The 142,116-nt window shown below is 49.2% G+C and overlaps 4 protein-coding genes across 6 annotated transcripts; 1 reads left to right on the top strand and 3 right to left on the bottom strand.

Moving 5' to 3' along the window:
- Window positions 1–14,814: 14,814 nt before the first annotated feature.
- Window positions 14,815–18,412, bottom strand: LOC134522475 (perilipin-3-like). The gene is made up of 7 exons (XM_063350174.1): window positions 18,341–18,412; window positions 17,370–17,565; window positions 16,469–16,551; window positions 15,975–16,230; window positions 15,585–15,784; window positions 15,321–15,449; window positions 14,815–15,228 (listed from the first exon to the last, which is right to left on the bottom strand). The coding sequence occupies exons 1-7, from the start codon at window positions 18,410–18,412 to the stop codon at window positions 14,815–14,817; spliced, it is 1,350 nt and encodes a 449-aa protein (XP_063206244.1).
- Window positions 18,413–82,106: 63,694 nt separating this feature from the next.
- CHMP4B (charged multivesicular body protein 4B) lies at window positions 82,107–108,151 on the bottom strand. Its single transcript, XM_063350264.1, has 5 exons — window positions 107,745–108,151; window positions 87,344–87,521; window positions 86,497–86,611; window positions 85,798–85,924; window positions 82,107–82,921 (listed from the first exon to the last, which is right to left on the bottom strand). Exons 1-5 carry the CDS (start codon window positions 107,938–107,940, stop codon window positions 82,854–82,856), a joined length of 684 nt encoding a protein of 227 aa, XP_063206334.1. The 5' UTR covers window positions 107,941–108,151; the 3' UTR covers window positions 82,107–82,853.
- Window positions 108,152–108,958: 807 nt separating this feature from the next.
- Window positions 108,959–133,954, bottom strand: ZNF341 (zinc finger protein 341). Of its 3 annotated transcripts, none has more exons than XM_063349730.1 (15): window positions 133,418–133,954; window positions 128,841–128,951; window positions 127,504–127,691; window positions 126,244–126,396; window positions 125,334–125,573; window positions 124,030–124,222; window positions 122,726–122,810; window positions 121,534–121,724; window positions 120,406–120,599; window positions 119,352–119,560; window positions 117,820–117,916; window positions 116,090–116,222; window positions 115,552–115,663; window positions 114,682–114,752; window positions 108,959–113,547 (listed from the first exon to the last, which is right to left on the bottom strand). In XM_063349730.1, exons 1-15 carry the CDS (start codon window positions 133,446–133,448, stop codon window positions 113,033–113,035), a joined length of 2,523 nt encoding a protein of 840 aa, XP_063205800.1. In that variant the 5' UTR covers window positions 133,449–133,954; the 3' UTR covers window positions 108,959–113,032. The 3 variants fall into 3 exon arrangements, with proteins under 3 accessions (XP_063205800.1, XP_063205802.1, XP_063205801.1); XM_063349732.1 differs by lacking the exon at window positions 133,418–133,954 and adding an exon at window positions 132,028–132,395; XM_063349731.1 differs by lacking the exon at window positions 108,959–113,547 and adding an exon at window positions 113,868–114,064.
- Window positions 133,955–134,024: 70 nt separating this feature from the next.
- Window positions 134,025–141,834, top strand: PXMP4 (peroxisomal membrane protein 4). Its single transcript, XM_063349733.1, has 4 exons — window positions 134,025–134,214; window positions 134,570–134,632; window positions 135,231–135,429; window positions 136,427–141,834. Exons 1-4 carry the CDS (start codon window positions 134,096–134,098, stop codon window positions 136,688–136,690), a joined length of 645 nt encoding a protein of 214 aa, XP_063205803.1. The 5' UTR covers window positions 134,025–134,095; the 3' UTR covers window positions 136,691–141,834.
- Window positions 141,835–142,116: the final 282 nt, after the last annotated feature.

Genomic DNA, 142,116 nt, shown 5'->3' with positions numbered 1-142,116 from the left:
AACTTCAAGTTACACTGGAGCCTACGGGGCTGTTGCATTCAGCATGTCTCTCGTGCCTTCCTAGGGACTTCATAGACATCACCCAGCCTTTACCTTCATGTCAGGGAGAGGGTCTCCCATCTTAAAACAAAGGAGCAACTCCTGAAAGGCAGGTACTCCCTCACGCACACGCCCTTTTAGACTGCAGTGGTGTGAGGTTCCAAAACAAAGTCAGTGGAAATAAGAAACGGACCTCAGAAATTTTGAGTGGTGAAAGTCACCGAGCCACCAACGTGCTGCTGCACAAATTTATGTAGCAACACCCTGATGTGAGCTGGAAGTTCTAAGTATAGGACCATGCTTTGCCCGTGCTGCTCCACAACCACCATCTACCAAGACGAGGAGGAGCACACAGCCGGGCAGGGACTCTGCTGCAGGTCTGCCCGCACGGCTCATGTGTCCCCTTTCCGCAGGGCTCATCTGCTGGGGCCCTGATGGCTCCAGGAGCAACCAGGATGGTTGATTCCTCCTCCTGAACCCAGCACTGGAAGCACAAACAAGCACCCACAAGGCATCGTCTCGCTGTTGTTTAAGCCACTGTTTCCCCAGTGCCTCCCTAACAATGACCGATGGGCTTGCAGCAAAGATTTTTCAATTTGAAAAATCCATTCTCATTTCAGAAATCATCTTCCGCTGAGCTCATCCATTTGTCATAAGTTGCAAGGCAGAGCTGGAGCTGCAGCCGGCACCACTGCCACACTCCTCTTCATCGGGGAAGGAAAGGTCTGTGGAAAGCTGGGATAGAAAGTATGGCAATTACAGCCTGGACAAAGGAGAATAAGTCATTGACTTTGTTTCAAAATAATTAAAGAAAGGATGCTTGAAAGTGTTAAGAGGCTAGTTGGACCTAAGAAAATATTATGGTGGTTATCAATACTTTAGAGCAGGTCTTATTTTTTTCAGGGTTTAGACACATCTTTCACCTCTTATGCTGAAAGGCATCTTGCATGGAGGTCACCTGGGAGTGGAGGCACATGGCTGGGTGTGGAACGGGCAGCACACGGAGCCCCTCTGCTGAGAGGACAGGCTGAGAGAATTGGGGGGGTTCAGCCTGGAGAAGAGAAGGCTCCGGGGAGACCTTAGAGCCCCTTCCAGCCCCTAAACGGACTCCAGGAGAGAAGGGGAGGGACCCTTGATCAGGGAAGGGAGCCATAGGACGAGGGGAAGTGGTTTTAAAACTGAAAGAAGGGAGATTGAGATGAGATATTAGGAAGAAACTCTTTGCTGTGAGGGTGGTGAGCCCCTGGCCCAGGTTGCCCAGAGAAGCTGTGGCTGCCCCATCCCTGGAGGGGTTCAAGGCCAGGTTGGACAGGGCTTGGAGCAACCTGGTCTGGTGGGAGGTGTCCCTGCCCAGGGCAGGGGGGTTGGAATGAGATGGTCTTTAAGGTCCCTTCCAACCAAAACCATTCTCTAATTCTATGTCCAGATGCATGGCTCCATGCTGAGACTGTCCTTGCAGATGCTGCTGAGACAGAAATGGCACAGAGTACAACAGTTTGAAGATGTGACCTCAGACCTCTGTGCAGAGGTGGGACTTTACCAGAAGCCAGAAAAGTTTTCTGTAACCCCTAGGAAACACTGGAACCTCCTCCAGCTCCGGGAACACGGATGATAAATGACAACTATTCAGGTTGCCCTTTTGCAAGCTTTCCCCTAATTAAAAGCAGGATGCTGAGAAATCACTTATCCTCATCACAGCTGTGGCCTGAGGGACCACATTAGGTGGCTAAAAGCTTTGATGCATCCTCTCAGGAAGACGTTCACAGCCCTGGAGGCTCCCCTTGTATATTTTTTTTCCCCCCACAGATGAGACTGCTGTGGGCACCTAAGTAGACAGGGAGCCTCCGATCTGATTTAAGCAGAGAAGCAGCCTGAGGATTTCCTTCCTGCTTCCAACAGAGCAAAGTCCTGAATCAAACAGTCTATAATCAAATGAGAAAGAGCAAAGAGAAACACGGCTTTTCTGGAAGCTTCACCAAGGTGTATTTCTAGCATCATTGTTCACAAATTTCAGAGAAAGCAGGATGGAAAAAAATGAAATCATTAGAACTGTTTTCTTACACAAATACTGACCCCGGGATGTCATTGTAAGAGTTTTCCAAGGAAAGCTGCTCAGAGAGATCCAGCTACATGAGGAGGAAACCAGAGGTGTTATGGGAAAGACTGAACCCCTCCACCTCTCTGCGGTGCTGAGATGGTGCGGTGCCTGCTGTATCCATCAAAAAGAGGAGCCACATGGGAGACCAGATAACACCAGTTAGGACACCTAACGCCAAGTAGCACCTTGTGAGCAGCGTATTGTACCCAAAAGGAGAAGCACAGGGAAGAAGCGCGACAACACCAGCACCGTGCACACCAGCCTGCTCCCATCGGGTGTATTGGTGGGTGTGATTCTCAGTCCCCTTCAGCAGCCCTGCAGGCCCCAATACGGATGAGCACACCAGCACCTCTGATGCCGTCCTTTATGGGGGTCCTGGCAGCCCCCCATTGCCCAGAAGCAGGCAGAACACCACAAGGGGGTGGTGGCACATCCTCCTGCCCAGGGCAGCAGCTGCAGACTCTCCTCTCCCAGCCAGGGCAAAGTCTCCTCACCTAGGGGCTCTGACACCCGCCCAGGGAGAAGGGTGTTCCCAGCCAGTACACGTCCGTGGCATCTCTGCCTTTTGCATTTTCCTCCATCTATAAGGAGCTCTCTTTTCTGAGCTCATTAATACACGCCAGCTCCTCCTAGTCATTATCTGCCAGCAGGCTCCTGGAGCTTAACCCCTAATTAGAGTGAAGAAACAAACTAGGAGATTTCCCATAACTGCTACCCAGCACCTCCTGAAATCACTGAGAAATTGCAGCAATCTGTCTCCCTGCAAAGCCAGCAGTCGTTACCAAAATCAATTGTTTCATTTTCCTGCTCAGGTACCTCCTGCCTCCCTCCCTAAAACATCCAAACAGAGAGAAGACAAACAACAACAAAAGAAAAAAACAAAACCAAACAAAACCACAAAAACAAAAGAAAAACTCACCTTTGTGGTTTCTCTCCGAACTGAGGTATGTTCCAGTGAGGTGACACCAAAAGTTTCTGCACTGCACACGTGTCTTTGGTAAAGCAGGCAGCAAGGCTCCCCTGGGAACTAGGGAGTTCCCCTCTGCAATGCATGTTGCCCCACATTAAATCCCCAGGCAATGATAAAATAAATCAGGGCTGTCAGTTTTTCCTGAGCACATGGATTGCTGGGGAGAAGGAAGATATGGATAGCCAGGCAAATCCAGCTCCTTCGGATGAGTGCGTCCCCTCCACCCATCACAGCCATCTTCCTTCTCTCACAAGGCCCTCACCACTGCTTTCCATCCCACAAACCCAACCATCGAGTCACCTCCTTGAAGAAAAATACTGGCTCTGTTTAAAGGTGGGCAAATGGGATGAGAAGGACTCAGGATGACCTGCTGCAAGGATCAGAGAGGGGAAGCCATCCTGTGGTCATGCAAGGCTTCCTCTGCCACCGTTTTGCCAAGCACAAGGGACACATCTGCTCCATGTGACGGCAGCAGCAGGGACCTGGGTAAATCCAGACACCCAAGTCATGAGGAATGGGGATCACCCACTGTGTCATAGAATCATAGAATTGCTGAGGTTGGAAGGGACCTTTAAGATCATCGAGTCCAACCTTTAGCCTACCCTGACAAGAGCCACTTCTAAACCATGTCCCTAAGTGCCCCATCTACCCTTTTTTTAAACACCTCCAGGGATGGTGAATCCACCACCTCCCTGGGCAGCCTATTCCAATGTTTAATAACCCTTTCAGTGAAAAAATGTCTCCTAATATCTAATCTAAACCTCCCCTGACGTAACTTGAACCCGTTTCCCCTCGTCCTATCACTTGTCACCAGGGAGAAGAGGTCAGCCCCCATCTCTCTACAACCTCCTTTCAGGTAGTTGTAGAGGGTGATAAGGTCTCCCCTCAGCCTCCTCTTCTCCAGGCTAAACAACCCCAGCTCCCTCAGTCGTTCTTCATAAGGTTTGTCCTCCAGACCCCTCACCAGCTTTGTAGCCCTTCTCTGGACACGCTCCAACACCTCAATGTCCCTCTTGTAGCGAGGGGCCCAAAACTGAACGCAGTACTCGAGGTGGGGCCTCACCAGTGCCGAGTACAGGGGGATGATCACTTCCCTAGGCCGGCTCACCACACTATTCCTGAGACAGGCCAGGATGCTGTTGGCCTTCTTGGCCACCTGGGCACACTGCTGGCTCATATTCAGCCGGCTGTCAACCAACACTCCCAAGTCCTTTTCTGTCGAACTGCTTTCAAGCCACTCTGTCTTCCATTCCCAGCTCACCAATATTGCCTGCCTTCTCCTATGGCAGTGTGCTCCGCTTGTGACATCTCCCTCCAAGTTCATATTTACTTTACTCCAGTCAGGGCTTCAACTCTTCGTCCTAACCACCCGTGCCAGGTCACCCTCCAGTATACTTAAGGTTGTTACATACCTCTCAACCTTCAAAGCCTTGCCAATCCCACAGGAGAATATCGTTTCAAGCGTTGATCCTGCTGAATTCAAACACTGCATTACAGATTACCCAACAGCAGGTTTTGTCTGGGCCTATTTATGTATGAGTGGGGAAGAAAAAGAAATTAAAAATAATAACAATAATAAAACTCTTCACTTTAGGATCCCCTGGAGCTGTAGCTGCAAGAGTAGAGTTTGCACCAGGTGAAAGACGTCTGGGCTCAGCAAAGGCGCCTGCTGAGGATGGACAGAAAGCATCAATAAGAGAGCTAGTCCATTCAAAATCCAGCATGAGCAAAAAGGGAGATGGGAATAGTTTAGCTGAGATATCAGCCCTCATTTCTTAGGAAAACCCCCTTTTCTTAGGAAAAGCACAATGGGGTCATTCACCTGTGGTAATAACTCTTTCTGAATTGCTCTGAGCAGAGATGCACATCTAAAAACCGGCGACTCCCCACTAGGGCTTCAGCTGAAGGATGCAACAGGCACCTGCATCCAGATATCGGAGCTGCTTGAAACAAGACTGCTTCTCTTCACCATGCTAGTGTCTGACCACTGCCCCAGGGCACACACATCGCACCAGATAAAAGGGCAAATAGATCTAATTAGAATAGAATCGTAGAATCATTTTGGTTGGAAGAGACCTTTAAGATCATCAAGTCCAACTGTTAAGCCAGCGCTGCCAATTTACCACCGAAATACCAACTAGGCAGAGAATAAAACTGGGTCCAAAGGCAGAAATTTCGTAGACAACAAACCTGCAATAACAGTTATCTAGACTGTGATGTCTTTGGGCTGCAAACCATTCATGTGCGCTCATGGTTGAGCACAGGCTTCTTGCCAGCGCGTGGCTGGGAGCTCTGGTTGCCAGAACAGCCCAACCCTAGGGGAAAGGACACAACATGCAAGGTAAAACAAGACTAGCAGATGGGCAGAACCCCCGGCCTGGGGACTTCGCCAGTGGCCTGTGTGTCTCACCCACCCACCCACCAGTCGAGGGCAGGGGACATGAGAAAGTGCAGCGGAACCGCCATCTCCACCTGCAGGCTCTGCCCGTGGGGACTCCACTGAGCTGCACCAGGGTTTGTACCTGCTGGTTTCCCCAGCCCACCACGCAGGAGGCAGAGCTGATTCAGCCAACTCCTATATCTGTAGCAGAGATGCCACTGCAGCCCTTGAAATGCATGCATTTTGCTTTGGGTTTGGTTTTGTGTTTTTTTTTTTTTTTTCTGCAGGAAGGGCAACCAGTCTGGAACAGCGTTTCCTTCACTGCTCTCTAGCTTTTGATATTCATAGCTGCAACTGAGTCTCCAAAGCCCCACCATTCCCCCCAGAGGAAGCAGGCAGTGAGACAAAGAATTCCAAAAGGGAGCATCAGAGATGTTTCAGCCACCAGGTTTCCAAATTTCATGTCCGTTATCCACACGCAGCACTCAAACTGCCCAGGGATGCCAACATCGACATGGGACTGCGGTTTGCTGAAGCTTCAGGGAAGCGCACCAGAGGGGATGCCAGTACAGAGTCAATCAGACCCCACTGAAGCAGCTAAACCTTTAAGACCCTCACTTCTATTTAAAAACAGCATGGCTGAAACACAACACTGACAGCCAGGCAAAGCTGTGAACAAGCAACAAGGGTAATTAATCGATGTTTTGCACGGGGGATTATGCGATGGGGGTAACCTACCCTCCTTCCTCCCAGCACCGCAGCCGGGGCCGCCCGCTCTGCTGGGGCCAGCACATAGCAGCAAAGGCTGTTCTGCTCCACCGCTTCCTGAAGGAAGGCACTTTAAGATGTAAATCTAGGGGGTTTGTTCAAAGGACAAACCAATTACTGATAGCAGCTTCCAAAGAGAGCAGTCCTCCCTGGGCTGCAGTGGTTGATCGCTTAACAGATGTTTTATGGAAGTCCCACCCCCCCACACCAGTGTTTTAGTGTTCAGGATCTGGCCAAGCCACCGGCTTTTCCCAGTAGCAATGCCTCATGGACAGGCACAAGGCATGCTGATTTTTCATTCTGGCAATCAATCAAAACCCACAAATAAATCATAACTTGGAATTTGCTTTCTCTGCTCTGATTTTTTTTCTTCATATATGGGTTTCTTGGGAGAAAAATGGAAACAGCCAGCTCAGCCACAGTGGAATGAAACCAGCCTCTCGGGGCCTCTGTCCTTTACCTCCTGTATTCTGTAGGCTTTGCTGCAGTCTCTCTTCTGAGCCAAACTCTTCACAGCAATAACGACAACAGGAAGGTTGGAAAACCCTGAGCCAGGATCCGTGGAACCACCAGACTTGAAAGCCATACGCGTTGCCTGGAAAGGGCTCTCCTTTTCTTCTGCGTTGTTTCATTCTACAGCTTTTAAATCCGAGCTATAGAAGTGTACCAAATTTTCTTACCTGTGGTCGAGATTATCCAGTTGTGACTGTAAATCAGAGTCAGAAATCCTGAGTTCCGCAATATAAAAGTTTGTTTAGCCTCACCGAGGAATTTGGAGAAAGTGAAATGGAAAACATGGAGGTCAAAGATTGCACTGAATGTCTGCTGGGTTTTTTTTAAATGGACCCCACTACTTATTCTTGTTTCTGCGTTTAAATTGCAAGTGACAGAAAAATAAGGCCCTTCTTCCACAGCCTGGGCCTGAAGCAGGTGAGCAGGACTCGCTAAACATGAGATAAGCCTCGCATCTTCTCCAATACTGCTTTTATGGTGATACAGATCTACTGTGCAGAAAGTGAGCGGTTTTTTTGTAACTTACCAGCCAGTTCAATCCCTGGCAGAGGCACAACCCTACCCCAGGACAGTGTGAGGAACACGTACGTGAGGATACCTGCAGCAGGAACATGAATTTGCAGCCCCTCAGCTCCAGACTGTCTTCTTGTCTTCCCATTTCCCCTGATAAGTTAATGAACTTCCAACTCATCCACGGCACACAAGCCCGTTCGCCTGCTCGTACTGACACTGCCTTTCATCCAGGAACAGCTCTATCAATACCTGTTGTACCTGTGCATTTACTGTGTTTTCTCTTGTGCTCATCAGGTCGTACTAATTAAACTACTCTGCCACAGACAAAGCCTAAGAGATCCTCTGCTCCTTACCCAGCCCTGCCCAGCACCACCCTCGGCCATCCCTGGAGGACAGCCAGGGAGTGCTGGCAACCAAGAGAGCTCTGAAACGCTCAGGACCACCTAAAGTCTGATCCCCCCCTGCTTTACAAGCACTCCTCCGGGGGCTGACCCATCAATGAAGCGTAAAAGCCTTCACGTGGTGTGCAGGTGAGGCTCAGACACCTTCTTTGGCATCATGGTTCAGCCTTGGTCAGAAGATGAGGGGATCCAGACCAGGGCACAGCCAACCGCAGCACCACGTAGACTGTGTCATACCCGGATCAGTGGGAGGGGACAGGGCAAGACATATGTATCAGGAGACATCACAAGCAAAAAAAAAAAATTTGAAAGCCCTAAAATTGCTTTTCTCTGTTCCACAAAATGGCAGGTGTTTCCAATCAGTTTCTTACAGGGTAAACACTGCACTTGGTTTGTAATTTGTTTGGTAAACCTTGTATTTTCAGCTATAATTACCCCATCAAGGCAGCTAAATGAAGATGACATTTAAAGTGACCTTCAGCTTACAGCTGCAAGAAGCATCCCACAGGAGAGGTGCGGCAGGGAGGGGAGGCAGCACACCGTCCCCCAGGCAAGGGGTGCCTGTGAACATGCCAGCCAGATGTTCCTCCAGAATCAGCCACTGCAGGCAGAGCGGTGTTTCAGTGAGGACAGCATGCAGAAACCCGAACCATATGATGTATCTGCTAGGGGAAGGGCCACAGTAAGATGCAGGCAGTTGGTGTTTCCTCAAGTGGGAGAGCCCAGGATGTCTTTCATCCTAGGGAACAACAGCTCCTGCAAAGCCATGGTCTGTGATGATACCACCTTGCAGCAAGGTCCATGCAAGAGTGGTTTATGCAGATAACTCCCTGCCATCTGGTTCCTCTCCTGTCCCCCAGTCTTCTCCACCTTGCCCCAGTCCCGCCCCAACTGAACCCCTCCCTGTACAGCCCTCCCCTACTTTCCTGCTCCAATCTTCCAGATGCTCAGTTTACCCCTCCTCCCCCATACTCACTGAATTCTCACATTTAATCTCAATACACTATTTCCCATCCAGCCTCTCATCTGCTTTCTAGTTGCCCCCAGCCCTCCCGGCATCTCCTCCTCCAGCTCTCTCCCACCCTTCGCACTTTCCCATTCCACCTCTCCCCAGCCTTAGCTTCAAACTTCTCCATGCGGTTCCCTTCCTTGCTGTTTCTCACTTAGCTTTCCCAAATAATTGCCTTTAACAACTCCCACGCCACCACACCCTCCCCTTGAGGGAGGCACGACAGGGCACATGGGGAGAAAGGGGCAGGAATCTGCCCATCTGCCAGCCTGCCTCCTGCACTAAGCTCCCATCAGAGTTTATGAAGCAAGCCTGGCGCAAACAGCCAAAAAAATATCAGCACTGAGGATGGCATAAAATCCAACCATGTCAGCATTCGGCTTGTTAATTATCCTCCGGATCACCTCCCCTCCAAATTCACTGCTGGAGAACCTCAAGCCATGGCTGAATCTAAATAAATATGAGAATCGGAGGGAGACCAGGAAGTCAATACTGCAAACTAACCGCTTCTACAAATGGATTTTCATTACCACAGGAGCAGGAGACAGTATCCAGAAAGCACCACAACAAGGGTAATTATTTGCTGGCAGCGCTCTGTATCCACAGAAGGTACTTTGCCTTGTTTGCAGCAGTAAAGGGCAGCTGAGCTATCGATCAGGTCAGACGCCTGTCACTCCTAGAGGCATCAAGGGTTTTAACAAGCCACACAAAGACCATATTGGAATTGTCACAAGTTCACGCTTGGTTTGTAAGGCAATTTGAAGCAGATTTATTGACCCCCTTCCCTCCTCCGCCATCCGCAGGGTACAGAGGGAAGGAAAGCTGTCCTGTAAAAAGTCTTGCCAGGACCTGCCAGAAGAGGCCCCTGGCTGGAACTTCTGAAAGAAGGAAGAGTTGAGTGCCGACATCAGCAAAGATTTTAGCTGGAAAAGCATCCGTGTGCTTCAATTGGGAGTACAAGTCTCTGCAAAGTGCTGCTACTGAAAGCACCTCTGTCCTTCTGCAGCAAAAAATTGCCCATTTTCAGCTGCTCCTGAACCCACGCTGGTCTTACCTGACCCTTTCACCCTGCCCAGCAAGGCACAACCCAACTCAGAGCACAGGGAATACCCTCCAGGTTTCTCTTCCCCCATGCTCTGAAACACTTGGTGTCTTTCTCTGATGCAAGGAAAGGAGGTGCAATGGGAAAGAGATGGGGATGGAGAGAGTTACAATAGGAAAGCACAGGGCCGAGTGCTAGCCAGCAAACTGAAACTCCTGCCTGCCCACATCAAACAGCAGCAGGAGGAAGACCTACCAGAAAAGGTCCCACAATCTCATTCTACTCAGTCACAGCATCTTCATCTTCCAGCACTGAGGGCAGAAACTTAATCCATTTTCCATTGCAAATTAATTCCAATAAGCTTTGAGGGTCTTAAAGTTCCCCAATTACAGGGACTTAAGGTCATACAAAAATTGGAACTCCAACAGCTCATGCCTGAGCAAGGCTCCAGCTACCCAAGCAACCCTTCAGGGAGGTCACAAGCCTTTTTAAGTAGCATTATTTTACAGTAGGTAATAGCATAGCTTTTTCAGAATAAGTGACAACGTCTAAGTGTGTCAAGAACCATGGAAATGAAAAGGGGAAATTAAGCTCCTTGCAAGCAACTAGAGCACTTTTGCCTTTCAGCACTTGCTAAGAACTTCAGTTTCCCAGTCTGTTGCCTTCATGACAGAGCTGCTTGGAAAACCCTCCTTTAAGCAGGTACCCTTGCCAGTTAGACGGCACGGTAACATGTTGGCTAATGCCTCCTAACTCCACTTGTGAAAGGTGACAGCCTTTTTGAGTGATGCCCAAGGTAGCCTTCACCCAGTGCCAGCACATTCCCTGACCCAGAGGTCAGGCATTTGAACAACGAACAGCTGGGACCACATAAGGAAAGGCAGAAGTACATGAACATGAGAATTAAATAATAGAAGTGTTAAGCAAACTGGCAGAGGGAGATGAGGTGTCATCTACCAAGAGGGTAACAAGGACCAAGTGCCCCTATGATTGCATTTAAAATTCAAATCCGCCTATAACCGAACTATCACATGTGACCTCAGCCTAAGCAGGGAGGAACAGCAACAGCAGAGGGTAAAATAATCACTTGGACTATAATTATCAGAATCAAGGAACACTACATCATTCCCCAGGGGCTACTGAGAGCCAGAAGAGATACCTCAAAGCACATCTTCCCTGCTGAGGTGTTTGCCTAGGGTTGCCATATTACCAACACACTTTTTATTTCTATCCAAAATAACTCAAAAGTAAGTGCAGATAGATATATAGGCTTGGATAAAATGAAGAACAGCCTGGATACTCTTCCAGAGGTCAGATGAGTTTCCATTTTAAACAGTGCAGAAGGCCAGTCCATTTCTCATTCCCCATTTCTTTCCAGCCTTTATCCTCCTGCTGTCTCTGCAGCATGGATGACACCAGAAAAGAAAGAACAAATAAAGTCAAACTGTTCCTAGCTGTGGCTTTTCATAGCATCTTCATGGTTGGAAAGGACCTTTGGAGATCATCGAGTCCAACCATACACACACATAAAAAACCAAAACCCTACAATCTCTGCCACTAGAGCATGCCCTGAAGTGCCAAATCTAAACGTTTCTTAAATACCTCCAGGGACGGTGACTCAACCCCCTCCCTGGGCAGGCTGTTCCAGTGCCTGACCACTCTTTCAGTAAAGTCATTCTTCCTAATATCTAATCTAAACCTCCCCTGCCGCAACTTCATATCATTTCCTCTGGTCCTGTCATTATTCACCTGGGAGAAGAGGCCAACACCCACCTCTCTACACCCTCCTTTCAGGTAGTTGCAGAGAGCAATGAGGTCTCCCCTCAGCCTCCTCTTCTCCAAGCTAAACATGCCCAGCTCCCTCAGCCTCTCCTCACATGCCCTGGTCTCCAGAGCCCTCACCAGCCTGGTAGCTCTCCTCTGGACACGCTCCAGCACCTCAATGTCCCTCTTGTACAGAGGGGCCCAGACTGAACACAGCACTCGAGGTGAGGCCTCACCAGTGCCCAGTACAGAGGCACGATCCCTTCCCTGCTCCTGCTGGCCACGCTATTCCTGACACAAGCCAGAAAGCTGTTGGCCTTCTTGGCCACCTGGGCACACTGCTGGCTCATGTGAAGCTGGCCGGCCACCAGCACCCCCAGGTCCTTTTCTGCTGGGCAGCTTTCCAGCCACTCTGCCCCAAGCCTGTAGCGTTGCTTGGGGTTGGTGTGACCGAAATGCAGGACCCGGCACTTGGCCTTATTAAACCTCATACAGTTGGCCTTGGCCCATGGATCCATCCTGTCCCGGTCCCTCTGTAGAGCCTTCCTACCCTCAAGCAGATCAACACTCCCACCTGGTTTGGTGTCATCTGCAGACTTACTGAGGGTGCACTCAATCCCCTCATCCAGATCATTGATAAAGATATTAAACAAAACCGGCCCCAAAACTGAGCCCTGAGGGACACCACTGGTGACCGGCCGCCGAGAGGATTTCACCCCATTAATCCCAACTCTCTGGGCACGGCCATCCAGCCAGTTTTTTTACCCAGCAAAGAGCACACTTGTCTATGCCATGATTCGCCAGCTTCTCCAGGAGAATGCTGTGGGGGACAGTGTCAGAGGCCTTGCCAAAGTCCAGATAGACAACGTCCACAGCCTTCCCCGCATCCAGAAGGCGGGTAACCTGGTCATAGAAAGAGATCAGGTTGGTTAAGCAGGACCTCCCTTTCCTAAACCCATGCTGGCTGGCCCTATTCTTGGTGAGAGTTTTGCCCTTCTTGTTTGGTCTAACATATCTCCTTGGTCCCCTGAAACCTTGGAAGGTAAGCAAAAGTTAAAATGCACATAAAGGCTCCCTCTCAGCATCCTCAAGTGGAGCTTTAGGGACTGCCATGAGAAAGTCATTTTAGCCTGCTGTAGGCCATGGGGACTGTAGCAGCAGACCCACAGAAGCCTTACAGGCACTGGGCTGTCCTGCACCAGCTCCAGCACAGGGAAGCAGGGGGGCCCCAGCCACACGCAGCATTTAAGCTCCCAGCTGCAAATGCACAGGGGCCCATGTGCTGGGCACCAGGCCGACAAGGGGAGGACAGCCAGTGGCGTTTGCAGGAAGTGAGTTTAATCAACAGGGGAGAATGCACCCCAGCAACCCATAGGCAGAGGCAGCACGGTGTGTTACACTAAACACAGTATTAACATAAGTCAGATGCACTGCATTGACAAATCAATATCAAGTACGGGGATGTCTAGCCATTTCTTAAAAAGCACTTTTATCCAGGTAGGTGAAAAACAGGATTCGGGCACTTTGCTGTTGAGAAGACAACACAAAGCATATTTCCTACCAAGCAGAAGGACTATCTCCAATGCTGCTTGCAGTTTGTGCCCCACTTCCCGCCCTACAAGTCCAGGCATAATTACATTAGGCAGACTGGATCTGCCTCTCCTTGGGCGCTTTGCCAGAGAGAAATCGCTTGGCAGCAATCAGAGAGCGTGCGGTGGAGAGATGACCCCTGCAGTTTGTCTCTCAGATCTCAACAATAGCTTGGCAACTTCAATTGGCTTATTATTTTGCCTTCAACACAAACTAGTTGCTACGTGAGAAACACCGGTTAGACGGTTGTCTGATAACCTCTCCAACATGCAGAGCTCAGTGAAGCTGGATCCAAGTCTTTACTACGTGAGGGTGTTGTGTTGCATCAATGGAGTAACTGATGCCAAAAACTTAAGAACCATGTAGTCCCGCCACATTACAGCACTGAGCCATTATACATAGTAGTGTAGGATTATGAGCATTGTTCCAACAGTATTCGCTTCTGCTTAAAAGAGGTGGGAAAGTTCCACCTCTTCAAACCTGTACTTGCTCACCCCAGTCTTGTTTCTTGCTTCCAGGAAACAAGAATTTCAACTATTTTTTTTAAAAATTAAGTCCAGAAACAGCAGTACTCACACCGGGAGCAGATTCCACTCCTTTCCTTGAGGACAGAAGGACAACAGGCAAGGAGCAGAGCTTTTCATTTAGAAGTTCAATAGGCATTTGGTCTGTCAGGCTCAGCTACATCTTGGTCTGGCAAGCCTGAAAGCACCAACCTGTTCCAGCTGTTTGGAAGACGGTCAGACACAGCAGCTGAAGAGCTCTTAGCTCAACTGAAACATCTGTTGGCCAGGAGAGATCAGTGCTGACAATAAGTATCTGTTACCTATACCGTAATGACTCTCCATCTAGGAGTCCACATCCCTCCCAGGCAGCCACTCCCACAGCCCACCCTCCCACCAGACTGAAGTCTTCACCACCAGGTAGCAGCAGAAAAATACAGATGAAGAATTAGACCTAGGAGGTCTTTAGACCCAGGAGATCTAATGACAAGGGATGCCAGGATCCTGACAGCTCCCCACAGCATGGGAAAGTGCCAGGAGGGCACATCCCAAACCTCCAGGTTTGGGAGTGATAAGGAATTACAACTCGGTACTTCCCAGGACAGTAGGAGAGTTTACCAGCTGCAATCCTTACTGTACCACTGACTGGTCACCAGTTCCTGCATTCCCCAACTGCACTGTTCCACCATCAAGGAATAGGTAGGGAGAGTAGCATTCACATCTCTTGGGCAATACTCACTCTTGCAGTCTTTCTCCAGGAGACAATGGAGACAGTAAGCGATTTTGCATGCAGTAGTTTTATTTTAAGCAGTTACGATCTAGTACAAGCAGCCTCCAGGAAGAAAATTCTTTACATGGCATACTAGCGAGGGTTTAAGGCCAACAGCAACCATTGGTTTGTATATAGGCGATGCCTGGATACACTGATGAAGGACATACCACAGACAGTTTCCTAGGGAGGTGGGAGCACTGCAGAGCTTCAACTCTGTTCTCCTGGCCCAGAGCTCAGCCACCATTCCTGAAGGCAGCTACAAGCACTTAGGAATGGCCCTGCTACTTTCACCACCTTCCTTGAAAGCTCCCAAGGATTTATTCACTAGTACCCAATAGTCATCCAAGATGTGACAGCTCCACCCTCAGCTGGAGAGTGGAGTTTACATGAAGACAAGACCAAAGTCCTCACCAGAGTCATGCTAAGCAGGCCTGTGCTCGTGGCCTTATCCTTTACAGGAGGGTGGTGGAAGCTTCATGATCCCCTGCTCCTGCTGTCTCCACCTCCTTCTCCTGCAAGGGTTCCTCTGCCTGTGAGGTTTCCACCCCCTTCTCCCTGGGAGAGAAGGGTCCCACCAGCCAGGACAGAGGAGTGTTGTTTTTCAGGTAGTCCAGCAGCTCCTCCATGTACTCCTGGATCACAGCTACGTTCCTCTGGCTCTGGGTCAAGACACTGCTGGACAAGTCCTGGAAGGAGTTTGCCGCTGAGAAAGAAGCATGAAGCTCCTCTATGGTACTAAGAGATTGTTTCACCTTATCCTGAAAGCTTGAGGGAAGGCCTTGAATTGCAGACACTATTTTACAGCAGGTGATTTGCAGCTGCTGTGTGATATTGCATGCCATGAGCAGGGCCAGGGACTCCATGTCCTGGGAGAAGGCAGGAAGAAGATCAGAGGAGTTGATTTTAGAAAAGTGAAGGGGATGCCCAGTGCCCTTTTTCTTCCCTCCCCAGGAGGTACCTCTGGCTCTGCAGAGCTTGTGTCTCCACTCGCTTTGGAAGACTTCCTACTCCAGTCCAGCCACATCTGGTGAAGTTTCTCCTGCCCCTCCCGAAGCTTTTGATTAAAGCCTTGCTTAAACACTTCGATCTGTGGCAGGGGAAGATCAGAGCGTCAAGACAGACAGATCTGCTGGTGAGCAGCACAGTTCTTTATCATAGCAATGAAGTTGAGGCCAAGCCAATGACTTGGTCCCCTCCTTCCAAGAGGCTGGGCTCTACCTACCAGTTCAATAATGCGGTGAAGCTGTGCAAGGGCCTCCCGCATGCCCTGCCAGATCTGCTTCATTTTGTCTGTTGAGTGCAGGTAGGCAAATAGGCGAAGTTCATCAGAGAGAGATCCCAACCTCACAAAGTATCTCCTTGTCTCCTGCTGCTGCTCCACTGACATTATGCCTGCACCCTCCTCAGCTACTGCCAGTTTGGCTGAGGAAAGAGACAGTGTCTGACCAGAGATGCTTACCACACAAACAAGTATCAGGAGATCTTGGACAGGTAGCCTCCAGCATGGCTCTTCCCATTAGACCCATTCCAGAGCAGTGAGGTGAGGAATGGGGGTGATCATCCCCTGTTTGGTGGTTCCCATTACAAGTAGTCACATGCACCATTCCCTTACCTAGTTCCTCATTTCCAAGAGGGAGACAGCTGTCTTCTGTTCTCCCCAGCACAGCTTCTGCTCCACTTATAGCAGTCTGGCCCACTCTGGAGTCCATGACCATCCCCACACTGCTGGTCACTGCAGATCTGGCAGCCTCCACACCACTCTGAAGAGTCTCCTTCGTTACATCTATCACCTCTGTCACTTTGCTGCTCACAGCATCCTTTGCATCAGCCACTCTGGATGACACCAGCTCTTTTGTGTCAGAGATAATCTGTGGAAGAGGAGACTTACGTCAGAGAAGGGACTGGGTCACTTAGCACACTACAATTCTGAATTGCACTGAGAGGACAGTTAGCACAGCGACTGAGTGTTTACTCCTGTAGGAGCTTGCACCACGCACCTAGGGCTAGTTTGTTCCTCATACGAGAGCCTACTTCACTCCCAAGCTTAGAAACCCTGAAAACCAGGCCCCTCTGCCAGCCAGGGACTGCACAGACTTGGATTCTTACCTGTTCCACTGGCTTTTGAAGGAGTGGGAGCTTTTCCCCTAGTTTTTCCAAACCCTTGGAGGCATACTCACTTGCTGCAGAAACTGTAAAAAACAAAAAGTGTCAAAACCTGGTTTTCTGCTATTCCATCCCAAGTTCTACTTTCCTAAGCATGTTGCTCCGCAGGGGGCCTAGATGAAAGTCTCTGGTCAGATCACCAAGCCAGGTACATCATAAGCTGAATTTGTAGAGCAGCTTGTCTTAGTCTCCTCATAGATCTGTTCACTTCGCAAGCAGCCGGTGGCTATGCCTGACCATTTGTAGAGACATAGCCACCTACATCGGATCCCCTCCTGCAGCTTCTTGAGCTCTTGACTAAGCAGATGCATAGCCCTCATCTCCACCCAAGCCTCCACATCCCAAGGATCCAGGGCCACATAGTAACTGACAGGAGGGAAATGTGCTTTCTGGGTTTAGAGTGAACTCAGGCCTGTCACAGACTATTTTGTCAGACACTTGTCATTAGTAATAGCCCCTCTCACCAGGAGTTTAGAGCTTCTTCTCTATGCTACAGTCATGTTCTTTAAAGACCATGGCAAACAGGACCTTTAGACTTAATGGGCCTCCAAGAGGAAGCTTTTTCCTGAAGCCACCATGAGCTTGTAAGAATCCTACTATAAGCATCTGCCACCTAATACTTTGGACCTTGCAAGATCAGGTTTAGGGAAGTCAACATTGGAGTCACATCCTGGTCCTCCATCAGACTACTTGGACTAGGATGCAGCTTTTTTAGCTAGGAGTTGTCATTTTAGTATGGCAATGGAAAGGTGTGTTTCCACATCCTATGTCTCCTTCCGGAGCTGGAAGGAGCCAGAGAGTCCCTCACAGACAGATGCAAACCTGCCCTTCCACAGGGGATTACCATGAGGCTCCAGGGTAGTCAGAACTGGCTGCACACGGCTGGCTGTGGCTTCAGTCACACTCTTCACTCCTTTCTCCGCTGCATCACACGCAGATCTGATGTAGGGGTGGCTCTCCTTAGTGGAGGCATAAGCTGTAGAAACCATGTCACAGGCAGAGCTGACCAAGGTCAGGTTAGCCACCTGACTTACTGCATCCTAGAAGAGAGGGGGGAAAAAAAAAAAGCCATGAAGCTTGCAAACATGACCCTGAGCCTCCTATGCAGTTTTGCCCCAGAATTTCCTCTTCTGTTTGCCTGTTCAAGTCACCTAGTCTGGGCAAGGAAGCAAGGCTTGCCTTGCTTGGACACTTGTTTTAAAGTCTACAACTCAGTTAAATAAGCTGTAGAGCATTAACACTTATGGTTGGTCCATTCTAGCAAGATCTTCCTCTAGCACAATGCTACCAAAGGGACAGCTGAGTCTGTGGGCAAGCTAAATACTTCTGTACCCGTATCCAGCTGTAATTCATCTGGTACAGCTATTTAACAAGCTAATACCCCAGGAAAACCTTCATCACACAGGATTGAGTTGGTTTTAAGTCGACAGACTTTACACCAGTCTGCAAGAAGCATGCTGCTGGGCATGGGAGTAACACAGGTGCAGCAGGTTTCAGGGCTGTTGAAGCATTGGAACCTCTCCACAGAAGCACTGCCTGCAGACAGCCAGGATCTTCACTACAGAGCTAGAGAAACATCTTTCCAAGCCAAGAAACAGGCTGTTTTGCCTAGCCCAAGAGGTTACTTATACAGTCTTCAGGCCTACTCTTTTGGCTGTGCCACCACTCACATTTCCAGAGAAGCTGCAGGGCACAGCTCAAGCAGAGGAAAGACTCTTGTTGTGGGGGGCTTGCCTCCCCCAGCCACAGCAGGGCCACCTCCTCCTACCTGCACCCAGGAGCTAACACTCATTACAGCTCACAGGGAACACCTACCTGCTGCTCCTCTTCCTTCACCTCCAGGGAGCTCTTGGCAGCTTCCTCTTTGTCAGGCATAGCAGAGGCCATTGCAGCTGAAACGCAAGTAGAACCACGGGTTTAGGAAGAGGAAAAGACAAGGCAGCCAGGGAGCCTCCAGATGAATTCCCCTTCCCAGGGGCTGCTCCCCTCTGACCTCATTAAAGGGAGAGGTTCCATCACCACCCATTTTGGAGATGTTCCCATTACAGAAGGAATGGACCTGGGCTACTTGCAAAGCCATCTAGTATTCAGGTTTCACAGGGTTTATGTTAATTCAAGGAATGAAGAGAACAAAGTCTTTCCTCACCCAGGAGAACTCCTATCAGGGAGAACCTAGTGCTTATTATCAATATATTTAGAAGAGGCACTGGATGCCTCCTTCCTCCCCGTCAAGACTTCAGGGAGGTCTTGCATTAGAGAGGTAGTAACAGCAGAACTGGAAAATAAAGCAGCTCAAGATGCCACCCTGCTGCTGCTAGCACACACCAACCAGCACCAGCTTTTCACTCAAAACCAGCACAGGCTGTAGCCAACCTTTCAGGCAGGACCACAAGCAACCTTGTGTTAGCTAACACAAATTCCATCATTAAGCCAGGTAAGAAACATCTAAACATGAACCAGGAGTTCAGAGAACAATTACAGCTTTAACATCTGCCAACCTCCCCCAAAAATGTGAGAACAGTACCTTCTCGTCCAGTTAGAGATGATCAGCAAGGAAGAACCAAACACCACACCATGCTCCAGCATCCCTGCTCTGCCTTTTTATACCGGCTGGGGAAGTGGGGTAAGGAGGGACCCTCAGTGACTGACAGCTCTGGGAAGCAGCAGAAAGGAGCCAATCTCTGTCCTGGCCAATTAGAGGTGGGATGGGGCAGAAATGGGCCCTGCTGTGGCTCGTTAATTGCTCTGTAATCAGGCAGGGACACCTTGCCCCATGTAAAGGAGCTCCCTTCAGAGGCCGGTGCTCCTGCAAAATGCGAGGCATTGCTGGCATGGACCGTCCACCCTTTATGAGGTTGCCTCAGGTCACGCACTGTTTGGAAGCAGCAATTAGTTTTGTTTCTCTTTTTGACGGGAAACAATAACCAGAAAAGAAAAGCAAATATAGTAAAACAAACCCAGAGAAGGACTTCACACCTAATGTGGGATTCCTCTTCCTTTTACCTGCTAGTGCTTAACGTATAATGACAGAAGTAGCTGCTCAGCTGCTGCCTAATCTTAGAAGCCCTGGCACTCAAGTTTCTCATCTGGAAGTCCCCAGAGAGCCTGGTCTCTCTACATCTTCCCCAAAGGCCTGCAGGGTGGGCACCCTGAGCGTAAGGCTGGTTAGTACTTGGCTTCAGTGTGTACTTTCAGGGTGGATCTGACTCATGCCATCCCCCTCAGACAATCCGCTTTCCTTCAAACACAATTGCACAGCAGCCCACTGATCTTTCCATGCATTTTGAGAATTGCAGCTTCCATTCATCCCTGCGCTGGGGGGAGTTTGGACACTCGGCAGCTTGGGTCAGTCACGGTCCTCCCCACCTCAGCAGAGCTTCTCCTCGCTGCAGAAGGACCCTTCCGATTCACCGGGTTTCAGACCACGCAGGGACCTCCGCGTGGTGGTGGGCACCGTCAGCGGGAAGAGGGAAGCCAACGGTGTCTGGGTCCTGCAAGGACTCTCCCTGTATGTGATCTAGTGACTTCAAAATGCAGCGGTCTCGGAAATGGCTCTGGTTTAATTTATAGAGGAACAATTATATTGAGCAATCACAGGAGCAGTGGGTTTCCCACCAATCTGTGTCTTGGAGCTGCTTTTCTCTGGCTTCTCTGAGGATTGACTCCACCAGGATTGAGGACAGAAGCAGTAAATCACAAGAGTCTGGAAGTCCTTTGTGACTGTGGTTATTTTAACTATTTACTAAGCAAGTCCCTCTCTCTTGCTGCAGAGCCTGAGCTTTTTGTACTTATAGAAATGCAAATAGACAGGATAAATTGTGCTTGTCCTGCACAATGACTGGTCTCTGGGAAGGCGGCATTTACCAGGCACTGGACACATCTGCACACCTGAGGGTCCCACGTGCCCACAGCTCAAGCTTCATCCCTGGGGGTGTTGCAGCTCTGGGGTAGCTGCAGTTTTGGGATTCTGCTCCCTCCAGTGTCTAGAGGAGGGACCAGCCCAGTTAAAGACCTGAGGAGCACACAACAGCTTAGTCTTTGCACGAGGTGGGATTAAGTATGTGACAGAGCAATCTTCAGAGTCAAACCATGCATTTGGAAGCACCCAAAACTACCATCTGAGGGAAGGACCATCAGACTACCATCTGATGGAACAGGTTACCCAGGGAACTTGTGGATGCTCCATCCCTGGAAGTGTTCAAGGCCAGGCTGGATGAGGTTTTGAGCAGCCCGGTCTAGTGGGAGGTGTCCCTGCCCAGGGCAGGGCGGTTGGAACTAGATGATCTTTAAGGTCCCTTCCAACTTGAACCATTCTATAAGGGCTGGTGTCTCCAGCCGTGTGAATAGCTGTGCTTGGAGTCCAGCAAGGAAACACGGCAGCGGGGACCAAGGCTGCAGGCCCCTGGAGGAAGCTCAGATGCTTGCTGTGGGTGTCCTGGAGGAACCACATCGAGCAGCTGTGACACACCGAGAAGGGCCTCAGATCTCTGCCAGGGCTTCATAAGCTTCAACTGATGTCTAACATTTGCTTTAGGTCCCTCCTAGAGCCAATCCTGGCTCTAAGAGCCAACTTTCGTGGCCTGACTGCTGTGGGAAAGGCCACAGCAGCCATGTTCACCTTCAGTGATGGTGATGTCTGCCCTCGCACACCAAGTTGATGGAAACCAGACCAACGTGGCGCGGAGCAGCGAGCGTGGCTGGAAACGATGCTCGCACAGCCGGTTACAAAACGTGGTTCCTTTCAGCCCTGTCCTTGGCAGGCCGCCGAGCAGGACTCCTGCTGCCAGAGCCAGATAAAGAAGATGGCAGATCTTTACACAGCAGAACAGTGGGGAGCAGGTAAAGCTCAATCAGGGAGGAAAACAGACTTTAGCCAGTCTTTTAGATACACAAAACAGCTACCCTGATAAACCCAAACAACTCAAATGTAACAGAGATAAAAGCAAATCCTTCCTAACGAGATGATTGAAAATAAAACGGAAATTTCTATGTCTTTTCTCCTTTGGCTATAAAATCTGAAAGGGAACCCAGGCAGTCCTTAGCTTGTTCTGAGGCCACCCACACCCCTCGTGCACAGTGGCAGAGGGGCAGGGGTTGTACATGGGTGCAGGAAGTCTTAGCCTGAGGGTCATGGGGAGGAGCTCCGGGCAGAGTGGGGGTGAGCAATGGCCCCCATGTCCTGTTTGCCTGGCTGGTGAAGGCCCCCTTGGCATTGAATTCAGCTCTCCTATAACCTGGATTAATTCCATGCATCAGCGTGTTTCTAGTATCACCGCTTGTATTTTTGCACGAGGGTAGAATGGCTACTGGGTTTTGAGAGGAATAAATGTGTGCTGAATATCTGCCGAACGAAACCTTAGAAATACCTAGAAAAAAAAAAACGTTTGACTGGATGGTCCCAAACAGACACTGATTTGGTTGCATCCGTTTCATCATCAATAGCTGTGGGCATGTGTAAAGCAGTTTCTTGTTCCTAGATAACATTATTGATGAGCAATAAGATTTTGGGCTATTTAAGGGGCACTCCATTTCTAAGTTTTTCTGAGGTGCCACAGTCCTTTGCAGACCAGGTTCCAGATATCTGTCCATAACTGTACCAGTTATTGACAGATCTCCTTATGTCCCTGGATTCTGAACATTACAAGTAATTCAGTTGCTCTGATGATGGACACTATGTACCAAAGATCCTAGTTTTTACACTAAATATAAGGCATTAGCTGTGGTTTCTCAGGTGCATTTACTGGTAAACTCATTGTTAGAAAAAGAAAAAAATACCTTTGAATGTCCCTGGCTGCACAAAGATCACAGTGTCGTGCAGTTTTCTGGATGATGATCTTGGGTGATTGTGAGGTTGCAAAATAAGTCTGCTGTAATGGCCATGAAATGACTGGCAAGTGTGATGCTGGAGGCTAATCCAGTAAATCTGGAGGTTCTGACATATTGCATCTTGTCAGAGCTCCCTATTGCCGTAATAGGGAACATATGAGCAATCAGAGTCTAAATCCCTCTCTATGCTCCCTCGTATCTTTTCTGCAAAAGAGGAAAAAAATCTTCTGCACGTGAACTGTCCTCCAGACAAGGTCTGAAGCAGTAGTAAACTCGATGTCAGAGGATCCATCGTCCCACAAGGCTTTGAGGAAGGACCAGTGTTTGTGCCATTATCCTTGAGGTCTATCTTTCCCTTTCTGTTTCGGAGTGACAGCAGCATCCTTGAAATACGTCATCCTCCAGCGTGAGGAGCCACGCACCCACCTCTCATTGCTCCTCATATCCTCAGCTGTGAACACCATGTGCAGCAGGGGCAGCGTATCAAGGGTAGAGACCAAGCTGGGTCTTATGGTGCTGAGTAGAGGACTTGAGGTGAGTAGGTCCTCCACTTGACAGAGGTCCCAGTAAGGCTTTGGATGATCAGACTCGTAATGGCTGTACAGGGACAGAAGGGCCCTTGGTGTCTTGAGCTGTTCATGCGGTCTTCTCTGCCTGAAGTGAGTCTCCTGAAGATCTTTATATGAGAAACTGAATTTTGAACCTGTGGAAATGGGAGCTACCACTGCTTCCAGAACAGGAGCTTCATCCAGCTCATCAGTACAGCACAAACCTTTAAGGAACCCCAGACCCTCTTAGGAGGAGGGCCGCTCCTGCTGCCCCACACCCGTCAGGAGCACTGAGGCAGTGATCAACCCTCAGATCCTACAGGTTTCCCAGAAAACAAAAACGCATTACTGTTTCTGTTCCTGTGCTCGAGCTGCCGGGCAGTAGAAAGCCAAGCAGTTAGATCTCCCTCTTAGCTCCCTTTGGCTGTCATCAGAGGAAACAAGTACCAGTTACAAAGAGATGGATGCATCAGCCTGACTCAGCACCTGAACTCCTGCGGGAAACCTTTCCAAAATATACTGTCTTCCAAGAAATTGCCCCTGTCCTCTCTTGCACCCTTTCTTTGCCACCGGTTTTCCACAGCTCTTTTTGAAAGCAGGATGTTTTGCTAAGCCCCCTTGGCAGAAAAAAGCTCGCAGAGAGGTAGAAAACAGCAAGCGATTTCATGTTATGGGTCTGCTGCTGTTAGTCACCAAAAGGCACGTCCTAGTGCTTTGTGTCACAGGGAGAGCAGGGACTCTCTACCTGGAAACTGCTGTTCGGATCCTTTCTAGTATTGACTGAGCCTTTCTGTCTCAGGAAGAAGTAATGGGCGCGAGAGCTGTCAGCCTGCTGTGGAGCTTAGCGTAATCGCTGCACAGCCGGGTTTCAATAGCTGGGTAGTTACGGGATAGTTATGGTGATAACTACCCCTTTGCCTCGGCCAAAGCTGCACAGCACCTGCGTTTGCAAGGAAGGTGAAGACGAACAATCAAAAACAGAAAGGGAGACACCGGGAAAAACAAACAGGAGAGTTTTTGATGTTTTTCTCCTCCACTAAAGACTATTGCCATCATCTGCCCAAGCCAGATTTATTTTGGTGTAACGGATAACCTTTTTTCCCCCTTGTTTAGCAGGGGTGAAGGGGATAGGAAGAGCTAGCCAGAATGGCATTGGCTGTAGCTTTTGCTCATGGGCAACACAATTAATGCAGGCAGGTGATGGTGGTGAATGGAATCAGAGAATCCTTTGCTGCTTGATCATTGATGGTTGATGGGAAAACCTGTGCCACAGAGTCTGCATCCAGCTCAGTGGCAAGATGCTATAGTCAGCAGACTTGGGAGTAGTTTCCCTGGACGTAGGCAGACTCTGAAGGACTGGGCAACACCAAGCGTGCTGCTCTCAGGAGGAGATGGGCTTTTTTTTTTAATGGCAGCATGGTGGTGTTGACCAAATGCAGTAACTGGTTGAGCAATAGTTGGTCTTCAGAACTGAGCATCATCCATCAGTAGGTACTATGAACTGTCCTGGTCTGGGGTAGGGGTGGTCAACACAGCAATGTTAATACAAGAGGTCCAAAACAGAGGCCTTCTTCCCATCTGCTTTACCTTGGACCTGTTGAGTGCCATGGTGTACGGTGCCATTGGTGCCTGGTGCCAAGTGCCAGTAAATCCCTGTAACTGCAATTTCAAAGAGACTAACAGGAGGATGGAGAGCTGAGCCTTGCTTGGGAGGGCTGCCTGGACAACAGCTCCAACTTCTCCCATTTCGACTTCTTCAAGGTATGGGGTTTTTTCTTTTCCTGCTGAAACTTATCCTAACCACACTGGACAAGGAAGAAAAACATACTGCATTACAACAGTTATGCTAGAAATGAGCAGCTTTCTACCACTGCTGGATCAGGCTGGCCCTGCTCGTCACACCTGGCCAAACTCTGCACTAAGTGGACCTGTTCCTCGTAATATTTGTGCGCATGGATTAAAGTGGACAAGGAGGCCGCTGTGAAGCACTGCATAAGGGTCCTGTCCTGCACAAGGTAACTGTAATATGCCTATCCTCAGGTGTGCAGTCAAGGTTTTTCTGGCTATTGGCTCTGAAAGCGTGGCAGACCCTCTTGTAGGGAAGAGAAGTGGGTTGGGAGTGATCTGAGAGATGTACTGAGCTCAGCTGGGAAAGCCAGCACCTCTGAGAAGGAGATGGCGTGGTGCTCTGGTGAGCTGAGCATCCGTGCGTGGGCAGAGATGGCGGGTCAGGTTTGTCTGTGGGTTGGCAGCCAAGTTCTCAGCACTGCAGGTGGATGCTCATCTGTGCCTCTCTGCAGCTAAAACATTCTTTGGGGATGCATGTTCATGTGTGTGTGTGGCTGGGGGGGTGTCTTTCTTCCTATTCACTGCTAAGGCCACCTATTGCAAGGGAAAGACACTACCCAAGGCGGGGACAGGGAGAATGCAGATGCTGTTGTGCTGTGAAGGGCACAAGTTGCGTGTAAATCCTGTGTAGAAGTTATGGGAGGTAACTGATCCATCCAGCAGGTGCTGATGGCCTGCTCCAGCTGGTGCTAGAGAAATCGGTGAATCATCCAGCTCAGTTAATCTCAGAGGGTCAGAGCTAACAGTTTATTCTGTCTTTGTATCACATGGCAAGCATTTGCACCGGTTGCAAATGAATCGCTGTTTCCGTACTCGTTACTGCACTGATGTTTGAAGACCACAGAGCTATTGTGGAAGAGAAGGGCTCCAACCAAGGCAGAGGAGAGCCTGCGGATGCTGTATCCACGACAACAGCTCCTTCCACTTTCAAACATTCGACACCAATTAGAGGTAGTCTTCTCAGTGCTAATGATGGGAACAGGGAGGCCGGAGCACTGGGCTGGACTTGGGGACTGTGGGACTCTGTCCTCAGTTCTGCCAGCTGCCTGCAGGGAGACTTTCTCTGAGACTGTTGGGCTCTCTGTCTCAGCTTCTCCATCTTTAAAATGGAGATCATGATTTTGACCTTTTTCCACAACATGCTTTGTGATCTGCTGATGAAAAGTGCCAGATGAGAGCTAGGGATTACTGATAATAAACTCGACACTTACCGTTAGAAAGGCAGTTCCTGCTCAAGTCAAGCCACAGTCCCCTTAACCAGAGAAATGGAGTTTCTCCGTGCAGACCTTGCCAGCACCATTTTCCAAGTCCTTGGACTTGCTTCCCTCCAGCAGGAGGTGGCATATTCAGCCTCTGATGTGGGGATGTGCTGATGCAGGAGCTCAGCTCGAGTGTGTAAGCAGAGCTGTCAGGAGGACAAGCTGGGGTCTGCTGCCCATCAAATCTCGCTCCTTCTCCTGAGACCTGGGCGAACTACACGCAGCGACTGTATGAAATAGGTGCCTGTCCCCTGAGAAGGTGCCACCAGTTGCCTTCCACCAGCATCCCTTTTAGCTGGTCCAGGACTTCCACGTGGGTTGGACCACTGGGGAGCTCCTAGCTGAAGCAGGCAATAGCGGGTTACCCATAGGAGACCATCCAAACTTCTCCAACAGCATCTTTAGTTCAGAGACTGATGCCTGGCTAACTCCGCTTGGTTTCACAGTGGGAAACAGATCTGGAGGGATTTCATGATGCATGTGCACAGAGGGGGGTTATCGCTCTTCAACAAAGCAGAATAGGAGGTCTGGGTGCCCCTCTGCTCCACAGCACACTTGCTTTGATTGTACCAACCTCTTTCAATCATCGCCATATCATGTGATCAGCAGGTAACCTAGGCCCAATGTTTGACAAGGGTGCCCACTAAACTGTCAGAAACACCCTTCAGAAATATCATTTGAAGTCCCCTACAGAAAAAGAAACTGGAGCTTGAAATACATACAGAGCACAGAAGAATAGGCTCTAGCAGCACATTTTGAAAATCAGTGCTCTAGGCAATCTCCTTAGCAGCTTGTTAGATGTTTTATAAGTGTCCTTCCCCGCTCCAGAAGAAATAATACTACTAATGATTGTGTCAGATACAAAATAATTTCACAGCCTTTTTTGTCTGCAAGCTTTCCAACTTCAATAAATCACATGCCCTTCTATGCAGCTGAAGGAATCCAAAACGCATAGTACAGGCGGCTTGGCTGGCAAAAATAAAATAAGATAAAATAAAATAGAAAGGACACCAGAGCTATCTTTTTCTGCATTAGTTCCAGCCAATACCTTGTTTGCCTTCGCAAGTCAGACACTTGCTGAGCTGTGGCACCGTCTCATTGTGATACTCACCTCATCCCAGGAGGAGGTGTTAAAGTATTAAACATGGAGGGGCATAACAAGGGAATCGGCGCACACCTGCGTGTTTCACTGGTCTGCAAAGTGGACTGGTGTGTCCCGGAGAGAGGTGGTGAACATCCAAGCTCCCCCAGGGCTGGGGTGGGGGGATAGTCACCCCGATGGTGGAAGTTATTTGCACGTCTGATGTATTGGGGAAGTGTTTTAACCAGTGAACTGTGGGAATTAGTGAGCTCCCTGCAAATACCCCTGTGCTCAGGACAATTGTCCTTGTGGACATAACCACACCTGAATGATCGCATCAATCCACCAGAAAATGCTTTCCTGCCAGCGGCATTCTTGGGGACAGCAGGGCAGAAAAGACACAAGTGCCTTGGTGCCTTCTACCCAACAACACGCCCGTGAGAAGTTTACTTCTTTGATTTTAAGGATGGAATATCATATAGGGGAAGTGGCAAACTCATTTTACACTTCTCCTTTGAAACAGTTGGTTTATTTCTAACAAAATAATTGCAACCCAGGCTAGAGTTATTTGAAATACCCAGAAATAGCCAGTAAAAATTCACATTTCCAGGAGTCATTTGAAACTCCCTGTTGAATTTTCACTGTGGGTGATTGGGGAAAGGTCCCAGAAATGACTGTTTAAGAAAAAAAAATGATGCATTGAAAAGAGCAAAGGATAATGAATCTTCAGGGCTCAATGAAGTCACAGACCATGAATAAATAACTTGCACTGCTATATTGATTGCATTCATCTACTTTTTTTGTTCTGAATAATAGAAAATATCACTCCAGACTCTTGCAGAAAGTAGGCTAAGGCCAAGAGCTCTCCAACATCAAAGTTTGGCCTCCATTGGTCTGTAGAGCACTTGAATGGGATGATGACCTCCTCTTCTGCTCCTCCTCCCTTGCAGGTGCTCCCTCCTCTTCAGTCCAGCTTGTTGCGTATGCAATTGTGGGCTGGGGTGGTTAGAGCTGCTCCGTCTATGTCAGTGGATGCGAGAGGACTCACCCCAGCCTGCAGAAGGAGGAACACAAGCATGCATGTCCCTTGACCACACATGGTCCCCGAGCCGTGGACCTGAAGAGGCAGGTTCCCATCTCATGGCTACTGGCAGATCCTAGCTAAGCTTTAACTGGAATTTGTACGCTCTCCAACCAATTCTCTGGTGCCTTCTAGAGTGTGAGCTCACACAATGATCTTTCCCTCAATTAGCATACTTAGACTACCTTTTTCTTGTTCGGTTGCCTATTTTTTCACATTTTGTAAGAATTTAATTACCTTTGAAACCTCTTCCCTGCTCTCAAAGATCTGATTGAAGTTTAGCCAATGGATTCAGAAACTACAGTGTAGGGACAATTTAAAAACCCAAAGGAGACAGTTACACAGCAATGTGAAATAATATATAACCCATTTGAGTTTAATTTATCCACAGCACTTACAATATTTCCCTATATGTTAACTGATGTAATTTTCAGAAATTTGTTCCAGTCCTGTGTGTCCCCTCTTTTTTTCCTTTGAACTGCCTGAAGTACCTGTCACCAGCTGGTAGATGTTCCCCCTCCAGACCTGCCAGCGACCCCACACTGGGAAGGGCGGCAGCCTCAGCTCACCTCCTTTTCAGTGTGTCTACAGATAAAAAACGCAATTGAAATGAGAAACAAAAGGTCAGAAACCAGAAAGCATGCAATTCACTAAATTTAAATTTTTGTGCGTGGATGCTTAATCTCTTAATTGTTAGTTATTCCTGGAGTCCTGGGCTCTGCCATAGAGGTAAGTGAGCAACTCAAGTGTAGTTATCTTCTTCGGGACATCTTCATCTTCCACTTGTTTTGCTTCCACTGCACTGCTCTGTGTCTAAGCTTTGGTTCTTCTCTTGCGTATTCCACTGGCATGAGTCATGATAAACCCCCGATGAGGTCCCTGTTCCCTTCACCCATGGCCACCATCTCAGGGGATGGTGGGGAGCAGCCTGTCCCTCACATGGATCCATCATAGGCCATGGATAGTGTGAGCTTTTTATTTCTGGTAGAAAAGACTCCCAGTAACTGCAGGCTAAGATTGATAAAAATGACTGGTTGAGGCAATTTGGTGTTTTCAATCCTCCCATACATTGGCCTTTTTGGAAACTACCTGACCTTTAGTGTCCTTGTTCAAACTGTCTTCCAGCTGTACCATTGACTGACCCCAAATGGATGTCTTTTTTCCACATAGCGTGGCTTGAGGCTTTCAAGGGAGAATGATGATGCAATATACAGTCCTTAAGGTCTGGAAACATCATTTTATAGAGGAGAATCTGTGTCATACTTCTGGGCAGGGAGACCACAGGGTGGGTGTTATTAAGTGCATAGGTGGGTCTAGATGACGGTTGTCCTTGGTCAGTTGAAGTCTAGCTCCCAAACACAAATATTGAGGCTTTAGACTTCCATAGAGTATTTGCAAAGTGGTGCCACCATTTACGTGCAATTGGTAGATTAATTTCACTGTGGTTCAATTTGCAGTTTAATGCATCAAGGTTAGAATGGATTACAGCCATTTTGTCTGGCCTCCAGCTTTAACTACGGCACCGGCTGTTATTCACTGAATTTTCACAAAATATTTCGGAATGTCACTGGTATGCAAACAGCAGCCTATGGACTGTCCCAATTATTTTGCATTTGAATTTCACAACTGATGGCCTGGGGGGCAAAATAGTTTAAATCATAGAACCATAGAATGGTTTGGGTTGGAAGGGACCTTAAAGACCACCCAGTTCCACCCCCCTGCCCTGGGCAGGGACACCTCCCGCCAGACCAGGTTGCTCCAAGCCCCGTCCAACCTGGCCTTGAACCCCTCCAGGGATGGGGCAGCCACAGCTTCTCTGGGCAACCCGGGCCAGGGGCTCACCACCCTCATTACGAAAAAAATGCTTGGTTTTGGAAATAAACATCCAATCTTAGGTGGCTACATGATGCCAGGCAATCAAGATCACTTACAAATGCAGAAATATTATGGGATAACACTGACTTAATCAAAGGTAACTTGACTGTAACATTCATATATTGTTTTCCCCATCTGCCAAAAGCTTTTTTATTGCTTTGTTTGTTTGTTTGCTTGCTTTGTTTGCTTTACAAGCTACAACGTGCTTGTAGAAGATAATTTTAAAGATGTTACAGGAGAAATACTACACTGTGGGGTCACCTGTATTTAGACTGATGTCCTTGACTATTAACAACAGCGTTTGTTCCATGCTGCCATGGCTTCATGGCCATCCCTGCACCAGCACCCTCCAGGACGTCTGGCTCAGCTCTGCCTCTGCGAGGAGGTGTATTTTCCTCTTCCTGCTGTAAATCTCTTTTCTGAGCCATCCATGGAGGCTCAAAACTCCAGTGATGGTCATGGTGAGCCGTGGCCAGGAGCTCCCCTCCCTGCTTCGGTGGGATGGCTGTTTTCTGTGGCAGACTTTTCCAGAAATTTCTAAATGTCAGAGAGACGTGCTGCAGCTCAGTTCGTAACTCACGACTTGCTGGTGTTTTATTCAACTGTGTGCTCTCAAGTAGCCTTTGTTTGCATTATTATCTGGAGCAGTGTGATATGACTGTCCTACTTTGCCTCTCGTAAAAATAGCACGGAAATAAGGTTTGATCTCTTTCCAACCGCAGAGATAATTGTGAGCTGTTTGCTTCCACAATCTTCCTAGTCAGTTGTTATAGCTATTTTAAAATGTTTCTTTCAGAGATTTTTTTTGTTTGTTGATGGGGTCACCGAGATTGGCGGTAAATCCTGATTCACCTGTGAAAATACTTTATTTCACTGACAGAACTTTTTAATGAGATGTTACAGCATTAGTGTATCTTAACATGTATCCCTTTCTTTTGCCATTCTTTAAAGTAGTTTGGAAGATACAATTTTCAAATCTTTTATTGCACATCCTTTTATAAAAAAGTGTCTCCATAGCTGCCTCTTTCTTTCTTTCTTTCTTTTTTTTAAAATCATATTTGTCGCTGATAGGATCAGAACTGAAATCATTTGTTATGTTCCTTACATTTTTCATTTCTGAAGTCAGGCATTGCTTTTTACACAGTTTGGGGGGGGGGGGAGGCTTTTGTACTTCTTTTCTCCCCTTTTAATATCAATTCTAGTGTTTGTCAGACAGTTTTATTTCTGGCATCTTTGTTCTCTGCTTTATGTGATCTTTCCTGTTGGTGCTTTCCTACAAGTTTTCTAACCAAATTTCTTTAATTTCCAATTGATGTACTTTCTCTTCCTGTTGGCATGGAAGAAAAGCAGAAGAAACATTATAGACTTTATGCTGGTTTGACAGTCTAATAAGAGGCAGCAAAAACCAGTATGCACTGAAAGGGGGAAAGCAGCTCCTTATAAATCTCATAAGTTTCTTGTAATGGAAAAGTAATGTATCTGACAAATATAAGTGGCTTCCAAAGGAGAACGGCACCAAGGTGGGGATCCAGCAAAGCCGGCGTGGGAACATAAATCAGTTGCTTCATAAAGCGGATTTCCTTCAGGAGAAGAAACGGAGCGACTTCCACCAGTTTCTGGTTGTCGGCGGAAGGTGATACATGGTGTAGCGAGGTCTGGGTAGAGATGGATTTCTTCACTATATTTCCCCAAGAATTCAGAAAGAGGATGTTGTCATACGCCATGGTGAAAATCTGAGTACAATAATAGAGTCGCTGAGCACTGATGTGAAAAAGTAAGTAGCAGTTTAGAAAAACTTACCCAGCTACCGAGGCAGGCTGGAATGAATCGTGCTCAGCTGCTGCTGCTTACGTTTCTCATGCTCTGCTTGTTTCTTCCATTTCTTACAACCCTCTTTGTTTTGGCTGTATCTTTTCTCGATGCCGCTGCACATCCCAGCTGGGTTTCAGCTGTGCTGGGGGTGGAGAGAGCAGCCAAGGAATGGCGGTGGGGCTCTCATAAGCCATTTCTGCTGTGCTATTTAATTCATGAAGTCTGTATTTATGGCGTTGAAGTCTAACTGAGAGTCAGGGCCACGGTGTGCTGTACTCACGCACAATCCAAAGCAAGGAGTGAGACTGATGCAAAAACCTTCCAAGTCAGGGCAGGGGGGCAGCAAATGGGAGGAATGTCAGAAAAACCATGAGCTATTGCTAATAAAACTAGTCAGAATTGCCAGCACATGGCGGGCGCCTTTGCAGCATCCCAGCCGAGCTGAGGTGTCAAGCTGGGGACAGCATCGCATCCCATCAGTGATCCGTGAGAGGTGCAGGGTGAGCTGACAGGGAAGGTGACAGCCCGGGAAATGCCCAGGAAGGACACGAATTCGGGGCGGTTTGCATGTGCTGACTCTCGAGGAGCAAAGCTGAAAAAGCTGCCCTCATTACAGTAATTACAGCCGCGAAAGGCATGCAACTTTTTTATTTTTTTTTCCAAAATACTGAACTTTCCCTGGGAAGGTATTAGCAAAGCCATCCCTCACCACCACCTCCCCAGAGTCCCCCTGGCTCGAGAGCTGCTTATTTAAATGATTCCCACCTCTTGTCTGTAGTAAGGGGAAAACCCCCTGAGCCCAACAGGAATACAGCCTTTTAAAAGGAATACGTTTTCTGTGTAAGAAAACCAAGCTAGCCACGGAGAAATTGTTCCCCGAAGAGCAGGAACATCATGAGGCCTTTCCTCCAGGTTTCCAAGAATCACTGCCACCAGGTAATGCTTGCTATTGATCAGGCACCGCCTCGAGCCATTTCTTACTTTCTCATTTATGAGCCTGTTTTAAGAACCTTGTAACTCAGCTGTTGGAGATGGAACAAAGGAGGAAATGAGGGGAACGTGTTACACTTGGGAATTCTGCTGAAATACGCCACTTGCAAACGGTCTCATCCTCTCTCAGTACCCTGGTGAGCCTGAGCTGGCCCTCCCTGGGTTCATATCTAAGAGCAAGAATAAACGTTGCACTCAACAAGTCCAAGGGAGATGTTTCCACTGCATCCACCTGCGACCTTGCTCTCTTCAGATGTGCCAGGGATAGAAGGGTCCACCTGACTGTATGTGCTGAAACAACTGCTGGAGCTGCACAGCTCTTAACGCACATGAAGCCACACGGAATTTATTCTCCCTCCTGTTCAGAGCTAAATTAGCATAGAAGTGATTATACTGGCACAGATGTATCCACCAGCACACTCCCAGACCTGCCATATTTAAGCTTCACGTGTATCATTAAGGCTCGCTGGCCCTGTCTATCCAAATTTGCTGGAAATCACAACCCTGGTGCCCCCCAGCTCCCAGCTGGCCGCCTGCAGGCATCATCTCCCTAGTCCTCCCCAAAGGAGGTCAACAGAGGGGATTCTGCCCCTCTGCTCCACTCTGGGGAGACCCCCCTGCAGTGCTGCCTCCAGCTCTGGGGCCACCAACTGCAGAAGGACACGGACCTGTTGGATTGGGGCCAGAGGAGGCCACGGAGATGCTGGGAGGGCTGGAGCCCCTCTGCTGTGAGGACAGGCTGGGAGAGCTGGGGGGTTCAGCCTGGAGAAGAGAAGGCTCCGGGGAGACCTTAGAGCCCCTTCCAGTCCCTAAAGGGGCTCCAGGAGAGATGGGGAGGGACTCTGGATCAGGGAGGGGAGCCATGGGACGAGGGGGAAACATTTTAAAACTGAAAGAGGGAGATTTAGATGAGATATCAGGAAGAAATTCTTTGCTGTGAGGGTGGTGAGCCCCTGGCCCAGGTTTCCCAGAGAAGCTGTGGCTGCCCCATCCCTGGAGGGGTTCAAGGCCAGGTTGGACAGGGCTTGGAGCAGCCTGGTGTGGTGGGAGGTGTCCCTGCCCAGGGCAGGGGGGTTGGAACTGGATGGTCTTTAAGGTCCCTTCCAACCCAAACCATTCTATGAAAAGCGTTCAGCCCACCCCAGTGCAAACATCTGCCTGCCTGCCTGATGTCCCAGCTCAGGACATCCCACTCGGGGGCGGCTCTGCCACATGCAGTCACTGCTGCCAGAGCTGGGACCATCTCTCCTCTTCCCAGGCCACCTGTGAGCACCCTGAAGGGTGGACAGGCTCCAGCTCTTCTGGGTTAATAGATGGGGAGAAAGGGAGTGTCTTCTTTGGAAAACAAACCCTAATACCTGCTCAAGAAAGTTACCGGCTGTGTAAAAATCCAGCGTGTAGCAGCAAGAGTCCTCAGGAGCGTGACCTACAGGTGAACTTGGAAGGTTGTTTAGTTTAGAGGAGAGAAGATCAACAACAGACATTGCTACAGCTTTCAAATGAATAACAAATTCCTGTGCAAGGGCTAGAGCAAAAAACAACAAGCTCAGCTCAGGGCAGGAGGGAAACAAGGCAGGTGACAGAAGAAATCACCGACAGTGGGGGAGTGGAGCATGGAGTAAGGTGTAGCCTCTATCTGTGAGACCTTGAAGCACAAGACAGAAAATATCTGTCAGACACATTGTACAGATGATCATGCTCCGAAGCAGGGGGCTGGACACCTTCCAGCTTCATGCTCAACAAAGCCTCGAAATACAGAGAAATTTTGCCATCAGCCTCAATAAGCAAAACATCACGCACAGCGCTGCAGAAAACACCACGGAAAAGCAAACTCTCCTTCAGCTCCTTCTGCCAACCAGCATCCCAAACCTCAAGAAAAAAGTCATTCCTGAAATGCCCATCCTGTTGCTGCACATAGAGACCTTGTTTGAAAGTTAAGGAGGCAGGAGAGGCAGTATCATGGCTTGCAGAAGGCCAGGTTCAGCCTCTGGCTGTGCCACGAACAGCCAGGCTGGGAAAGAGAGGGAGGGAGATGAATAGGTAACTAGCCAGGTAACCAGGTAACTAGCCAGAGGGGAGCCTGGTGACATAAAAGAAAAAAAAAAAAAAAAAAAAAAAAGGGGATCTTATAAAGTCATAAGATGATGTGACTTGTTTGCTTAGAGAAATTTAGATTTAGGTTCTTTTGCACACCTGCTACCCCATTTCATCAATTATAAGTAACAAAATGTGGGAGTTTTTTATGAAGCCTGGAGGTGTGGCACATGCCCCAGCCCTGCCAAATATTTCTACAGCTGATTTTCTACCAGATGTTCCAGTGCCCAAACTAATGGGCAGTGAAACACACCCTAAGTCCTGCAAAGTGCTCACCCTCAGGTGAACCTCTTCATCTTCCAGGACTCCAAGAGTTCCATTGAAATGATTTTAATGCTTTGGGTTCAGTTGAGATGCTTCTGAGATCAACAGCCCAAAGCCAAAGTTGTCCATGGTCTCCTTGTCCTAACTCTTTGACACATCGTGCCCGGAGTAATGATTTACTCTGAGCCTCAGCCATGCCCTGAGCTTCAGCAGTGCCCAGAAAAGCAAATACTGGCAGAAAATATATGTCCTGGAGGAGAAAGAAGCTGATCCATAAGTTTCAAACTAGGACCTGCTCTGTGACCACCCTCGTGCTTGCAGACCCCTACAGGTACATGCAGCGCTTGGACCCTTGGTGCTGCAGCTCCTCGTGTTTTTCCATTTGGCTGCAATAAAATTTTTTATTCAAAATAGTAAAATTTAACAACAACAAGAAAAAAACCCATACACACCTCTTCCCCAGAAGTGTTCCCAGAAACTCCCTTAGAAAGACAAGCAAAACATGCAGGCATCTGGTCTTTCTCCCTCTAAATCTGGGTCTCCAGAGCTCCATCTAGACCAATGATGAAAGCAAAGGAGATGTAAAGCACCAACATTCACAAAAGCATCCAGACCCTGCACTCAGGTGGACACCCAATACATTTCACCTTCAAGAAATAAATTTGGGAAACTTTAAGCCATTTAGTCTTCTGGCCTCTACACTGCCACGTGGCAAGCGATGAGTGGGTGAAAATGACTTTTGCAGAGCTGCAAACTTTACTACCTTCCCGTTTCTCAGGGAAGGTGGCCCTGGAAAGGGGCCTGGCTGGCTGCTGGGCAGTACCGTTGCCCACCACAGCAATACGAGGGCTGAATTTTAGTGGCTACTGAGCCCTTCCTCACCTCCTGCAGCACAGAGACAGGAACTCTCCTGCCCTTTTCTCCAAGCAAGGAGTCCAGCCAGCTCGGACCTGCTCTACTCATGGTAACTCAAGGACCCTTGGATCTTCCAAGGCTGCAGAAACCTTTTCCCTCTCCCTCAGCCTCCTTCCCCAGACGTCCGTCAGGAGTCACTTGGCTTATCCCCCCCCAGCCATCTCCTCAAAGCTAAACATCCACCTAGCTCTTACCGACGCTGAACAGCACTGCAGCTGCTCGCTTGCCCATAAAGACACCATCAAGCAGTAAGTGGCTGCGTTCTCCACACCCAAAACAAGCCAGGGGGCCCCTTCAGGTCTGATGCCCCTCCAACAAGTCCCCAGATTTGGTGAGTCAGGAGCATCTGTACCAGGAAAGGCACCCTTGTAACTGGCGTACCGAGAACAGTTAGCACCACGCTCTGGGTTTTTTTGACTCTGACAGGTAAATGAGATGTTTAGTTATTTCTCCGTGGTCTGGTTTACAGCTGAGAGAAACAGCTTTATCTGAGCTGCTCCACTTCATTAGTTATTTGGAGAAGAAGGGAGGAAAAGAGAAAACTGCCTCGAGGCTGGGAAATAAATACTCTTTTCTGTCTGTTCCCCCTTGAGAAAAAGAGCAGCAGCGTTTTGGCTTCTGGGAGATCCCTCTACCTTACAGCTCAGGGGGAAAGGCGGGATACATGCAGCAGGACAGCAAACAGGCCACCAGGAAACGCCAAAGCTAAGGCTGCCGGAGCCCCCGTCAAAGCTGTTGAGGGACAATCCTCCCATGGATGATTTTCTTCTTTCACATGGAAAGGGAGAGTGAGGGAACCCAGCTGAGCTGCTGCAAATGGGGCTGGATGAACCCTGCAAAGCCACGACTCACTGGAGCACAAATCTCAGCTTCTCCGTGGTAGCTGGACCTCACGACAGCATCATGGCGCTTGCTGTGTCCCAGCTCCCCTGGAATTCATTAAAAGGGAGTAAATAAAGTTTCTAGTCCACGGGAGTGCAAAAAACATCTGCGTTTCAGGTCATTTGACAGTTTAGATCCCTTTTTAACCCTTTCCCATTTCCCTTTCACTTATTTCTTTTTTGAGTTGGACCTGATTTTAAAGCCAAAAATATCTTTGAAAAAGCAAGGCAGAAAAACTGCCTTAGAAAAGCTCAAAGAGAAAAACCTCACTTAAAAATGCTCAACATATTTTATGGCATTTTTCTTTTAAGTCTTTTTTCTCATTCAGAGCCTATTCACCGAACCTCGCCCTGAGTTGTTTCAGACCCCCAGAAACACGATTTGGGGGCAAACACCCTGTTCATGAGAACGTTTCACCCAGCTCCTGTTCTATAGTCATCCAAGCATCAGGCTTTGCTGATGGAGGAACCACAAAAGTGCCTTCCCCCAGTGCCAGGAGCCCCGAGCTCTGTGGTCGCTGTTGTGAGCACTCCTGCAATTAGTGCAATTAGTCCAGATTTTCAAGGAAAGGTTGGCAGGCAACACCCCCACAAACAGGAATGGGGATACTCTGCTAATCTGGCCCTGGCCACGCACGATGCTGTTTTCTGAAACTCCAGCCCTGAACCACACAGCCCCTGGAAGTTTTGTTATCCTCATCTTTGGCTTTTTGACACTGAAGATCTCAAGGAGATAAGGGCTCAGATGCTGCTGACGTTGGACACCAGCCCCATCTGGCCCCTCTCCTTATTCACTCTAGATTAAAGACTATAAAGCTTTCATGAAGTCAAAAGAAGAAGAAGAAAAAAAAAAGTGATATGTCATCTGGATTTCCTACTGTTTGCTGGTAATTAAGTTTGTCACATTCTTGACAGAGCCGGGAACAATGGAGGGAATCAGAAAGAAAAGACAGAGGGAGGGAAAATATAATAAGAGTCTCTCCAGTGCTTTTTCCTTCTGATGATGTTACCAAAGAAAATGGTTAAAAGAAATAATGATATTTCCATGGTGTTTGCTCCTCAGTTCCACTACAGATATAAATTAAGCCTAACAATTTGTCAAATTTTTTTTTTTTAGGCTCAGGTAATGTCATTCCAATATTTACTGGGCTGCACGCCAGTTCCTGGGTTTTATATCAATTCAAATCTTGCCTCTCCCTCTTTGTCGTTTCATCTTAGTTTATATCCTTTCTTTTACATGGAGAGAGAAAATAAAAATCATCCCAGCTCGGCAGCGGTGTCTCAGGTGCCAGGCTGAAGGGCATCGCAACAGAAAGACCTGCCCATCTGTATCTTCCTGCAGGAAAAAGCGATCATTAGAGTTCATTTTCGTCTTTTGCTCTGCTCACTGCAAACCGGGCTGCAGGGTACAACCAAAACCATTCGGAGCCAATTGCTGCTGTGGGCACTGACCTCCCTGCAGAGAGCCCCAGCGCATCGCCAGGGCATCATTTGTGCTTTACTACTGCCACAACCCCCTCCGCCAAACATCCCATCCACACCAAGCCCATGGAGATGAAGTTGTCTGCAGATCATCCTTGTCAGGAGCCGTGTTTCATGCTCCTCTGGGACCACAGAATCATAGAATCGTTTCGGTTGGAAAAGACTCTTAGGATCATCAGATTCGGTGCGCAAGGACGCAGGCAGAGCAGGAAGTGTTGGCAGAGCTTCTCTTGGATGGTGACCGAGCTGCAGAAACCCAAACCAAGGGGCCATGGTCTTCACCCATGCAGTATCCGTGATGACCGAGAAGGGCACTGCTGTTGGCAAAGGGATGGTCTGCACGATGGGACTGCCTGCAGTGGAAAGGCAGTTTCAGGACTGGAAAGGCACATTTCCAGACAAAAGAATAATCTCTGTACTGGAAATATTTTTAAAAGGAAAATGTGAATGTGGGAAAGTCATTGCAAACAACTACCCCAAGCCGTTGCGGATTTGGCCTCACCTCTGCTCTAGCAGTGCCCAGATCTGGAGCTCCTGCTGGCCTCTGCCTGTCCATGGAGCCCCTGACAAGCAAGACTTCTGCCTATTTTCCTTCTGTTTCCTGGGCCAAATGATAATTATTTGGCCCTTAGGGGAAAATACAGCCCCTGCCAAAACAACTGCAGCATTACGGGACATCACGGGGCAACTGCTCTGATGTAAATCTTGTGCTTTCCCATCTCTCTCCGAATTGTTAAATCTGCAGAAGGTTCTCAGAGTGGACTTTGCAGAGGGCCATGAGAACAGATTTATTTTGGAATATTTCCACTTGTCATTACAATTAATCACCAGAACCCAAGGAAAAGGAGTGCAGTTTATGAAAACATCAAGCAGAGGATGTGACTGCGGGAACCTGACAAATGGGACAGAAAGACAGAGATGGTTTAGAATAATCCATTTTCATGCCAGCTCCAGTAAAAAGAAAAGAGAAAGACTGAGCAGCATCCTTCCCCGTGACAACCTCCAGAGCATAATCGTGCCCTCATCTGAAACCACGCAGTAGCTCCTCAGAACATTTTCGAAAGACAAGGCACCATATTTTTCAAGCTCTGTCTCAAGCATGATGCTCAAGAGAGTCCCTCTGCCATGAAAAATAAATGCTCCTTTATAAAAGAACTAAAACCACATTTCTCAAAAACAGCCTCTACTCTGGACACGAACTTTGGAACACAAAGAATAATGCTGTCTAAAGTTTTGCTCTGAGGACACTGGCAAGACGGACTCAGTTTCTCCCCCTCTTTCCTTGAGAGTATTTCCACTCCCCGCCACCATCTGCCACGAAGCAACAGGTTCCTCTGGGATGCATCTCCCTGCAAGGTTTATATGTATTGTGTGTATTAATATGTAAGAGAAGCTGGGAGTGACCTGACTCAGTAGCTGAGACATAGACTCCAAAGTGAGACACACTGAGGCTGAAATAGCTGTGCTCATGAAGCGTCTATAAATGGCACCCTGCCACAGGAGGAGAATGCCCAGCCCCAGCATCTGGCTACAAAAGAGGGCAGAAGCGAGCCTGGGTTTCACTCCCCCAGTGAAGTGCCCCAACCTTTAAGTTACCTGCGAGGATGATGATGAAGAGGAAAAGGAGAAAGAGGAGAGCCCCTTCCTGGCAGCCTTGTGATTCTCACCTTCGACTCCATTTAGTATCAGAGACTTGCAGAAGTTCAGATGGTTGAGTCAAATGGGAGTTTGTTCAGAGTTTCACTGCAGTGAGAAAAAATGTATTTTGTGTTGCCCCAAACCAATGTATTTTTTGCGTTGTGGCAGCTGAGCTGTAAAGACAAAACAAACCAATTCCCAAACTGCAACCCTGCCTTGGTTGTTGTTGGGAGATAAGCTCCTAAGACGCCTGAATACAGGCATTTGGGAAGGCTATGAGGGTTCTGGGTTTTGCCTCTCTGTAGGATGGAGCCACAGAGCTCCCAACGCCAAGCAGTCCAGAGAAGGGTGCCCCAGAGCTCCATGGCTCTCAGCCAGCCTCCACAAGGGGCAGGAGAAGATCAGGCAGCTTTCCTTTGAAGACCTTCACACTGCGGACCTTCCCGGAAGCAGATGTTTGTTTTTTCCTAGTCTGCTTACCAAAACCTTTGGTCTCCCTCCATGTGCTCCACCCACTGAGTGCTTGCTTCCACAACCAGACACAAAATACCTTAAAGTGTTTTGTGACTGTTAATTCAAGAAGTATGAAAGCACACAAGCGTATTTTGTCATGTTGGGTTTGGTTGGAAACACAGAGTGAGTTTTGAAAGGGCCTGTGTTCTCGCAAGCCTTTCTTCATCTACCTGCTGGTCACCAACCTGGATGAGTCTTCGCGCAGCAACACCACCATTTCCTACGGCAAGTCACAGACAGCCAGAGCTCCTGATGGGGGAAGGGGAATCACCACTACCATGAAGTAGAGCATTTCTTTAATTCCAGCTACTCATTGACCAGGAACTTCACAGGCTTCTTGACCAGCAGTAACCATGAGAAAGTTAACAGCCAGGTTTCACCATGAGTTGTTTTAGTAATTCATAACCAGAAAAACACGCACCTGGGATTCCTGAGATTAATTATGCCTCATTAATAGTTCATTATCACTGTCCAAAACACACTACTTTCTGAATACACTCCTAGCCCTGAGGGTCCCATGGGACATGTATCTCTGTGGCTGTTATTTTAAGTGGACATACCAAGATCATCTTCAGCATTCCCCAGCGAGGAGGCCCTCAGCTGGAATCTGCAGAGGGAGGGAGCTCTTTGCTCCAAAAGCTGAAATTCAATTTGTGCTTAATTATTAAAACCCCAAATAACAGCTTTCATGTGTGAGCTGAGCCATTAAATCACAGAGGTGGATCTAAGCATTTCTACACTGGGTGGAGTTTACTCATGTGGAAATTTCCTGGTGAATCCTCCGGTGGACTCATTACTGATGTAAAAAAAGTTGCGCGTGCATCAGTTTTATGGCATTGATTAAAAATATTCCTCTTCCCTTCAAGACTACAAAAGAATTTGTGGGTTGTTTTGTTGTTTTGTTTTTTTTTTTAAATCCACTTGTTATAAACAAATTCCTCAGTGTTTGAGCTGCATATCAGTGCTGATGCACACGATTTTTTACGAAGAACACACTATTGGAACCGGAGTGACTTTACAGCAGCCTCGAATGAGGTCTGTGGAGCTGGTAGAAGGGGTCAATGATGCCCCCAGGACCCCCCTGACTTCTCCAGGGCCTTATCCTGGGCCTCAGCCACCAGGCATGCATTAGCCAAGCACATGCAATGGGACCACCATGCCGACTGCATTCCCCTACAGTCCCCTCCACTATAGAAGATTAAAGCAGAGGGTCTTTACTATTGGACTTTCTGGTGTTCATTGCTCCAGCTGAAACATCAGTCTCTTACTTTGGCTCAGGAATCTCAGCAGCTTTTGATAAAAGAACGTTCCCATCGCTCGTGTAGGCCAGCAGAAAGGCTGCCCGCAAGCAGCTCTTCCCAGATCCCAATCACAGAGCTCCTTGTTACATTTAAATAATTTAAGAGACACAGGCAAAGCCTTTGTAGCTGTTCACACACCCAAATCCAAGTATCTTTACTGTTGAAAAAGTGTAGTAGGACTAATGAAATCACAATGTACGTGTTAGTTCATGTACATATTTTCTCAGTAAATTTTGCACAGATATAAGTGGTCAAATAAATAATGAATGCCATGGAATAATTTATGTGAGCTCGGTTTCTTACTTTACATGGTCTAATTACTGGTATGAACACATCCCAATGAATTATTGAAAGTCACAGAATAAATAATATTAAAATTAATTTGTCACCCATAAGTACATGAGAAACCAAGTTCAAATAGGTATTTAATTCTACTAACATGTTGCACTGTAATACTTGCCCAATAATTGGCAGCAGGAGAGGAAACATTCCTCCTGGCCAGCTTGGTTAGGAGCTCCACTTCTTCTGGTTTTTGTTTGCGGATTCCAGGGGCGAAATTCAGCAACTAGAGCTACAGAGATGCTTTTCATTATTGGACCTTCGGAGAGAACTACATGAGGCCGACTCCTTTATGAAGCACTGTGTATAAAACCCACACCCGTCTTAAAGCATTACTTCGCACTCGCACAGCGCTCTGCAGCTGAGAACTTCACAGTCACTTGTCGATTAATTAGTTCAGCTTTACAATTTCCCTGTGGAGCTACATGTTATCCTCCCACATTTACATAGTAAACGAAAGGCTGGGGATATTCTGGGCCTTTAAATGCAATTGTTGCACAATGTGAACTGGTTTTGCGGCTGCGACCAGAGGTTAAGAGCAACCGGCCAGAAGGAAATGGCCAGTAATTAACATCACTGGTCATCAGCATGCTCGATTGCTTGTTTCTGTTAGGCATGCAGAGTAATTGTGCGCATCTTGTTAAAAAGCGTGCTCTCTGCGTGGTGGATTCCTAAAAGGTGCTGCCGTGGTCTTTTGAGAAACCGCTCTGGACGATTTGCCCAGCAAGCTATTTGCAAACATTTAGCAGAAGCGTGTGCCTGAAGGCCCCCACCGTGAGATGCTGAGCGTGTTTCCTGAATGGATGGGTGCAGCCACTCCCCCAGCCCAGCAGGCACGCTCCGGCCAAAGCTCTGCCGCTTACCTATTAGTTATCCACTTACTCAGTGTGCCGTGAGGCACGACTCATCATTCAACCCCCCCCTCCTCCTCCCTCTCTCAGCACACCCATGGTTAACGTGATCGATGAACGGCGGTACCCCGAATGCTAGATTAATCAGTGGGAAGATTCATCCTAGGTCGGGATGTTCATGGTGACATTGCCTTCACCACGATTCAGCCGGGATACATCCCGTCAGACAGCACACAACACTTCACCACAAGGAGCACCAGCAACCAGCACCATGAGAAGCCTGCAACCCTCCTTGCCCCAAGCCAAGCATGCAGGCTGGGCATCGACGGCTTCCAGCTGGCCACTGGCAAGAGCACAGCTCTCGAGAGCACTGTTTTTCCTATCAGGGGCTGACCAGCGATTCAATCATTTATTAAATTACTAGCACATGTGGAAAATGGGTCAGTGGTTCAGACCACAGGCTTAGAAAACCCAAGTTCAAGCCCTGGCCCTGCACTTGTGTACGCAACCCCAGCACTAGGAGCCCAGGGAGGTCAGAAGCTGCTTGTCCAGGAAGAGCTGGGGTATCTAGACCACCCTCCGATGAAGGGTAACCAAATTCCTCCCGTTCCCAGAGCAATCCTGCCCAGACACATCATGGGTCACCCAGAAGGCAAATACTGGGTAAATGAAACAGACTGGAGGTGACATTCTTAAATGATGTCACTTCGAATTAGTCTCTGTGCCTACAAAATGAGTGTAACTATTTTTAAGTTACATTGGAGATTAGTTTTCAAGTTTTTCCAAGGTATATCGTTTGAGAGATGTCATAGCTCATGCTTTTGATTCTTTTTATGACTTTACTTTGCATGCCTTCATTTTTTCTTTCTCCTGTCACATCCCAAACATGCATCAATTTTCCCCAAAAAAGCAGTATCCTCTTGTGCTTTTTTAAAGAGTTTTTCCTATGGAAATTCTCAGTGAACAATTCTTTGACCAGCTCTACAAATGGAAAATACTAAATACTTGATAGAAGAGTAACAATGAGTGGACAAGTCCATTCAACGCAGACACACAAGATATCTTTAAGACCGCTTAGCTTGCAAATGAAGCTGCGAAAATAAGTCACAATCTGCAAATACACTGAAGGTAAGATTCAGTGACCACCCCGCCCCATTAGGGACAAGTGCAAGAATGACTACAATGAGAAAAATCTTTCCTGTACCCAGATATACCAAAAAGGAAAGTTATTAAGCCCGGCTTGTGAGAGAGACCAGGTCCCGGGGTAACAACCACCCTCCAAGTTATTTGTGGAGCACGTATATAGTCAGATCCTGAGCTGGGGTTGTTGACCCAGGGCATCACACAGCCAAACGCAACACCTCCATCTAGTTCCACACAGGGCACAACCCATAGAGTCGCTCAAACTCAGCTCGTAGGCAAGGTCTCAGCTCAACACCCCCCCAGCAGCATGGGCCAGGACAACCCCAGGTGCTGCAATTCAGATACGACACACTCAGGATGGCACAGCTGAGTGCGATCCCTGCAGAGCCCCTGTCTCCATCACTAATATTCATCATTTCCTTATGGGACAGGTTCTCCGCTGCTGGCATCCCATTCGCCATGGAGATGCAGAGTTCGGGAAAACATTTCCCTCCTGGCTGCACACTGTTTTCTCTTGCTTGCCCAGCTGTAAATGAGAGCAGCGGGGAAGCAGGATGGAGATCCAGCCCCTGGAGAAGAGGGAGGTAGGAGACCGTCCCCCTTCACCACCTGGAAGCAAAATTCAGCTGGTTCCAGCTACATCAAGGTCTGTCTCTGCTAACAAGGTGGAGCTGAACTCAGGGAGAGGCCCTTTCTTCAGATCCAGACCAAAAATAAAGTCAGACAAGGAAAGGCACCACGCTTTCCAGGCTTTCCTCCTGCACCCTGGCTAGTCAATGACTTACTATTTGCTGAATATTTAACTAGTGCATCTAATATGAACTTTGCTTTATAAATGATAAATCAAGCAGCTTTTTTTAAAGCTATACCTTGTCATAGTCTCTCCTCTAGCACTTTCATGGGCAGGAATAATTATTTAGTGCACACTGCATGTATAATGAATTTTCAGGCATACTTGTTTGATCTATAGCCTTGGAAATAAAAATCCCATTAGTCTAACAAGCTCACCAATTATTTCCTGAGATCATTGAGCCCATTCCAGTGAAGAAAGTTGCGTAAAATTGAAAGTGAATAGAGAACAGTGCAATATGTTGTTTTACAAAGTAAAACATTTTTTCTTAAAGTGTTTCACATCCTGTTGGGGGATAAGGGGAGGTGAGATAGAGAGAGCAGAGAACTGGGTCTGCTTTAGCTGCTGGACATAGCTCACTTACTGCTGCAAGGTCGAAGCTCAGTTAAAATTAGGGAAGGAACACAGTTGCACAAATTTAGATATTAACTACTCAGATGTCTCTGTCCAAGTTAGCCACTCAGACTCCTTTTGAAGGTTTCGTGTTGGAAAAAAAAAAACAAAACCACACTCTTCCAGGACATCTGTTCTCACCTGTTGCAGATTTCTAAATTCTAAAATGGCACTACAGAATTTATTTCTCTCTCTCTCAGCTCCAAGGGAAGCCTGTATAACTCGCTCAGACATGCTGTTTGCACTGGAGACATATGAGCTGGGTGATGCAGACCTCCCCTGTGTGTCCAGTCTCACCTCGTCACCATGAGCTTCCAGGGGCTCTGGAGAAAACACACCCTGAGAGCCACCCAGCCTAGCTATCTTTAGGTACCAATCTCCAAATTAAATCAGCTTCCCTCTAGGGTGACCATCTCTCTCCACTGCCTCAGTCAAACAAGTTTCCTCTAATGAGATGCCTCCGCTTCAGATGGCCGGCAGTGGTGAGCTGAATCCACCCACGCACCAGAGGGATTCCTTAGCTGAGGGCAACTGGCCAAGGGAAAGATTCCCGAGTGAGTCTGCAGCTTGGAACAAGCAGGTACGGGGAATGGGCAGGATCAGACCTCAGTTTGCCAGCCTGTGTCAAAGACGCTAGCGTCAGCAAAACCCTCAACAAGAAGTACTTGACTGTTAGCGTTGCTGGGGGCTTAAACAAGGTTTACAACCAAATCTTGCTTCTACATACACTTCATAGCTCATGGATCAATACGCTGAGAAAGGCAGAAGAGAGCCTCAACACCACTGCACCTCCAACGGCAGCGATGGCTCCAGGGCTTTCATCAGACCTTCCTCTGCCACTCACAGCAGTTGAAAGGAGGAGGGAGCACCAGGCTCTGTCTGCAAATAAGCAAAGTCAAAGCACAACTTAATCCTTGTTTACTCTGCAAGGTTGTTGGGAGATGCTTTTTTTTGTGATCGCAGAGGGGCAGAGGAATCTGCAGCAGCAGCAAAGGAGGGTAGTGATTAGAGAAAATGCCTTAACAAACACATACGACACTGGCATTTCTGACTTTCGAGCACTCCACTCTGCACCCAAAAAGGTGGTCTTTTACTGCTGAAACATCCGTGAAAAATACAAATTAAACAGACCCCAAAAACAGAAATATTTTGTCCTACGGGATGGGGTCAGCAGCAAAAATGGACCTCCATAGACAGAAAGCGTGAGGCAAATTAATCTGACAGGATAACTGCAGCTCTGGTGAGTTATGTTCTTGGGCATGGAGTGAAGTGATGCATTTTGAGGGTTACTGCCACTGTTCCTTGCTGGCACCACAACAACCCCAGCGCTTATCTCCCAGATGCCTGTCCAGCCTCGAGGAGGAGCAGGGCTGGAGGGGGCAGGTCCCCTCCACGGCTCGCCCAGCCTGCTTCCTTCTGCTTTTACCCTCAACACATCCCCACGCCCTGTGCTTTGCTGCCATGGAGCATTCATCCTTGTCCTTGCTTCTCACCCGGTGCCCCCGAGCAGGTGACGGCTGGTTTTCTCCTCTTCTTTGCAGCATTGCCCTCTCTGCGAGCCTGAGAGAGACCATCTGCCTTCTCACAGGCCTGACCTGAGGCACCCAGCAGGAGCAGGTGTGATTGAAGGCCAGGTGTCCCTCAAGGTCTGAGGTGGAATATGTTGAATGGCTGTGGCTGAGCAGACCATGCTCGCAGTCAGCCCGTGCCTGGGAAACGGGGGTGTGTAAAGAAAATCCAGCACAAATGGGCTCTCTGGAGGCTGATGCCATCCCTGCTCTCATTTTCCCAGTTAACTGACCCTTCCGTTGGATTGATGCAAATGTCCATGGTGCCGTGTGCTCAGTCAGATAAGGTTATTTAAAAAAAAAAAAAACACAACACAATTTTTTCCCCACTATACGTCTAGAACAAGATCCACAATTGAAAGTAGAACTTGGGAGCATTAGAAAACAACTGGGAACAATGAGAAAAAGGGCATGAATGGGATAATTGAGCCATGAAAATGGAGTCTTAGCTTGTCATATTCAGTACTGTCTAGGGGACTCTGGAAATACTGTGCTGGCTGAATCCCTTAATACATATCTAACGGTGTCTAAGCTTTAGAGACCCATACAAACAGGGCCATGAGCCACTTCTGGTTAACTTCTAAGGTTTGCCAAGTACTCATCAGGCACACAGCAGGATATTAATTAAGGGTTTGAATAGATGGGCATCTGCAGATCACAAGTGATGGGGTTCAGAAATGAGTGCCCCCCACTCTTCCCAAGAGCTGCTAATTACCACCCATCAGCAGGAGGTCACAGCTCCAGCACCGAAACACGCTGCACGGTGCGGGAAGGCTCCAGTGCAGTTTCACACAGGCGAGCGGGGTTTGCTGCACAGCTGGAGCACAGCTGCTCACCGGGGAGGCGATTCCCAGCTGCAGACAAGATGTAGTAGCAGGGGGCACCAACCTCAGTCTGCCCAAACCCACCTGAGCAGCCTGTCTGTCTCCCAAGACCAACCAGCCATGTGTGAAGTGCTTTATCTGGGGGAACAGTGAAGGTGGCTTTTCTACCCAGTTTCCTGGGCAGTCTCTTACCAGTTCCTTCAGCTGAAGGGCTCTTTCTGGAGTACATCCCATGCAGTAGCTTTACGTATCCCCACATCTCAGACACTCTGAGGACAGACCGATGCCATGTGACAGAGCACAGAGCAAAACACTCCCGTGCATCAGCTTGGAAATTCATACAAGAATTCAGCTGTTTAAGCTGCCCAACATTTCCCAAAATGTACACACTTGCCCACCTGCTTTTCTCCAGAGTGACACACAGGTACCCACAGCAGGAGAAAGCCCACAGCAGAGCAGTTTCCTTCTCACAGGGGAGCAGGCTCAGCTCTCTGCAAGTGAGCCCTGGGGCTGTCCCCTGCCCTCTCTGTCCAGCTTGAGGGAGCATCAGAGCCCAGCTGAGACATGACCCCATCCAACACGGCTCAAAGGCTTGAGCAGGAGACAAGGTGGCAGGAGTCTCCTTCTCTGGTGTTGGGGACACTGTCAACCAAGGGCAGGAGGAAGCTTTACCTCCTTACATTGTATGGTCCAAACATCACCTGTTCCGGACCCAAATTAGACCATGACTTTAACCACGTGGAAGTCACAACTCACCTCTTCCTGTCCGAAATAGAAGCACTCTCCAACACTGCAGACAAGTGGTTGGCAGCCAACCCCATTTTCACCAGTAATTGGTATTGGAAAACCCTCCCCGTGGGTATGGAGACCTCCTTACATCCAGGGTCTTCAGACCAAGGCTGACCAGTGTCTGGAAGGTCATGCAAGGACAAAAAACTGAACTGGAGGCAGAAGCCACAGGAAGGATATTCTGGGCAGAGGGAGGGCCTGCTCAGGCCACCACAACAGCCCTTCCTGACCTTGAAGTCAAGGTGGTGCTGGCTCAATAAAGCAAAATGATTTTGAAAAAGTCTGCCATTGCCCCTGGAGTTGGGATGACTGGCGGGGCCAGGAGCAGAGCAGAGCCACCCCAGCGAGGGGTAGCTGGAAGCCCTGAGGCAGGAATCTCAGTGGTGTGCAGTGAAGCTGGGATGGGGAGCTGGGACACGACGTAGCCCACCCACGCAGGTCCTCGGCTTCTCAACACCAACCATAGGCTAAAGCAGTGGAATCGGTAATTGTACACTGTGTAATTTGGCTGTGATGTTTGCAGGTGGCTTAGCTTGGGCTCTTCAGTAAAATTCCCCCTTATAGGTAGCTCTTCAGGGATAGTCATCGATGGATGAAGAAAATAGGGAGCAACTGAGGCGCAGGACCAGGGCTGAGGCTCATCTCAGGACCCCAGAGCAAAGGGAGACAGAATTTCCTCTTGGAGGCCCCCCGGTGGCCCTGAGCTCCAACGGAACATTTCCCAGGGACACCACCTCAAAGAGCAGAGTCCATCCACCTGGTCTTCACTTAAAAGGCAATGCCGATCATAACTGTGGCTGAAGAGGAATGGTTATCTGCTTGGCCAACCACTTGTCCTGCTCACAAGAACTGCAGGAGATCCTGCTTGGGTTTCAAGAAAGATGGTTTTTTTGGTCTTTCTTTCTCCTCTATAAGGCTGCTTATCATGTGGTCTCTGTCAGGCTGTCTTCCAATAGCCAACTTTTCACCTACCTGTGAGTCCAGCTGGGCATCTCCTTATTTACTGCTGCCCACCCATGAAAAAAAAAAAAACAAACCAAAACAAACAGAGAGCACAGCCCAAACCCTTTCGACTCTGCAGCAGGCTCGGAGTAAATGCCAAGACAAGACTGCTAAGTTCTGCTCCATTTCCAGATATATTATCACAAGCCAAAGGGTTTGTGAATAAAATATGAAAATCTACAATACCATCTGTGCGTATTATTGGACAGCTTAAGTTGAAATTAAATACAATTTATTTCACCCAACTCTTACATTTTTAATTTTAAGTGAGGTAGACAATATTCTGCGTAAAATAAGAGTGTTAGAAGAACTGTTACCAATAAGCTGGAAGCACCAGCAGCTGAGTTAGAGACACCTGGGCTGTACACGAAGCGGGAAGTCTCAGCAGAAGCCTCCTGGAGTTCCTGGTAGAACTGCCCCTGCATCCATGGGGGCCCTGTGTCAAAAGGTTTCTTTGTAGCCGAAAGGAAATTATGTTTTTTCACGAGCAGCCCTGCAGTCTGCCTGCGGGAACGCTGCCTCTCAACATCCCCAAGTGCAATAGTGCCCAGTCCGTGCCACCAGCTCAGCAGGAGGGGAGGAGGAGAAAAAAAAAGAAGGCTAAAATCTTCTAATCCACTCCAGAGACACAGTGCGCAGCCCTCAAGGGGCAGGGGAGCTCCAGCAGCCCCTGCAGAGAGGCCACTGCCCTGTGCTTTGCAAAGCCTCATGAGAGGCATCTCCATGGGCTGCCCACCCACCACTCTGGCTCGACAGCAGAAAGTTGCCAACCCCAAACCCCCATGGCAGCGCTGCCCCAGCCACCCAAAGCCTCTAACCAGGAGGGTGAGGGACTTCCTCCCCAGGAGGACACCAAGGAACGAGTAGAAGCTGGTGAAACAGAAGGGACAGGGCTGATTGAGCAACCTGATTTTCTAACCTGTTCCCAATGTCAGAACCACAGTTGAGTGAAGCTCTGGGTCTGCACCACCAGTGAGGTGCTAACAGGCTCCCCTAAGAGCTCTCCTCAGAGACCAAAGTCAAGCCCAGTGCTTCAAGTAAGCTTCCATAAAATTGGACAACGAAAAATTGTTGACATCCACAGTCATGCAAAGGAAATTCATGAGGCACAGCCCAGCAGTTGTGGCTGAGGATCTGGGTGCCCTCCTTCAGCAGTTTGCCAGATCACCTTTACAAAGCCACATAGTCCATCCAGGTACCAGTTGCCCTCTCAGCTGTGGAGAATATATGAATAATCCCCTTTATTCTGACAGTAGGCAGGTGAGACTTCTACAAAGCACTCACAGGTTAAAGGACTCTGGAAGCAACAAGCATCTAATTCTGTCCACTACTGCTTTTCCATAGACACCATCTTGTTGAACGCCAACCCCAACATGAGCATGGGCCCATCTCTCCAGAATTTTTCTGCACCTCTCACAGCTGTCTGGTGGAGAGAAGTCTGCAAATCTTCATCAGTAGGGACATACACACCAGTTGACCAATGAGTCTTCATCTTCCCAAGCTACTCATCTCCCAGCCTGCATTCGTGGTACTTATTTCCAACATTTGCAGGAGAAAGAGCAGCTAATAATAGAGCAATGTAACTGTCTCCTGGTTAATTTGAGGTGACTAATAGAATCTTCATCAAAATACATCCCAGAAAATTCCAGTAATAGGCTGAGACTGCAGGGAACCTTGAGCAGGATGAGCAGATGGTGAATTTCCTAGCCCAAAAACTTTCCAATATCACCTCTATGTCCCAAGAGGCCAAGTAAAATGGTCAGTGCAAGGAACACCTTGAAGATGCAGTTGCCAATGTTGGCCACAGAGACAACCTCAGGCTAAAATTCAGGACGGCCCTAAGCCATATTGAAGAAGTCAGATGAGTGCTGCCCTCTCCCAGCTTCATGGGGGGGTTGCAGTTTTCCATGTTTTCTGACAAATAGCTGTTAGCAAAGAACAGAAGCCCTGAGAACTCCATATCCATCCCCACATTACCAAAAAAAAAAAAATATTTGGTTTGTTACACAGACAGCAGCTATTCACACATGTTCCCATGCACAGTCAGGTCCCAGCTTATCTTCTCCTGAGATGCTGGTAGCCTGACCTGAAGGAAACGACTCCTTGCTTACACAGGTCTAGGAGATGCCGCATCATCTTTTCTTTGTCCCATTGATTTAATAGCATTCAGGCTCGCAGCTGCCTCTGCAGCTCCTGGTCTGTGTGCTGACCCCGTTTCCCCCGGCTCAACAGCTACATCCCACAGGATCCAACCGAGATGCGATGAAACCCAGCGCTCAGGCAGTGCAAAGCCACAAGGCAACACAGCCTTTGTGGCTCAGCAGATACTGACAGCTCTGCTCCCCTGCACATGTTTGCATCCTTTGCCCAAAACAAATGCTCAAGGGAAACTAATCAGGGCAGATTAAGACAACACACATACGTGTTCACTTATATCTGCCAGAGCTCGTCAGGGCAGACTTATCAGTGACAGTGTCCAGAGGACAGCAGGAAGGGTGTACCACAGTCCTACCCAGAGATGCTCCCAAGGAGGCTACAGCCAGCCTCCTCTTGCGTTGGGTACCTCAAACCTGACCCAGAGTAGGTTTCACCTATGCTCTCCATCCCTCCCAATGCAGGCTTTCAGGGAAGATCAGGGATGCGTCTAAACTTCAGCAAATCGTGGGTGCTAAATCGATCTTGGGCACCACAGAGGCAGCCTGAAGAGATCCCAAAGTCCAGTCACTCGCACCCAGGTCTGTCTGGGCTCCAGCTGTTGGGATGGTCCCTCCTTGGTACATGCCAGCCTGACAGCCCTCACCCATCAATCCTACACAGAACATCAGGTTGCTGGTGGCAAAGATCTTTCCTTGCCATCGCTAGAGTGAGGAAAAGCTAAAAAAAAAAAAAAAAAACCACACAAAAAACAACCATCCACTTTCCTCATTCATGTTGTTCGTGTTGGAAAAGCCAACCTGAGGAGGCCCCAGCAAAGGGTGAGCTCCTTGGCGGAGGCTCAGGACACCTTTGTTCCCCATGATTGCTCCCAAGACCTTCTGAACTCTGAAGAAGAAATTGAAATGGGCTTAGTTTTGTGCAAAAGGCTCTCACAGCCTCTGAGGTACCAGCTTTTAATGGATCAGCTCTTGGGCTGGGTGAGGGCTCCTGCACACCCAGGAGAGCAGCGGCTACCCCCGGTCACAGGCCAGAGGCAAACAGAGAACAAGCAGAAGACACCTCCTTCCATCACCGCTCTGCAGAGCAAACCCTTGCTGCTTTCTCTTCCCACCCGCCCCCACACGGGTGGACAAGACAAACAATTCCTGCTGAAATACGTTTCAGAGTTTAAAAGGGCTCAAAGATTGATGTGTCCCCTGGACCAGACAGCTGGCAGGAGGGGAAAAAATTATATTAAAAAAATATATCACTCACTCCACAAATTATAATCCAATATGTCCTTCAAGCCTGAAGGTCCCCTGTTTGCTGCCATATTCGCTTTCTTTAGGGCACGAGGGATTGCAGCAGCTGAGTGGGCATCTAAGAGGACCAAATCCATGACAGCCACAAAGACCACGCAGGGCATCGCTGCGGGGTGCCCTGGCAGGGACAGGGGCTGGGGGCTCCTGCATTTGGCATCACAGAGCAGGTCCCTCTGACAGGGTCCAGATGAGGTGCACTGCTCAGGAGCAAAGCCAGCACCGGACTAAGGTGGGCTCAAGGAATCTCTGCCTGTAGAGGAGGCATTGCCTTTCAGCTGCTCAGTTACAGGTTTGGTTGGTTTTTTTCCCCTCGAGTTGTCATTCCTTCTCTCCAGCTGAATCTTGACGCTTATGTCTGTATTTGATCACTCAGCTGAGCGTCACGTTAGATGCCGTGAATGAAAAATCCAAGCTTTTCTCGCGTGGCGTGGCTATCTGCAAACACCTCACGTAGATCAGCCTGTTCTTACAAGCAAGTGCCTGGCACAGCACGCTCCAGCTTGGGTTACAAAACAAGCTCAGTTATTACCTCTGCTTTTCACATACAGGTAACTTTCCCAGCTATTCACTATTTAAAGGTGAAACTTTCTATATTTTCTGTCTGCCTGAACTTTTTGAGGGGGAAATGGATTTGAAGAACGTTTTGTCATTTTTCGAGTCATGAGAGAGCCATTGAAAGATTCTTTTCCCAGAGGTTTAACAGGAAAATAACCGTGAGCACACTTTTCAAAACTGGTATAAAGCAAAAAAAAGCAAAAGTTTGAAACCTAGAACTGGTTCAGTCACCAATCTGTCGAACAACATAATGCCTGTAAATCAGGGGAATAAATGAAAGGTCGCTTCTGAGCAGGAGCAGCAGATACCTCCTATGTCTGTCCCGTCAGTCAGCTTCTGAGTGATCGTTTTCTTTGCTTCTTTTCATAGAGGAGCCAAATGAAGCCCTTTCCCACTCCCTTCCTCTGTCCTTGCTGGAAAGTCTTCCCATATCCTTGTTGCTGGAGTGTTTTGAAGAGCAGGCTGGCCAGCCTGCTGGCACGGCTTTGTCGAGGACAAAAGCAGCCTGAAGAAGCTGCAAAGTGGGAGCCTGGGAAAGCTCAGACCCCTGTGTTAGGTAAAATACTGAAAAAAATGCTATGAAGACTGACAATCCCCCTCCTCTCCCCTGTCCCTGGACTCCAAAATGCCAGGTGCCTTTGAGGAACTGCACCCTTTAAGAACAGACATGCCTATTTGCTGTAGCCATGACCTGGCCAAAGGACACAACTCATCAGCCATCCAGGGTGGCATCCTTAACGCACGGTTTCCAGCCCAAGGCAGCCCCAACATATCAGAGGAAGCTAAGAAGTTGGGCAAGAGCAGGAAAAAATGGCTTTTCCCTCAACACATCACTTGGGGACTTTGTCACCCGTGAAGCAGCCCTGAGCATCACTGCTCAGAGGGCACTTGAACTACATGGGAGGAGATTTGCGTTGGTACAGCCTCCAATATCGACTAGAACTTAGTTTTGGTTTCGGTAAAGCAGATTTAGCTCTTAACCCATCTCTAATATGTCTTTCTCATAGCCAGATGAATAATGAACAAATATAAATCACGAAGAATTTATCTGATGATGGCAAGGAGAGAAAAAGATGAATAATTTATTTTGTGGATATTATTCATCCATCCATAGAGCCAGCCAAGTAATGAAAACATTTATTCACAAATCACACTGTTGGCAGTTGAAAACTTATTGTTCAAAGTTATTCATATATACGATTTGACTCCCTAAAATCCCAAAATGGATGGCCAACCTTGGAGAGGGGGAAAAAGCGTTAGTGCTGCGCTTATCTTAGGCCTGCCTTGTGCCTTCCATCTCTGGGGTAGCTCTGGACTATGGGCAGTGGGACATTCACTCACAAGACGCCCCAAAATTGGACAGTCACATACCATATGGCCATTCTTGGAGGCCCAGCCTGAACCTGTACTCCCCAAATGTCCTTGCTGAGACCATGCGCAAGGCACTTCGTCAGCTGGCAGCACAGCTGACGTTCTCCAGATCTGTGCTCCAGCTTAGAGAGCTCCCAGGCACCACAGTTACTCTCCTGCCTGTGGAAACCATTGCTCCCTAGTGCTTCAGAGGGGCTTCCAGCTCATCCCAGTAAAAATCCATTAAAACATGGCATCCCACTTTCTGATAAAGGCAAATAGATGCTCTTCCCACCAGCCCCGCTCTGTTCCAGAGAGTGCAGGAGCACCTGTTCCTCCATAAATAAGCTTCTAGAAAGGCTTAAAATTAACTTTTTTTCCTATCATGACATTCAGCTGCCTTTCTGAATCTTGCGCGTGGTTTATTCCATTATCAGAACTATTTCCTCTATCCCATCTTGCAACTTTCAGATTGATTAAATAAGCCAAATGGCTCCATATTCCCTCTAAATAACATGAACAATAGTCAAGTAAGGTTATAGCTGCCACAGATGAAAGTATGATATTTATGTCCCCCTGGATCCCAGTCGCTATTTTATGACCTCAGCTCCTCTAAAGAGGGTCACAAGTCTACATGAAGTCCCCAAGTGCAGGGTTGTGCATTTGGATCCTCCAAGATATTTAAAATTACCTCAAGACGCACTGCTCCCTATTGACCATCCGTATACAAAGGCACGGAAACAGACATTATTCCGACATGACTTACAGAACAAATTGCCATCTGCTTTCAAGTAGTAGAAGAGGAAGAATTTCTAGAGCCAGACCTCTGGAGCTGGTGAACCATCAAACTTGTCATGGTTCAATTAATCTCACAAAAACTATCAAAATCACGGCTGCTTCCCTGAAATAGATGCAAACTATCCGTTCCCCTTTGGTGAATGAAACTCTGCTGATAATCACGTTAAACCAGGCTGCTTATGAGATTTTAGTGCTTCTGGGAAGCTACAATGGAATAACTCTGGGCACATGGCATTTACGAGGTACTCTCTCTTCCCAACTGAGATCCAGAGACGTGGAAATGAGAATTAACACAACAATTCATGCAGACTGAACAGATGGCTGCCTTTTCTTTGCAACAAAGACCCTGAAGTAGACCTGTGTTTGCGGGGGGGAGAAAGGTGGAAGGGAATAGAGCAGCCTGGGATGACTTAGAACACAGGGCTGGACTTGACTTCACAGACCTTCACACCACTTCCCTGCAAAAGCTCAATAATCACTAAAAGCAGGAGCGTCCACAGGTGAGAAACCGCTCTTTATCCTTCTCTTCACCTGCAGCAGGGCAGGATCTGAGCAGCAGGACCTCAGCCAAACTCCCAACCCAGCCACAGGCAACCAGTTCTTTGCCCAAACTAACAAACCCTGGTGGCTTCTACCCACCATCATCCAAAAGGAGATCACGCAGTGGGGCTGTCTCCAACCCTTCTCAGAGCTAAGCACCAGATTGCAGCCGACCTCTACCCCAAGGGGCAGCCCCCTCCTCTCCCACCCTTGGCCAAGGCATCTCCACTTTTAAAGGTTTCACCAGCTGACAAGTTCCCACGAAAGTTTTCAGTAGCCCACAGCACCGGCCAAAGATTATCAATGTTTCATGAAAAAAGCATAAAACACTTGGAAATTTATGAGCTTGAGCCTTACCTGGAAGCAGAGCCTGGGATGAGACAGAAGCAAAGGCCACACAAGCACAGCTCCACAGTTAAGTTTGGTTCATCAACACACAGGCTCAGCCACACAAGCACCAAAAGCCAGCCAGAGCCTCACCAGCAGAGTAATTTTCCCCATTCAAGAAGACACAGTCTCTTTTTTTGAGCCTTTCTAGGGCTCTAGTCCCATTTGTAAATGAATTCTTAAGTAAAACACTTCATGTCCACATACCTGCCTGGAAAGCAGGATTTCACCGAGTACCCAAGAACTTCAGAAATGTTGAAAAGCTCCACTATAATTCCCCCTCACCTGATGCATTTTTATTCCTTTCCTCTTAATTACCAGGCCCAGTACTTCCTATTAGCTAACATTAAACCTTCACAGGTGTCTACCAACCCAGAGCTTTAGGGAGAATCTGAACTACCTGAACCTGCTAGCAAGCTTTATTTAAAGAAACAGTAAAATCTCTACCATTAAGGACATTCCTCCAGATTCATTTTTTGCTGCTTTTTCCCCACTATTTTTAAGTATTTCTGTATTTTTATATCCGAAGTGAGGTCCCCTTCATTAAATTTTAATCTATGATCTGCAAAACCTCTTCAGCAGCCATGACTGCTCCCATGCCCATTTTGGTTGGAAAGACAGATGTCCCCTTCACAAAGACACATCTGATGCCAGCAGCAGATGAGCTGAGGGCAAGATGTACCAGCACTTCCCTGTCCCTAGGCCGAGGAGGACGGAATGCTCTGACGTGGAGCTGACCAAAGAGATGGTTGTTGGTGGAAGAACGAAGAGGGGGGTAGTATTCTAGAAAGCACTTCTGGCCCAGAAAATGGTCCTCAACTCATCCAGCAATGTTTCACCAAGGTGGTGGGATAAGTGGTGGCGGTTAATGGAGCAGGTGGGCAGCGAGTGCTCTTGCAGCACCCGCTGCGAGTGCAAAGAGCTAACACTGACCTTGCTGACACCCAGCTGGACAAGTGGGAAGAGCCATACTTTCCCAGAAAAAAAAGGTTCAGAAGCCAGATAAATCCAGATGGGTCAAACATCTTCACATCCTCCGCTGATTCTTCCTAAAGTGAAAAAAAAAAAAAAAAAGATAGGTTCAAAAAGTAAGGTTGCCTCACTGTACCTGCAAAATTATTTCCACATTTTTGAGATTTTTCTTTGCAGAGAGAAAAACCGGTGAGCAGGCATCAAATGAGATCGGCATAAGGCATCTCGTGGGCTTTGTCAGGATGAACACGGTGGCCACCAATGTCCCCATGCAGGACGTCAGCTCCCTGTGTCTGGCCATCTTCCTCTGCTGGGCTGTGAGCAGGCAGGCAGGCAGCTGAGGGCGGGCAGCTGTCCTACAGCTCCATCTAGTGCACCCATGACACGTCCAGGACCCAGGTTTTATCCTTCTCTCCGCATTTTGGGAAACCCTGGCTCCTGGAGTCCTGGTATTCCCAGAGAAGAATCATAGAATGGTTTGGGTTGGAAGGGACCTTAAAGACCATCTCATTCCAACCCCCTGCCCTGGGCAGGGACACCTCCCACCACACCAGGTTCCTCCAAGCCCCGTCCAACCTGGCCTTGAACCCCTCCAGGGATGGGGCAGCCACAGCTTCTCTGGGCAACCTGGGCCAGGGGCTCACCACCCTCACAGCAAACAATTTCATCCTAATATCTCATCTAAATCTCCTCTCTTTCAGTTTAAGACCGTTCCCCCTCGTCCTATGGCTCCCCTCTGTGATGCAGAGTCCCTCCCCATCTCTCCTGGAGCCCCTTTAGGGACTGGAAGGGGCTCTAAGGTCTCCCCGGAGCCTTCTCTTCTCCAGGCTGAACAACCCCAACTCTCTCAGCCTGTCCTCACAGCAGAGGGGCTCCAGCCCTCCCAGCATCTCCATGGCCTCCTCTGGCCCCGCTCCAACAGGTCCTTGTCCTTCTAATGTTGGGGACTCCAGACCTGGAGGCAGCACTGCAGGTGCGGTCATGCTGTAGGGTTCTCAAAAGCAGTACTTTTTCAGCTGTTGCTGCTGCAGAAGACACCTTAAAAACACAATTCGGGTGCATTCACAACCAGAGAGGAAGCAGAAGGACAGTGAGCCTCTATTTTTTTGAATGCACCCACTGGTTTCCACAGGCCCACCCTGCAAAAGCCTGTGCAGCCCACCAGAGCTGCAGCCTCCACCTCTGTGAGTGTGGGGCAGGGCCAGGCATCGGGGCATGGCTGCCTGAAACACAGCTCTGGATTTTTCAGAAGGATGCAGATTTTCAAGGTCTCGGCACCTGCTCAATTGTCTTCAAAAAGCATCCACCACGCCGGGGGTGCTGAGGGCTCTAGAAAAAGATCGTTTCCCCTTAAACAGCCTCTTGCTGTGAGCTGTCAGCACACAAGGAGCCTGCACCATGAGCATGACAGAGCTGTGGGCTCCTGGTTCTGCTTCCACGTTCAGTATTGGAAGGGAAGGGGAAGGGGAAGGGGAAGGGGAAGGGGAAGGGGAAGGGGAAGGGGAAAGGGAAGGGAAAGGGGAAGGGGAAGGGGAAGGGGAAGGGGAAGGGGAAGGGGAAGGGGAAGGGGAAGGGGAAGGGGAAGGGGAAGGGGAAAGGGAAAGGGAAAGGGAGAGGGAGGGGAGGGAAGGGAATCCAAGCCTAGCCTGTTTGGAAAAAGGGCAGCATTAATTTCCAAAGGAATGAAGGAAAAAGCAGGATGAGATCCTTCTCGCTGCTTTTTCCCAAAATGCGCTCCAGTTGGCATAGTGACCAAGTATCTCTCTCCCCAGTACTCCAGGCAAGCCCATTTTCAAACGAGCCTCTGCTGCCCATGTCCACCCCATCAGCCATGGACCAGCATCTCCCCCTCCTCCTGCAGAGGTGCTCCTCGGGGAAGCGAGGTAAGGCTTTGCGTGCGGTGTTACATTTTCAACCATACCCAATATTCAAGGGGTTTCAACAGAAAATATGTCTTTGTCTGTTCAGCCGTATCCCCTCAGCCACAGAAGCGAGAGTCTAATTGCCTCACTGGGCTGACGAGCGACCTGTTTATTTGTCACCTGCCTTAGTGCCGGTTCACGGCCCGGCGCTCAGCGGCGCGGGCTCTCCCCTGCACTGGGAGGGGAGGAGGGGAGCTATAAACAAAGGGAGATGTATAAATACTTGAATAAAGACATGAATGATTAACAGAAATAATTGTTTTTATTTTTTACACGGCAATTGCCCAGACGCATTATAGAAGGCCTACAAACGATTTCCAGCTATTAACAGATGAGGCTGTTAAGTGTAGAAACAGTGTTAAATGAAGGCCACAGAGTGATTTACGCAACGTGCTACAATGCATTTGAATCAATCTTTTATGAAGTATCTCTGCAGTACTTTTGACTGCTAACTCCTCATCAAACACGGGCTTCACGCAGCTTACAACCGCTCGGCTTTTCCGAGCCGTCTGCTTTGGTCTCGCAGCCTGAACCACCGCAGGGAGGAAGGGAAACGGCTGTAAAGAAATAGATTGCAAAATCCTAAGGCCAGTGCTTCCAAGCATCAGAACAGTTCCAAGGGATGCGGGATGCAGGATGCGGGATGCAGGATGCGGGATGCAGCCCAGCGGCTCCTCGATGCTGCTGCATCCCAACTGGCAGCGTCTCCCACCCGCCGGAGCTGCCAGCTCTGCCGCTGCCTGCTCTCCCGCCACTTTGCACCAGAGACGCAGGCAAATGGCGCGGTTTAACTAACGAGACAAAACCTGTGGCCAAAATGTGGGGTTCCGTTGTGTGGTTTTTACAGCAAGCAATGGGACCTCCCACGATGCACGACTCCCGTGGAAGAAATACTGGGGAAACTCCGCGCTGCCAGGCTTGAGAGTTCAAAAGCTCTCAAAAAGAAACCGAAGAGCAAATGTGCTTCCTCCTTGGAATAAAACAACTGTGATTTTCCATGCCGGGCGCTGCCCCGTGGGGACGTGCTCCAGCTGGCCACGGCCCCTCATCCCAGGGGCGAAGGACACGTCCATCTTTGTGTGGGCCCATGGGCTGCTGTTTTAGTTTGGCCGTGAGTCTCATGTGTCTTACAAAAACCTCTTAAACCAATTTCCATAAATGCTTTTATTCTGAGGATGGTCTGACTCGGATGCGTCTGATGCATCTCCCCGCTATAAATGACCCTTTTACAACACAGACCGAGCAGTCGAGGGAGAGCAGAGTTGTTTTTCCCCCCGCTATCACGATCAAGTTGTTTGGTATAAAATGTGGCTTAAAAGTGAATCCATAATGTTCTTGGCAATGCAAGGAAACTGCTATTACCAGGAGTAAAATGTGGGTAGTAACTCTGTGGGTTTTTCTCCACTGAAACTGTAATTAATGTGGATCCTGTGTACTAAGCGCGGGGAGAAATACGGTCTTCACAGCAGCTAAAATGCATCTCATTAGCGCCGAAACTACTGTATCGTCAAAATGCATTACGTTCAGCGAGGAAAAAGTGTGTAATTGAATTCCCACCAAAGCACAGTTCATCTGCATCAAATGGCATTGTGCTCATCGCGGAGCTCATTCCGGCTGCTGCTGGAAATGAGGATTAATTAGGATACCTGCTTGTTCCCCGAGGGAGCCTGTAGACATGGTGTGGCCAAGCCGGGGGTTGCAGCGAGGGGCTGCGATCCCAAACCTCGGCCAGGCAGAGAGGGGCTGCCAACTTTAGACACTCGCAAATTTTTTGTCAATGCAGCAAACGCCGGTGAAAAAAAGGCCGACAATTCAAATGAAGGCACCCCTTTGCTGCAGAAGTACTTCAGGAATAACTAATAAATGATTTATGCAATTGCTTCTGAATTATTCTAGGCTGGATTGGTACAAGTGGCAGTGATCTGTATAAATCATTTCATGTACAGCATCTAACAAGGATGCTGCGAGAGGTGTGAATACACACGCTAATAAATTCTCCCGAGCCATGCACGTGGGGCTCTTCACCTCGTCCAAGAATAACTCATTGATCTGCAGCATTTTAATGGGTAAATTATTATTAATTTAAACAAATACGTTAAAAGCTTCCGAAGACCGTACGATGCTGGGGAGAGACAGGGAGCAGACAGGAGACAGGCAGACAGAGCAGCAGGGATGTTTCAGAGACTCCAACTCCGAACATCTATGCTTTCACTCAATAGTCTTTCACTCAGATCGGAGCGAATCTAACCTGTCTCTTTACTACAGCCCTTCCTATCCATGAGTCCAGGCACCGGCATGTGTATGGGCAGCAAGATCTGATGAAATGTATTTTTTATCATCATCATACATTTTCCCTTTTTTTTTTTCCACAGCCACACGGAACAGCAGAGCCCCGATACACGGGTCTCCTGCATCTCACCAGCACAACGGCCAAACTGAGAAAACCGGGCTGCAAATCAGAAAAAAACGGAGTTATTTTGGGGCAGAGGCGTTTTGGGGCAAAGTGGCACAGGGAGCGGGCTCACCCCGTCCGCCATCGGGCTGCAGCGGGATGGCTGCAGTCCGTGTTCTCCCGCAGATCCCCCCTCAGTCAGCTTTTTCCAGACTGAAGAGACCCAAACCCCTCAGCCTTTCTTCAGAAGAGAGGTGTTCCAGTCCCCTCAGCATCTTGGTAGCCCTTTGCTGTCCCCTCTCCAGCAGTTCCCTGTCCTTCTGGAACCGGGAAGCCCAGAACTGGACACAGTACTTTTTTTCACTTGGGTGAATTTTACCTACTGGAGGTGCTGAGCTCCAGCCCAGTCCAGCTCCCCGAACATGTGGGGCACGGTCCCACCGCTCCTTGGGCTCTCGCTCTGCTCACCAGTGCCTCGGTCCCCTCCGACACAGCCAGGCGCATCCCCTTACTTCTGTTCTTCAAATCCCATTATTCAGATCTAACGAGGAAATAATTTTAATTAAGGAAATTTAAAATTTATTTCCATTTGAATTTTAAGTAGGTGTTAATTTGAAAGCACTGAAAGGAGCCCTCCGGCAGCGTCAGGATCCGTTTGTGTCAGGAGGAGCAGGCGATGGGGATGGGGGCGGAGGAGGGGAAGAGCCCACTCCACCACCCGCGGACAGCAATGCTTGTGCAGAGGAGGGACCGGGTCCGTGGGGAGCAGGGGCAGAGCTGGCAGAGGTGATGTGGTGCCACCCCAGCTCCAGGCCTTTATGCAGCAATCGCCAAGAAGTTGCCCGATGACGCTGAGCAGGACAGAACCATTGACATGACAGTGGCATGAACTGGGCGAGACCCTTCCTGCTACGGCAGGTGGTGGGCTCACCCCCACTGATTTACTCCGATTTGAAATGGGACGCGCTGAATAATTACTAAGGCTGTCCACAGTTCCCAGGTCTACCCGCCAACAGGAGATGGCTTTCCCAAAGTGAGTAAAGGGTCTCCAAGATCCTGTTGACCTGCACAGCATCAGTGTGTTGAGCACTTTCAACCCACCTGTCTCCTTCCGGCTCCTGTTCAAGCCCAGTTTGTCCACTAAGCAGGTATCACTCTCTTGGTGAAGTTTGATATGCAGACAGTTATCAGGATTTCCCAGGGTGGAAGTGCCGACCAGCAACCGGCAAAGCAAACCCCCAGCTAAAGAGGTCTCCTGCTAGTTGCATTTCTGCAGTAGGTGGTAAACCAGCAAAAAAAAAAAGTGCTGGAAAATCCTTCAGAGGAGCTCTGAAGCCATGAGGCTGCAAGGAGGGATGAGCAAGTTCCTCTTGGGACCTCTTGGGTCCCCTGCATGGGCTGCCCTGGAGGGCTGAGGACCACCTGGAGATGCCAGGTCCTAGTTCCACATCCTTCTTTGGTTTCTGCTGGTCTCCGACACCACAAGACTCTCCACCACCAGCTTCCTGGGGCTTCCACAGGTGCCACCAACCAGTGGGCAGCTCAGCTGAATGACAGTGCCACAGGGAGATGGCTTTTGGCCAAAAAGGAGGAGATCCTTCTCATTTCATCTCCTTGCACCAAAGACAGCCCAGACAACAGAACGTAAGGCTCACAGAATCAGAGAATGGTTCAGGTTGGAAGGGACCTTAAAGACCATCCAGTTCCACCTCCCTGCCCTGGGCAGGGACACCTCCCACCACACCAGGTTGCTCCAAGCCCCGTCCAACCTGGCCTTGAACCCCTCCAGGGATGGGGCCGCCACAGCTTCTCTGGGCAGCCTGGGCCAGGGGCTCACCACCCTCACAGCAAACAATTTCTTCCTGATATCTCATCTCAATCTCCCTCTTTCAGTTTGAGGCCGTTACCCTGTGTCCTATCGTTACAGTCCCTGATCAAGAGTCCCTCCCCATCCTTCCTGTAGGCCCTTCCTGCAGGCTCAGTTTAATGCATCTGGATAACAGACCTATTGAAAACAGCAGCTAATTAGTTAAGTAATACCCAGTGTTGTTATTTCTCCAGCTCTGTCATCATCAATGTATTTGTAATAATAGTGTTTCCTCTGTAATAACATTAATCATAATGGATTTACTAAGAAATTAAGGGGAGGGGTATTATCTCCCTCGGGAACACCATTTAACAGCAGGTCTACTTACTGTGCAGATTTTTATTGGTTTAATTCTTAATGTCTGCCTTATTAATCTGCTTTCTAACATCCCCTCACAAACACCCCTCTGTGAGTGGAAACCGCAAGAGGACAAATGCAGCACCCCCTACCAAGCGCAGCCGGGCGAGGGGGCCTCAAGCAGAGCCGCCCCAGAGAACGCCATCGAGTCCTTATGGAGGCTCAGCGCAGCCACCCGCGTTTTCTCACGGCGTGCGAGGGTGGGAGCGTGCTGTCCTGCCCTGCCTCGATGGGCAACCTCCACTGCTGGGCAGTGTCCATTGCTGGGTGATGTCCACTTCTGGAAAACACCCACTTCTTGGCGACGTCCACTTCTGGGTGATGTCCACTGCTGAAAGATGTCCACTGCTGGAAGATATCCACTTCTGGGTGATGTCCACTGCTGGGAAACATACACTTCTGGGCATGTCCATTTCTGGATGATGTCCACTTCTGGGCAACATCCACTTCGGGGTGACGTCCACTTCTGGGAGATGTCCGCTGCTGGGAAACACCCGCTTCTGGGCAATGTCCACTTTCTGGGCAACATCCATTTCTGGGCAGTGTTCGTTCTCCATCCAGTTTGCTCATTCTCAGATCCATGCTCAAAAGTCTCTTTTGGCACTTCCAGAGAAGTAAGAAATACTCAGCACCTCTTCCCAACATTTATACCAAGCACGGATATGTTTCATAGAAACTTTTTTTCCCATAACCACTTCTCCTCCCAGCAGGATTCTGGCTCAGGACACTTGCACCAGGCCAGGCCGTAGACCAAGAGCAGCTTCTCTGAGCCAGGGAATCAAGCAAGACACCCACCAGGGACCTATGCTCAGCTCACGGACACCCAGGCAGGGCACCAAGCTCAGCCCATGCATCCCCATGCACCATGTTGGCCTTGGTCATGTCCCCACGGGAAACCTTGGCAGCTCCATCCCACCATCCTCACTAGTGCCCACCCACAATCAGTGCATTAAGCTTTCATCAGCACCTCCTTTCTGCTAAAAATTAAAGCCTGCTAAAAATTAAAACCTGATAAAAATTAAAGCCTGAAGTCTTAAAGCGAGCCAGCTCAGGATTTTTACGAAGAACTTGATTAGTTTACGGCTATGCATAAAGACGATGAGATTCGTAATGCAGCCTGCATTAAACTCCGTCGATGACTTGCCCAGGAGAGCAGCGATGCCACAGAGGCCACCAAAATAAACGAGCAGGAGGTGAGAAGTGCAGCACGTAACAGAAAGCCCCGCGATGCTGCAGCAGCCGGGGCAGCCACCAGAGCGCTCGGTGCTGGTGTCCCCAGCTGGGGAGGCTGGTGCCTCCGAGGAAACAGGGGGGTTTCACAGCTGATAAGAACGTGGATTTGTTGTCCCTGTCCTTCGCTCCTTGCAAAGGACCCAGGGGCACTTTGTTCACTTTAACGCCTCTCGATACACACATAAACACTTTTTTTTCCTTTTTCTTTACCCCTTTAATATTTTCCCTTTTAATTTTTGCCCCTTTGCTTTGCGGCGGTGACTTTCTGGCAGTGGAGGATTCTGAAAAGCCCTCCCTCCCGCGTGCCCTGGATGAACTCTGGGAGAGCCGCTGAGTTGAGACGATGCCCGAGCTCCCACCTGGGCTCTGAGCTTTTCAAAGCCATGAGCCTGTTTTTCCTCTCTCTCCGTGTTTGCCGTGTTTTGGTTCTAATTTGTTAAGCATGAGTTGCAGCCTGGGTAATTACATTTGTCTCCATTAGTATGTATTACCACACGCCGCCGCGCTGAAGAAGCTTTTCTTCTGCGGCCTGCTCCTCACCGGGGCTGTGACCCCACGTTCCCATAACCGTGAGCCCAAGCTGCTGAAATAACGCAGCCCATCGCCGTCGGGCTGCCGGCAGCGAGTTGATTAAATACAGAAATGCGTTTTGCACATGTGCCCATAAATAAGTTATAAAGTTAGCGCAAAGCAGGATGCCTTTACTCCTGTTTCATCCCGGTTTTTTGGACCTCGCCAGGAGCAAGCCTCACCTGTGGGACAAGCTGTGCTGCTTTGTGGGGTGACACAGGGGGGTGTCAACCCCGAAAAGGTGGGGAGCAGGTCATGGGCAGGTTGAAGGAAGCATTTAAAGGTATTTAAAGTGAAGATTTCAAACGAGACCTTAAAATCAGCGTACAGCTGGAGATGAAGCCCCAGCTGCGGGGTCAGCTGTGCTGCCCCACGCTGAGAATCCACCCTGGATTGTGGATCGGGGGCTGGAGAGCCAGGGGCGGCAGAGGGTAGGGGTGAAGTGTGGAGTAAGATAATTAAATGAGGGGAGATCAGGAAGATTAGCGGTAATACCCAGCATTTCGCCGAGCAACACCGTGGGACTTGAAAAAGATTGAATTATATTACGAGTGTTTCAAGACATGTGCCGTAGATAAGGAATGAGGGAAACGACCCATCTTAATCCAGGGGACAGGACACAAGGAAAAGGCTGGGGAGGGAATAACCGAGGCTGAGGCAGCACCTGCTGCTGCCTCCACCCCAGGCTGCGGGTGAGCAGGGTGTAAAAGGGCACAAATCCACAAAGAAAATGAATGCCATGTCGGAGTCAAACCACGGATGCCATTTGTTCCCAGCTCTTTTGGATGACGCACAGGTTAACCCAAGTCCCGGGTTACGATTGATCCCGCGTGGAAGAGCGTGATTCCTCCATGAGGAACAGGGGACGGCAAGGATGCAGCACGCAGAGCGCGGACGGAGGGCAGGGAAGAGCGCAATTTGATTCAAACTGAGCTTTTTTTTCAGCTCCAGAGCCGGTTATCGAGTTTTGAATTTCCGAGGCAGCTGGCTTTGGGGCTGAGCACTGGAGTTCTGCTGTTAAAAATGAACTGCCAGGCGCTGCCAACGAGTCACTGATTTTATGAAGTCATTAACCAGTCGATTGAAATCAGCTTTCTCTTCCACTGCCATCCTCCTGCCAGGCGCCCGTCCATCCATCACTCCCGGCTCTGCACATCCATCTCGGTGCCCCAGCACCCTTCTTCCCTCGGGACCGTGTTGCAGCAGGATTTGGGTAGGGTGAGGATGCTGCGGATGATGTAGGTGAGAAATTCAGTTGCCTGGCTGCATAAAGAGGACATTTTTTTGGATGGAGATGGGCTACTTTAGCACTCATGAGGCTGACAAATGAAAAGCACTGGCTGGGCTCTAGTGGAGTTCAGGCTGGGGCACTGCGGTCCCCCAGATCTCGCTGCTCCCCCATGGCTTATCCTGCAAGGGGCTCATCCTGCCCTGACGTTGCTTCACTTCTGCGATGGCACCAGCAGCACCCCCCCTCCATGTGCCAGCCCAGCACTGGCCACAAAGCCCAGCCCCATCCAGCCCAGGGACCACGGAGCTCCTGCGCCGGGCAGGGTGCGACGAGCCCATCAGAGAATTAACAGCCCAGGGGACAAAATCACAGCTGAGGTCCCGAAGCAGGGCCGGGGACGTTTGGATGCAGGTCCTGCCCCGTTGCAGCCCTTGCAGAGCCACACAGTTGCGATGGCAGCTCCAGCCGTGGCACAGTCGCCTTTGGCTGTGGTGGGATGTGCCAGCGGCATGGGATGGGAGAATCCACCCAGAGCAGGGGTGCTGGAAATACTCACCTGCACTGGGGAGGGAGGCAGTGGGTGATGCCACAGCAGCCACCCTGGGAAAGAAGGTCCCTTTTCTTGCGGCTTTGCTGTGGCACGCTGGGGACCAGCTTTGCCAGGGGACCCAGGGGACCCCAGCTTTGCCACAGGACCCAGGAGACCCCAGCTTTGCCAGGGGACCCAGGGGACCCCAGCTTTGCCACAGGACCCAGGAGACCCCAGCTTTGCCAGGGCACCCAGGAGACCCCAGCTTTGCCACAGGACCCAGGAGACCCCAGCTTTGCCAGGGCACCCAGGGGACCCCAGCTTTGCCACAGGACCCAGGGGACTCCAGCTTTGCCAGGGCACCCAGGAGACCCCAGCTTTGCCACAGGACCCAGGAGACCCCAGCTTTGCCAGGGCACCCAGGGGACCCCAGCTTTGCCACAGGACCCAGGAGACCCCAGCTTTGCCAGGGCACCCAGGAGACCCCAGCTTTGCCACAGGACCCAGGAGACCCCAGCTTTGCCAGGGCACCCAGGAGACCCCAGCTTTGCCGCAGCACCCAACAGACTCCAGATTTCCTACAAGCAGAGCTGGGGCGGGTCTTTCCCGTTCAAGTGCTGGGATTTTATCGCCAGGATTCAAGCGCTGGCCTGGCTCTGCCCATCGGGTGCAGTCTGTTGGGGTGCAGAGGGATCCCCAAAAAGGACTCAGCCATTCATGGCAGCCTGAGCGCCCCAGGGAGACGCAGTGCAGTCAGAACGCTGTTCTTCCATGAGCTTCGCTGAACCATGAGCACCCATTGCCACCTCCATGGGGGTAAGCAGAAGATAAAGACCTTCCCCCTGCCTCGGCCAAAACCTTTGGCTCAAGTTCAAGGCAACGAACGAGACAAGTTCATGGCCATGACGTCGCTCCGCTCACCAAGCCCCGGCTCTTTACTGCCTGCCGCAGGAGTGATGGGGACCCCGAGTGCACGTGTCCGGGAGAAACTGCAGCCCTTGCTGGGTCTTTATCCCGATGTACCCATCACTCTCCCTGACCCAGAATTGGTTTTTGATGGATTGGTAAAACAAAAGCGCCCCAAACCTTCCAAGCAATAACACGAGCCGTGGCGCTGACAAGGAGCTAATTTAGCACCTCCCGGCCCCACTGAGAGATGGTTTGTGGGGGGTGAATAAACCGCAGGTGAGTGATGAAAGAGATGGGTAAGGGAAGATTTGTCACGCTCTCCGAAAGTGAACACTAGAAACGGTCCCAGCAGGAATATCGAAGGAAAACTCTCCCCGCTCGGCCCCCCCAAGGCGATGCTTCCTCCTGTCGGGCTTCGCCCAGCACCGCTCGGCCCCAGCCAGGCTCTGGACGTGGGACACGGTGCCCAGCCCGGGGTGTCCCTTTGGCCCTGGGGTCTGTGAGCCATGACTTGTCCCCATGTGCTCAGTCTCCCCTGCAGACAGCACCTGAGTCCCTGGAAATGTTACAGAGAGTTTTCCCCTTGGCCGTGCCACAGAGACGGCCGGGACATGGGGAGCAGAGCCCCTGGGCACAGGGGGATGCCCACGAGGGGATGCGCCTGCAGCCGCCCAGCCCCGACAGCCCGGGGTTGGGCAGACACGTGGGAAGGAACATCCCCGGTCCCTAAAAAACACTCCCAGCAAAACGCACAGGCGCACACAGCCTCTTTCCTCTGCCGTCCTTTTGCTCGTCTGATTTAACTTTGTGCTTGTGTCCCTTGGCTCCCGTCCAGGGGACATAGATGGTACCAAGCGCGCTGCCAAAGAAATAAAGTTCTCTAGTCCTGTAGCAGCAGGATTATATGAGATTTGTCAATATTTGCTCAGGATTGAGGTGAAACTGAACCAAGAGAGGCTAAGAAATAATGTCAGATACTGGATCGTGAAGGGCCGTTGATAGCCCACAGTGGCGGCTATTGAGGCACCACCGGTCGTTAAAGAGAAAAGGCCCTTTTCCTTCTTTTTCTCCCCCTTCCTTGTATTTTAACTTTAGATAAATTGGTTGTGAATTACTTACACATTGTACAGCCACAGAGCCGACCGGTGCAGAAAGCCAGCAACCTCTAATATGCTCGGCGGGGCGAGCTAATCCGCACGTGGGCTTCACACTAACCAAGGGAAAAGCAACAGCCAGAGCCGAGGGCGCTGGGGGCTGCAGCTCGTGCGCCCCGTCCTGCACCCCGAGAGCTGGGTACAGGGCCCTGCTCCCCCCCTGCCTCCCCCCGGCACCGACCTCGGCAGCTCAGTCCCACCCGGCTCCATCTCCATCACCTTCCTCTCGAGTGGCACAGAAAGGGTCGGATGAGCCACGAAAGCAGCAAGTGAGAACCACAGATTTTGCCTTTAAACATTTCTTCCCCCCAAATTCGCCCTGGGTGGAGGAAAACTTAACTTAGAACATCTGCCACAGCTGCTCCACGCGGATTTACCAGCTGGTTTTGAGCTGCTCCCGCTCCCCTTGTGCAAGGGAGGAGAGCCGGCAGCGGCTGAGGCTGGCCCTGCAGGGATCCGGCACGGACCTCTCCTCACTCGCCAAAGCCACGCTGGGGACGGCAAAGTCAGATCCCACCGGGGAGAGCAAAGTCAGACCCTCGGTACCACAGCAGGAGGAGGCTGAACCAGTTCAGGTCCTGCCTGGGGAAGGACATCCCCAACACAGGGCTCTCAGGCTGATGTGGTGGGAATGGGCTTCGCCGACATTGTCCCCTACGGTGCCAGCACCCAAGAGGATGGGGTTTGGTGACACAGAGAGCGTGAGCGGCACAGCAGGGCCAGAGAGGTCCCACAAAAAAGCAGTTTCCATGATAAAGAAGAAAATGGAGCCTCTGTGCAGAGGCTGGCTGGCATTTACAGCCCCTGGAGACCCCAGCCCCCTCCCTCGGCTGCTAATGATGGACGAAGAGGGAGTCTCAGGGCTGAACCTGCACCGAGCTCCTTGGATGTAATGCCAAGAAGGTTGCAGAGACCCCAAAAGCACTGTTACAGTCCCTGATCGTCCCTCTCTGCTGCCTGGGAGTGCTGGAGCATCCACCTGCGTCCCTCGGCCCCACCTTGGTCCCCCTGGCTCCCCAGCCTCCCCGCTGGCACCGGCTCTTGCTCTTCAGCTCGTTCAAACCCCAGGGTTTTGAAATGCCAGAAGCTCCTTTGCCCGTGACATTTGGGCAGCCCCTGGCGTGGCTGCCCCAGGGCACCCTGAGGATGAGGCAAAGTTGGGCTTCGGAGGCCAGGGTGCCCAGGGCACAGCTCCTCGGGGGCGGCTGGCATTGCACAAACCCCCGATTTCCAGGGCTGTTCTCCTCCTGACCCACAAGGCTGCTGCCCTGGGGTTGTTTTTCTCTCTGGGTCCGGGACCCGCTAAGGGCAGAGCATCCCTGAGCAGCTTCCCCCACGCAGGGATGTCTGTGTGGCCACCAGAGCCGCCTGCGTGGGCAACCTGGCCACAGCACCCAGTGACAACACCGAACATGGCCCCGGGTTTGGCTTTCCGAGGGGTGAGTCTCCAGAGCTCCCGCTGACACACTTTGATGGGAGCAGCCCCTTGTGCTCATCAATGGATGCTCAAACTTGGGTTGTCCATTGGCCCCCGGCAGAGCGGGAACCACGCTGCTGCCCCCCCCTCGCCTCCACCCCCTGCACTGCCTGGGGCACCACCAGGCTCCCCAGACCCCCCCAGACCCTCGCCAGAGGCTGGGATACCCCACCGGGAGCAGCCATGGGTCCTCCAGCCCCAGCCCTGCACATGCCACCACATGGGATGAAGGAGAGCCACTGCCAACCCCGCCGACCACCACCACAGCACTGTGGGATGTGGAGCTTCCCAAAAAGCTTCCGCTGACGTGGTGGCCTTCGGGCCACCTACTCCCCAGCAGCTTCGACCCCACGGCCGAGCGCGCTGATGAGCCCATCATCGCCCCCGACTCAGCCCCCACCAGCTGGCTGCTGGGTACCACTTTTGTGCAACACGATGACAGTTATCCAAAACATTTCTATTTTTTTTTTGTAAATAATTAGCAAAAAATTAATGCAAAAGTCAGATTTAATTATCATATCAAACCCAGCGTTAATTAGAAAGCAGCGACAGATGGCTCTTTCCCCCCGCTCCCCGCGCCACACATCCTCTCACCAGCACCTCCTCAGTCTGTGGGACACGTGTCAGCATTTTCTGCTGGGAACATGTGTCCCATCGCGGAGCTTTAGCGCTTGCTCCCCAGCTCCTGCCTGCGGGCGGCAGGCTGCTAAGGCAAAGGTTGGAAGAAAAGATGTCCTGGATGCTCCTGCTCTCCTTGCACACAGGTTATGGGCATGAAACAGAATCACAGAACGGCAGGGGTTGGAAGGGCCCTCTGGAGATCATCCCGTCCAACCCCCTGCCAGAGCAGGGTCACCCAGAGCAGGTGGCACAGGAACACGTCCAGGCAGGTTTGGAATGTCTCCAGAGATGGAGACTCCACCACCTCTCTGGGCAGCCTGTGCCAGGGCTCTGCCACCCTCAAAGTCAAGAAGTTCCTCCTCATGTTTAGGTGGAACTTCCTATGCTCAAGTTTGTGCCCGTTACCCCTTGTCCTGTCCCTGGGCACCACTGAGAAGAACCTGGCCCCATCCTCCTGACACCCACCCTTTCAGTATTTATAAGCGTTGATAAGATCCCCCCTCAGACGTCTTTTTTCCAGACTGAAGAGACCCAAATCCTTCAGCCTTTCTTCATCAGAGAGGTGTTCCTGTCCCCTCAGCATCTCGGTAGCCCTTTGCTGTCCCCTCTCCAGCAGTTCCCTGTCCCTCTTGAACTGAGGAGCCCAGAACTGGACACAGCACTCCAGGTGCGGCCTCCCCAGGGCAGAGCAGAGGGGGAGGATGACCTCCCTCGACCTGCTGGCCACGCTCTTCTTGATGCACCCCAGGATGCCATTGGCTTCTTGGCCACAAGGGCACAAGCCCTGCCTCCACGCACATCTGACCTGGGGCTGGGAGGTTGCTGTTTCCTTCCCCTGCCCAAAAATGTCAGCAGAACGCCATGACAGTCATTACAAGCGTTTCTGTTCTGCAGCTCTTCGGTCAGGGAGGAGCAGACCCGGGCGAGGACAAGGATGAACACAAAGTTGCCGCTGGTGGGACTCAGACCCAGAAGGGCTGTTTGGGACAACAGACAGAAAAAATAGTTACGTGTGCCTCAGAGTTGCAGAAAGCCCCAGCACAGCCACAACCATCAGCCCAGCAGTCCCTCCTTCTCCCCTGTGGCACACAAGAGCCCCAGAGCTGGGACACCTTGAAGATGCCCTGAGGGAACAGCTCCACCACTGTGATGGGTCTCAGGGCCAGGCAGGAGAGATGCTCCCTCCCAGCAGCTGGGCCTCCATTTTTGGAGGATGCTCAGCACAGTATTTACCGTCTCCAGTGCTCCACCCAAGACAGCACAAGGTGATTTATCCCTCCCCGCGCAAATCAAAGCCTTCCTGCTCCAGTGATGCCTCCAGGCCCAGCATCCCGACACCGCCAAGAGCTCGGTCCCGACATGCCAGCCCCGTCTCCTGGGGCACGCGCCTGCACAAGCCTCTGCCAAAGCAGAAGTGTCACCGAGGCGAAGCGCGTCCTGCTGCCACTGGGGTTCACAAGCACCATTTTAGCTCATTTGCAGCTGTAACAGCTCCACTCGCAGCAACGTGCCACCAAGAAGCCACATGGAAAATTTCTATTTTCTCATCTTCCAGCAGAGGTGAAGGAGAGAAAGGTCGGGGGGCGTTAATCGAGTAACAGGGATACCACAGACACGGGAGGGACGCGCTGCTGGTCAGGATGCCAGCACGATTCAGCCCTGTCCGAAGATGGCGGCCATGCTTCCCACGAGCCTGTCCCATGGGGTAGCGCTGCCGCTCTGTGCCTCAGTTTCCCCACCTATAAATCAGTTGAACCACTGGGGCTGACGAGCCCCATCTCCCCCCATGCCATCAAACACCAGCTGAAGGTTTTCTTGCTAGAAATGCGAGCCCCGCAACACAACCCCGAGCCCATCCGAGGTGAAAGCTGGGCAGATAGGTCAGGCACGCCGGGGCAGAGCACGGCCCGGCTTCGTGAAGCCTCCGACTCACCAAGGCAAGGAGGGGTGGGAGAAGCATCCCCAAATCACAGCCAGATCCACCCAGCTTGTAACGAACCTGCCCGGGATTTATTCCACGGACCAGAGTTTGCACCGTGGGAGTGTTGCACCACAAACTCTTTACGGCCCTCCTACCTTCGGGGGGCAGAAATTGGGCTGCCATTGCCAGTGTGGGAGAAAAAAAGCCTTGGACTGTGTCATCCTTGCAACAAATAAGTGCGTTTTACATTTTATCTCCATGGTAGGGTAGAGCTGAGATCCAACCCTCCCCGGCAGGGACAAGCACAAGAGCCAGGAGAGGATGTACCAAACCCTGGAGACCCCGGCATCGCCCCGGGGGGTACCCCGAAGGCTGGGGAGGGGAAGGAGAGCCGCTCGGGCCAGGGATCAGCCACAGCGGCCTGAGGACGGCCCTGCGAAGGAGGGACTTCATTGCTCAGAGCTTCACAAATGGCTCTCACACCTCGGAGGTGATGAAGCCGATGGGGGAAGGACAGGAGAAGGAACGTGGACGCTGTTGGCCAAGTGCCCCAAAAGCCACCAGCCCTGGCCAGGAGAGGTCCCAGATGGGACCACAGAGGTCCGGCCGGTGGCCATCAGTCAAGTTTATTCCAACACCCCCAATCAAACCAGGAGTCATTAATAAATGGTGACATCTCCCCCCCTGCAGCTGATCTTGGCTCGTCCATTCGGCATGGTGGGGGCTGAGCACGGTGGTGGGGACCTGCCCTGGGCTTTGCTCCCAAACAGCCAAGGAAAGGGGCTGAGGATGTTTCCCCAGCAAACAGTCTGCTGACTCCAGCCCCAAACATCAGGGCCCGTAACACCCTGGCTCCATAACTGATGCCGGAGTGGGTGTATGCTTGATAATAAAGATGGGGCACATTTTATTTATGATATAACTGACCTCCTTGTTCTGATCCGTTTTGGAAGGAGGAGGCAAACTTCTTCCCTGGCAGCCAAACAAGTGCGATCTTGGAAAATGCAGAGAGGGAGCCCGGCCAGGGTCTCCTGGGTTTGGGGCCAGGGCTGTGCTTAAGGCAGCCTTAGGAACAGCAGAGTCCTGGAGGGTGAAATAAACGCTGGAAGTGCAGAGAGCCGCTCCGCTGACCTGCTCCCCGTTTCTGCAGGGAACGGCAGCGGGATGAGCAGCGCCTCGGCGGCATCCGAAGCACCATCGCTCTCCAGGCGCCGGTCACCTCCTCCTCCTCCTCCGCTCAGCACTTCTCCATTAATAGAGACTAACGAGACCATCGTGGGCTGCTGCTTCGTGAAATAGCAGAGCAAGGCAAAGCAAGGACGCCAAAGCATCCGCGGCCCCCAGGAAGGGGCTGTTCCTCTGGCTGGGTGGTGTAGGGCAGGAGAACGGAGCCCAGTGCCCAGGAGCAGCGGCTGGACCCCGGCACAGGGATGCTGCCAAAAAGTTACCGGTCCAGTAGAGGAAGGCATTCGTGCTCCCCGAACCCGTGCTGCTGTCACTGGATGTGACCTCCAGAGCAGGAAAATGCAACTTGCTTTTCCAGCACACCTTGGTGGGAGAGACGGGGAGGGCAGAGGACACTGCGATGCGGGCAGAGCAAGGGACAGTCAGCGAGCTGTGGGTGCAGAGTTACCTGAAAAAGAGCATTTACCTTTTTTTGCAGGATCCAATGCATCCCTGCTGCCACGTTCTGCCCACCCACCGAGCCACGAGATGGTGCCACGCAACCATCCGGGCACTCTGGGGTTTCTCTGGTTATTGTAATGATTTTCTAGTCCCCAAGTTTCAGCCTATTACACGCAGCTGCTGCTTTTTAGGCTCTTTTGTGCAAAAATGCAGGCTTTTCCGGGCTCTGCACCACACGTATGTGGCGTAACCCCCCTGCATTTTGCCACTTGTAATGAGACTTTCCCCTTCCCCTACCAGGCTGACAAGAGACCAGCCCCACGCACATCCCACCTGCGCGGACACAAGAGTTCCTCGCCTCCCCGGATGGCATCGGCATGCTGAGGGGAGCGGCAGCATTTGTCGCTGCCTGCTGGAAGGATGCTCTGGTCTCTACTGAGATGATACAGGTGCACAAACCCAATTCGGACGCTTGCAGCCTTGCGAAGACAGAGACAAGGCTCCTCCCCGTTCTGCTGAGGGTTTGAAGAGCGGTGTGCTTCTCTTCTCCTCTTGCCTCCCTAAAGCTCTGCCTTCCCTCCGGAGAATGGCCCGGCAGCAAAGCCCAAGCCTTGATCTTTGAGAGCAGTCAAAACACACAGCACCATCCAGGATTTGGCCCACCCTGATTTGGGATACCCCAAGCCCGCTGCTGCTTCTCCAGAGCTGCTCCCAACGGGAGGCAGCTCCCAGCTGTCACCTCCGCCCCTGGCTGGTGGGACAGGGAGGTGCTGGGCAGTCGAGAGCCACCTGCCCCGGCAAAAACACACCCTCCTGCCTGCTGAGGGGGACATCGCCAGGGCCGCGGTGGTTCGAAACGACCAGGGGGACCGTGGTCTCAGCATCCAGCCCCTTCCCTCTCCCACTCTGGGCCAGCTCTGGTTTAACATCCGCTGAACTGCACAGAGATGGAAATCCATCACAGCATTGCCCTCTGCTGGTAACCTCTCCCAGATAAGCCTTCTCCTCTCCGCATCTCCCCAAAATACCCTGAGGAGCAACTCTGCTGCCTCTGGCTGCTCACCTGGGCACCCACAGCGTCCCCGGGGCCAAATCCCAGCAGCACCCCTGGCCTCAGCTGGTGGCACTGGGTGAGGAAGGCTCCAGCAGGCTGCTGTTTGCCCAGGAAAGCAGCCGAGCAACTGGAAAAGGGGACTGGAGCCTTCCAGGTGCCAGGCTTCACCCTTAGGGAAACAGGGAGCTGAAAATTAAAGTGGGGAAAAAACAGTTTTCATTAACAGTTGGCAGCCAGTGACCCTATTGCAGGATTAAAATACTGGCCTCTAATTTACAGAAGTTTAATGCAGTTCAGGAGAGAGACACAGAAACTATTTTACGGTTGCAAACCTCAGTGGGAGATGCTCCCCCGGGGCAGGGGATGGCTGTGGAGAAGGGTCGGGAGCCCCAGCCCCGAGCAGCAGCCACACAGCGCACGGCGGTGTCACCACCTCTGTCCAGAGACGCAGTTGTGTGCTGCAGGATGTCTTGTCTCTCCATCCAGAAATGCAGTTTTGCCTCCAAGCGTCCAAGCAGGAGATTGCATGGCCAGTGTTAGCGGGTCTCATCCTCCCGCACGCCACGGTACGGCTCGCACCTTGTGTTTGCGGGACATTTGGGACGCTAAAGCCAGGGTGCTGCCTACCAGGACCCCAAAAATCCCTACAAGTCTCAGTTCCACCTAACCCCAAAGCCACCTTCTCCCTCGTGCCCATAGGTGAGTCCCTGGGACCAGCTGCCCCCAGCTGGGGACAGGACCTGCAAAGGTGGCTTCCACCTTGGATGGGGAAGATCTGTCCGAGCTGTTTGGCCCCGCGTGTCGTGTCCCCCCTCCCTGCTGACCACCCTCTGCAACACCTCCTCACACCGCGCACATGGAGCTAGTCACGGAGGAGGATGGGGAACTTTCCCCCATTAGCACCAGCAGGTAACAAGCACAGGAGCCTGAGCACGGGCGAAGAGCTAAGCAAATAGCAAAGAGCAGGAGAAACCCAAGAACAGCAGAAGGGTGACAGGAGCAGGCCAGAAGGGTACCACAAGCTGGCCCCAGACCCAGCTGGATCCAGGCAACCATCGCTCCTTCGCACCCATGGGACAGCCAACACGGGATGCTCTCGGCCACAGCTCCAAGACGACACATAGGAGGACGTCAATGGGTTCCCAGAGCACAGGCAAGACAAGGAGAAACCTCCTATAATGCCCGAAAACATGGCCTCAAAATCCTGCCACCTGACCAGCTCCGGAGACGCCCAGCAGAGCTGAAATGCCTGGAGCCAGGGGAGGGAGGGACGGGGACAGGGGTGGGCTGCTGAGAGCCACGAGACCTGGGAAGCATCACTTTGATTTACTGGACCTTGATGTTTGAAAATTAAGTCGAGAGCGCTCTTTTATTTGCCACAGGGCTGAGCATAAGCCAAACGCGCGCAGGATTTAGAGGGGGAAGAGCTTTCCAGATGAGCAGAGTGCAATTTTGTCATAAGAACCAAAATAATGATAAAAATAACTAGCAGGGGAGAAAGGGAGTGTTGAGCGCGGCATACAAATGTCAAACTCCAGATCCTCTCAACAGAGCCGTAATAAAAGGGTTTAACCTATTATATTGATTAGCGGTATTACACCTCTTGAGTGAGAAGAAACTCATTCTTACAGGCAGGCTAATTTCATAAATTCGCTGTATTCAGAGCCTTCAATAAGCCGATCGGTTTTAATGAAAGGGCTGAGATTTAAATATACGTCTGCGAAGGGATTAGAGGGAGTTGCAACTGGTGATGGCATCTCCGGGGAGGAAGGCACATTGCCATAGTAACCCCGAGGCTGTCACACACTGGGGGTACCCACAGAGGTGTGGAGAAGCCCACGGGGCTCCATCATCCCAGGGGAGCCATGGGGGGACGGGCTGCCTGGGGGGACACCCCATGGCCCGGCAGCAGCACTGCAGCCCCAGTGCAGCCGAGGCTCTTCTCCAGCCCGCTCGGCTTTTCGGATGCCCCGTGCTGTTAAACACTCACCTGGCACCAGCGATGCTCCGGAGGACAGAGGTGGCCTCGGGACCCCGGGAGATGGCGTGCCATAGGGGTTGTGCCGGGGAACAGGGGGGCTGCAGCATCGCAGGAGCATCAGATGAGTTTAACAGAGGACGCAGGCAGGGTGGGTCCAAGCTAGAAAAGAGGAGGAAGAAAGGAGAAGCACAAGCAGCTTAGCCCAGGCTGCGACCTCCAGGGCTCCTGAGGGGCCTGACCTGGTGGCACCCACCCATCCTGCAAGAAAGCCCAGCAGTGGGACACACACCAAGTCCAGAGCTCGAGGGTCAGGTTAGGGCTGGGAAAACCAGGGGCAGAAGCAACCAGACAGTAACTCGCATGAGATAATGGTGCAGGGGGGCGAAGGCAGAGCCAGGGAGCTGTAATGTGTGGCTGAGTGAGGGGGAAGCGGGGTTTATTTGGCAGTGAAATAAGGTCAGCTGTCCCCCAGGTTGGACAAGGTCCCGAAGCACAGGTAAGATGCCAGGGGAAGGGGGCAAGCGACAGAGGTGGGGTGGCAGCCAGCATTTCAGAGAAGGAAAGCATGTCCCCAGGGCAAGCACGGCAGCCGATTTATGCCACTAAGTGACAGGCACAAGCTTTCACTCCTAAATGAAATGTCATGCCCTGCACAGCAGCAGAGTGCAGCAGCTCCTGAAGAGAGCAGGGAAAGCCTTCCTGCTCCCTCTCATCACTGCACCAACAAACCTGGCCGAGACAGCACCTCGGCACCTTAGAAAAAGAAAAAAGAAAAGCCTTAGAGAAAGGCTGCCTTCCACCGTGTCCATACTCACCTTCCCGAGCTGAGGACACAGGTTCTCCGTGCCTGTAGGGTGCAGTCACATCTCCATCCATCCCTGAAGCAACCATGCTAACGGACTGCCACCCCAGAGCGGGTACAGCCTGGCCCACGCTGTGACAGTCAACTCCAGCCACTTAACCACCAACCTCCGCTCGCTGCCCGTGCGCAGAGCCAGGCTCTGGCACAAGCCCAGCAACCAGCTCCCAAACTTTCTCCCCAGAGCCGTAATCCCCTTTTCTGCTCCTGCAGTTGGAGTTGAAGCCGCATCTGAGCCTACCGGTAGGGACAGCGGCCGTGCACAGCAGGGGACTTCCCCGGGTGCAGCTTTGCCAGCCGACGCGCAGTGCTTCATCCCCGCTGGACGTGAAACGCTCGGATTGTGGAGAAGACAAACAGCTCGTCCTTCTCTCAGCACGGGAGCTATTCTCCTCGCTGACACCAAGTCAGCCATTTAGCCACAAGCGGTAAGAGCAGACCCATGAAGGCAAGAACAGTTGTGACACATCTGGAAGCAAAGCCTTCGGACCACCGGAGGTCTGTGAGGGACAGAGATATGGCACTCCTTCCTGGGGAGCACTTCCCTGCAGGCAAAGCAAAGACCAGGGTTTCATGACTTTTTCTGGAGAAGTCACGCTTCCCCTCAAATGCTTCCAGCCCCAGAAAGCAGATTACACATTTAAGTGAGCATATTGCTCCCCACGGCACCCCGAGATGGCTCCTGGTGTGCTACGTACCCAACTGTCCCCGAGAGCCCATTACTGACATGCATTAACTAACAAGCACACTTGCGTACAACTCATCAGTTAACAACTGGAGAGTGATTTGCCACCAGTGGCTAATGGGGCTCCTCTTATTTTCTGCCTATTTAACCTTACACTGAATGTTCTTGCAGTCAAATGTTTTGAAACAGTCCCAGAAAGAGCATCTGGTGGAGAGGAGACCAGGAAAGGCACATAGAAAAGCCATTTAAGGTAAAGATCCAATGCCACTGAAGATGGATTTCATAGAAAGCAGGATGGGGCAGAGCTATGGATTTCCATTATTGCTGGGAGGGAAGAGCCCCCGCCTGCCGGTGCCCTCCAGCCCCGGGGGAGGACGTGTGCGGAGGTTTAGCAGCAGCACTGAAAGCAAAGCCACCGCAGCCACTCTCTGGCCCAGCTCTTGCAAGTGCTCTTTGCCCGTTCGCCCTGTTCTAAAGGTACAAAAGCAGACACTTGGTGTGAGCGAAATCCTGAGCCTTTGAGCGGCAACCACGCAGCGGTATCTTTCCCAACTCCCCCAACCCAAACATCAGCATAAATATAAAACGCTTCCCCAGCCCTCCTGGCGAAAGCGTTGTGCTTCCCTAAGGTCAAAGTACAAACGTGATGTCCTGGTTTCTCCACCTGCGCAGCAGAGATAACCGCCATCCCCTCTGCCAAAGGCAAAAGCAGGTCCATCAGCCCAGACTATATTTTTGCCCTGCTTTAAATGTGTCGGTCTCATACACACACGCAATATCCATAATGCTTTTCACATTCCCTATAGGAAAAAAATCAAAGATTAACCAAAAAGCGATAATACCTAGATCCCAGTTTTCTGCTTGCCTCCTTTAACCCCTAACAGCAGCTCTACAAGAAAACGATGCAGCTGCAAATTTAGTTGTCCAATAAGGGCAAGTGAATTGAGAACATCTTCCTAGCAGGAACCAGACTGCGCCTCCCAGGACGGGGAAATCCCGGGCAGCGAGTGCTCAGCTACAAAAAGCAGCCTGAGCACTGCTCCCTTTCACACTGCATCTCGGTGCTGCTTACGGGTCAGTTCTGCCTACAGAACGAGTCTGAAAAATGTTTTTAAAAAGCATTTTAGCTCTTCACTGATATTATGCAAAACATCAAGGAATTCAAGTGATATTCCAAGCAGAAAGGTGACCAGTCCTCAGACATACTAATAAACTGTAGAATTAAGAAACCGCCCCATCGTTTATTCAAATAATCAAGAAAAAACGGGTTGTAAGAAATTAAGTTATCCTAGCCGCCTGGCTAAAAGTAAACAGGAATCATGGCACACACTCATTATTGCATTTTCTTCTTGCTGTGCAGACTAAGGTCTTCCTTTAGTTAAAGCAATTGGCTTAATGAACAGGAAAGCAAACATAACCCAGGAAACAGCTGGGCTGCCAGGTGGTGCCTCTGTCACTTACTTTCTGATCTTCTCCATCAGTAACCCTTGAAGCATTAACGCTGCTTAAGGGATTTCTTTTTCCCCTCCCAGCTACACCTGAACACTTCTATTAAGACACTTCACCACACTTGAGATGCTCACCCATAACTCCTATAATATTACTGCTTTAAAAGACAACATTTGTTAGCACAGTGCAGCACAGGTATCATAAAAAACATAACGCCAAGGCTCCCAGGTCTGTCCCTAAACCTGTTGCTTCTACTATTAATTCAGCTTTGATTTCTCCCTAGCCTGGGGATTTTGACAGGGTGGACCAGAATATTATTACAATAAGAAAACAGCAGCCCTCCGGCAATTTTGCTCAGCTAAGACTTTAGTTTTATACAACTCAGCTACAATCATACAACCAAAGTTCTGCTAGATTTAAACAGCGTGCGCCGCTCATGTAGAAAAAGGCCAAACTGCACCTAAGTTATAGTCAGATCACTTCAACATCACAAAGAATGGACAACAGCAGCCACAGATGAAAATTAATCAAGATATTTAATACAGTGCAATCCATAGTAGTTTCTTAATTAAAATAATTGTGTGCATGTATCTGAATGGGTTATCAATTATCACAAAAAAGCAATAAACATTGTAGTGCTATGTAGAAAAATGTACAACTGAAATTTAAATCTTCCCTATTTCCAAGACAGCGTTTGTCAATTGCAAATCATTATCACCAATTAAAATGGGAATAGTGACTACATTGTTGCGGTGACAAACACAAGGCTGGCCACACATCAGCTGAGGGATATAAATATAACTTGCAAAGATCTAAAAACATAAAGCATTCTCGCACCTAAACACAGTAAGAAGCCGATGGTGGCTTACGACTTTTCTTGGTTTTAAATGCCTTACAAGACTTCTAGACACACTAAAACTGACTTAAAATTACAGAGTGTTTTTCAGCTTATTTCAATTCAATATGGCCCAAACTTTTGAAGATGAAGATCCAGCAGTGGCAGTAGCACAGTCCGAAAGCTGAATGTTTGATTTTACAAATACCTTTTTAAAGAAATTCAACCCTACAAACAGCAGGCAATTCCCCCTGCTCCCCTTTCTTTCCTTTGGGCAGACCACGCTATGCAGAAAACAGCAACGCACTTCCCACTGCTTTGGGTTAAAATTAAAGATAAAGACATTTTGCTTATGCTTTCTCCTCAACACAACACATTTGCACCCAGAATAGGTAATCAAAGTCTTTTTCCAGCCAGTTACTGCTGTGGTTACATGGTTCCTGCCCAAGCTTCCAGCTCTTTCATGTCATCATCCTCTTCTTCCTCTTTCTTCTTGGCTGCAAAATATGAAAAGAAAACAAATGAGTGGGAATCTTGACAGAATCCTGTCTCGATTCTTTGCAGGAGAGAAGCCTCTGTGCCTCTGACCTAACCAGTAAATGAAGCACCAAATGCCAGTAGAGGAAAACAAATACACAAGACTTTTTTAAACCGAAATAAAAGGTGCCTTCTGAAAAAGCCAGAATGGGCTAAACTTCCTGTTATTGCCACTTTTCAGTGGAAAGAGACTATATTTCACCCAGGAAGAATGTAAACGTGCAAGAAGGTTAAGAGGTGTGCATCAGCGGCGTGTATCGTTTCCCAGAATCTCCAAACAGAAGACCATGAGTTTTCAGCTTTTTGTCTGGCATCTCCAGTATTACATTCTCTCCCCTATACAAATAAATTCCTTATTCCATCGTTAAATCCTCAAAGTCTGCAGCAGTCCTATGAGACTACTTTTTCCATCTAGATAGGTTTAGAATTTGGAGACCTCCAACCCCTGTGCCTACACACTGCCCCCGATAACATTTTTGGTCCTTCCAGGGGAGCAAATGCTGCTATTTGTCATAACACAGCAAGCGCAGTTTCTGGAGATGAAAACCATTAACTCAGCAAAAAGGCTTTAACCCAGAAATAGCTGCAATAATTTTGGAAAACAGAAAAAAAAAAAAAAAAAAAAAAAAGTCATTTCCTCAGACGGTGTTGGTGTGTTTGCTCTAAAAGGGGAAGAGAGAGAGTCAAATAATTCATACTTAAAATGGTTTGTGTCATTCCAAATGGAACATTTATGTAAGGAAGAACTGAGTCAGCTTTAAGTCAAACTCAAGACCTATCAATTTGTACAAGTTTGGAATTTGTTTTCCTAACTTAAGCTCTTCCGGTCTCCGTTAAACAAAAACGGCTTTTGCCTGAATTTCTTCTGACATCAATTTAGCTGACAGGCAACAGCCAAAAAATTTCTCATTCAGACTGATTAAGTCAAAATCCAGGCAGCTCCTGAGAACTGGAAGAGCCAGAAAGCTCACACTTGTTTTCCATTCAATTAATAAAAAGGAGGTAATAAGAGTCAGCTCTACCGCAGAAGAGACATTAATTATCTCCACAAGACACACTGAGCATGTACCTGCGTTGTTAGGTAAAGCAGTCCCTTTGAAAATTCAACCCGTGATGACCCAAAGCAAACTTATAATCCCAGTGTATATTAAGCCAATTTTAAGTGAAAAACAATTTAGGTTAAAAAAAACCAACATACAAAATCCCCACCCACCCATCACCACCCCAGAATCCCCAGGTTTCCCAAATGCCAGTCTTGGAGGCAGTTTTATTGAAATAAAAAGAAGCGTGCTATTTAAATACATTAACGGAATTCTAATTTCCATCCCAAAACAGCTTAACATAAATCCTATAAAACACTGAGCTTTATTCTCATAGTTTTTACTACAAAAAAAATGTTCATTATTTTTATTATTTTATGATGTGCTACGTCTACATAAGTCTTATGCTGTATAGTTACTCAAATACGTGCGGAATTACAATGCCTCTTACCAGTGTGCGGTCACTACCACCTAATATAATGCAGAAAGTATATTTGAGTTCAGGTCAGTATGTTTTAAAGTCCATACCCAAAGAATATTTAGAGAACAAACCTCATTAAACCAGCGAGGAAATAAAAAGGTAATGCATACGTTTATTTAAACTATTTCTCCTGCTGTTGGATCTGAATCTAGATAAAGCCTCAGATTTAAGATATTTTGATATAACTCACTGTCCTCTCATCAACACTTGTCAGCAATTCTGCCTAGCAAAACAGAACTAGAAAACCCCAAAATCAACTATGTCAAAATAAAAGAACTATAATGCAGAAGGAGCAAACTTCATTGCATACCCCCTAAAGCAAAACCGTCTTGTTTGGCAGTATCTGACGCTTCCCAGGTCCTTTCAAGCCTGGAAAGGCAGCAAGATAATTATAGATACACTGACTAATTGGGACTATTTTCATCCTCTAGTTTTTTTGGACCTTTTTTTCCTAAGTAAGCCCATGAAATAAAGCAGCAAAATCTACAACTTATTCATAATACATTAAGGCAGATTCAGCAAATTAGTAGTAAAGCTTCACATCCCATTAATGCACGCCAGAAGTATTCCAACTCAACTGCATTTCAAGAGGTATCGCTCCTAGTTCATCGAAGAGCGATCGGTTCAGATTTAAGAGCAGCTTTGAACTGTGTAAATAGGAACATTTCTTGCCAGTTCTCCATGTAAAATTACCACATTCACCAAAATCTCCTAGATACATGTGCTCTAAGACCGGGATGGCCCTGAGTTTGGTACTGTCTGGCTTGAGTACATGCAAACCTCAGAGGAGGCAACTGCGGTCCCCAAAGAGGGGACTCTCAGGTTAGTTCCTCCCAAAAGCCAGAAAAGCAGGGACCAAATTAAAAACCAAAGCAGCAACAAGGAAGCATGGTTCAACGTGAGTATCTGAACCAGCCTGGGACTAATTCCAAGAGGTAATTTACTCTCCACTCCCTTTTACAGCCTTGCTATGTTTGTCAAGATCCCTCTGTTGGGCCAGCAGCAACTAGCAGAAGGCTTCTGTATTTCTCCACATCTCCACTCTACCCAGAGAGTCATCCACGCTGCAGCTGAACTGGTAGCGCCAGAACAGATAATAACTGTTCCTGTGATAGCTATTAATTTTCGTGGTTCCTATGAAAGGCAGGTTACCCCTACAGAGAAACAGCACTAGATGTAATTTGTGATTCATGAAGCAATTTCGAGGAAATGTCTGCGCTGCCTGCAGGTAGATCCCTCAAATCTGAGGAGTTTGCAGTTAAATAAGCATACTTTTTAACAAGCCAAGATGTTTCTGGTAAAGGTCCATACGTACCTGGCTTTGACGGTATTGATATTGAGGGCACATTTGGTAGTGGTACTGTCTCGGGACCACTTATTTCCAGCAAGTTTTTGTCTAATTCTTCTTGTTCTAGTTCCTCTAGTTCTGCCATGAGTTCATCCTAGTTTTTCAAAGAAGAAAAAAAAAAAAAAAAAGAGAAGAGACTTTGAGTCATATTTATTAGCAAGCAGATTTAGCAGGTCATATTATGAAAGAAAATAGCTTAAAGGCATAGGATCAGAGCGAAATGAGGAGACGGTGAGTCTGAATCTTCATCTGAAGAATTCCTGTATGTGATCTCTTGGAGGGTGAGTAGGGGAAAGCAGTGAAGAGAAGAAGTCTAAGTCCAAACATTCTCAGATGAAGCCATCCAGACCATTCTCAGCATAAAGTCAGGGTTACAGCTGCTGTATGCACTGGTAGGAACAGCTAGTAACAAGTTCTAGGACAGATTTTATATCCTAGTACTACACTAGACACATGTGATATGCAGATCTTAAAAAAAAGATCTCATATGAGTCACCATCCCCGGAGGTATTTAAAAGACGTGCAGACGTGGCACTTAGAGACACGGTTTAGGTGTGGACTTTGTAGTGTCAGGTTAACGGCTGGACTCGATGACCTTAAGCGTCTCTTTCAGCCTAAATGATTCGATGAATTTATGATATAAAGAGAGGCAAATTTAAAGCATACCTCATCAAATTCTTCCCCAAATCCTACTGGCTTTGAGATGGCTGTTGAAATCTCATCTGCCAGCTCTTGCTGTTCTGCAATGTCCTGCATTAATTCATCTACTTTATCAATGTCCCTGTAAAAGAAAGGAAAGAGTACAATATAATCAGGCGCTTCCTCAATCAGCGCGTAAGACTGTGTTTCTTGGTTTCTGTAGAAATGCCACACCATGGTGACATTTTACAAGGTCCTTTTCCAAAATATACTTTGCATGCAAGTCTGAATTTCATCCCCCCGGTCTCAACAAAATTATGCATGTATTTTTCACTCTTCCCTAAAAGCTTAGCTCACAGCAGTTATAAACAGAGACCTCATACGTTCTTCATTACTAGTATTAATAATAATTTGCTCTGTTCCCTCATCCAGCATTGTTACATTACATCGACAATATTTGCTTTTGGAACAAGTACAACACTCCCATAACGCAGTTTACCTTTAAATATTGCTACATACACAAACTCCTCTGCACAGAAAGAAGTTTAAGTCTCCCCTCGAGGCTTAAAATTCTTGCTGCTACTAAGTGGAGCTGTAACTGGACCACCCTCCCATTTGCTTTAGACTACACTGGTGCCAGCCTTCTTTTGGACAAAGGCAGTGGTGGTAGCAAACAGAGAAAGCATCAATACTTGCACATTTTGCTCAATATCAAAGTATATCTAGTATTTTAGTTTAACTTCAGTTATAACACTTTAAAAGAAGATTTTGCTACTCTAGCTCTAGCTTTGGTTATGAAACACCTAGTGTTTAGCAGATCAAACTGATGACAAACTAAAGGTCCTATGGAAATATGCAGAAAGGAATAACTTACATGTTGTCATGAGCAGCTTTCATAGCTTTAGCAGCAAACCCCATGTTCTTAAGCACTTCAGTGTTCGTGTTGGCATTCTCAAGGGCTTCCCTCTGAAATTCAATTGTTGATAACGTGCCATCTATCTGTGCAAGCTGCTTCTCGTACCTCTTCTTACGTTTTAGGGCCTGAAGAGCAGCTGAACAAAGAAAAGAATAGGATTTGTGAAATTTGTGTCCGAAACAGCCATTCACACATTTTATGCCAAATGCCACTCAGTACAGAGAAATATTTTGCACCTTCTATTGTTTGTCATCTGCTTTTCTTCCTAGATAAACTAAGTTGCCTAACCCTTGTGCTTGCCTCCTTCAACAAAATTCTTTAAAGGTGGCCAGATGCCTACTGTCCATCCCCTGCCACACAAAGGATGCAAACCGAGAGGCTACCTGAGGATCAGGAGACCAGTTGCTCGTAACACACGACAAACCAGAGACAACGCTCCAACAAACAGCAGGCTCCAATATGCAAGCTGATGCGCTTGAAACCACCTTTGTTCACCACCACCCCTCATACATCCAGGCATAGTTGTTGGTGCAGCTCCCGGCAGATGAGGTTGGGATGCTGCTGCAGTGTCCCTACCACCCACCTGAACTCCCCTGCAGCTGCTGGGAGAAGCAGCTCATTCAAACACAATTGATTACTCCTACTACAGGGTACTGTCCACACAACAGTCTCAGACATGAGAAGAGAGATGCCTAAATCGGTTTGAGCAATTAGCAGCTCATAAAGACTTGTCCAATGCCTGCTTATTGCAAGAGGAGCCCACCCCTGACAGCACCAACAGGGAGCTTCACACCCACGGGGTGACCCCGTGCAGGAGGACTGGTCCAACTCGCTGCGCAGCTGAGCTGCTCCAGCTCCTTCTGCAACGCTCAGCTCCACCCCACCTAGACAGGAATGCACCCAACTGGTGACAACAGTCAACAGCCAGCTCTTCCCCAAATACCTGGACAGACAGCAGGCCAGCACGTGTTTGTTCCCGAAACACCGACTGCAAATACAAACTACATTTACATATAATCTTGCCTGTACGTGGCTAAAAGTTTTGGCAGGAGCTGCAGCGTAGGCAAAACTTTTCAGGAAGAATTTTTTCACTCTGAGGGTGGCAAGGCACTGGCCCAGGTTGCCCAGAGAAGCTGTGGCTGCCCCATCCCTGGAGGGGTTCAAGGCCAGGTTGGACGGGGCTTGGAGCAGCCTGGTCTGGTGGGAGGTGTCCCTGCCCAGGGCAGGGGGCTGGAACTGGATGGTCTTTGAGGTCCCTTCCAACCCAAACCATTCTATGATTCTATGAAAACCTACCAAGCCCTGAGCACTGCCGACTGACGAACAAACACCCGGTATCACACGAAGTAAGACATATGACTAGAGCTCCCCTTCACGGCACTGCTGCTTCCCCTCCTGAGATGAACAGACTTGGCCACTGTGTGACAGACTTGGCCATATAATGCACCCATCTACTTTAAAACCTCAGCTTGGACACATGCTGCTGTCCTAACAGCCTTACTCTTGGTTTCTGAACTCAGCCATGCGCACACTTCATTTCTTCGATGCCCTGATCTGTGTGAAACTCAAAGCAGAAAGCTCTTAATATGACACAGGATCATCTCTTCCAGTACAGCTGCTACAAGGGTACCACACACTGAGCGCACCCTCTGCTAAAAATCAACATCCTGGGCCTCCCAACAGATCAGTCACCTGCACCAGAATGGTGGCAAATGAAGGCTTTTAATCTTTAAGATGCTATTTCAAACATTTGCGTCCCTGTTTACGATTCCAGAGCAGGTTGGGGGCGGAGGGATGTGGGGGACAAGGAATAGTAAATCCCGACAGCAGACAGCTTTCCTTATCTCCCCTACTTGAGGGCTGATAACTTTGTGACATGATGAGCATGTTCCTGCAACACAAGCAAAATAGCTCCTCTCCTAAAAGCAGATTAAACCTGCAGTCACCCCACGCGTTTTGTCAGATGCCATCTTGAGAAGCTTGACAGTCCTGCAAGATAACATCCTGGTATCCAGAATCCCTACATATACCTTCAGTTCTACAATTGGTTACGAATACGCTGCATTTGATTACTTTCAAATTGCACTAATGTATTAGAGAATATAAAAAAGTAGTTTGGGAAGGTACAGCTAAGGTTGCCAAGCACGCAAAGTAGCGTGGGTCGATATAGCAGAAATGATGAAATACACAAAAGCACAGACCACCTCCATTGCTCCAACACAAGCCAAAGACCCACAACGAGCCCCCTCACCGACTTTCCGTCCAACAACCAGTCAATCTCCCCTGGGGCCAGTCCAACATCCATTCTCGTTTGACAGGGGTGGGAACAGGACCGGGTTTTCGTCTAACACAAAGGACGATGTTTGCTCTGCAGCGTCAAGCACAACACAAATATCATCTGAAACATTCCAGCTTTATGCCAGATCATAAAGTGATAAGCAACACATTACTGGTATATTTAGTCTGGTTAATTTTGTGCTAATGGTTTAATTAAGGGTATATAAAGTTTTCTTCCTCGGAAAGATACAACTGTTAATAGGCTGTGTTTATTTAGCGACAGATGCCGGGAAAGCGTCAGACAGTGATAGGACATTCTTTATTGAGGATTTTGTGCATCAGGGAGAATTACTGGCAAAACCAGAGATTTTATAACCGTTATACAAACGCAAGTAAAGTACTACAATTTACGTACAGCTCCCCACTACAGCTTTCTCTGAGAACAGCTACAGTTTATCTATTTTTCCTGCATGTGTACTTTTCAAATAAGCTGCTCAGACACCAAACATTGCAAGCATGGTTGTAAAAGAGCTTGCGATCAGAGTTTTTATCAGGCCTGTTGCGTGACTCTACCCCTCCTGCTCCCCATGCACGCCAGCTCAGTGTACCAGAACTCCGCTCCCCAGCCTTCACTCTGGTTTATAAATCCTTTCCTTGACTAATTTCTCACTTGCATACACAAATCAAGGCTCCCGTTTTTACGAAAGCATGGTACATAATCTTACAGCTGGCAGAACTGAGCAGGGATCCCCCACAAGCCCTCGGAGACGGCACACACATCTCCCTGCACTGCTACCTGCTGAATTACTGCTGAACCTCCTCGTGCTCCCAATCGGCTCTCAGCCACGCACCGACCACACTCAGACCTGCTATGATCCGCCTGGCAGATCCTGCCTAGGAACGGGAACAGAAACATCTTCATTTAAAACCTGCCCTGTTTCAAGTGAAAAATTAAAATGGATTTTCTAGACGTTGCCAACTCCTTCGGACCAAGAGTGGCCAAGGGAGATATTTATATTTTCCCCTCTCTCCAGCAAGGCCAAGGCAAGGACAATGCATCTCCTGGCCACAGTACCCACCTCTACCTACCTGAAGACCAACTGTTAGAAGTTCCTATTTCAGTAGCCTAAAAGGAGTTGCTGGGACCACGTATCAGTCCTCATAAACCCAGGGCCAGGCATAAAGCTTCTGTGCCAGGACAGTTAAACCCAAATATTTAGCACAGGTCGATTAACATCAAAGTGATAAATGAGTTTCTGCAACGACAAAAATCTTGCACAAGAGATTGCAATTTTTTGCAGTTAGAAGCACTAAGGAATGTAGAACAAGGTATTCGGTGCCTCAAATTAAATGGTCACAACTTCCTGCAGTTTATTTTCATCTGTGTTTCCTTGTTTAACTATCTTTTAATGTAAAGCCCTTGTTCACAGCTAGAAGATTTCATTAAACTGAAAAAATAGGAAGATACCAAGTTAATTTATGTCGCTTGCATTCATTTCATCCTACAAGTTTTGGCAATTCATTTCCCATATTCCTCCCCCTGCCCCAGAAGAGGATTTGCACTTTCCATTCAGGATTTTCCTTGTTGCAATTAGCTGTGCAGCCCTTTGTTGTAATTGTCAGTGCCCCTCCCACAGACGTGCCCACGTCCGGATGCAAACGCAAACACCGCTGGGAGAGGGCTGGGTGCCACGTTCCTACATGTCTGCCCTCCACACAGCTTGGCAGAGACCGCCAGGATCTGGAGCAGACCCTTCTGTGCTCCATCAGTTGCAGCTACAAAAACACATCACTAACTGATCAGTTCTCTGCACCTAATTTAATTTCTTCCAAGAGAAATACTTAAAATCACATTCACTTGTTTAAGACCATTACAGCCAAGTTGATTTGCCATCTCTCAGGACCCGTTTCTCAATTTTCAGGTACTTCTGGAGGAGCACACCACATCAACAGCCACAGTTCTGAGGTCACAGGAATTTCTCGAGTCTCTTTGGAGGCAAAAATGAGAGCCTGGATTACATAGCCAGGCACCGGCAAGGGGGAAGAGCCACAAACTCCTGCTTGAGATGCAGGACCTGCGACAGTCTTTGCTAGTGCAAATAATGGGTCTGCAAATTCCCCATAAGCCGTTATCGTACTTTACGCAGCCATGGTACCTGATGGAGGTACAGATCCAAGGGCGTGATTCTGTTCTGATCTACAGCTGCTTTATCTCTACTCTCCTGTTTAAGCATCGATTTCTGAAAACTGATGAGCAGTTCTGATACCTTTTTTCCTGCACAACAGTCTTCACCATCTGCATAAATACCTACTGAAATCTTATGTATTGCCAGAGTAATACATTTTTATTAAATTTTCACTGAAGTTGAAGCTACGAATACTAATCTGTAGGGAATTACATTGGCTCTTTTTCTCCAAAAAAAAAAAAATAAATCTGTTTCCATAACTTGAAATAAGTATGAAAAAGAGACAGCAGGCTAGAAATATGTCCTCTAGCATCACGTTATTTTATACACACGCAAGAAATGGATGTGCATTTGAAGTCAAAGTGTATCATGGCCCTTCTTTGCTCTACATGAAGACTGCTATCACATTAGGCAGCCATGGAGGAGGCAGTCCTCAGGACCCACACCCCTAATTATGCCTTTACTGCTTCCAAGATAGTAATTACATAGGCAGGCAATGTAAATTAATACCCTGCTTTAACTGGTATAGAACTGCTTCAGCAGGACCTGTAACCATATATTCATTTTAAAGCATCTCTTCTCTAATGTAGACAGACCTTGCTGACAACCCAGAACCTGTTGCTAGAGACATCATCAGCGTATTTTTCTAGAAACTGCTGATTTAAGTTTTCCAACAGCATGACAATTTCTGTATCTTAGAGTAAAAAGCCATACGAGATACAAGATCACTGGACCAGACTCTCACAGCAGCTTCTGCAAAATGCCTGATATTCAGAGGCTCGAAATAAATAAGGACTGATGCCTGCTCCCACCATGTTGTGGCTGTGTATTTCTTATGGAAATATCAGTCTTTATACAGAATAGAGCTCAGAAAGATCCTGACTACGATGTCCACATGTTACTGATTACTTGAGCACAGCTGGAAAGCTGGGGCAGGATCCCTCAGCGTGGCATTCGTCATGCAGAGGTGAAGGAAACCACTCTGTACAAAAACCTGCCCAAGCTCCCAGGCATGGGACTCGCAACAAAGGACAGTGGAACAGGGACGGAAAAATGCCAGCCAATGTCCCTGATCATCACTCACTGTCCCATGAGCAGCCTTCCCTCCATGAGGAGCGACTTTCCACTGAAATTGCTCAATAACAGCCTAAGTTTCTCCTCCTGGAGTATCCTGCCTTTGGGGGAGGGTTAACTCACTCTTGCAATAACCCTATTACATATAAAACCAGCAGGACCAGTTCAAATCACTGGATGGTTTAGGAGAGGATTTTTTCCCTTGCCCCCTCCTCCCCCTCGCCCTTTTTTTTTTTTTTTTTTCCCTTTTTATTTAGCTCAAATCTCCCACAGGTTGCACATGAGGAAAAGACAATAGATGCTGCACCATTTTACAAGAACGAATAGGCAAATTACTCTCCTGACCTGCTGAACAGCCACAGATTAGATAAACCGATGCGAGAAAGCTATTGGCAGACTTAGAATCTACTATTAAAAAAAAAGTTTAACATTTAAGTAAACCTTCACTTAATGTATCAGTGCAGACCCAATGACAGCAAAAATATATGAGCATTACACGGGAAGTTAGTTTTCACAAGACACCGTCAAGAACCTGCCAATAAACAGTATTTTAGCTAATTTTTACAACCCATACCTTATCCTTAACAAGGACAGGGTGTGTTTTAGCTTCTAAGTCCAATGTGCATGATGAATTGCAGGCACTTAAAATATCCTCTAAAAAAGTTACAACAGATAACAAAACTTAGTTGTACTTTATTTGAATTTTAGTAGAGTTTTCAGCAGATTACATGAAGAAGTACGCACTGGGGAAAAAGCAGTTATATATGTTATTACAATTAAGTTAAAGACAATACATTTAAAATTAACTGGGTGACTCCTGCCACCCATTAGGAGATGGCGAGCAGGCTTTAAATTATCTTCTCCATATGACATTTTGATATATTCATTGCCTTAATTATCAGATATGACTGGGCCGTTGGAGCGAATTTTTATTCGTAAAGGTTTCACCAGAGAGCTCTGACCAGTTAAAACCGATATAAATAGTTTATGACCTCCTTTCCATTGGCAAAGCAAAATGAAATGTCTCAGTGCTAATGAGCATCGGCTTCTAATCTCTGAAGTTTATTTTTGCAGAGAAGTACTCACAAAGAGTTAGGTTCCAGGGAGGAGGGCAAGTCCGGTAAAACAGCGTCTGAGTCAAAAGCAGTTAGATCTGGTCTGACTGAAGCAATTACTCGAATGTAAAAATGTGTATAAAAGTACATTTGAAGAACATTTTACAGCCTTTAAAAAAAACCCTCAAACTTTTTAATATATAAAAAGTCGTTCCTTCCTTTGTTTTTCGGGCGTCAGTTTGTTTCATTTTCAGTCTTCAATTGATGAACTGCAAAATGCTGGTTTTAATTTCTTATTTGCTTGAATTTCTGTGACATTCCCCCCCTAGAAATTCCAGCCGAAGTTTTACACTTACAATTTGAGCACAGCGACTAACAAGAAGCCCAGGGTTTCAATATTATGCCTCCCAAGGCAGCACCCAGCCCTCCAACACAACTGATAAGCGGGAACTCGTGTTCTGGTTTCAGTCACTACCTCTTCTGACTAACGAACACTCAGAAGTGAAAAGAATAGAGTCACTTACCCAGATTATCCTCCTCTGTCAGCACTCACAGTCTGAGAAGCATGACTGCTCACCCAAATCATTTCCCTTTGTTGTCAGCAAATGCTAGCTGTAAGAATTTCATTTTATGTATTTTAAAGTATTTCAGCCCGTATATAAGCAATTTCTTAACAGAGCTGTTGTAAGTCTTAAGATTTTCCTTGCAATATTTACAGCAGTTTGTTAGTGAAACAAGAAAAATGTTAGCAGGATAATAAAAATACAATTTTACTGCATAGTACTGCATTCAGAGAGGAAAAATTGCCTATTAATGTGTCAGTGATTTCATTAAAAATCAACAGCCCCCCTGCAAATAAGTTCTGCTTGTACATTTGTAGGACAAGTACTGTTAATGGGATATTTATGCATATACCTATTCTATTGAATTAATGCTTTTAAATATCATTAGTAGAAAAGTATAGATTAGTAGATAAAAAACAAGGAAGAACTTAAGACTTCTTTTTCTACATACTTGCAACTCCAAATTTTGCTAGCAAAAACATGTCTCAACTTTAGAAGAGCAGGAGGACCAGTTACTTCAAACAGCACCGGAAACAACTGAGAATATAATTCAAGACCACACTTGTATCAAGGTCCATGCATTTGTGAGCCCAGGGAATTTGTCCCGACAATGTGCATGTTTCCTGCCTATCCAACTCCTGCCGCTGCAAAAATCTGCTAAAAATCACACTTACACCTAAAACAGAGAGGCTTCTCATACAGAGGATGACACATGGGTTAATAGCTCTGATTAAATTATTTTTCCCCTCGATTGGAGTAATCTCACGTCTAATTCTTACATTCACTCTGGCAAATGAGAGAAGAAATGGCAGCGGCAGAGATACCACCACAAAAGGTCACCAGATGTATTAACATGGGATCAAACAGTTCCACAGCAGCCTCAAAAATAATGTACCCCAAATGACAGTCACGCCAAAATAAACAGTGCAAGAGAGCTGCAGAGGAGCTTCCCAACCGGGGGTCTCTTGGCCCCTCTAGCAGAAAGCCCAGAGATAATTGAGATTATCAGCTTAATATTGGGTGACCGTCTTGCACGTTCTACTGTGTACCTATCTACAGTTTGTTCAGGAAGAGGTGTCGTTATTTTTGCTGCTTCTGGAAATACCATTCCATCTTCCTGGCACTTGCTTCAGCAGCAAATTTAATGACCACCACCATCCTCACTGTCCTTGAAATGGGACAAACAAGAGGCACCAGTAGGTGTAAGAAGTATTGCCTGCAGTAGAGTAGCTTAATCTTAGGTTGCAATTGCTCACCTCTCATTCTGTTGAGAATTAGCAAACTGCCTACAATACCCTAAAAGAAATTCCTGAAAAAAGGTAATTTAGAGCAATTCACAAAATATCCTCCAATGCTACAAACACGTAAAAAGGTAGATATAAATCCAATAGCGATAAACCCCACTACAGTCTCACCAAACTTCTTTCACACCGTTGAGTTCCTGCCTTCTGCAGGGATGTGCTAGCTCAAGAAACCGTTAACCAGCTGAAAAATATTCATGTTGGCTCAAACTTAACCCAGTATAAAAGCACCCAGGCAATATCTTGCCACAACAGATCTGCAGCACACACCAAGGAACGCTTGTCACACAGGTGAGTCTTACAAGAAGCAGAAGCTGATGACTCTTAATTCTCTAGTCAGGGTCTTAGAGGTCAGATCTTTTCCGGGTATTTCCAAAACCACGTAACAGCTAGAGAGCACCCTTGTCTTGCAAGCTCCTGCCCAAGCATTTTTGTTTTGGTGCTGTGTCCTGCCTTTCCTGTGCTCCACCGCAGCCTTGCCCACATCCTCTACGTTAGTGAGGTTTCTCTATGTGGAAAGAAACATAAAACTTTTCAGGGACAGTAACGTACAGGCCTCATGAAGGGCTGAAGAAGAAGAAAGTGAGCACGGCCACTAAGCTGATACACAAGCATATTCCTAACTGGTTGCCCATTAAATACCTAGTTACACTGATGGCACAGCATGAAATGTCTGAGATCCAGTAAGTCAGGTTTGATTTTAAGCATCATGGTATGAAAGCAGTTGGGAGACAGAAGTACCAAAGCACGGTTAAAAATAAATTCACATCAACTCCAAGGCTAATACCGTGCAAAGAAGCATCTTCTTTCCCATAAGGATCACCTGCTGAGATCTGTCATGTCTAGAGGTTATACACAGGCCTAAAAGTCACTTTATGCTGAACGTCTGAAGTCATTATCACACATTCCCTCCAATGCCAGGGTCTAATGTCTCCCGCATGGTGCCCAGAGAGCAGCTGGCAAGAGCGGGCAGCGGCCTGTGCCTTTGTGTCAGGAGATGCTGTGCTTTTAGCAGGGAACCGTGAGCAGAGTTCAGTCTTCATCCTCCACTTACCTTTCTGTGTCTTGTCTACTAAACATCCAATAAAGCTCCCAAACCCTCTCCTCAAAGGAGGGCAACTAGTCCCAGCTCAGATGAAGTGACCGATTAAAACTACTCCAATAAAGCATCCAAATCAGGCAGAGAATACAAGAAGGTTTCAGTCCTAGATTATAACTTCCTCTCGAGCAAAGTAGTGCCAGAACATTTAGTCTACTGTGCAAGAGATTAAACTAAACAATAAGCATTCCTGGTCTAAAAACCTACAAATACATGAAGGCAAAAAAAAAAAAAAAAAAAGATAAAGAAAAAAGCATCCTGTACAACAGCAATCAAAGCTTTGATACGTGCATTACCCAAACAATGCAGGAACCACCACCTTCGTGCCGCTGCTGACTGCGGTGCTGCTCAGGGCTCTGGTCAACATCCACGCAACCTTCGCACCAGAAATTGTTGATGCTGTTCCACATCCCGGAACATCCATATTGTTCCACATCCCGTGGCCGAGGCATAAGGCAGCGACACTTGAAACGTAACGCACTTCCTTGTCATGCTTCCTTATTACAAATTAGTCACGAGCAGTCATTTTCATATGGAGTGCAGAAAGTGTGTTTCCGAAGGTCAGAATCCATAATTACAGTGCTATTTATTCCTGAAACAGCGCGTAATTCGCTCAGGCTGAAAGTTACAGATGGGAATGTACTGCAGTTGTGGCTGCAGAACAGGCAAGGTGAGGAACTTCCTCCTAGTCCAGAAAGCAAGCCTTCAGCCTTAAACGTGACTCCTCTGCCCCTTGAAGATCAAGGCAATGATCCTCTGGTCCATAATCCTCTGTAAAATAATCTCTAGGTGAGTCTGGGACAATTTTGTCCAAAATATGGAAAAAACGTCAACTACAGTGAGATTTGTAGCCCAAATCAGAGAATCAGGAAAGACAGATCCCAACTAGAGAGAAGCAGCCAACGGGTTGGTTCCATCCAGGAGCTGGAATGAGCCTAAGAAACGCCGGACAAGCCAAGATCATCCAGCCTAATGCTTCCAACTATCACATTAAATCTCATCCACCCTCTGGAAGGAAAGCATATACCATATTTCCCAATGTTCAGCGCTTCACTTCTTGCGGTCCTGCATGTCACCGGACGATGGCAGGGGATTGGAAGGCATCTCCAAAACTAATCTGTTCCAAATAAAACTAGATATTTTCTAAGGCTGCTGGGGTGAATTATCCTCCCTTATCCTTTTAAACTGCCCAATAACTTTGCTGTTAAAAATCTGCACCTTGTTTCACATCAGAAATTTATACGTATATAAAAGGAGATAATTATTCAGAATTCAACAAATGTTTAAACTTTTAGGATGAGAAAAGCATGTTCCTTAAGGACTCCTTGGGATTCTCACAGCCTGCAAATATTCTTTATGGGTTTTCTTCTTTCTTTTGTAATTGCTGAAGATACCTTGATAAAGAGAATTCCAGTGAAAAACTATAATCTTCCTCTGAATCCCTGCCAGAAACGCATCAGGTAGAGGTTCAGCCTTACAAGAACAGAAGTAGCTCTTCTTCAGTATCTCAAAATGTTGTTTTCTCACAGGGGAAAAAAATCCCAAACAACCAAACTCCCTATGCTTAATAATATTTTTGTGATTAAGTCGCAAAACTCAGAAGATCCTACCTTTAAGCGGCCCGTTTAAAGACCTTTTTTTCCTGGGGAAAGAAACAAGTGTGTGCCTACGTAATCTGTCACACATTTTCTAGCTTTGGGCAATTATTATTAGAATGTTGCCTAGTCTAAGAATTTTGTTGAGGCTGTCATAATATTTAGCATTTCCCTTAACGTCTCATCTGGCGAAGTTACACTATTTTGAGATGTGACAATTTGAACTTTTCTCCTGAAAGCTCAGATTCCAACACTAACAACTAAAGGGAAAAAGTTGACAACACAAACCTTTAGAAACCCAGAAGTTATAACGCAAATAAAACAAACCATGTTTATTTTCAAAAGAAAAGTTTGTACTTCTTGAATCGGCCCCTAAACACTTACTTGGCAATGTTGCAGTACGTTTCTTGAGGCCGGAAGTGAAATTTCATTTTTTTAATGGCAATCCCACACTCTTTGGCAGTGATTATTGGCTCCAGGAGCCAGGTTTAGCAATAAGCATCATTACTGCAGCCCTCGCAGCACAAGTTGATGGTGCTGCCAGGAAAGCACTCACCAGAAGAGGCTTTCTACCACCCAGTTTTCTCCCACCACGGGGATGCTGTCAAAACATTTTAGTAAGGTACCACCTTCAGGGGAGATGTAACGGCTGTGCACAGTTCCTAGTTAACCCATTGTGAAGTCTGCTTTGTATAACTTGTTTTATTTCATGGCTAACAAAAATCACCTGCAAGTTTCTGAGTGTCATTGATTGATGTTCCTGTCACCCTGGCGTTTATGTTTCTTTTCAGTTCCACTACATCTGAGCAAGCTCTGTGCAGTCACCTGGAATTAAACTTGACATCCTTGAACCTGAATAAGCTCCTGCCACGCCATGAAGAACACACATGATACGGATGTTTGGTAACACTTAACGTGCCACCACATTAGTCAAACGGCCAGTATAGTTGATCACAGCCTTATCAGAAAGGGGGACTCTAAAAAGACAGGTTTTACAGGGAATGACATTGCAAGTCTTTGCATGCATGGAGTGAGCTGGCAGCAGGTATCCAAACGAGCTCAAGATGCAGCTACACAGCCAAATTCACTGATGTTTACTATCAGGTTGACCTCAAGGGGTCTGTGCCAGCAGGATGGTGACCGCATTACCAAGTCTCTTGGTTTACCTTCTGCCTAAACCAACTCGACTTCAACATGTCAGACCTACTGGATGAGGGACTAGGGGACAGAGACCTGCTCATCTGCTATTCTGTTTTGAAGCAATTGCTGTCTGGAAAGCAGCTGCGGTGGAAGGTGGTACTACCTGGTTATCACTCCAGATATGGTCTCACAAGTGGGAATAGCACAGTCCAGGATGGACCACCAGTTGTACCGATACCCTTGCTGACTTGGGTGCCCTTGTCTGGGCGAGGGGTATAAGGAGCTGGGGAAAGAGCTGACTGCAGGAGCATAGGCTGGGGCAGAAGCACAGAATGGGGAAGGCAGCAGCCATCAAAGTCTGTATGGAGCTCAGCCCCCGCTTGCTGCACACAACGGTAAACATGCATGTCCCACTATGTGCAAGAGATGGCTATCCTGGTTATATGGACAACCCCAAACTTCCATCATTCACTGCCAGCCAGTTGAGACTTACAAGACCAGCAGCTGTCTGTAAATTACCCTATACTTATATCAGCCCCTACAAAAATGGTTATTGGCAAGGCTTCATTCAAACAATAAAAATGGAGGAAGCCACAGAAGACCTTTCTCAACCGGGATTCCAGCTGCAAGAACATTACAGTTCTTTGCCGCAGTCAGGCACTGAGCTTCACCAAGGGGAAACTTCTGCCCTACCCTGGCCACAGTGATCTTCCACATTTCACTGCCCTCGGTACTGGCGGCAGGGAAGGTCAACAAGTGCCCCCGGATCCCCACCTACAGCCTGGCCACATCCTTGTGAGCAGACTTGTCTGCATCTGCCAACACCTTCAGCAACTGTAACACCACTTCTGCCCAACGACTCAACTCAGATGATTACGAGCAGAGCTAACCTCCTTATCATCAGCTACGTGCTGCGGCCTTGGGTTGTCTGAGGGACAGGCAAAGGTCTATCAACGTCTGATGCATGGCCTATTTAGGATCCTCCGACTGCATCCTTTTTGTTTCAGGCACTTCGTGGCAGGAGGTCCAGTTGCAAACTTCACAGAAAGCATCTTAAAGCACATGAGCTGCTACAACTTTTACTTTTGCAAAAATCATCCATTTCTAAGTGGTGTGAGTAAATGGCAAGATTTTACTTTACACCCCACTCCCCAAACACACACACTCTTTCAGAGCTTTGCTGGTGGCAGAAGGTCAGGCTACATCCTCCCCACTCACACCACATCCCATGCAAAGTCTCTGTCGCAAGCAGCATGTAAGACCCCAAAACGGACGGTGTTAAAAATGTTGAGCTTTTCCAAAACAGATGGGTATTTCACAGAGGAGAGCAAAAAGCTGCCAAAATCATCTTTTCCCAGCTAGACTCGATGAGTGCCATCCCCCAGCCTGCTGCTGCTCCCAGCAAGCCGAGGTGCCCAGGAACAACCCAGAGCACGGCACACAGGCAGAAGGGGCTGGGCTACCAGCGGAGGAGACACAGAGGCACACACAGCTGCAGCAGACCTCTTCCAAGGGTGTCCACTCAGTCCACCAGTACCAGCAACACATGGGTCTGCATGAGCTCTACAAAAGCTTAGAGGTGGTGGTACCCTCCTTATTTACGTCATTCACAAATACCAAAGAGCAACTACAAAACAGTTTGGGCAACAAAAAAAATCCTTCTCCTGGACAGCAGTGGCTGCACACTCCTCTTGATGTGGCACTGTCCCTCCATCCTTTTAAATTAATCCCCTGCTCAGTAATGAAGCATGGTCATGTCCTTCACCATCACTTCAGGCCTGGAAGCACCAAGACTTGCCAGGTAAGGAGCAGTGACCACTTTTACTTCCAAGCCCCAGGACAGCACCTTTCCTACGCTGACCTGCCTGCTGAGCAGCCCTGTAGATTGCACCATGGAGCGTACCTGAGCACCCAGCGTCTGGCCATCCCCAACGCCCCAGGAGGTCCAGCTGGGACCCTGCTCCATGTCCCAGATGATGTTCGAGTACAAGCACATGGTTCTTACCAGAATCCAGTCAGAACAAGCAAGAAGGGATTGAGAGAGGCCTGAAGGATACAAGAGCGAAGCCTAATGACACCCTGGTACAAATAAACATTGCACAGGTCAGCAGAAATTCTGCCGGTGAGAAACAAGATGGCAGTTTTCTGCACAAGTCTGAGTAAGTAAAACATTTAAACCAAATTAACAATTTGCATCATCTGCAAATTATAGTTTTGAACTACCACTAGGAGCCCTTAAGCAGGATTCAGTAACTAGGGCTGGAGCTTAACGAGATACTAGAATCCAACTTCTAATACATTTGAGAGAAAACCTAACAGAAACAATGTCAATGGCTTGAAACACACCAGGTTCCCCTTCTGACAGGGCTTGACAGAGAAGAGGAACAGAGGAAGGTGTATTGCATCAAAAACCGTTACCAAAACTCATCTGACAGAACCACAGGTTTTTTGGTTTCATGCCACTTTCTAAAGCTGTTTTAAAAGGTGTTTGTAAATCCCCCCATTCCTCCCAAACTGTTATATACTACAGCAATCTGTGTCCAAAAGCCTCTGTTAAACATAGGTAGGATAGAACTACAAACTAGAAGTTTCCTCATTTATAAACACCTATTTAAAAAGAGTAATTATCAGACTTTTACCAAGCCAGGTGGTTAATGCTGAACTCAGCAGTCTCAGGGGAGATGAAGGCCAGCACTGCTCTCAGTACTCTTATGCTGAAGCCATGGTTTATGGCTAAGCACCTGGAACTCAAAGATGCGTTTTACATTAGACTATGACTTAAAACCCAGAAAAGGCAGACTGAAGTACTACAGGAAGGGCCAGATAGTGTTTGCTGCAGGACTCCTGCTTCCCCTCCATCAGCATCTTATGATTCATGAAAACAAAATCAGGTTCATGTTATTTGATTCTGGGAGCAGAGATGCCAAGTGTCAAGCAGGACCTTAAAAACACGATCACAAGCAATGCATTAATGTCTAAGAGCTGATATACACAGTCACAGTTCATTTGAGTCTCTGCCCATACCCAGGCCTGAGGTTGCAGCTTTCTCTTCCTTGAATTCCAGATCATTGCAACATTTTGAACCACTCAAACGTCTAAATAAAAAAAATGTCTACGCCATCATGCAGGCTTGCTTTCATTTTTTTCATTAACGATCAGCTGCCCCCTTGCTGGGAGATTGCACGTCATTCTGATTTTATCACAACTAATACATCTAAAGCCGCCCAAGCAGGGGACTGTTGCCAGGAGAGGCAGAAATGCCCTCCTCCTTCCAGTCACATTCCTGACTCCCTCTCCTGCCAGCTCTAGCATTTCACCAGTTAAGTGGGGAAAACAATTTTATTTTTTCTATTTTTATTTTTTTTTTTACTAAGAGGTAGGTTTTGGCTGGATCAGCAAACTGATACAACTCATGCACTGCCCACGCAAACGCTAACACCAGCACAAGAGAAACAGGCGGGACTAGGCATGACCGCTTCTGGCAGCCACATCACTGGAGACCAGCGGTGCCAGTTCCACAGCCGCACCAGCACACACCAGTTGTACCTTTCAGCCAGGTTCACTGTGCTGCTACTGAAAGGGGCAACTCCGCCTCCTCTCTGGTGCCAGACACCGTAACCCTCCAGCAACAGGCAAATCGCATCAGCAGGCTGACATGACAGTGGGAAAAGGCAAGGGGATGGTAAACAGTTAATTTTCCCTCAGACCAGCCAGCTGAACTGACTTACCTGTGGCAGCTCTGTGATCTACTGTGAGCCAGAGATGGGCACAAAATTACGGCTTGTGGCTTTAGCCCACACCCAGCTTTCTTGTTTGTTGGGTTTTTTTTTTTAATAGGTGGGGTGGAGCCTAGGAGTGTTGCCTTTCCAGGAAAAGCCTGAATTATATACAGCAGGAATCTACCAGTGGTTTTGCATCCAGTTTGTACTCAGTCACCAGTGCTGAAAAAAGCAGCATTATATTTATTTACAGTGAAAGAGAAACTCTGACATCAGGGAAGAAAAATGCTAACTAACAGAAGTCAGAATTGGTAGAAAATCCATGAAATGTCAGTCTCCTGCTAAAGCCTGAATATTTTTACCGCATATTAGCACAATGTTTGCTTTTTACCCATTCCAGTGTTTGTGGATCTAGTGCTAATTAATAAAAATGTAAAATCTAGTGGCAGGCAGGAACATAACTGCATTGATTCACCCTGAATCTAAACTCTAGACTGGACTACTTATAAAAGCAGCACCCTAACAAAGCATCAGGTTCTCTCCCTACTGTTATCTTCACATTGAGAAATAACTTGAGCTTTGGGTTTCCATCAGAAAAAGACAATGCAGAAACAGATTCTGGAATCGTTATACCCAAAGCAGTCAGAGATCAAGGAATTAACCCATTGCTTTTTTGGTGTGTATGCTATTTCTCTGGCAGCTTGGTTTTGTGAGCTAGCTCTTGTAGGATCAGATGACAGCCACAAGGAAAGGAGTAAAACTGGAGCAGCAGTGATTAAGATCAGCTTGAGCTATCCTGAAACTGAATACTGAGCACCAGAACTTTGTAACCCTTGGCAAAGACCTAGCAGCTTGGTTTGTTTCATGAAGTTTGAGTGCCTGATAAAATATCCTGGATTGGATGCAACCACACCATACCGGCAAACTGGAGCGGAATAAAAGGATGCAGCAGCAGCACAGTACTTCCAAACCATCAAGCTCACAGCTGCGCACTTCTTTTGTTAAAGCAAAAGTTATTTTCAGGACAGATTTAAAATCCAGTAAGATACTGGCTGACTGGTCTTTGAACCATGCTGTACTACTGCTACTTCTGTTAACTTCACCAAGAGAACTCCATTACTCATGGACTAGAGCAAACATGGTGAAAAACCTCTTGAGGAAAAGAAAAAGAGAGAAAAAAAAAAGATAAACACCAGAACATACACTGTTTTCAAAAGAATAGGCTGAATATTTCCATGAGATAACACAAAACAAAACACAAGCATAACCCAGCTTCTTCCCAGAAGAGGGAATATTAACGCGCATCTTTTCAAGACACCATTCTGAAGATGATCAAGCTTCTCCTCAGCAGGTTTTCATCCCATGGACAAAAAGTTACATGCACATTAAAGCCGTAACTGCTGGTCTCCCCAACACACTCTAGAAGCAGCCTAGGTGTCTTCACACCAACCTGACACTTGGAGACTGCTGCCCTCTCCCTCCCCCAGGAGCTACTTTGATAGTGTGGACTAATGAGAAGAAACTGGTAGAGTGAAGGCAAAAAAAAAAAAAAAATTACTTCTTATTAAAATGACTTGAGTTCCTTCAGAAGGCATGGCGATCATAAAATTGCCACATCTGTACAGCCAGAAAAGAACAGAAAGACCCTGAGAAAAGCAGCTTTTTAATAAAAGTGGAAAGCCTCCCATGCCAAGAAGTAACACAGACTAAGGAAATTTATAACAGTTAGTTACTCATTTTAACTTCAGAATTTCATCAGGAGTTATACAGCCTGGATATCATAAATGCAGGTTATGAAAAATATACATGTAAAGTAAGTTTATAAATTAATAAAAACCTGCACGTGCTTGGGGCAGGCACAAGAACCAGCAGGCCTATAAGTTTCTGTGCTTTCATTAGACTCGAGAAGCACGGTAGGAATCAGTCAATGAGCTTTTAGAAACCCCGCTGCCTTGGCACCCAAACAATCGCACAGTGTGCTGGAGAGCAGAAAACGTTTCCCTTTGTTACCCCCAGTGTGCCAGACGCCCAGCTTTCCTCTGAGAAAACAAAAATATCATCCCAGGTTTTCCCAGGTGGCTTTAAGCTTTCAGGAAAGCTCCCTGCCCCACTGCTGCAGACATGTATATTCTTCTGCTGGCTTTATTTATCACAGCAGCCTCCATCAACATCAGTTTCTCTCTAAATAGCGGGCACACACAGAAATCCCCACAGTAAAATGCTTAACTCTTGGAGAACTAAGAAAGCTTAAGGATTCTTAAAGTTGTATTTTTTAAAAGTTGACACAAGACTTTGAAAAAAAAAATAATCCCTAATTAATTAGCTTTTTTTCAGTTTAACTTAAACCATTCAACTATATCAAAATATTTCCATTAAAAAGACAGACTTTCACGTATAAAACCAATAAAATTTCATTTTCACTTAAATGATGGATTTAAGTGACCTTGCACCAGATTTACATAATTTTTGGATTATAAAACAGCCTGAAGTCAGAGAGGGAAAAATCCAAACAACTGCATATAAAAAATGCAATTTGTCAAAGCTCAGATGATGACTGACATCTTGAATCCAGAATAAATGAGCCGTCCCTTAGTCTGTCCTGAGGGGAACTCACTTCCCAGTGAGCTAGCAGATAATCAGGGCTAGCTGTCTTTCCTAGCAGACCAGTAATAAAAGGTGGCCTTTTAGTTTCAGAAGTCCTCTGGAAAAAAAAAAGAGGTTTTGTTTTCCACCAGAAAACCAGCCCTAGCCCTTCTCCTTTTCACAGCTCCTTAATTACTCATCAGGATCCTGTCCTTCTGCAAGACCTCAATTAGTCTGACCCAGAACCCTGCTAGTGAATGGGCAGGTTTTTCTCCTTCCTCCACCTCAGAAGAAATTTAATCCCTCCACTACCCAAAGTGCTCCAGAGCACACTGACAGCAGCAGGCACAGAAAGGCATGCAGAGAGATGGCATTACAGTAGAGGAAGATAAAGACCTGAACAAGCAGCGTCAGAAAGAGAAGTTTAGGAGAAGTTAAACAGGACCAGTGTAAGACAGAGAATACAGAAGATGGGTAAGACTAAAAAGAGATGTATTTTAGTTCTCCTTTTAAGCTCATTACCAAACTAGGCCAAAAACTGCACAACAAACTCAGACTTATTAAAACCATTACAATAAATTTAATATAGAAACTAACTGAGTTAAGCCTGAAGTCAGGCTCTGTTGAGGTCATTCAGGAGGCTCCTGGGGCAGCAAGCAAGGCTGCTGCCCACAGACTCAGCAAGCACTTCTCAGCCTGCACCAGTCGCACCATCACTCAAACACAGCACAAGAGTGAAACCCTGCTGCGGCACACTGTTCTGAAGTTTGAAAGGAGGCTTAAAATGCTGACTACAGGAGTGATATGAAGCAGAAGCTATTATTGGCAGTTACTGTAAATGAACCTTTGTTACTTGGCCAACAGTTGCGTGTTAGCAGCTCTCAGCACCACACAGACGCACCTCCTGCTTCAAACTCTGCTGTTCTGCTGTAACCCAGCAAAAAAGGGCAACGTCAACACCAAAATCTAAATACGCCTTCCTGAAACCATTGTAAAACAAGCAAGAAGCTGATCAGAGCACCGCAATAAATAAGGTGACAACCCACTTCTTATCTTCTGGCTGACAGACCTTTAACAGGTACCAATCGCTACTTGCAAATACACAGCTAGACCTTCCCAGGAAGGCTGAGTTCCACCTGGCAAACACCTATTTACAATATCCATTTATAAGCCACCTATAGCTTGAGGACACCCTGACAACAATAAAAACGTATTTAACCAAATCCTCAAATTAAGCGGGGGTTTGGTACAGAGTTTTGTTTGTTAGAAGAAAAAGGCAACAACGCAGCAAAGCCAGGCCTTATTCCACGTCGATGCACTGCTTTTCCAGCTACCTCCGTGCGCAACCAGCAACACCCCGGCATCTGCTTTGCGAGATTTTCCTAACCTCTCTCTAAATTGATGCCACACGGAACAGAAAGCCAACAGAAGAGGCGAGCGACGGCGTGACATCGTTATCACGCGGGAGTGACGCGGCGCCCACGTTACACAGCCCCACCGGCGACAGGCCGCCCTGCCCGGCGGGGCGACGGCCGGATCCGTACAAACCTCGCTGGAGAAGGCCGCAGGCCCTGGGGAGGGGGCTGCCGCAGCTCCGAGGCAGCGCCCTATAACGTAAAAGCAACAAGCTATAAAATACAGCCACACATACACGTCTGCGCCGCGCACAGCCAGCCCCCCGACAGGCCCCCCGGCCCTCCCCGCTCCGGGCAGCCGGGCCCGGCCGACCTGTTGCCGGGGGAAGGGGGACCCGGCCCGGCTTCTCACCGCGCTTGTTCTTGGTGCCGTGCTTGCGGGCGGCCGCCAGCTCCTGCTCGATCTTCTTCTCTAGGAACTCCTGCTTCTTGCTGAGCATCTCCTCCGTCTCCCGGAGCCGCTGGATCGCCTCCTGCGGGGACGGGCCCTTGCCGGCGCCCTTTCCGCCGGCGCCCGTCCCGAACAGCTTCCCCAGGAGCCCCGACATGGCTGCGCCGCGCCGGGCCGGGCTGGGCCGCCGAGGCCGCGCTGTGAGGCGGGAGGCGGTGAGGACGGCCGTAGAGCACCGGTACCCGCTTCCCCTCACTCCGTGTTCCCCTCACACACCCGACTGACCGACCGTCCGCCGGCCCGCCAGCACCGCCCGGGCCGCTCGCAGGACTCCCCGCACCCCGCCCGCCTCACCCTCCCCGCCGCCGCCGCCCCGCCACCCCCGCGGCGCCTACGGCTCCCGGCGTGCCCCGCGGCGCCGCGCCGCGCCGGCGGGCCGGAGCCTCCCACGAGGGCTGCTGGGAGATGTAGTCCGGCACGGAGCGAGGCGCGGGGCATGACGGGAAGGTGCGGTCTGCGGCGCGGAACCCGGAAGTGGCGTCAAGACCTCCGCGGGGGAGAAGGAGGAGCCGGCACCATGGCCGGCCCAGCCCTCAGCGCTGGGCTTGGGCTCCACCGGGGCGAAGGCGGGGGCTGGGGAGGGCCGCCGCCTCAGCGGCCCCCTCGGGGTGGGGGGAAGTGCCGTCCTGGGCCGCAGGCCGAGCCGGACGGGCCTTGCGGGGGCGGGATCGCGGCCCACGGGGGCTCTGGTGGGAGGAGCGTGAGTAGGTGAGGGAAGAGGAGCTGGAACCGCGGCTGGAGCCGGGGGCGGGGGGCGGCTTGGAAGGAGCTGGGCCACGGGGACATTCCCGTCGGAGCCAGCCCTCCTCAGCCAGCGGAGCTGGGGCGGGCCTGAGGGCGAGTCCCGGAGAGTCACCTCCTGCCCCGGTGCTGGTCAAGTATTTAAATCCAGAGTCATGGCTGCTGAATTGTCAGTGACTAATTGTGCGCTCCTTATTTCCTGGACACCTATGTCACACGTTCCGATTGGTAGAGGCAGTAAGGATTTAATTCCGTGCGATGTGACCACGGTGCCTATGTACAGAGTCCAAAGTCCAAACAAGAAATCGAGTCTTAAAGAGTCTCAGGCTGGAACCAACTTTTACTGGATATTTTTCACTTTTGTTGCTTGGCCTCTATCATTTGTAAAAGTCATAAACACCTCCCTCTCCACTCAGTGGTGGTGTGAAAACAAGTTAATAACAGCCTCAGACAATAGTAGTGTCTACCGCTGGAAATCACCCAAGAAAATGCATCATTGCTTTTGAGCAGGGCTGGACTACTCAGTGCTCTGTAAAACAGGCCGGGATATACACACCGAGTGGCAAAGAAAAATGAAGCAAACAACTGCTTATAGGGCAAGAGAGCCTTTTCATGGCCTCAGCAAGTAGGAGAAAGCAGTGTGCTGGGTAACATAATTCAGGGCAGCCTCCTGAGGTACAAGGCGGGAGTTTAGCGACAAGGCTGTGTAATGGCTCCTGCCTCATTCTACCTTGTTAACATTGTAATGGCAGAAAAGAGATTAAAAAATACACAAGAAAAATCCACAGAGGATGACAGAAATCACTCCCAAGGCAGGAAAGCCTCCCCAGCTGATGATATCAGAGGCCGGAAGAGTTCCAAGGGCAGGCAGAGCTTTTACCTTTTCTTACTCTCACCTAGACACCTGCTGTCAGAAGCGTCACCACAGACCTTTGTTCTGATCCAGTATCGGCTCCGGTTCTCCCAGGGGATGGCTCTGGCCTGGGGTACTCCAGGGAACTTCCAAAAAATGCCAAGATGTTTTGACAGTTTTGACAGTTTTTCTCAAGAGAACAATCGTACACAGGGCACAGGATGGAACCGGTCCTGCAGAAAGATGCTGGGACAAAATCAGTGACCGGAGCAGCTCACATCTGCCTCAACCCACACTGCAGCTGAACAGCGGGCACGTCCCTGCTACAGAAATGGGAAAATTCCGAGTAGAATTCTTCCCTTTTGGCCAGCAGGAAATAGAAGAGCTTGTAGACAACTGACTCCAGGTTTGCGGAGGAGTTTAAGCAGCTGGACAAGACTGGGGCAAGAAAGAGAGGGTTTCTGAAGTTCGTGGCCTGCTGTGCTGAGGCACTTTCCGCGCACAACTGGTCCCCATGTACTGAATAGTACCGACGACCGCAGGTAACTCACCATGTCTCAGTGACAGCATTTAGTCTGCTAATTAAGTTCTCCTTCCTGTGACATTTCCTTCCACGGCAAAATTTAATCTGCAAGCAGTATGGCTACAGAAGAGAGGGGTTTTTTTTTGTTGTTGTTATTTTAAATAATGGCATTTATTTTTCCTTTCCACAGAAAGGGCAGTGAGGCTCCAGGAGCAGCTCTGCAGGACCTGCTGTTGCTCCAGTGCAGCTAGCCCAGCTGGGAAGCGGGGCACAGGGGCCACCACACTTGCTGGCGGCCACCCATCCTTTCCTCTGCCAGTCCCCCTGGGGTGCAGCATCCATCGGACTCGCATCTGCAGAGCTTCCAAAGGCAAGAGCTGCACAACCAGCCAGCCCGGCCTCGCTTCTCAGCGGGGACCTCTGTTATATTATCTTACACCTCATCGATCTGAGGTTTACTCTAAGAGGACAAACATCATGTTCAAGATAAAACTTGTTTCAGTTCAACGCTTCTGCACATATCAAACACGTATCAAGCAAACAGTGTGGCATCTCCCAGCCCTTATGTCCCACAGTCACATTCAAGGCTGTTTTGTGACTCTGCTTCCACCCCTTGAATTACACCCAGCGTAGCCAGTGGAAACCAGCTTCTAGCATCTCATTTAGACTGGCTGGCCGGTGCACAGGGCTGGTGGAAGGCAGGGGCCAGAAAGGAAGGGCCAGGCCTCCAGACAGTGCCCCTGAGCTGGAGGAGTGCTGCACCCACTCATCTTCACCTCAAAATAGACCCGACTACAGCACTGCAGCAAGCGCCAGAGACCACATAATGACACCGTACAGTGTGGGTACAGAGGGGAGGAAAATAGGGAAAGTATATTTAGAAAACTATTTCCTGATACTCTTCCGTTTCTGCGAGAGCCATGTGTTTAAAACAAACACTGGGGCAAATAAACTCTGCCCTTCAAAGCAGACAAGACGTTTCACAGAAGGACAGAATCATGTAAGTAGGCAGGACCAGCTGGAGGTCTCGGGCCCAGCTGCCTCCTCCCAAGCGCCTCCCCTCAGAGCAGGATGCCCTGTTGAATTTAGAGATCTCATGGCCTCTCTGTGCCCCACTTCCTTTGACCACCTCCTCGGTAGAAATTTCTTTTCTTTATACCGAGTCAGAAGTTGCCATGTTCCAACATGTCCCAGTTGCCTCTCATCCCACCCCTGTGCACCTCTGAAGAGTCTGGCTCCATCTTCTCCCCTTAACCTCTTCTCAAGCCTCAACAACCCCCCCTTCTCCCAGCCTCCTCTCGTAAACCCTCTGCTCCGGTTCCTAACACCCACCCACAGCAGGAAGTACAGAAGCATCACAAAAAAGGGAAATGGGCAAAAAGTGAGTCGGGAAAGTGAGTAAGCAAAGTGAACTGGTGGCAGGACCCATCCTGACAGGGACTGTGTGACAGGCTTCCAGGGGTGACATTGTAACCCGTCATTAGATTGGGGGCAGTCTGGGAGCACATGCCACCAGGACGAGATACCACGATGGGCACGGCACCAGCACGCTGTCTCTGTAAGCTGCTATTTTTAAGATTTGAGCAGAATATACCACAAGGAGACAGGAGGAGCACCTTGAGGTCAAGCAATGGGCTGGAGCGCAGGCAGTTTGCAGGCAGGCGTCAGGATCAGGCCAGTCAGACCAGTAATGCTGGGCTGACAGCTCCAGCGGCCAGGAACACCCACCATTTCCCAGATGGCAAGGCAGGGGACTACACAGCCAGAGTTTTGGCACCCAGGACTGACTGCACCACCCCCAGAGAAACAGCCTGGAAATGCAGCATTTTGCATCTACAGACAACTTACCAGCTCATCACACAAATTTCCCAGGGAAAGCTCAGCTTGGCTGGCCTACACATGGAGCAGGAAGAAAGCACGGGAGAGCACAGCAACCTCCTTTACCAACATTGCACAATGGTAATTTTCAGTTCCTGGGTTTGGTGCTCTGGTGCTGGCTTTGGGACTCCTACTTGGGAAATCAGAAAGGAGAAGCCAAGGGGATAACAGAAATTGCCTCAGTCACCCCAGAATTTCTTGCTACCTAACCACACCAACTCCCTCCTGCCAGTGACCCACTGAAACTATAATAACCGGCCCACAGAACTGAGCTAAGGGAATGCGCAGGCTGGGAAGCAGCTGACAGAGAAGCACACGGAAGTACCCTGCAGCACCCAGCCCAGAGCTGGGGCTAGAAAATGGGCTCAAGGAACATCACAGGTTTCCTGTGTGACCCTGCACACGTCACTTCACCCAGGCCTTAGTCTCCCTCACTGGACACCGAAGGGGTCATGTTTAACTGTCACAAGGATTGATGTCTAAGGCACTTGGAGATCCTCGGATATGGAGAAAAAACATGGAAAGAACACATACTGTGGAAGGAATACCAACCAGAGAGAAAGGCCAACACACACACATGCTCCCACCCACCAACTCCACACGGCACAGGAGGTCCATGGTGTTTATAACACATGTAGTACAGACAAGGTGATCTTTCTACTGATAGAGACGGAGGGGAGAAAGATACCAGAGATAAGTCTATCAGGGTATTTCTGAACAGTGTTCCCAAAGGATCTCAGGATGAACTTGCTTCCACTAGGAAGGATCAATTGTTTGCTCTCGGAAGGGCCACCCAAATACTGGGCAATACAGCTTTTAGGCCAGAAAAACCACAGATGGGGCAGGCTGTGATTTGCAAAGCCACCTGATTTGAGCAGCTCTGTTTGTTGCAAGTTTGCATGCTCCTTCTTACCCTGATTCAGGGATCTTAAGTCCTTCTTGCCCCAGGCTGACCAGTGATGCAGTGGGGCAAGAAATAATGGAGCCATTCTCTTCAGTGCCTTGTAGCCGTTGGTGGCTTCCAAGCAGTCCTCTGCCCAAGGATGGGAAGAACAAGTGGAGATGAAAGCCATTCTCTCCCATATCCATCTACCTTCCCACAAGAGCTTTGGTCTTTTTCACTAGGATAAATTTCAGCACCGAGTCTGACAGCCCCAGCAGCAGCCCTCAGCCACACAGTGGCTCTACGCATTATCACTCCGTGGTTTGGATGTAAACAGGGACAGCCAGCATGGTGCAGGGGCCGTCTGAGGCAGTCTGCAGTTCCGCCAGGGACAAATTGGACGCAATGCTATTGGGCTGCCCAGGAACGACAAGGTCCGAGTCAGCAGCTCCCGACCCACCAACCACGATGGACAGGACTGCATCCGACTCCTGGAACGGTTCTTTGTTAGAGCCACCTTCGGGGGGGCTTTCCCCAGCAGCACCGTCCTTCAGCTCTGCCAGACCCAGCTGGTTGGGGAGGGAAAGGCCCGCCTTGCGCCCCCGCGCCACCCGCTTCTTCTGGGGCTTCCTGAGCTGCAGGTCTTTGTCCTTGGGTGAGCCCAGCCGGCACTTGTGGTCCTTCATGTACTTGTGGCGCGTGAAGCCTTTGCTGCAGGTGGGGCAGCGGTATTTGTAGTTGCCGGTGTGCGAACGCTGATGCTCCATCATGTGGGCTCGTCGGCTGAAGGACTTGTTACAGTACTGGCACTTGTGGATCTTCATCCCTGCACAGAGCATCGGAGGAGAGAGAGTTCAGTTAGAGACCTTGCATCCTAATGCAGATCTTCAGGAAAACCTGCACCGCACCGAGGGACTGAATGACAGCTTCATCTCCTCTGCCAAGGAGATGCTCCCCAATAAAAGGGAGAGGTGTTGTGACAGGCAAATTTGCAGTCAGAAAAGAGTGAGTGGCTACACCTTGAATGCCTGTGTTTATGAAGGGCTGAAACAATAGTTCTTACCTCAAATAAGAGGACGAAAATATGACTAGAAAGAGAGTCAGGTAATTGTGAAGAAAATAGAAAACAATCTTAAACTCTAATTTTTTTCAAGGGTATTTCTAAATAAAAAAAATTTTCACTTTTTTTTTCCTCCCAAGTATGGGAGTGTACGGTCTGAAACTAACCTTCCATTGCACTGCCAGCACAGTCCCATCTGTTCGCGCTCTGCAGGGTTTTGGACATGACAGGCACGAGAAAAGACTTTCAGTTTTACCCCAAGAGACAGAAGTCAGAATGTTCCCTAGGGCATGGGAATAAATAATTTGTCTTTATTAGGAGTGGGAGCATCATTTTTGGAACACAGAGAGAAGGGAATCAAATCCCAAGAGATCTCCTTTTGAATGTGAGATGGTATTGAGGAGGAGTGGACAGAGCACTCCGTATATTCATTTGGTAGCAAACACAATGAGTAATCCAGCTCCGCTTCTGCATCTCGCCAGCAGGCCCTGCCTATGGATTTATATTGCCGTAGAAAACAGACCAAAGCTCAGACACAGCTGTAAATGCAAGCTCACTTAAATAGGCCTGCAGCAACCGATATAACAAAATCTAAAGCTAATAAATTATATTAAGAATTTAGCCCTATATCTGGGAAACACTGTATCACAGGCAGTGGAAAATTCTCCCACAGGAAACTACAGGGTAGCTGTGTTACCTGAGCAGTGGGTGGAGGGACACCGCAGGGAAAGCATGTGTAAGGAACATCTTGCGCTTCTGGGGTATAAAGCAGAAGCACTTTCACAGTTTGCTCTCTCATTTCTCAGTCTTTCTCCTCCTGTAACGTGCTCCTGCAGCACCACAGCAAATCCCAGCCACTTCACTCCCAATCACTAGCAGCAAGGGCAGAGCTGCACTTACCCGAATGGGACAGTATGTGAGCCTTCAGCTTGTCAGGCCTGTTGAACTCTTTATTGCAGCCCGTGTGGTTTCTGTAACAACAACAAATGCTACTGAGCAGCATGCATCAACTGAGGATTGATGTATACACAGATCCTGGACCACAAAGAGATCCACAACCCTTCGCCTTAGCAGCACCCAGGTGGGTCCCACGGTGCAGTCTCAGTAGGAGCTTGACTGTTTCGGCCCTTCTGGAGAGGGGCAAGAAAGAAACAAGTTGCTACAGGGACACGGGGCTTCTGCTGGACTACACATGGTCTGCGTCTCCCTGTGAATGCTCCTAAAAGCAGCAGGTTCAAGATCCCAGCTGGAGACAGAAATACTTTGGAAAGAGCTACAAGGTAGTTGAAGCAGGGAGAAGCCAGTCAGCCTTGGCTATCTCAGAAGGCCCATGGCTATGCCATGGCTTTGGGAATGCACCTTATAAACCTGGGCTTCTCTGGCTCATACATTAGCTCCTATGTTGCCAAGTGCTTTTTGAGATACAGCAGTCGGGGAGAGCCCATCATTCAGGTAACCCTGGGCTTTGAGGTCAAATAATACTTCTCTTCCCCAGTGCTCCCCAGAGGCAACCCCTTGAAGGCAGGCATTATTTTACAGGTCTTGATGAACCAAGATGAAATGATGTGTCCCGACACCACGTCAATGACAAAGAACTGTTATTCCTGGGCTCCCAGTCAACAGCACACAGCACTCCTGCCTCCCCAAGCAGCAGTGGATTGGTAAATGCCACACATGTACCCTAGGGTACCTGCAGGAGACACTCCTTCCATGCCAAACCCCATCCCAACCCCATTAAGAATGCCACCACGATGGAGACATGCTACGTACGAGAAGGGACATTTATATTTCTTAAAAGGCTCATGGATCAGCATATGTCGCTTGAGTTTGTCTTTCCGATTGAAAGCTGCATCGCACACTGAGCACTTAAAGGGCTTTTCACCTGGATAAAAAAAAGACCAAGAGTCAGGGAGAGTCCAGTCACACAGGGCTGCTCTAGTCACATACAGGATGCGCTCTGGCAGCAGTGCCACCCTCTGCTTCTCTATAAACTTCCAAAGCTTCCCTACCCTGCCTGACTGATAAATGGGTGGATATAATCCACACTGCACTGTTCCTGCAGTTCTCCAGGGCCAGCTTCCTTAGCTTCTATAAGCGCGGGCAGTGGGGAAGCCACTTCTGTGCCCCACTTCTAAGTGGTGCATGAGGCTGAACCAAAACCATACTTTTCCCAAAACTCATGTTACTACGAATGACTCATACAGGCAACTCTGTTACTCTGGTTATCAGGAAAACAGCCAGGGCACTACAGTGCAGGAAGGACTGTGATACGGAGACAGTGAGCATGTGGTGCCAAGGGAGCCCGTACCCGAGTGGATGTGGGCATGCAGCTTGAGGTAGTGCTCCCGGCGAAAGAACTTCTTGCAGATCTGGCACTTGAACTTGCTGCCCCCGCCATGCGTGGGGATGTGGCGGCGCAGGTACCTCTCGCAGGGGAACACCTGTGAACACACAAAAACAAGGCTAAGAGCCAGCAGCACACAAGGGACATCACTGAACCTGCATGGGCACAGGACACGTGGCTGGTATAGAAAGCTCACGGTGACTGCTTTCTTGGAAAGGACGTACTGAGGAAACCTTTGGTATGCATAAGGAAAATACAGATAGAGCTTTAGAAAAAAAACAAACAAACAAACAAAAAACCACCCACAAATGTTTTTAACCTTAAGAAACACGTAAGCTGAAACCTTGCTGCTAAATTTTCTAACACCATATTGCTGAGGACCAGCATCCCAGATGGATGCCCAGTTTCCCACTGGAACCAGCAATAGGATGGGCTGGGCAAGGACCAGTGGTTACTACCTTCCCACAGCATTAACTTCCATTTGTGCTCCCTGATCATCTATTACCAAAGGCTCCCATTCATGGTTTTTATAAAGCCAGCATGAGTGGCTCCTTTCACTAATGGGGACACTGGAAATTCCCAAGCTCAGTGAATTCCTAATGAGGATGCTGCAAGCACACATCTGATGGGAGCACAGGAGTGGCAGGAGTTCTGGTACCCAGGACTGTGCTCTCGCATCTCCAGAAAACAGCAATATTAGTAAGAATACGAACAGAAGTAAAAAACACTGCTGCAGATAATGGGCTTTCAAAGCCCTATACTGCATGCTGAAAGTCCCACCCAGGCTCAGAAAGGCATCTGTCACCTGCTGGGGGAAGCAGAGAGAAGACAGGTAGAGAAAGACGGGTTACTAACCATGGCAGGACAGTGTTTCCCCTTCCCGAGCTACCTCAGTACAGAGTGGTCACTCATTTGAGATTGTCCCTGCCCCCACTGCAGGATTTTCATTTCCTTTGCTATAAACAGAGGAGCAAGGGTCCAAATTTTAGTCTGGATTTCAAAAATAATTTATTAGAATTCAAATCCCACCGAGTTCTGCCCCTCAAATCCCTTCAGGGGCTGTGTCGAAGAGATTGTTTCCAGCCAAAACCTACCCAGGCATCGTTCCAGTGCCAGTCACATCACTCAGACAGACTTCTCTTTGCCAAGGACACAGAGCACTCATCCAAAAGAGGGGAATGAGGGGGAACCCGGAGAATTCTGTGGTGGTAGGAGATGAGGACAGCAACAGAGCTGTAGGAGCTCCCTCAGAACCTAGGGCTTTTCCTGCGCAACCTTCCAGCCAGAGGCAGGCAGGCATGGTGGGTCAAAGACACTGCCACCACTCTAAGACTTCACAAAACCAGCCTCGCTCCTCCTGATACACTTGCTTTTAAGAAATAAGGACAGCAGCGCAGAGTGTGCAGTCCTGGCAGTAAGGAGTGCTGTCGTGAGACTAAGGGAGCTCCCCTGACAAATTCTGTTCAGCAAACACGACCCAGGAGAAAAGCCAGCAGGGAGCAACATGCTCTGCATGAGGTCGGAGAGCTGGAGGCCAGGGGAGCAAATCACCTCTGCCCCTCTGAAAAGCACCTCGCGAGCCTGCCAGTCCGTACTGAGGTAGGAAGGGAGGGGAAAGGGAGCCAAGGGTTCCTGCCCCCTCAGAGCCGTAGCTACACGTCCACAACCGGCTCAGGCAGCAGTCACCCACTCACCTTCTGGCAGTGAGGGCAGGGAAAGTTGTGCGTTGCTGTCTGCAGATGGTGCTCCAGGGCTTCCGGGGTGGAGTACTTATTTACACACTTCACACATCTGCATGCGGAGAGAAAGGACAGAGTCTGTGAACAAGGCTACAGCCATCCAACCCCATACCCAGGCGGGGCTGCCCAATCCATTCACCAGCCACCTTCCAGGTCGATTTTTGACAGGGTCAGTTTGGCACAGACAGTAACACCACCACCCAGGTGCTCCAAAACATCAGCAACCCACATGGCCAGATCACACTCACACTTAGCACCCTTCATGAGGGGGAGATGCTGGGGAGCTGGGTGGGGAAGCCTTTAAATTGCTAGTGCTCTTCCACACAGACACCCATGGGAGCACCCGGGGACCCGAGCTCATATTCCACATTGCTTCCTCATGGAGACAAGCCCTAAGTAACGACTTCATCTTACTTAAAACGCTTCCTTCCACCTTCATTGCACAAAGACAGCAGCTCCCAGTGAGGGAGCTGAGAGTGGGGTTACAGCACAGCAACAGCGTTACCCATGGCTGGGGCAGGCACAAGGCAACAGGCTCCCGTGTGGGGTCTCCAGCATCTGACAAAGCTTTAGCTCATGCCACCACCACTCTCACACCACCTGGGCTCTCTCCACCTAACTCACCTGCTCTCACACAGCCTGGCAGGATTTCTGCCGGAGGCCTCTGCCAAAGCTGACTGATAACGGGCAATGGGCACATGCACCATCGACAGTGAATACAGAGACGCTCACATCGTGTATCTGCTGTCAAGTCCCTTTTCCTTAGATCAGGCTAAAACCTCCTCAAACATAAGCAGGGCTCTCATCTCAAAGATTCCCACTGGCAAGCTGTAGGATGAAGCTCCACAGCGCAAGGATAACTAGAAATTATGGTCAATGCAAGAAGTAGCAGATTATTTATTCCACGAAGCTCCCAGCCGACTTCAGTATTCTCTGGGCTTCCTACTCTTCCTACATGTCTCTACAGCCATTTCAAAAGCTCCAGAGAGCTCTTTGCGTAACTCCTCGCTCTTTCCCTCTACACTAATAGAAAGATTTCCCCAGGTAATAAACCCCTTCGCAGCAAAGGGGTAGGAGAAATAACTCATTTTACCTGGGCACAGCTTCTATGACCTGCACTCCCTTTGCTGCAGGTGTTTAAGAATCACAGAAAACAGGCCGGGAAGGCGCTTCCTTGGGTCTCTTCCCCAGCCCAGCACAGGTTCAGTTGTGCCCATCTCATTCTTGACTGGTGATAAGAGGATTTGCAGCAATGGGATCTTCCCACATCACTGATCCCAGCCTTTCACTGTCTTTCTAAAAGGTTCCTTGCATTCAAAGTGCTTTGCCCTAGCAGCCTGGCGGAGAGGCCCTCCATTTACCCAAAAGAACCATGGCCACTGAAGACACGGCCACTTCTTCCCTCTAATGTCCCCACCGTTCTCAGCCAAACACACTCTGCACCCACTCACTCCTACAAGCCTTGTGAGCACCGATTGCTACTGTACTTGTACACGGCCACATCCTTCTTGGGGCTGTGCTGGGGCAGCAGGCTGTGGGAGTACTGGTGGACGCCCAGCTCGTACAGGGAGGGGAAGTCCTTGCTACAGAGGTGGCAGCGATAACTCAGCTCCTCCTGGTGGCTCTTGATGTGCTCGAGGAAGGACTCCAGTTTTTGGAAGGTCTGAGCGCAGGTCTTCACCACACACTTGTACACCTGAGCCAAGAATAGAGTGTGACTGAAGCGGCACACCACAGAAACAAACAGGGAAAATCCTCTACCAACAGAGAGAACGGCCTTCCTCTTTGGAATTCATTGCCACTGGGTCATTTCCATAACGGGTCCACTGCCCCTTGACCCACTGTGCTGGAGAACAGCTGAGCTGATGTTATGAACAAAGCAGCACTGCAGTTCCCAGAGCACCCCACCATGCCCATGGCGCCGTTAGCATTCCGTTAGGACACAGCAGTGAAACCCTGCCCTGGACTGCAGCAGGACACAATGTGGTGATAAAACATCCCCTTCCTCTGCTGCCTTCCTCAGAGGAAGGGTCTTTAAAGCACAGTGCAGAGCAGCTCAGCATCAAAATGTGGCTGACAGCTCCAGGTGAAGACAACAGCAGAACCTGCCGGGAGTTGAACATTGTGCAAATGCAGATTTGTCAGGGCACTCCCCTAAGAAAACAAGGTTTGAGAAAGGGGTGCTGGTGTCAGCACCCAAAACCACTCAAGTGGATGAGACCACAACACCCCAGCAGTGACTGTCCCATGACCTGAGAGCTGCCACCTACACTGAAAACTTTGGACTTCACTTCTTTTTTTTTTTTCTCTAGCTACCCAAACCTGCTCAGCTGACTTCTCACTCAGCAGGGTGGAGGCAGCAGAGCTTTTCAAAGCCACCTAGACCACACAGCTGCAACCCAGAGACGCAGAGAGCCGAGCCGCATGTGAAGCACTGGCAACTTTATAGAGCAAGAGGCTCCGGACAGACCCCAAGAACCAGTGCACTATATGAAGCCCGTCCCTACCTCACCACCAACACAGGGCACCCTCTGTCCCTACCTGCTCGTTCTTGTGCTGTGTCATGTGCGATTTGAGCTGGAAATAGGTGTTGAATTTGCTGGGGCAGAACTGGCACTGGTAAGAGCTATCAATCAAGACAACCTGCTTGGCTTCCAGTTTTCCTGTCTCGCTCTCGTCCAAGGGGCTCATGTCTTGGGGTGGTTCTGCAGGGTTCCTCGAGGGCTGAGTCAAACCTGGAGAAAGGGAGAGACAAAGTCACCACCTGCCATGAGACAGTTCTCAAAGCTGCTATGCAAGTGCCATGCTGTTGAGACACATCAGGCCTGGCTCTGGGGCCAGGCTCTTCCTTCCTTTCAAAGACAGACTCTTTAGATCAGATGAATCTCACACTCTAACAGGGTAGTTGTAAGTTTGTCTACAGATTATCAAGGGCTCTGACTACTCCATCTTCCTCTCCTTGACCCATTCTCTTTTCCCAGGGACCTAATTGTGCCCTGTGGAGCAGTCAGCAGATCAGGATCCCTGCCAAGGAACTGGAACCAGATTTACTCCCATCTCTGGTGGGAGATGGGAGGTAAGATCCAGCCAGTAGCACACAGTCCATGATGTCTGCATGGAGCAGCTACAGTGGGGCCTTGTCCTAGACATGACATTGTCACTGTGTTCGCTCCCCTCCCTAACTGGGACTGAGGCCACCAGCTGAAAGAGTATCCAGACACAGTCTGCCAGCAAGGAGCCCTTCTCTGCCTCAAGTATTTTCAGTTGGCCATCGGGGCCAGACCAAGTCCAGGCATGACTTGCACATTGCAAACAAGACAGAGCACTGGGCTATGTGAAACCACCGGCTTGTCCAGAGCTGCCAAAGCTGCACCTGCCAGGGAGGGAGAAGGGGGAAGACACCTCACTCTGTCCTCATCCACATACTAGCACAGCGTTTGAAGCTGCTGTCTCCTGAATCCACCATGGCTGGGGGTACCCAAGGATAGACCTACCAGCAGAAATCTAGCAAACATGACTCACTTCTCTAGTGTGTGCTCCCCATGGGAGGAACGCAAACAGCACACACAGCTCCTGCCTCCCCTCTCTCCCTGTGTGGAGGTGCAGGGACACGCAGACTCCTCATACCGCTGCTCTGTCCCTAGCACGTGGCATCCCCAGGCAGCAAACCTGTGTTCTCCTCGTCCTCCTGCTGGTTGGGGTTCAAGGCCATGACCTGCACCGTGATGGAGTTGCGGGAGATGGTGCACCCCAGCCCTGGAGGCCACACTTTATGGGTTTGCATGTGCTTCTTCACATTGGACTTCTGGGCAAAGGCTCGGCCACACACGATGCACTGGAAGGGCTTCTCGCCTGTGTGACTGAAGGCAGAAGGCACCATATCAGCAGCTGGCAGAGAGAGGAGGCAGCCCCCAGGCATGGACCATGGTGGGGTGGCTGCTGTAGGACTGTGCTAGGCACTCTGCTTGGCAGATCAGCACCTCGACCAGCCAATCAAGGGCTTTGAGACCTGATTAACTCGAGAAAATGGACTGTGAGAGGCCTGGGGAAACAAGCCTGGTGCACAGACAAAACAGGGTCTGGGGATGACAAGAGATCAAAGGAAGAAGTGGGAGAGGAAAACAGCTCTGCAGCATTCACTGTCAGGGTTTTCACATGGACCTCGGGGACCCCATCACTTTCTCAGGTGTACGTCCCTTTTCTTCTCTGTTATCCCTCCCTCCCCTCCACACATATCTCTTCTAGCTTGCAGCCCCCTGGATCTCCCTGAATTTGCTCTCCCCTGTTCGCAGCAGAAAGGTCTTTCTACCCTGCCCTTCTGCTTCCAGAGGAACAGTGGACTCTAACATATGGAGGCTGAGAAAGGGAGCAAAACCACCACTTATCCCTTCTCATCTGTCCCAAGTCCGGCAGATTCCTCCTGCCAGAGAAGAGCTCTCTTATAAGAGCTCCCTATATAGACACTGAGCTTGGCTTACAGTTTGCTAACACCAGCAAACACAAAGGCTGCAGCTTGCTAGGGAGAGAGAGAAAAGGAAAGGGCAGAGGCAAGCAGCGGAGATCTGCTGCTCCAGTGATCAGGTGACAACAGGTTTGGCTTTCAAGGTCTCATGAGCAAGGAAAATAAGTCTCCAGTCCCAACCCATAATCAGCAAGATTACATCCATGATTCAACCTTCACCCCAGCCACTGGGGAGAAGGTGTCCCAGAGGAAGGGGGATGAAGGATCTCCTCCCAGCACAGCACAGATTCTGGGACATGACAAAAGCAAGGTCTACTGGACTGTGCAGACTCCCTCAGCAGGGCTGTGCCCATCTCTCCCCCAGCCACCCTGATGTGTCTGGGCTAGCGGCACCATTACCTTCTGATGTGCTGCTGCAGGTCGAAGTTCTTGGTAAAGGCCTTGTCACAGTAAGTGCATTTCAGCTTGGGGGACTTGGGTTTGCCTGAAAGAGCAAAAACGCACACAGGAATGAGATCATGTGGCACAGCCCTCTCCCCCCCTGCGCCACAGGGCACTTGCCCCAAGACAGGTCTACTAAGGACCAAGAATAAAGGTCTTATGAAAGGGTAAGATCTGCCTGGCCAGACTGGGGAGAGGTTACGGGCACAAATATATATTTAACGTAGCCTGAGCTAACTCTAGAAGTACTGAGGAGGAAAGCAGTGGAGGGGCAGGGCATTCTCTCCAGACATTAACCACTCCGGAGACCCTTCCAGCACCTACTTTAAAGGCATGCTGGGCATTGGGAAAAGACAAGGGATTAGTGAGAGGAAGGGCCCCAGTTCTGTCTGTCTCCAATGAACTCACCAAGGTCAGCCATCAGCCAGAGCACATGCATATTCCTCCCATCCAGAAGATCAGTCAGTCACATCTTCTATCTACTATAACGGAGTATAAACCAATGGAACACAGCAGAACCATGGGCTGCTCTAGGATATTCTGGACTGAGAGCTGCAGCCTGCATGATCATTCACACCTCTGCAAATAACGTTAAACCCTATCATCCGTATGGTTCTAACTCCAGAGGCCCGGTGTTCCTGGGAGGAAGGCCAGGTGGCACTCCTCCACCTCAAGCATGGGACCTCCCTTGTCACTCAGATGGTGCGCTTGCATCACACCAGCAATGGGCAGGCTGGCCAGCGATGATCTGACACTCCTCCAACCTGTAATGGGGCACACCCTGGTCCTGCCTCACCTGGAGACAGGCGTGTTTTCTTCATAGCCATTGAAACACACGGCAGGAATGGGGCAGCTGGGCCCTCGAGAAGAGGGTCTTCAGGGCCAGACCACATCTAGCCCACCAGCCTTGCGGCTGGGCAGTCTTCCTTGGGTTAAAAGGGACCAAGCTCTAACACCTTGCAGGATCTCCCCATTTCAGGTGTGATCCAATAAGCACGTAGCTGCAGCAGATATAGCTCGCCCACGCAGTAGCACAGTGACAGTCCTTTCACATGCACCCAGAGGTGACAGACAAGAAGCACATCCATACTTCAACCTGCTCTTGGTAGCTTCATGCAGGGCATCATGTTTCTCCTTGGCAGCTGCACACACAGCCAAAGCCATGCCATGGGGCCTGGAAAGCCTGTGGCTCAACAGTTTGCTATGGGATAAGAACGCTGGCCTACAGGTTAATGCAGGGCACGTGCTATAAGGACGCTTACCCTCCTGCAGCCCACTCTCGTTTTTGCAGCGACGATTTTTGGCAGCGGAGGTGGAATCAAAACCAATGACACCACCTCCTCCTGCACTGGTCAAAGGTGTGGGAGTGCTGGTGCTCTTGGACTTGAACCCCTGCTTCCCAGGGCTGTACACAGGAGAAGGGTACACAGGACTTTCCACGCACTGGCTCGGTACCTGCAAGAGCACAATTTATCAGAGGAAACAGGTTTGCTACACAGAGCCATACTGCGCCCTAACCTCCATCTCCGCTTGCCATTCCAGGCCGTTAGTCTGGCCGAGTTTTCTGCCTTCTGCCAAACTGGATCAAATTTCTGCTTCACCAGTCCAACAATGTGTCTTTAACTAAAACTAACACCCTGCACGGCATGAAACTCTCTCACTGAACATCACAAAGTATCCAGGAGTTATTACAGCAGAAACAGGCCAGCAAAGAACCACTGTGAGAGAGCCATCTAATCCCTTATCTATGCCTTATGCCTAGAAGAGTTTCTCATCCATCTGTGCAGGTAACCAGAACAATCACCACTGGCCCTGTTGGGCTCCACACCACCCCTGAAGGCAGGGATCTCCCGACCCTGCTGCCTGCCCCAGCAGGACTGCACAAGAGAAGGAAAGCACAAGAGATCTCCAGGTGGCAAAGCACAGCTGTTTATGATTAGAAATATTGGAAAAGGACACTTAAAGAAAAAGACAGAGGCATCAGTCTGGGGTGACACGGTTTGAGGGCATTTCTGTTGAACACCCTGATAAATTAATACACAGCACTAAGTATCCAACATCCCCATCCATTTCTGACTACTGACACTTTCAGATCAGGTGCCAGCTACAAAGAGAAGGACGACAAACTTGTTAACACCCCGTAGTTCTCATTGTGAATAGCAATGCTAACTTGAACACTGTAACAGCTGACCCACTGGTAAATCCACCCCTGCCTGTGCCTCTCTTTAGGAGAAGCTGCCTTGTCAAGCTTGCTTATTGATATTCAGATTAAATTTTTTCTCTCCACTTAAGCCTGCAGAGCACAGGTTGATGCTCCACACCCCTCTGGGTCATAAGCTCCCTCTCCTCAAGCCTCACCAAGTGCTCCGACCCTCTTAACCGTTTTTCTTGTTCTCAGAATCCCTGCCATCTTTCCAACACCCTTCTGTTCAGTACCTTCTCCTATAGGAAATAAGCATCGTCAAATAACCTACCACATCTTCCTAGACTCTAATTCCACATTTCTAGTCCCGCATTAGAAGAGGCCCAGGAGGACAGAGTCCCTGGGGAGAGCCCCTGGCCTTACCTCCATGGGCGGATAGGGCTGCATCCCCAGCGTCTGGATCTCCACCGTGCTGTTTGGTGCCATAGGAGCAGGTGCACTGTACACTTCAACCACCCCGCTGCCACCGGCACTGGGCTGCCCTGGAGCCCCCAGGCTCGGGGGGGGAGGCGGCGGAGGCTGAGGAGGGGGTGGCGGTGGGGGAGGTGGAGGCGGGGGAGGCTGGGAGAGGTATCCAGCCCCAGCGTGCATACTCAAGCTGCTCTAAAACCAGAACAGGGAGAGACAGACAGACAAGACGTTGAAAATGAAGCACTGCTCTAGCAGCAACGAGTCGGAGAGGCTGCTCCCTCAAACATGTTCCCAATCCCGATTCAAAACGACACCAATGTCTTGACACAATGCAGCACTGCTCAACTGCCAGGCTGGACCAGACTGTGCTGGCTTGCAGAGGGTAGGTGTGACCTGTCAGTAGACATCCTCTCCTCCAAAACCCCACTGCTTTTTTTGCTTTGTTTTTAAAGCTTTTAATCCTTCTGTTACAAAGAATATTTTCAGAGGACGGAAAATGTATCCAGCCTGGTCAACCCTGTGGGGAGCCCAAAACAGCCATCCCAGGAGGAAAGAGATCCATGGGGCAAATTGACAAGGGCTTTGGAAGCCAACCATTATACAGGGGCTCAACAAAAAGCTGGAGAGACCACGTTACAAATATTTGGGCATCCAGCAACAAGGACACCAGGAGAGAAGGAGCCCTGGAGCTATCCTGTCATTTATCCATCACTCCTTCCCGAGCCTGGCTGGCACATCGGGAAGGTGCCCAGGATTCAGCACTGAAGCAGCTCTCGGGAGTCCGATCAACTGCCAGGACTCTCCTGCTGTGCAAGCATGGCCCCATGCAGTGGGACTCTCCAGGCCCACACGTGCCCCTTACCTGTACCGGGGGCTGCACTGTCGGCATGGGCTGGTCCAAGGATGTAAAAGCAGACATGGCCGACATCAGCACCTCATCGCTAACTAAGATGTTCCCCTGCACCAGGGTCTGAATCAAAGGTGACGGGGGAACAGTGATATATGTAGAAATTTGCTAAAAGACAAAAAAAAGCATGCATTGTTGACCAGCAACAGGACAAAACAACAAACAAAAAATGATGACACTGCTTTTTACCGAACCTCAGAGTCCCTGCTTTCACAGCCTCTGGTCAGCAGATGAGCTGCAGTAATTATCTACAGCTTCCTACTGAGTCCGTGGTAGTTTCTAGCTGTAACAATAAGGCAGCTCAGAAACCTTCTTCAGAAAAGGAGGTAAAAAATATCACAGCGGCTCGGGAAAGTGGCTACTGCCTACAATTCAAATCAGGGGTTATTAAACAAGATCCACAGGACAAACTTGTCACAGACAAGTTCAGGCCTTCCCTGGGCACTTCCCCTAGCTTGGAAAGGTGGAGAACTGAGGGAGGCTGCTCTGTCTGCAGATGGTAAACATCAGGCTCATCTCTTCAGACTGGAGTTGGATTCTAGGAGGGTAGGGAGGCTGTCCCATTTTCCATGTGGAAACAACCTGTGTTTGCAGGACCATCCACTGGCCCTATGTTAACTTAAAAAAAGCAGTTGGTTTGAATGCACTTCAGAAACCATCATGATTGAAGGCACAGTACATGTCAGGCACAAGGGACTGGCTCCTCAGAAGTCTGTTGGGAAGGAGAGTTACTCCAGAGAGAATATTCCCTTAAAGCTCATCACACCGCATTACATGGGCTTATCTGCTGAAGACTGAGAGGAGAGATGCAGGGATGAAGCTGCCAGACATTGCCCTCCTCTTCTGCCCACGACCCAGACCACAGCCCAGGGAAGAACAAGAGCTGTTCCACCCTGAGCGCCACGGAGCGTGCACCCAGGCTGTGACACTGAGGTTCTTCAGCAGAACCAAAGTCTGGCTGTAGCACAGATTCAATACGAAACCCCTCCTGTCCTGAAAAAAGGGCTATCAGACACTCCTGCTGGAGGACACCTCACTGCAGTGGACCAGGCAGCTTTAACCATGAGGTCAAAAGCCAAGAGGACCACAACTGAGCCTTTTAGAAGAGAGGTCAGTCATGAGGCACCCCTGGATCTAAAAGCACCACCCAGAGGTCCCCCCCACTCCCAAAACCACAGTGACAGAGTAGTAGAGCCTCTGCCCGCAGCATGGTACCTGCCGGCTGGCGCTCGGAGCCTGCTGCACCGATGTGATGGAGGGGGTGTACACACTGTTGGTGGCCAGCGAGACCGTGGAGAGGGAAGGGGTGTTTCCCTGGCACTGCTCTCTCTTGTGGGTCATGAAGGCAGGCAGAGAGTTGAACTGCTTCTTACACTTGCCACAGAGGAACACGTCTTCGTCATCTGCAATTAAGAGGACCAGATCACTGCTCCGGGCTTTCTTCTGCATTCCCCAATGCTACACCTAACAACCACAGCCGTAGAAAAACAGACACTTTTTGGATCTGAACACCTCAAGGACATCATCATCATGAGAGATCAGCTGCAAGGGCCAAACTGTCCCTCCTCCCCAATCCCAAGCTCTCCCTAAAGCCAACTGATGCGACTGAGCCCATCTCAGCCCTGCTCCTATATATGAAACCCACTGTCTCCCTGTGGCAAACTTTATCCTGTTGTCTGTCTTCTCATCCCAGAGACATAAACAACCAACCCAGCCTTGCTCCTGTAGCACCCTCTGCTTTTAGTCAAAACAGCTTCTTCCAAAGCACCTGTGTTATACTGGCTGAGGCAGATTTTATTACGCAGGTTGCACAAAGGAAGAGAAGTAACTTGGATCAGGGCACAGAGTCAATGGCAGCTTGTGTCTGGAAGCCACCTCCCCACAAGACTGCTGGTTTCTGGTGCCTCTGCTTGACGTTAGAAGCAGAAATAAGACAACCCAGTTACCATGTCCTAAATTAAATTTGCAGCATTAGCAAACCACATAAGTATGCACCATTTTGCACTTGATCCAGTTGGACTCACAAGGCTGCACCTCCTGTCTGATTCACAGCCTGAAGCAGAATGTTTCTGGGGACACAGGCTATAACTTCTCCAGGGGAGAACTCTGTATCCACCCAGCAAGTCCTAGTCAAGCCCTATGAGTGTTCATGTGCATACCAACGACCAGTTCCCATATTTATTCACACGGATGAGATACTCAATGACTGGAGTAGTTGTACATCCCCAGGATAAGGAATGGCTCATTAAATAAAAAACTTGAACAGTAACAAGCACTAGCGCCCGCTCCTTCCCTTCATGCCTTTATTGGAAATGCGTGGTCAAGTCTATTGTCATGACTATCTCAAAAAGCATCTCTGCTCACTTGGGCTTGGGCACTTAGTCTCCTCCTTCCTGCGCTGCCTAGTTCTGCTGAGGGCTCACAACACCCGTAGCAGCACCCTACATGTACAGCCGCTCTACCAGCTGTTACAATAGCCAAAGTGCACACTGTATGAAGAAATCTGCAGTCCCTGCCCCTCTTCTCTCTCTCCCAGTGCTACCAGGACTCACCCATCGACTGGATGGCAGTAGAAGAGTTGACATTTTGAGCAGATGGATCTGTCACACCTCCTTGACCATCCAGTAAGGACTGCACAGCCAGCACTGTCTGATTATCCATTCCTGAAAGGAGACACAAGCACGGATGGGAAATCAAGCACAGCCCAAACATGGAACACTCAGGCACTGGGATCTCACTCAAGTGGTGGAGGGAAGCCGCTTGTCAGCTGCTGCTGTCTTCTCCCACAGAGCCACTGTCACCTTCTCATCTCCCTCTACTCCACAGCATTAACTATCAACTAAAGCAACACTCCCACCTGCCTCCATCCACTCCTTTCATATAAAAAAAGGGAAGAAAGGGAAGGAAAGCCAAAAGAGGGCTTAGTTTCAGGTATTTGCTGCCAAGAGGAAGGATGCTCACAAACTGTGGGTATCAGAAGAGCTAAGAAGTAGATATTTGGGATGTCAGGGGCCAGCAGCCGGGGTGGGTGTCTCTGGGGACACACTGTGATACAGCACAGACAAGCACTGAGCTCGCCAAAGACAAAACCCTCGGAGTGCAGCAGCTCTGTCTCAGCAGCAGGGTTGGAAATGCCTCTCTGTTTTCAGGACCAGCGTTCCCAGATCTGATCAGACACAGGGCTATGAAGAACAGGAGGATTTAGGTGCAGCTTTAAGAAGGAGATATTAAGTACGGGTTCCTGGGAGAGATGCTTTGGGGGGACCTGCTCAGCCACCAGCTGCCATCCTAGTATTGGGACATGCCAGGAGAGCAGGACCATGGCACCCCTCACTCCCAGGACTGTGCTTCTTCACAGGCTTCCCTCAAGCAAGAGATGCTGGTCGCTCTCTCTCATTTCCATTTCCCTTGGGTCTCCACGAGAGCACACACACCCAGCCAGATTTGTTGTCAGAATCAGCTCACTTGCTTTGGCACAAATATTTTTTGCTACAGCTAAAATATTGTAAAATATTCCAGATAAATACCAGAGATGCGGACTGCTCCTCTAGGGAAACAACCTGGTCAGCAACATGCGGATCAAGCCCAACACACTCTTTCTTTTTAGAAATCAGATGTAAAGACACATAGAACAATCTGATTATGGAAAAAATTGTGAAAAGGGGTGGATTTTATGCACCACTCCTCCCTACCATTCCTTTATGACAAGGAACACATGAATAGAAGAAGTGGCATGGCATGCCGGGGTTGTATTTTTTACTTTGTGGATTAAGGGAGAAAATAAATGTGGTGGGTTCCTAGGTTGCTTTTCACGTTTCTTCAAGATCTTTTCAAAACAAAACTGTAAAGCTCTGAACTCAGAATTACATGCCACAATAAAATCTATTGGTCTGATCATTTCCAAGCAGTGAGGTGAGACAGTTCCTGAGGAGAAGTCGCTCAGCAAACAGCACCAGGAAAGACAGTGAAACACCGTAACAGATCACAGCATAAAGGAGCAGCACACCAGGAGCAACCACCTCATCTTCTCATTGCAAATTCCTCTTGTCCTTTTAAAATTTCTCCTGCGCAACCAGGACATTACTTTCCCAACAGGGAGAACCCACATAATCCACAGCACTTTAAAGATACTCTAAATACTCATTTCTCCTGCATCTCTAGTGTGAAGCAAATAACACGATGACCCCATGAACAGCTTTTTCATTATTTCACCAAGAAGAGGTGGCAAACGCTGTACATGCCCCTGGGAGAGAGGAGAGCACCGTTCTGCAGCTGCTGGGGAGCAGAGGGCACAAGTAGCTACTGGAAAGCAGCAGATCACAATAGTTCCCATGCTACCATAAAATTACCACTGTGCCTATGGGAACCCTTTCACATAAATCACACGGAGACACAGCAAAGCTGCAGGGCCAGTTCCGCAAGCCTTCGCTCGGGCGGAGAGCTGCAACCAGCCCCGCAGGACAGCCCTGCCAGCAGAACACCGCTGGAGCACTCCTGGGTGGATCTGCTCACACTGACAGAACCCCTGCTTTAAAATAAACCTCCTTTTCTACAAATAACCTCCTGGTCAACTGCAAAGGCAGCACTGCAGGCTCTGGTTGGCACATCTAAACCAGGGAGTGAAACGGAGCAGCCATTCTTCAGCAGAAGTAAGCTAGCAGGACGAAAAAAGGGGATCAAAAATTCAGGTTTAGTATATTATGGGGATAATTAAGAACAGCTTGCATCAGGAATGTCACACTTGGTGTGCCCAGCACTGCAAAACTGGGTTTCCCGTAGCCAGATCTTCCAAGTAAAAAAGCCAGATGATTGCCTTGATCCCACTAGCAGGAAGAAGCTTAAAAAGAAGCAAAGACCCAAGGACAGGTGACAACGATGCAGCAGCAAGGTTGGTGTGGCATTCAGCCTTCTGCTGGAGAAACATGGGCGAGGACAACAGAAATATGTTGCTCTTCATTCATTTGGCAATTGGTGCAAATGCCCACGCTGTCCCTGCAGTTTCACAAGTAAATGAACAACGCCACACTTAACAGAGGGAAATCACCAAGTTCAAGGTTTAGTAAGCCATGAAGGCAAGCAGGCAGAGTTACTTGGTTGGTTACACGGATGCCACTCATGGCCATCCACGGACTCCAGGAGAAAGCTCTGGATCCATCCTGCACTGATTGCAGCCAGCAGGATGTTCTTCACAGTCATGACACCTAAAAAAAAGCTAGCTTTTCTCTCTTCGTGGCAGGAGGTTTGGGGAAGCCAGGAAAAAAGTACAAGACCACTGATTTGTGCTTTTTTTTTCCCCCCCCTTCTCAAGTTTCTCTCAGTTTAGAGATGGAAACAAGACTGTCCATTTCACCCAGGTGCTACTTTTCCCTCATGCCCTGATTTTCATGCAATAAGTCTTTTTTCTGCTGACAGAGGCACCGGGTGCTTTAGTGACAGGCGAAAATGCCCCTCTGCCCCACAGCACCCACTGGGGACACGGCTGCTCTCAGCACCACACACGAACGCCAAGTCACCATTGACTTGTAATCGAATCAACAAGACAAAACAAACAAGCTCAGCTACTAAAAGCTGCCAATTATTGTGGGCTTAAAAAAAAAAAAACACGCTTTTTTTCCTTAATTTGCTAAAATGTTTTGCTCTCCTGAATTCTGTGAGGAAACCCACACAATAGGAGCTGATTGCAAAGAGGAAATAGGGAGACTGATTATACACAGAGTGCTGTCAAATGCACCAAGTAACCTGACAAAATAGAAATATTTCTTCTTTGCTCTTCTTTCTGCCGCTGCAATCGCAGGTGCTGTTTGCAAAGCGATGATCCTGATGCAAGGCCTTCCAGTCGGTGGTGTTCCCTCATGGAAAGGGAAATATGTGTGTAATCCAATTTAGGAAAGAAATGCCTTGTGAAATACTTTTTCTCCCAAGGGGCTGACCCTGAGCTGAGTGTCAGACTGACACAGCTTAGCATATCCAAGAGTTCCCCTCGGGCAGCCCCCTCCTACTAGTGTCCCAACGCAGAATTGAGATGAACACGAGTGTGACCGTTCCCCCGCACAGCAGACAGGAGCCGGGCACTGCCCTGGCTGTCCCAGAGCACCCTGCTCATGCCCCAGGGAATGTGCCATGCAAAGCCCCCACACTAACCCATGCACACAGGGGTGAGAATCAACCCAGGGACTGTCCCCGGCAGGGTGCATGGGCACATCAGTGAGGCCAGGGCTGGCAGCGTGAGCCCTGGGATGTGGGGAGGATGGGGGGACCCCAGCACGCAGAGCATGAGGGTGTCCTGCTGCATGGTGGTGTCCCAGTGTGCTGGGCACAGAGATGGGGAGCAACAGGGATGCCCTGGGGATCGGCAATCCCATTTACTGGGCACAGAGGTGATGGGAGTGCCCCAGTGTGCCAGGCACAGGGGCAGAGAGGCAATGGGGTGCACTGGGGTGGGGGACACAGGGGCAGGGAGGCGACAGGGTGTCCCAATGTGCCGGGGAAAGGGGCGGGGAAGTGATGGGGTGCCCCGGCGTACAGAGCACGGGGACAGGGAGGCAATAGGGTGCCTCAGGGTGCCAGGCACAGGGGCAGGGAGGCGATGGGGTGCCCCGAGTTGCCCGGCACAGAGAAGCGACGGGATGCCCCAGGGTGGGGGGGCACAAGGGCAGGGAGGCGACACGGTGCCCCGGGGCACCGGGCTAATGGGGGCTGCCCGGTGCACAGAGCACTGAGACGGGCGGTGCGGGGATGCCCCGTGGCACAAGGCCGGGAGGTGACAGGGGTGCCCGAGGGAACCGGGGAGGGCCAGAGGAGCCCTGGGCTCCGGGCAGGGGATGCCCGCTGCGGTCGCGCCCCGCCCCCCCGCCACCCGCCGGCCCCGGGGCCGCACCGGTGCGCGCCGCCGCCGGTGGCGGCGGGGAGAGAGAAGAGGAACGGAGGGGTGCGGGGCGCGGCCCCGAGCTGCTGGCAGCCCCTCGCTCTGCACCGGGCCAGGCCTCGCGGCCCCTCGCCCCCCGCGGCGGCGGCAGCGCGGTGCGGCGACGCTGGGCCGGGGTTGGGGGGGAGAGAACGAGGAGAGGCGCATCCCCGTGCCGTCGGCCCAGCACAGTCCCGCCCGGGCCCGGCGCGGCGGCCCCGTTACCTTCCAGCGCCTCGAAGATCGCCTGCGCCATCTTGGAGCCGGGGCGGCCGCGACCCGCCAGCCGGAGCGGGCACCGGGAGCGGCGGCGCCGCCCGCCGCCAGGGGGCACCCTCCGACCGCGGCGGGGCCCGGGGAGGGCGGGAAGGACCGGGGAGAGGGGTGCAGCCCGGGGGCCGGTTCGCTGCTCTGGGTCTGGCCGGGGGGGAATCTCGCGTTTAACTCGGGCCGCGGCAGAGCGGCGCCGCCCCGGCGGCCCGCGGAGGCCGGGCCCCGCCGAGAACGGAGGGAACCGCCAGGCGGCCGCACCTGCCCCGCTCGGGCTCTCGGCGCGGCGCCTGCGGGGGCCGGCGGAGCCCCCGCTCCGCACCGCTGCCACGGGAAGGCCGTGCCCTGCCCGCCGCCATGACCCGGCCGGGCCGGGCCGGGCCGCCCCGCGGGGCCGACAGCGGCGAGCACGGCCCCGTCACCGCCCTCAGTGGGAGGGGCGGGGCGGAAGGCTCCGCTCGCCCCCCCATTGGCTGCCGGATAGACGCTCACCACCAATGAGCTGTTAAGGCAGCGCCGCCTATTGGCCAACAGCGACGATAGGCAGCCGGGATAGCCTGTGCGTGCGGCGGGAGGGGTCCCGCCCCCGGAAGCGAGCGCCGTGTCGGCGGCCGGGGCCGGTCGCGGTGCGCCATGGCTGGTGGCGGTGGGGATGCGGTCCGCGCCCTGCTCCGCGCCGCCAACGCCATCCTCCAGCAGCGCCGATACCGCGCCGCGCTCGCCGTCCTCAAGGGCTTCCGCAACGGGGCCGTGTGAGTGCGGCGGGGGGCCGGAGGGGGAGCCGGGCCCGGTGGTGGACGGGGGGGTGTCCCGGTTCCTCCGGGGCCTAGTCATCCCGAGGGCCGCAGGATGCCTGGGGGTGTTGTGGTAGAGGTTTGGGAGAGCCGTGTCTGTCGCACTCACGGATAAGAGAGGGTTTAACCGGTTTTGGGGTCCCCTTTGGGCGTGTCTCATTGGGGTGTGCGTTCTCTGAAGCCTGTGGCCTGGGCTGCTGCTGGTTTGGTGTGCTGACTTACTAAGTAGCAGCTTTTGGCTGTCAGTAGAATATAAGTAGAATCATGTGATAGCGTATCACAAAAAGTCTGAAATATCTATTCACTTTTGCAGTTATGGAGCAAAAATTCGTGCCCCACATGCCCTGGTGATGACTTTCTTGTTCAAGAGTGGAAGGTATGAACCCTAGTTCTGTATTTCTGTGTTACTGCTTAGAATGCTTTCATTCAAGCATTCAATCTTTCAGAAGGCTTAAAAAACAGAAAGATACATGAGCTATGGTCATAGCCCATTGTTCTGTTACCTACGTAGGACAACTCGTGTGCACACACATATATAAACATAGATATTGTTGGGGGTCAACCACTTGTGCAAGGGTTGATGAAAACCAGTGGGCAGAGGAGAAATTAGCAGATGCAAACAGCAGCATTCTGCTTTCTGTTCAAATAAGGGAAGCCAAGCTGTAGTAGGGCACGTTGTGGCTTTCCCTGCTTATGCCAGAGGTTTGCACTTAGGCAAAAAAATTAAAAAAAAAAAAAGACTGCTTGACTGATCATAGAATTAGATGGAAGCACAGTCTGCAGTCTAAGTAGACCTATACTCCACTGAGTGAGCTACATGTAAAGGAATATGTCCTCTTTCACAAAGCAGATGTTCTGTGGGATGCCTGAGCTGTCAGTCTGGATGGGCAGGCCAGAGGGGCGTTGTGTCCAGGCTGAGTGACTGCAGTGGTACTGCCTTTTTGCTCTCCTAATTGTCTGTTTCCTTTCTTCAGTTTAAGAGAGAAATTGAAATCGATTGCTCAGGCTACGTATACTCATTCCCGGAACTTGGCCTATTTTGTGTTCACCTACAAGGGGCTGATGGCGTTGCAGTCCTGGCTACAGGGGAAAAAAATTCCATTTCATTCTTTCTTTGCAGCCTGCATTGGAGGTTGGCTAGTGTTCGGTGAGAACAACCCCATCAACAGCCAGGTAAATGCATTTGTTGAAAGTTTCCTTGACAAAAAAAAAAACAAACACCAACCGATAGATGATACATGCCGGGAAGTGATTGGTATAGCCTGGCATGTTTCTGGTGGTTCTTACTGTGTAACGTTATTCTTTTATTATATTTCTCTTTGCACAAGTTCTGGTTTTGGCTGCCCTGTGCTCAAATCCTAGAGGTGGTTGTGGGCCTCCGTGAATGGTGTGTGCAGTTTGAGGGCTAAAAGCCCAAGTTTCCCCCCAGAGCTGCACTTGCGTGCTAGGAAGGCAGGCAGGCAGTCACGCAATTCAAAGTTGCTGGGTTACGCCCCCTGCCATCAGAGCTGTGGTGACTGACTGTGGGTGCCCCTAGTCTGCCCACTCGCAGGGTTAAACCCTTCAGCTTGAATGTTGTGAGCGTAGAGCGCAATCGGTTACTGAGCTACGCTTAACTAAACTGGTTAAACTGACAAAAGCTGCTCAGGGGATGTTTAATTTAAAGCTGCTTGTTAACACACAGTCACAGATTAATCAGTCAGTAAAACACACAGATGCGGATTAATCAAAAGCTTTTTACTTATGCAATACCCTCCAAGAGCATACCGTCAGTCTGGTTTTAGGATGCGTCCAGACTATCGAGTTTGTATCTGCATGGCAGCTTAGAAGAGCTGCCCTGTTACTATTCTATCACCAGCAGCATCTGGGGTAGCATTAGCTGAGCAAAAACAAAAGTTGTGCAACCGCAAAGATGCGTTGCATCAAGTCTAACTTGATTACTAAATTAAAGCACCAGCGGAGAAGTAGGATTTTGAGGGTATAGGGAAGACACGGACATCTCCAGTTATAAAGACTATGTGATATGTGAAGCTACAGCCTCTTTGCTGTTAAGCTGGGTAAATTGTTTCCACCCCTCTTGCCTGGCTTATCGCTTCTAAATCACTTAACTTGGCTAGTGTATCTGGTCAGGCTATTTTCCTCATGTTCTTTGGGTTTTTTCTTCACACAGATCATTATGTACCTGCTGTCTCGCATCCTGTTCGGCTTGTCTCGGCTGGCAGTGGAAAAGGGCTATATCCCACAGCCAAAGCAGGATCCCTTCCCGCTTGTCGCTGCTCTGATATGGGGGACAGTTCTCTGGCTCTTTGAGTACCACCGGCAAACTCTGCAGCCTTCTCTGCAGTCCTCCATGACCTACCTGTACGATGATAGTAACGTATGGCATGACATTTCAGACTTTCTCATTTATAACAAAAGGACAGACAACAAGTAGGTGGTTCATTGTCAAATACCTTTGAATGGGACGGTACCTTCCAGCAGCTAAGGGAAAAGGTTATTCTGTTGCTCTTGACTGGTGATTTTTTTTAAATTAACATCTATCAGGCATAGGTGCTTTTTGTGTTCTGGCCAAAATGTTCTGATTAGTCTTCTCTTTGCTCTGTTTAGAGTGAGTAAATACCCCACAGAAACTTGTTACAGTCCTCAGTGAGAGTAAAATGCCTTGGGAATCTTGAATTAAAAGAAGTCATTTTTTTAAAAGAGGCCTTGTTTTCCCTACAAGTATGTGGTTTTATGTTTTAAAGAAGCTAAATATCAAATGACAGCCTGAGAGTAAGTGGTCTAATCATGATCACGTGATCGTGTCAGATAATGCAAAAGTGTTCTAGGGATTGTCTGAATGCCCTCAGGACGTTTTTCTGTGTGGCTGTGCTCATCCTGGTGTGATGGGAGTGGGGGAACCTGCTCAGGTCTGAAGGCCGGAACATAATTTCTTGATTTCTGTGGACGACTGAAAATCTTGTTTAAGCTATTACAAGGCCAATTGTGTGCTCCCTAAGAGTGTTTCTCTGCAGTTTTCCCTCAGGGAGACAATAAGATGTTTGAGAATAAAACTGTTAAGATTGTCTGGTACCAGTCTGTTAAATCAGGCTTGGAGGGGCTGTTTTTGCTTGTTTTCTTTCATGCACTTGGGCTGAATCTGTCCCGCTGCAGAGTGCGCTAATTAATACCCTGTAATTACTTTAAACTTATTTGTAAAGTTTTTAAAAGCTGCTTGAACTAAATACCAAAAACAGTTATGCAACTTAGACTCCTTTGAAGACGTGCTGAGGCGCATTGCACGCCCTCAGATATCACACTGGGTCCTTTATACGTAGAAGCAAGCAACACTTTTAACAAGCACTTTTATTTTGGTGGAAGATAAGCACATGGGTTTCTCTTAGGCCCAGAATCTACCCTCCGCAGCAGTGGCATATGTTAGCTGTAATCAAACTTGAACGTACCTGTAGTTTGTGCAGGCTTGTTGCTGAGCCGGGTTGAGGCCACGGTTGAATACACAAGTGAATCTTCCTCTTCAAAATACACTACTGAGCCCCAGGAATAGTGCAGCACACACTGGGCTTTACCAGAAGATTGACTAGATAACTGAGAAAGAAGAAAAGCTGGTTTAAAATTAATAAAATCAAGCTCTTCATAGTGCAAAGCACTTACCCTGCCACTACACCATTCACTTAATGACGTATATTAAAATGATTCCTGACACACTGGTTTAACATGGTGATGTTCGCAAGGGAGTCATCAAGTTTTCTGTACTAACCGTTCCCTTTTGGCTCAGTCGGGACTGGTTTGTTCACTTTCCCTGTACCCATCTGCTTTTCCATCCTGACCTGACCACGTCATTTTATAATCCCGCTGATGCTGTTCTACATCGTCCTTTGCAGTCTTTTTACTCCAGGCTCGAGCAATTTGTCGTGTTCAATGGTATGACTGAAACAGTACATTTAAGTTGAGGTAGCTTCGGAGTAGAAAAAAGTTCTCAATTTCTTCATCAGTAATTTTTCTTTGTCCTCCTAAGCTCTTTCATTATGATTGCACATATTCTGAGTGCTGCTTTGCTCTTTGTTTCTCCACTCTTTCTGTCAGCAAGAGGGAGAGTGAAACGTTCTCCCCCCCATAGTCTGCCTGCTGCTGCAATGTTTGGGATTGAATCGCATCCCGAGTGGCTCAGGTCGAGTTGGAATAGAGTCCTCTGGCTCTTGAAGTGAATCTAGCGCCGAGTCTACCTGCGTTCACTGTCAGATCTTACAGCATAGAGACAGCAGCTTCCTTGTGCTCATCCTGTGCAAATCCATGACGTACTTATCTTTGGTGCCCAAAAGACAAGACATTGCTTTGCCATAATAACTGGCTATGGTATCCTTAGCTTTTAACTTCACCTGCTATTATGGTCTGTACAGAATACTTGAGTTTGCATACTGATCAGTATTTAATCAGATAGACCCCAGGAAAACTATAGAAGCTAGGAACTGGTTTTCTTTCTTTGTAGGTAAATATTTTGTTTGGTTTAGATAAGCTTGAAGATTCAAGTATAGAAAAAATACTGAAGCTAGGAGTGAGGTCTGATTTCTTTATAAATATCGTATCTTTATTTGCACCACTAGTGGGTATCTGAAGCAGCGCGAGTGTCGCACTCTATTTTGGAAGCCTCAATATTGTTCCAATTAAAAATTTTAGTATTCTGCTGATATTGCTGAATTCCTACAGGCTTTGATGGGATTTCAGAAAACTCTTCCACAATCTGACGGCTTGAGAATTTCTCCCTAAAACTATTAGACTCTACAAATCCTTGACTGTGTATAATTATTGTAGCAAAAGATAGTGCAGGCTGGTTATGTGAGCCAAGTGTCTATGAGAAGTTTTTAACCTTTTTAATTTATAGCTGGCATTCCTTTCTCCGAGAAAGGCTTGTGATTCCCTTAGAGGTGAAATAATTTTCTTCTGCTGGTAGTTCTGCTACTGCAACCGCGTGGCTGTTTGTGAAGCACTTCTCTGGCCATGTGCTGGACGAGTGACCCGTCCTGTCCTTTTTACGTTCCCATAGTATCTCTGTCCTCTATAGATGGCAAAAGTAAGCCAATAGCAAGTTTCTAATATCAACCTGGCAGCAGCGACTGGTTCCAAACGCCCTTTTTCTCTTGGGAATCCATCACCGACCTCACTTTCAAAGGGAATCGTGCCTGAGCCTCCAACCATCTGTACTTCTGATCCAGGAACCAGCTGCCCTCCCTGGAAGAGGCAGCTCATCCCGGGAGCAGGATCCCTTCTAGCAGCAGCCATTAGCCGGGCGTTTGCGGACGGTTGGTTTTCCTGCTGCGTCGGGGCAGGACGTTAAGCTGCAAGTCACTTCTTTCCCCAGGGAAGTAATTGGAACGGTTCTTTAATGGCATTAGTCCGCAGTGCTGTTTCTGTGACCAGATAGCTGGGGATGAACCCCTTATGCCACCGAGGTGTCGGAACAATGCGGGCGTGTAGTAAGGAAGTGAACTAGAAGTAATTTGTCTGAGTCAGACTTTTCGGATACATAAGTTACACTCCCTGCCCTCCCCCAGTGCATTGTGTGGGGAATTGAGTCCCCTGTTTGTGTTCCTTTTTTATTAGCATTAAAACCAAAAGAAATAAAGGGACAGTTGGGAAGCCACCTGCGAATCGGCCAAATGCTTAAGAATCACAAAGAAGTGCCGTTTTCTCTCCCCAGCCCTTACCGGTTTTGAATTTTAAGATGAATGTGGCTTTGTTTGTCTACATGAACTTTATTTTCCCTTGTTATTTCTTCCTTGACACCTGACCGTGAGATGCTGAGTGCCTCTAAAGAGGAGCAGAGCGTCTCAATGCTTAGCTCAGTTTGTCAAAAATTAGGATTACTGGATAAAATTGAAGTATTCATTTTTTAAATGATGCTTCTCCTTCAGATTTTAAGCCTCTTCTACAGGCAATTTTAAAGGTTAATGAATCAAACTGATCAAAAGTTTTCAGCAAGCCTTGAATAGCAGAGTGACTATACTGAGCTATTAATCATTTATTTTATGAAGGAACAAAGCAAGCTCAGGGTTATTTACTGCCGCTGCATGCTGCCCTGGCATACCCACTGTGCTTCACTTCTCTTTGGAGGACAGCTTGTGTGCTGTCAGGATTGCTGCAGAACCGTTTCCGGGACAATTACATTATTTAACAAAGGTGAAAATTAAATGGCTGCATGACATTTGGTTTAGCTAAGCTTTTCTGTACTGCGTTTGATCCTTTTCAGTGAAGGGGAGGATATTTCTGAAAGGAAAAACGTATGCTTGTCCAATTTGTGCCACAGAGAAGCGCTTACGGAGGTTGTGGCTGCTGTATGGTGTGAACAGCGTGATGGCGTGCTTTGTCGTGGCCACCGTCCCTGTGTCTGGGCAATAACCAGCCCTCCTCTGGGCAGCTGGGTCAGGGGGGAGAGGCTGCAGAAAAGCTTTGATATCGGTGCTGTGAGACTTTCTTGCCCTGGTAGAGTAGTTCAAGCTACGCTTTAAACTGAGCCAGGTCGCGGGTAGAGGTGTGGGGATGATCTCTGTCTGCAGAAGTAGACCAAAACCAGGCGTCCATAGGGACTCCCAGTGACCGCCGAGGGTCCCCTGTGCACGCTTAGCTCTGCTGCCAGTTGGGAGCCCTCGTGGATGACTGGTGCTAGCGGAAGTAACCAGAACCCAGGCTGGACGGGGCTTTGAGCAGCCTGGTCTAGCGGGAGGTGCCCCTGCCCAGGGCAGGGGGGTGGAACTGGATGGTCTGAAGGTCCCTTCCAACCCAAACTATCCTATGATTCTGTTACCCTGTGCAGATACCCTCCCACAGGAGAATCTGGCGTAACTCAAACTCATTTTCACTGCATCAGCACAAATATGACCTTTGGGTAACACCCGGAGCCGTGTGCTGTTTCCCATTTGTCGGGTTATGTTTGTTTTCCTGGATCATGCCAACCTGAAGCAGTATGTGGTCGGTTTTCTGATGCTGGTTTTGAAATCCAGCATCAGATAAGGGAGGAGAGAAAATAAGGCGTAATGCTACCCATGATAATGTCTGTCTGCCACTGTTAATATTTATGGGGTGCTAATCTTGAATTTTCAACCTGTGTGTTCATACCAGATTGTTGGGAGGAGGTAACTTTTTTTCTTAGAAGAATTTTCATCTGTCTCATTTCCTTATGAGCCTGGTGATAGGAAGGGGAAAACAAATTAAATGCTCTATAATACAAGTATTTTTGCCTCTGCTTTTGATACATGTTTTGTGTTCGTAATTGCTGTGTAATCCAGGTCCTGATTTTCTGACAGCGTAGAATAAAGCGAAGAAATAAACTCAGGTAACTTGTAATTACGCTGCTCAGAATGCATGTAGGAATGCCTGGGGTTTTGGTTTTAAACCATGTGAAAGAGGGGGCAGTGGGCTGCTGAAGTAGCTCTTGTCGGCTATGAATTGACTTGTGCAGTTGGTGTAGTACATCAATCCAATGTAAGACTTTCTGCCAAACTTATTTGCCGTTTATTTCTGTATAATCACTCTTTGAATATTATAATACTGTGCTTTCTATAATAATAAAAACTTTAATTTTTTGTCTTTTTTTTACTGTCATCATTATTAAGCTAAAATATGTAAAGTAATACTTAATTATTGCATGTTACTAGTCCTATATGTAGAGAAGTCATGCACGGAGTGCATTTTTGATGTCAGTTGTGCCCTCGTGTTACCAGCTTGGAGGCAACAGCCAGTGGTGCTTTGACCATGCCGTCAGGTTTAGCTGCTGTCACACTGGCCAACTCAGGTAAGGATCCCTCCTACAAGACATCCTTTTTGGTTTTGGGGGGTGTTTTTTAAGCATGAACTTTCCTATGAGGT

The sequence above is a fragment of the Chroicocephalus ridibundus genome, chromosome 12 (genome assembly GCF_963924245.1).
Source record: "Chroicocephalus ridibundus chromosome 12, bChrRid1.1, whole genome shotgun sequence".
Taxonomy (NCBI): Eukaryota; Metazoa; Chordata; class Aves; order Charadriiformes; family Laridae; genus Chroicocephalus; species Chroicocephalus ridibundus.
The sequence above is the reverse complement of the archived record's forward strand: the minus strand, read 5'-3'. Positions and strand labels throughout refer to the sequence as shown.

Coding starts and splice junctions, on each gene's coding strand:
- LOC134522475 (XM_063350174.1), bottom strand. CDS start 18,412: ATGGCCTCTGCTATGCCTGACAAAGAGGAAGCTGCCAAGAGCTCCCTG. Junction 16,231..16,468: donor TTCAAAAGCCAGTGGAACAG/GTAAGAATCCAA, acceptor CCTCTTCCACAG/ATTATCTCTGACACAAAAGA. Junction 15,785..15,974: donor TCTTGGAAATGAGGAACTAG/GTAAGGGAATGG, acceptor CTCTTTCCTCAG/CCAAACTGGCAGTAGCTGAG.
- CHMP4B (XM_063350264.1), bottom strand. CDS start 107,940: ATGTCGGGGCTCCTGGGGAAGCTGTTCGGGACGGGCGCCGGCGGAAAG. Junction 85,925..86,496: donor TTGGGGAAGAATTTGATGAG/GTATGCTTTAAA, acceptor TTGAAAAACTAG/GATGAACTCATGGCAGAACT. Junction 82,922..85,797: donor ATCAATACCGTCAAAGCCAG/GTACGTATGGAC, acceptor CATATTTTGCAG/CCAAGAAGAAAGAGGAAGAA.
- ZNF341 (XM_063349732.1), bottom strand. CDS start 132,253: ATGCTAAGCTGTGTCAGTCTGACACTCAGCTCAGGGTCAGCCCCTTGG. Junction 121,725..122,725: donor CTGCAGCAGCACATCAGAAG/GTAATGGTGCCG, acceptor TTCTGCCTTCAG/TCACACAGGCGAGAAGCCCT. Junction 114,753..115,551: donor AAATATAAATGTCCCTTCTC/GTACGTAGCATG, acceptor TTGTTGTTACAG/AAACCACACGGGCTGCAATA.
- PXMP4 (XM_063349733.1), top strand. CDS start 134,096: ATGGCTGGTGGCGGTGGGGATGCGGTCCGCGCCCTGCTCCGCGCCGCC. Junction 134,215..134,569: donor GGCTTCCGCAACGGGGCCGT/GTGAGTGCGGCG, acceptor TCACTTTTGCAG/TTATGGAGCAAAAATTCGTG. Junction 134,633..135,230: donor TTCTTGTTCAAGAGTGGAAG/GTATGAACCCTA, acceptor TCCTTTCTTCAG/TTTAAGAGAGAAATTGAAAT.